A 144,179-nucleotide genomic window follows, 5' to 3' on the forward strand; every position below is an offset into this window, starting at 1 on the left:
GAAGCACCAAAACCTCAAAGTTCTATCTAGTGAAGCCCGTCTTGCAAAACAGTGTTGGCTGCGGTCGGAGGACGCGGTGGAGACCGTAGCTCCAGGTCTCCAGGGCCGGAGTCTCTGCTGTACTCTGCTTTTCTGCTCCTCTGCCTGTCTGCTTGCCTTCACTCACAGCTCGCTCCACCTCACGTGCATGCGTGCACACTACACACTGCAGAAGACTTCGTAGCTCTGCGAATATCTAGTGAATGCACAGTGGACGTTTGTACAGAAATAAATGCTGCAGCTCCTCTAGACCAACAGAGGTTTTCCGTGTCTTGTGAAGTGATGAGGCTCCGCAACGAGTTACGTTATCGTCTCAGACCGGGTGCCGGTGTCTCCCCTGTTTCCTCAACAAAAAAAAAGCCAACACTAGGATCAGCAGTGATTCATGGAGAGACCTCCGTCTGGTCAGCTAACATTACTGCCAAGAAGGTGAAATATAGAGTGATATTGTGGTTTTAACTGATGTGTGTCACCTCACTGTTTTGACAGATGCACGCTCGCATTCAGGTAGCGCGTGCACGGGCGAGGGCGAGCAACAGGACGCTGACTTCCTTTGACTTAACGGCCACAGGTGTTGCTTTTAACATGCATTTCTGATTCATAAAAACAGTCCCTTTAAAGGGACTATTTGTAAGATTCAGAAATATTGCTTAACAGCGACACCTGTGGCCTTGAAATCAACGAAAGTCAGCGTCGAGCTCGCGCTTCCTCGCTCTACATAGACATGAACGAGCACCGCTCAAAACAGTGAGGTGACAGACGTCAGCTAAAACCCACAATATCACTCTATATTTCTAGTTAGCAGACCAGACGAAGGTCTCTTCATGAATCAATGCTGATCCTAGTGTTGGCTTTTCCTGCTCAGCGCAGGCTTCAGCAGCGGGGCTCCTCAACGAGTTACGTTATCGCCTCCCGACCGCAGCCGGCAGCCAAAGACACCGGCACCCGGTCGGTAACGAGACGACAACGTAACTCGTTGAGGAGCCCCGTCACTTCACAAGACACGGAAAACCTCTGTTGGTCTGGAGGAGCTGCAGCATTTATTTCTGCACAAACGTCCACTCTACATTCACCAAATATTCTCAGAGCTAAACTAACTCTTCTGCAGTGTGGAGTGAGCGCGTTCACGTCTAGAGGTGGAGCGAGACAGCGAGGACGCGCGCGCCGTCTGAGCGAAGGAGAGCAGGCAGCGGAGACGAGGCTCCGGCCACACGCGAGCGCGCATATGCGAACGCGCATTTGTGCCGACCCGCTACATTTATACGCTTAAAAAGTTACAAACAGTCCCTTTAAGTTAGGCTTTTTTTAGTTGTTTATTAATTATTAGTAGAAGAGAGTGTTTGGAAGCCATTCAGAGCATGACTTCTTCACTCAATCACTTTTCTCTTAGCTAATGCACCGCAGTGTGGCATTAATCACCTCTCATACATACAGCTGAGTGAGGAGCAGAGAGGTTTCCGTGTGTGAGACCAATGTGTGACCTCCGGTGTGTGCGCGTGTGTGTGTGTGAGAGAGAGTAAGGAGAGACGGAGGAGAGGAGGAGAAAAAGCTACAACTCCTGCGTGGGGGCAGCAGAGCGACTCGCATCTGTACCGGAGTAGCTACTGTATCTACCGAGAGCTACAACTTCTCCTCTCCATCAAAATAAGACAACAAAGAAAGCAGCCTGAAGTGAGTGAGCTAATGTTAAACTTGTAGTGAAGGCGGGTGAGTCTAACAAACAGTATTTTGCGTGGTATTACGTTTCCAGTGTGTGTTTTTTAATCGCGACTGTCTGCAGTCACCTTGTAAAGTGACTGACAGGCGTCGCTCTGTTTGTTGGTTAGGTGTTGACAGGCTGCTGCTGCGGTTCACTTATTGAGCCTATTTATTGTAAAATGAGGTCACTGCGTAGATGTTGTAGCACTTGAGTGTAACCTAAGAGATGTTGAAGTGATACAGTAGGAGTTTGACTGGTTTGCTCATTGCTTTAAATCAGTGCTGTTTACATTCTTCTCATGTTTGAATGACCGGTTATTGTTTGTTTACAAAGTAGTTAGCTCCTACCTGTAGGCCTATCTCTGACAGCAGCAGAGCATCACTCTGTCTGAAATACATTCAATATGTTAGGATCACATCATGTGTCATTAGCCCAGGACACTGCTGCTGTATATTCACATTTTTTATTGTATGCATTTGGAATAATGGTCCCAAAAGTGAGCTATTACTACTGTTAATATAACAGTGATTTGTTTTAATGTAGTGTTTAATTTATGTGGGTCAAGATGTCCAACTGGTAGGGCTGCCACCCTCGATTAGTCGATTTATCAGTTGTTTTGGTCTTAGTTGACTAAGATTTCTTTAGTTGATTAGTTGGTTGTTATGCTTTTTTCATGCTGAATGACTTTGAGCACATCTGTGGCAAACATAAGATTTAAAGTAATGCTTTTTTTTGTGTGATTCTTTTTGTAAAAACACAATTTTAAAGGGACTATTTGTAACTTTCAGAAAGGCTTGTTAACAGCGACACCTGTGGCCGTTAAGTCAATGGAAGTCGCGCTTGCTCGCTCTTGCTCGCTCTAAATAGACATGAACGAGCATCGCTCAACACAGTGAGGTGACACACGTCAGCTAAAACCACAATATCACTCTATATTTCACCTGCTTGGCAGTAATGTTAGCTGACCAGACGGTGGTCTCTCCATGAATCACTGCTGATGCTAGTGTTGGCTCCGCAGCGAGAAACGTCATCGTCTCCGAGCGCGCCCGCAGGGAAACACCGGCACCCAGTCAGAGACGATAACGTTTCTCGCTGCGGAGCCCCGTCACTTCACAAGACACGGAAAACCTTTGTTGGTCTGGAGGAGCTGCAGCATTTATTTCTGCACAAACATCCACTGTACATTCACTAGATACTCTTCTGCAGTGTGTAGTGCGCACGCATGCACGTATAGAGGTGGAGCGAGACAGCGAGAATGCGCACGGTGTGTGAGTGAAGGCATATTACAGACCCAACTGTGGTCATTTACACAACTTTAATTCCTACAAATTTCAGTCAATTTAGATGCAGCAGTTCCTGGATTATGTCCTTTTAAAACTCTCGCCGAATGCTTTTTAATGAATTCTGTAAAAATATTAACACTGACTTTATTGTAGGGATGCAAAACCACACCGTTCAATGACGTACAAACCAAACCGTGGGCCAGTAAACTGTTGCACCACTGTTATATACAGGCCTGCTAAATATTTGTTGAGGTGCTAGAGACATAGAAGAGGCAATTATCTGAACATAGGCCTACTTGACCATTAAGTAGCCTGCCTTATTTCATGTATAAAATCAGCATTTTGGCTTCATATAATATAGAAATATCATCCATATCTATCTATCTATCTATCTATCTATCTATCTATCAATTTATATATTTTGGAGTTCAAACCCATAATTGGCCACGTTTTTCTTCTCCTTAATATGCAAAACAAACCGAAACCGTGACCCAAAAACCGCAATACAAACCGAACCGTGCGCTTTTTGAACCGTTGCACCACTACTATATCCACAACAGTCCTACAATCATGTTACTCAGTTACTGTCAGAAAAAAATAGTAGAAAAGCTCTCTGTCGGGATTTGTATTTGGGAGAATGGCTCTACATATTGTAGTAGCAATGACCTGCCTTTAATTCATGAGACTTGGTGAAGGGGAGCCTCCTTCTTCAAGGGCTCCGAAGGCAGAAAAAAATAAAATAAACCTCAACACAGCCTCCAGCACTGAATAACCTACAACCCAGTATTCCCCATACACCCCACTTATACACACACACACACACACACAGGCATGCACATAGTATTCAACTCTCCCTCCGAGTCCAGTAACCAGGTCCAGGTGTTTGTCAGTGTGGGTTATGACAAGAGTATATCTGTACGTGTGTGTATGGGTGCACACGAGCGAGCGTGTGTGAATGTATAACCAGATGGCATAATACTGTGACTCCAAATCTTACCTCACCTCATCTGCGGGGGTCCGGGGGCAGCAACACCGGGGAGCCACGCAGGAAAACACTCAGCAGATATCAATGAGAGAAGCAGACATCCAGATGTGTGTGTGTTGTTCTCCTTGTTTGTCAATCTAGTAAGTGTATGCAGTTGTCGAGGCTTCACAAGGAACAGCGATCTTATTTAGGTCAGGAACACATCTCGCAAATCTGAGAAACAGCCACATTCTCAATTGGCTGTGTAATTGAGTTTCACATAGCAGCTGTAAACAGAGCGTTTCCCTCATTTTCTGTTCTCGCTGTGTGTGTGTGTGTGTGCGCGCATAATGTGTGTGTGTGTGTGAGAGAGAGAGAGAGTAGTTGAGACACTTAAGAGTTTCAGACACCCCGTGATGTGAGACGATTCTGACTGCTGGAAATTCAGATCACTCTGCTGGTGCTTAATCTACATGCCGGGAATAGCAAATTAAATTTGCCAAAAACAAACTGCCTGATGAGCGGAACGCAAAGAGGAGAAGACAGACATAGAATATAGTCAATGGGTACATGTATACAATGGCCCTATGGAGCAATATTCGGGTTATATCAAATGTCTGCGTCTGAAATCATATACTATCCACTACTTACTCAATATGTGTACTATCGTTCAACATACTTTTGTGTGGATAAACAGTCCGGGTTCTCTGGCTTCCTCCCACAGTCCAAAGACATGTTGAATAGGATAAGCGGTTATAGATAATGGATGGATGGATGGATGTATCTTTTCGGATGCACTGAGCAGTAATTTACGCCATCACTTCCTGGGAACCTCCTTGCCGGTTGGAGACATGTAACCATGGTAACCCGTATACCAACCTCCTGTGACTGAACTTTAATTGAAAAATATATTACACTTAGCAAAGTGAAATCTTATACGTACATTTAAACTGAAGCATTATCGACATTACCGAGCTGTCCGTCAATGTCTGTTATGAACGTTGTCATCACTACCGCATTGCATTGTGGGATATTTATGCCGCCGTAGTGGCACTGGAAATAGTATGCAATTCATGTACTATTGGTTTCATACTAAGGTCCATCCTTCTTCAACCGCTTATCCGGGATCGGGTCGCGGGGGCAACAGCTCCAGCACTAAGGTTTCGGAGATATTAAAAAATCTCACATATTGTTTTAGTGTACTAAATAGCACGTTAGTATGGACCTTTGGATGCAACCTGATTGATTTATTAAGAGTGAGGTCAAAGTGAGAAAATAATTTTTTTTTATCATATCTACAAAATCTGTAGACTATATGGACAACTCAATCTTGTTGAATGTAGTTTTTTAAATATGTAGCTGTCAGAATGTTCACAAAGGAAGTTAAATTGGATACAACAACAAGGCGAGGAGTGGTGGCAGCTCATGAAATGGGCTTCCTCAAGTTTTTCAGACCAAAAATGTTAAAAGATCAGAAGAGTTTCCAAAATGTGTCATGTTCTTAATGTTTCCCATCTGATGCTGTGATGGCTGCGTGCCTCTCATGCTTCTCCACTTATAAGGGGGAGCCTTCCTTTGGAAATGCCTTAAGCGCTTTGAATCCGATTACAGTCACCGCCGGCCGTAAACACATCTAAAGAAATGTATTGAACAACAATAAGAGAGACATCAGGGGCAAAGATTATAAAGAGAGTAAAAAAGCTATTGTTCATGTGAACCTGAGGACAGTTTGCCAGTGTTGTGCCTCTCTAATATGCAATTTCCTCAACTTAGAGATGGAGTTGATAACAATCAAGAAGAAATAACAGCCACGAGCCTGAGGCCTTCTTCTCAAATACCTATTTATCTTTCTTAATTACAGTGTCAATGTGATTTATAGAAACGTTCCAGCATTTATCTTTATGTTTCAGAAAGGTTTCCACAGGCCTTGACAATTCTTAAAAGCTTACAGAGTTGAATAAATAAAAATGAGCTTTGGATGTAGTATTGTGTGAAATAAAAGTGCATTGCATTTATCAGCATGCTTCAAATCTCTGTCATCTCAAGCACAGGAAAAGGCATTGCTTACCTTCAATATGTGTGTTGCAAGTTTGAGGTAATCTCCTGCAGCTCTTCACCTAACACTTACCCTTTTGTAACAAATGATTCAGCTACAAACAAAGTGGTTAAACATGTCCAAATGTAGATTAAGATCACTTTCCTACTAACTAATCTATGCTAATTACTTTCCCTTAAGACTTCCTGCTGCTATTTCACAATAAAACGTGCATTTGCTACAAGAGGTATTCTGTGTAAAGCAGCTGAACTTCTGTTAACAGTTCTCTCTTTTGTTGTCTCCTCTGCAGTGCTTTGCTGCCGTTACGGTTGTGGTCAGGTGTTGTGGCTTTTTTAGCACTTTATTGTAAAGCGAGTAATAACATTTTTGGACACTTAATGTTAATCATGGGAGCATGTAGCCCAGGTTGGGAAACAAATAACTTTTTAATCAGCACTTGAGGTCACCGTCAGTACGGGGAAGACAGCACTGTCTGTTGTCTGGCAGATTGGTTTTCTGGCTCTCACATGTCAAATAGCAGAAGTCCTGTTGGATTTGTTCAGATTTATCCAGGGTAGATGTGGTCAGGTGAATTCTTATTTCCCTAAGTTGATAACCATCTTCAGTGTCTCTGAATACATGTTGTGTTGTGCTCTAAAAGTTTGTCCTCGCATTTTAATGTGAAATTAGTACTACTAGTGTACGCATCGTGCAGTGAGAATCTATATTTTGAAACAGTAAGCAGATTAAAGTGTGCATGTATGAATGTGTGTGTGTGAGATCTTTGTCTCATCTCACACATGGATCCCACCCGGTCCTCCTCTGTTGTCCTCTGAAGCTGGGACGAGTTAAACATTTGACCCTTTGCTTTTTAGATGGAAACTGTGATCTATTGCCTGTGCTGCCTTTGACACGTTCAAACAAGTATGCACCGACACATGTAGACGCACACAAAGCAGGAAACACAATTTTTCACTGCACATCACACCAGGGATGCACCATTCTGACTTTTTTCAGTCCCGATACCGATACTTGGGCATCGGCCGATACCGAGTACTGATCCGATACCAGTGTTTAATTAATAAGCTGTATGTCTCACTGTGTGGAAGTGACTGAGATCATTCTTTAATGTGTAGGACAACAGCAGGCTTGACTTAAACATCGCTTTCTTAACAAATAAATACATGTATATGAATTTACTGAATTGTTATTTTTTATTGAAATAATAAATTGAACACCAGCAACGTGGTAAAAAATCTTCAAAATTAACAGAAATTCAAGTTAAAGTTTAAACCGTTTTTAATACGGCAACAAATTGGTCAAAAACAGGAATTGAAATTCCAGTATATAATGTATATAGTATATAAACATAGAATTGAATCGAATAGATCTGCCCCATTGTCACCGATATCCGATCAGGCTATTTGAGTCAATATTGGCCCGATATCCAATCCAGTATCGGTATTAATGCATCCCTTCATCACACACAATACTCTGATAATACTATATGTCATTAGATCAGGAATTTACTTAGTTAAAAGAAAAAAAAGTAGAATAATTCTCCATTGATTAATAGAAAAACAGCTATTAGTTTACAGACACATACTTTTTCCTGTAACAGTTCCTTACTTACTGTCACCCTGTGCAGAGACCGCGAGCGTATCAGACGCGTATCAAGTTATCAAACAGGTTTTTCCTTCGCACATCTGACGCAAGAGATACGTTCTCATGTTAATCTATCTGTCTACACAGGCTCCATGCAGACTTGCTGTATCGTTTTTGTCCCGTCACAATTTTAAGCATGCAGTAAATCTACTGCACATGATTATTTTCCCACTGCAGTACTAGTTTGTCAGTCTACTGTCACTATTAATAAATATATAAATATAGAGTGGCCAATACTGAAGCCATGAGGTTTTGTTCTGTATTTATTGGTAAGCACTTGACATGATGAATCTGATTATCTTTCAGTTAAAACATTAACTGTACCTCTGATATTGATGTTAGTCAGCCGTCACAGAGAGTACTATGTGTTCTTAATTGGAGGGACCAGCGTGTGGTACATTTGTTTAAATAGTCCTCTGGATAAAAAGAGACTTGTTAGAGCAGGATGTGAGCTGCAGAGACTAGATAGGATCTGACAGGAAATTTTCCTACTGGGTTGATGTAGCAAATGAGTGATGAGGAAGACGCTGATATGGCCAAAACGCAGAGAGAGCTCACGGTAGCTATAGTTGTGTGCGTGTTTTTTGTGTGTAGCTACAGGCTTAATAAAGTTGAGGTCTCAGCGTTTAGTATGCAGGTATATAAGGGATGCGTTTATATTCACGTCCGCGCTTATCAGTCTTATCTTTTCCGAACCAGATCATGTCTCATTATCCTAATCTTCATCTCCATTACTCCTCTGTTCCCCCCCTCAGGGTGGACGTTTAAACACACAACCTCTCCTGATGTCATGATGGAGTTATTCTGTCCTCTATAATTCACACAGGGCACACAGTTCAGCCACTCCTCCCCCGGTGTTCCCCTTTTTCTTTCCTTTTGAATGACGTGACAAAAGATTTGGCATCAGCACCTTTAGAAACAATACTTGAAACGTTCCAGCCCTCTGTTTATGGAGGACAGCTCCAGGACCCAACAGGAGATCATAGTAATCAACAGATTACTGTGACGAACTCTGTGGCTAAAGTGAGGCTGCTGGCCGTAATAATACTGTACTGAGAGCAGCGGAGGTTGATGGTATAAAACAAGTTTAAATGATGATTTATTGGCCCGGCTAATAGCCCACAGAATCAGTTTAGGCTTGTGTCCCACAGGGCGGATGTTAAAACATACGACCAGCCAGCTTCTGATCTCATGATTTGGCTATTTTTTTCTCACTGCTCTCTAATTCACGCAGGTCGCACAGCTCAGCCACTCCTCTTTAGGTTCTTTCCTCTGTTTTTTTGGCACGAGCAAAGCCATTTTCTCTAATCTCTCAATACCTTTTGGTGGTAAAACATTACTGTTATACTGTTTTATAACAATTTACATTTTAAAACTAAATAAAAAAAAGATGGTGTATTGTTGATAAGAACATCCCCGAAACATTAACAGGTTGAGCCCTGAGGAGGCTTTAACTCGCGTACAGTTCTGCTTTGAACTGAGAGGCTGTTCTGTATTTGGTAGACCACAACTCTGTCTCCTTGTGTTTGGTTTGGCTCATTCCTAACTAAAGTAATCACCGGGTCTGTAGTTCACTCAAAGGAGAGAGAGAAAAAAAAAAGAGAAATGATGGAGTGATGAGTGGGGGACTGAAGAAAAAGAGAGGAGATATCCATCTGGATCCACTTTGGGACAATTTCATCCCTCCTGCCCTCCAAACCCGAGACCCCCAATTTCCACGGTGCCTCCTTTGAGGTGCCATTCCATCAATGAGGGGAGAAATATTTGCCTACGAGCAAGTGTCATTCTTAAGTTTCAGGAGGTGCCTTCACCTCTTGGTCTAGACATCCCCTCATGACTCAAAACTTTTATCAGGGTGACTACATACAGAAATATCTATATTTGAGGTAATTTAGGGCTCCAGACTAACGTTTTACATTGGTTGCACTGATGCGCCTTTTTCATTTAGCTGCACCAGCACATCTTTCTTTTTTTTGGCCCGTAAATGACAGACATAAAACAGAGACATAGAAAATAAAGCCCACATAATTAAGGTGCACCCAAAATGTTTCACTGTGCCTTTTGGCGCCGCAATAATACATTTTAAGCATTACTTCTTTTGTCAGTTCCCACACACATTATGTATACGGGAATAAAGGTTGCAGATAAAGGATTTGTGAGTCGGATGAGGCCATCTCTGCTGAAGATGATAGGTTAGAAGGGTGCTGGAAGTAGGAAATCCAAGGGGCCATTGGCTTCCTCACTTTACGACCCGGCCCTGCATTGCGAACGAGAGTGCAATCCACATGTTTACATATTACGTTAGTATAAGAGTAGCGTAATGTAATGTGCGTAGCGAGCGAGTGGTCAAGCGACCGAGTGAGAGCAGATCAGCTGTTTGGCGATCATTGGAGCAGAAATAAGAGGTAAAGTTGTCTCGTGTTATTAAATGTGACTTGTGAAATAAATCTGGCGCCTCTGATCAGGATTAGGCATCTTACTGGGGACCGGGGAGACAGATGATGGAGAGGTTTCCTCTGCCAATGATGTCGGGTCTGGGCCGGGCCGTTGAGTGCTGGGGACAGGTGTGACAGGTACCGCAGCATTTTTCTTTACGAAAAGACGATTGATAGCTCTCTTCATTTTGAATTACTTGTATGTTTTATGGTTGTGATGTTGCTGAATGAGGAGTACAGGGCGCGGTTTCACACATAACCCACACACACAGACAGACCTGCTATTTAAAGGCTAGGCGCACCAGTGCGACCAATGAAAGTGTTTAGTCACACTTGACAGATTTATATAGTCACACTCTGGCGATATGGAAAGACTGGGTAACTCAGGCTGAGTCATTCTTGATAGACAGCGGCATCAAGTATCAGTTTTCAGGTTTCTTTTTCAAATTACTTCAAGTTGTGACTTTGCCAGTTATTAATTTTTGAAGAATGTCTGAGGGGTTAAAGGTCAGACTGAGTGATGGAAAACCCTGACTTACTGTTTTTAAAAGATGGGCTGTGTAAAACACATGAGCAGTTTTGTGTTGCGCTGCATATTTCAACGTGGAAAACATCTGACCACCTACACGCACACAGGGGCTTTTATTTTGACCAAGCGCTTTAATTCAGGCATCCAGTGTGAAGGTGTAGATGAGGTAAACGGACAAAGAAGTTAGTGACTCACAGGACAGAGTCAGACGGCCAGGAAAGAATGTGATTAAGTGGAAAAAGAAATGTTTAACTGTTCAAGGAGTTCAAGGTATTATCTGCACCTCTTTGTGGTAGTTGCTTCTTGTCTTGTGGTCTGTCTCCCTCGTAGTCTTTGACTGACTCGTCCTATGGTTCTCCACACGCATGCATTCAGGTCTGGAATGATAAACGGCTTTCTTTGATTTGTTCAGATGTGTCTCTGGCAAAGGACGGGGGTATAATGTGTATAATCAAACTCAGAAGCCACTAGTTATTCTCTTTCCCTCCCCGTCTTCCTCTCTTTCTAAAAGCCCTCCATCTGCTGCTGCACATGTATTGTTTTTCGTCACATCATTGATACTCCGATGGCTGAAATAGCGTCCACATTGCCTTCGCAGACACCACCTTCCCACAAGACATAAATTCATGATGGGCTCGTCAATGTGTCCTCCAAAGTCATGATTCCAGAGTAATTCAATCCGATTGATACCAAATCAAATTTCGCCCCAGAGATAGTGAATCTGATGCACGTGAAATCAAATCTCGAGGGGGCCTGTTTCTTCACTTACATGTCCGGTGGATTTATACATATCCATCCCACAAGTGAATTACAACGAGAAGCAGGCCTCTGGGAGTCTTTGTGTTGTGTCCTGTGCAACACTGTGATGCTTATTGAATGAGTTTATTGATAGATGCAGCCACTCTGTTGATCACTGACATCTGCTGTGAACGGGATGATCTAGCGTGATGTATAGTTTCTTTAGGGGCTAACGATGAGTTTTAATTGGGAGCGCAGTAACAGGAAGTAGATGGAGGAAATGTGAGGCTTATAAAAAAATTGTAGATCACATCATGCCAGATAGTGAAGGGAGGAGGGCTGTTGTTTGCAGATTTAATTAGGTGATATAAAAAAAAAAAACGGAAATGACCTGATGCCAAACGCCAAAATCATCTCTGCCAGATCAGCGAGATCCAAAATGTGAAAGACATTTAGAGTAACAGCGTCCAAGAGAGACCAGATGTCCCTAACAGGGCCCTGTAGGTTCCCAGCCAAACACCGTCAAGCAGATGACTACATATTAGGTCAGCATCACACACAGGCAAGCACGCACGCACGCACGCACACACACACACACACACACAGATTGGAAAAGTTGCATTATAAAAATATGGTCTATTTATTTATGCTCTTTGTGTTCATATTAGGGCTGTCAAAGATAATAATGCGTTAACGCAAACGCCACTAATTTAGGTTGTAGCTCGTTTTAAAGCTAGAGTGATACTGACATCTCATGAAACTAGAAAACCTAAGGAATCCATTGGTACCATGTCATACTAGCTTGTCGAGAAGGAGGCCAAATAACGCTCCAGACTTGCGCTAAATTTTGGCGAAGGAAAAACTGGCATGGCCATTTTCAAAGGGGTCCCCTTGACCTCTGACCTCAAGATATGTGAATGAAAATGAGTTCTATGGGTACCCACGAGTCTCCCCTTTACAGACATGCCCACTTTATGATAATTACATGCACGATATGGGTCATTTCATATCTCGATAATGATATATATCACGATATAGCATGTTTTCTATTAATTCAATAAGTAGTCTATATGAAATAACCACATGGTAAAGACTATTTTTGTTTACTCCTGTGTGAATTAAATACTTGACAAATAAGTGTTTTCTCATTTTAAGAACTTTTAAGTATATCATCATATTGCCCAGCCCTATTCTCCTGCACACAAACACACACTCTCACTTGTGCTACCAGCATCTCTGGGTTCACATTCATAACCAAACAGGTGTGCGTGCGTACACACAAATTTGCACCACATGCTCACTGGTTTTATATTCAATGTGATACGCTGGGAGCAGTGTTTTTACAAGTCGAAACCTCTGAACCGTGTCCGCTCAGCTTCCTGTATGAAAAGAAAAAAGTCCCTGCACCTACCGTGCACTCCTACAGTACCTAGCTGCAATACGTTATGTTCTAAGACTTATAGCTGGCTTTTCTACTCAGCATACAGTAGCAGATGACACAGGACATAGTAGAACGGGACTGACGTGAAGGTTAAGAGCACAATTCAGACTTAAAATGTTTTATGCATGGGCCAGGTTTAATGCTTCTGCCATATGAGCCACCAGGAAACCCTCGCCTTCTCTGGGGCAGCTGTGTAAGATGTACCGACATGAATCACATCAGATCAGCATTCATATTGCAATCACTTAGAATTAACTTTGTACTCGTTACAAGCTGAAATACATTACATCTTGTCCTCTAAATGTTGCAAAGTCACTTATAAAACTCCAAATTGATACACTAATAGAAGAAATGTGTGCAACATAACAGAGCTTCATGCTATTCAAACCGTTTCAAAGTCTTACATTGTCTAGTTGTACCACATTCAACAGTATTTAATTATATTTTTAACGCTAAGAAATTGGTAAACAGTTGTTTTGATAGGTACCAGTGTTGTATTTTGTATTTCATTTCTACTTCACAACATTAGAACAAGAAAGTTGTAGTGTTGTTGAATACTTAGTTGTAGTAGAAGAATTACTCAGAACCTTTACTTAAGTAAAAGTAGCAATACCAAAGTGTAAAACTACTCTGTTTGAAGTAAAAGTCCTGCATTCAAAATCTTACTTCTGTAAAAGTACAAAAGTATATAAATCAAAATATACTTAAAGTACCAAAAGTTGTATCAGCAGCAGACAGAGAAGCAGACAGAGATCAGCGGGTCGATACACATCAGCAAGTGTGTTTGTTAATTCACTGTGTGGATTCTGTGGAGTCAGCCTTCTGTAAGATCCCAGGAAAGCCAGATCAAAATGACAGGATTTGTCCCGAACATTGTAAAACATACCTCAGTTTTCTTTTTGAAAACTTACTGACCGACGAGGCCAAATAATTATTTGTTTGTTCTCTAAACTCAGTTCCTATAGCTCTCATGTTCCAACATGAGCGGCTGCAGCAGTGAATGGGGATTAATAGCAATGATAGCGGTGCAATGTGTTTTCCTCTGTGTGTGAATTGTCCTTTAGAGGCATCTGTTGCAGGCTTCAGACACATGTTGTGGGATTAAGGAATAAGCTGCAACAGATAACCTCATGCACACACACCACACACTCAAGTCACCACATAACACCCCCAATTGCAAACCCAGACCTGTACACATCCACACATGTTCCTCTACTGTTTGAATCTTGAAACCAAATTATTCAGCTCTGTTCATCTCTGCTCGCTCTATTGAATCTTGGTGATGGTTGTATAAAAGAAAAGGTATCTTGGTAACAGGGAAAGTTGCCTTAATGTGGGGCTTACATTAGTACAAGATAAGGTAATAGGACGGGGAAAGCCAAGTTGTCAGAGTCTCCCTTTCGCTAAGAAGGATACACAATAAAGAACAGTGAGCTTTCCAGTGTTGCCACTGGGTTCAGGTTCTAGCTAATCAGCGGTGCACACAGCCGTGACTGTTCGGTTCCAGGGGACTGGAGATGGAGGGAGGGAGGGGGAGGACAGGATGAGGGTCCTGCCTGAAATGGGGGCATAAGGGTAGGAGGAGGGAGAGAGCGCATGTGGTTGTGTGATTGAGGTGTGTGTGTGTGTGTGTGTGTGTGTGTGTGTGCTCTTACTTAGGATAAAATTGGGGACTTTCATGCGTTTACACACCAGTAACACGGGGACACCTCTGCCTTTGGGGACAAAAACCATGGTCCCCAGTTGTTTTTCATTTAAATAGTATTCAGCATGCTCCAAAATGTGTTTAGGTCTTAAAATCTCAATGGTCCCTAAAAGTGATTTTTATCATTTTTCTGTGTATCTGTGTGTGACAAACACTACCCCCCCCACCCAATCTGTGTATAACTCTACATCGCCATCTGGTGGAAGTGTGTGGAACTTGTCCCCAATAGTGACAATTATCATATCTGTGTGTGTGTATGTCTAGGACCCCATAGGTAGCCAGCGTTTTGCCTGATAAGCTAGCACTACAATAACATGCATATATTAGCACTACATGCTAACTGCAGTGGTGATGTGGATTCCCATGCATTGCTAGCAATTAGTAGCATGTAGCTAACATTACCATGGCCAGCTAGCCTACATCTCCAAACCCTACCAAGCGTTATAGCTAGCACTACATTGGCATGCAAATATTAGCAACTAACTTAATTTTAGCTTAATTAGCTAAGTAAATGTACATACATATGCATTGCAAGCTATTGGTAGCATGTAGCTACCATTACCATGGTCAGCTAGCCTACTTTACCAAACCCCACCAAGCATTGCCGCTGGCAGGCATAAGTGCTATGTACAGTAAATCCTTCCATAGTTAACAGTGGCGGAAGAAGTACTCTGATCTTTTACTTAAGTAAATATGGTAATCCCACAGTGTACAAATACTCTGTTACAAGTGAAAGTCCTGCATTTAACATGTTGTATGTAAAAGTACACAAGTAGGCTACTAGCATCAAAATATACTTACCACAAGTAAAAGCACTCCTTATGCACAATGTTTCATTTCAGAATAATATATATTATAATATAGGATTCTAATTATTTAAGCATTGATGTGTGTAAGGTTTTGAGGTGGTTAACTCTTACAAACAGGATGGAAACTGGTGGGATTGAGGTGTAAAGTTTGGTGGAGCAATGAGCAGCAACAGTCAAACATGGATTTTTCCAGAGATCAAATTTATGCGACCATAAACAAGTTAAAAAAATCAAGTCTCACCAATGGGTAGCAGGCAAATACACAACAAAACAGGTTAACAGTGTGTAGCAGATTCCAGTTATTGAGGTGTGACAAACAATTTAACAAAAGGACATATAGCATCATATACAACCACAGACATCAATAAGTAGATCTGAAGATGAAAGGTTATACTATATCATTTGGTCTTATGGAGATGGTGGTGGAGAGCATTGTCTTACTGTACATATATATATATATATATATATATATATATATACAGTACTAATGGAATACTTGTGTACTTTTGGCTGGAAAGTTTATGGAAATCCATCAAATCCTTATGATATCAAAATTAAATCTACAATACATCACGTCATTAATTCTTAAATTGTTTTTCCACCTCTTTTTTGTTATTTTGTCATGTGCTGCAGTGCAGTAAGAGGGCTCAGTCATTTTGTTGTCCTGAACAATGACAATAAAACTGTATCTCTATCTAAAGCGATTCATTGCAGGGTTAAAGGCGTATTCAGACTCCCAAAGTCTCAAATAGAGGCAAGCGTAATCAGGGGCAAAGCTGGCTCCCATCATAGTCCCTTTGCATTGTCTAAACAATCTTTCTTGAAACACAGGCACATTATTACTCAATACCCACTCTGTAGGTTCCACTATAAAGCCTGTGGAGGTGTCAGTCGCTCTCTATCTGACAGATAATGACTGACTGCTCGAAGGCCATCAGATTAATCAATATTAGTGTATTCATAGTTTTCACGTGACGTCACAGCCCTATGGGAACGCCTACCTGGAGGGCAAAACAAAGCTGCCCTCCACTGTCCACCAGCGACAGCCCAGCTTTTACAACACTGTTAGTTGTTGTTCAATTTGATGCACAAACCGAAGAGAAGACGAGACTGGACTGTGTTTATACAGCACCGTCTCAGAACCAAAACCCTGATCAGAGGATTGTGGATTTGTGCAATTAAATTAGACGTGCCGCCGTCCCTGACGAGAGTGGACTACACCAACACTGACTGAAACTGAACACCCATGCAGCCAACGACTACGACCGAGCTAGCTGTCTCTCCATCTCCATCAAACCAGCTCATTTAACCATTCAACCATTTAAATCATTTTCCAGACATCGCTTCGCAAGCGGTGTTACTACGTCTGCTCTGCCTGTGTCCGTCTCCAGCGGCTGCTTCAACTACAGAGATGCGAGTAGTGACAGCTAGCTTGACCGCAGTAACCAATGTTAATTTCTTGTCCTTAACCTTGTCATCCTTCACCATTCAGATTGAAAGTCCAGATAACTGTGACGTTATGTAGCTAAACATCACCAAAGTACAGCTCCGGGGACGTAGCTGAGACAACTTTTCGACTAGCAAGCTATGCTAGCTAACGCTGTCTGGTTATCAACTCCTTGATCAGAATATAATAACTTTCATCACTGCTCATTTTAGAAAGGCTACCGCAAGAAAACGTCTTCTTTGTTTAGATTATCAACCAGACAATGGATCATAGATGTTTGTTACTTGCTGTCAGCGCTAGCTGGTGTAGCTAGCATGCTAGCAAGCTAACAAGCCTAAATTTTCCCAGTATCAGACAGAATTGCACAGTGAAAGCGAGGCTTATGGGAAACCAATCTAAACGCACATTACATGAACAAAGAAGAGGTTTTCTTGCGGTGACGTTTCTAAAATGAGCAGTGGTTAAAGTTATTAGATGCTGTTATGACCGAGGAGTTGATAAGCTAGCGTGCTAGATAACTGAAAAGTTGTCTACTTCCACTTAAATGATTAAAATACTGCAGCAGGTACTGTTTGTGGGTCACATGTGCCTAAGACTTGCAGTTTGTATATATATCTTTGTTTTTCCTCGCTTGAGCGGTAAACACTTGCTGATTGTAAAAAATAAAGATTTGACAGCCTTGTGCTCTTCCTGGGGTCTTGGTTTTGCCCTCCAGGCTCTGCGCGAGTCACGTGACTGAAAACTAAGGCTGTATTCGAAACCGCATACTGCATACTACTGAGGAGCGCAGTATGCAGTATACAGTACATACTGCATTTTGGCCAAATTAGTACGTACTACTAGTATAGTATGCGGTTTCGAATACAGCCTATGAATAGTGCTTCTACTTCCATTGTAATCATAAAGTCCCAGACAGTATCGACTTGGCTCAATTTATTTAAAACTTCTGTAGTGTCCCAAACACATGTAAGTAGCTTATGAACAGAGGATTTTAAATAGTAGACTATAAACTGTGAAGCTGGCTCTGTGATACCTCTTTCACACCAATGACCAGGATCAGATCAGGGTTATCTGACCCTGGTTCAATCCTTCTTTTGTCAATTCAAACAAAGCCAGTAAACACGGGTTGTTCCTGGTTCAATTCAGATACAACCTGGGTCAGACCCAGGAGCAATACATACCAATTAGCTCAGGTGCTAGAAATGAGCAGAGGATTTACACATCTGGAGGGCTACAGAGAGAGGGGATGATAGAAGCATCATCAATGTGTGTAAAAAGTCTAATGTCACAGAATGATGCATGTTTTGGGGATAATATGATGTAAATATAGTACATACAGCATTTTGGCTGTATAAAGTAGGCTATATCCACATATACTCTCCTTTGTCAGTTCAGGGTGAGAGGAGCCAAATACTACACTTTAATATCAAAAGTATTCTATAAGCAATAGTCCAGAAACCACTATAATGCCAGAAGAGCTACTTTGCAAATGAAATGGTGGAAAGAAATGAAACTGACGCGAGCAGGAAAGACCAGAAAGATATAGAAATAACAGTCTTCCCGACTGCAGCTGACCTCATCAACAAGCCCTAGGACACCCACTGACTCATTATTTAGGACCTCTTAATTTTTTACATATTTTAGGCTGTATATTTTTGACTATGTATTTTTGATTGCTACACACCATTACAACACCAAGTCAAACTTGTATGTAGCTTAATCTGATTACCTATTTGGCAATAAAGCTGATTCTGATTCTAATGGTGCTCACATTTGCCCAGATGCACTAGGACAGATGTCACCATTTTTCAGACCAAGAAGACCTCCCTATGAAATGCATCCATCATTTTTTACTTTCCTCAGCAGAGTTAATCCATTCTGCGTTATGCATTCATTACATTTTTCTGAACAACAGCAAGAGACTACTGGGCACCTGACTTCTGTGTTAAAAATTAAGCCAATTGCTTTGATTACTGTCCTAACATCTACAAATATGTTGTCATTCCTATAGGGTATGTGTTTAGCAGTAAGGATGTGGATGAGCATCAGTATTCTGAAAACTGTACACAGTATAATTTGAATAGGTAGCCTGTACATACAGTAGGCTATGTGCTATGGGAAAACCAGGTGCAGGTAAAGGCATCATCAATGCAAATGTGCATGTAACATAATGGGATTTGATCGCCAGTCTCCTTTGGGGGAAGGCTAAACATGTCCATTAACAGTCAGCAAGAGGAAGATGTGTCATTGAGGAGATAGCTGGGGTATTTCACTCACTGTTCCCACCCCACTTTTTCCATCACTATGCACACACAAGCATGTGTAATAAACAGGCTAATTGATAACTCCTAAGGGGTGAAATGTTACCTGTGTTATTAATAATAATTATTATTAGTTTTGAGCAATTTTGAATAAGGTCTTTAGTCTAACCCAGACTGGGAATGGTAATTCAACATCTTGTCTCCTACCCTCACCTGCTCCCAACTCCTACAAGCAAGGTGATGTTTAGCAATAGGCCCCTCCCACACTCCTGATGATTGGGAACAGACGTCACATGGTCACGTGATCACATGGTCAAGGTAGTGCGCTCCACAGTCAGTGTTGCAGTCACAGACAGCAGGAAGACACCATGAGGCAGCAACCTTTAAGGTAGGTAATGGTTGATTGAAGATTTTAACAGGGTTTTATGAGTTGGATGTCGTGTAATGACAGCAGACTAATTTACAAATGTGAAACTGACAATTTTATGGCTAGTTGGTGACTTTAAATTGATATTTCAGCTGCAAAGCTAGCTAGCTAGCTAGTTAGGCACACTTGATGAGCAAATGAAATAAATTGCTGGATTTATCAGATTTATGCTGAGTGATTCATCCAGTTGTATGATGCTAATGACAGCGAAATCATTGAAAAATGTGAAACCGACAATTTTCTGTTGAAATGGTGCAGATAAATGCTAACCCCTTAACACTCCAGCCGCTATTCTGTCTTTAAGAGGTTGTAGCAGGCTCACTTTTGAAGCTATAGTGGAGATACTGGTATCATATGAAACTAGAAAACATAAGGAAGTCATTGGTGCCATGTCATGCTAGCTAGTCAGGAAGAACGCCAAATAACGCTACGAAGTTATGCTAAATTTTGGCGAGGAAAAACTTGTATGGCCATTTTAAAAGGGGTCTGACCTCAAGATATGTGAATGTAAATGGGTTCTATGGGTAACCACGAGTCTCCCCTTTATAGACATGCCCACTTTATGATAATCACATGCAGTTTGGGGCAGAAACCATGCAGGTTTTTGCATGCAGTGCAAATGTATTCTATATATGGTGTATTTGAATATTTCCGCATACTGGGGTCCCTTAACAGTCTTGGAAATACATAAATTGGGTGTGACTGTAAAGTTGAAACTCTTGTGGATCCAATGAACATGAAATTCTTCTTTCAAACAGATGAAATGGCTGACAAAGGAAGAATAATGGAGAGATCTGTGAGGAGTAGACGGATCCGTCCTCAAGAGGATGCCGAACAACACATTAAATTGAAAACTGACAAAGCTGGTCTCACAGAGTATTTTATCAACCCGAACAAAGGTAAGTTCTTACATTTTTGTATGTTTTACATCTACACATGCAAATACTGCTTGTGTCAGTTGTACACAGCCAATTAATAACGTTGAATCACACTATGTAAATTCAAAATTCAACATTGCTTCCCATGTGTATCTCATTTACACAAGACAACTTTGACTGACAGTGTGGTTTGGCTATTGACATTTAAAGCTGGGTTAGAGCAATAAGCTGAGCAATTTTTTTAAAGACATTTTGGTAATATTTGGTGAAATTCTCTTTACATTAATCTATCAAATGCTCTGAGAAAAACTCCAGTCTCTGTGGCTGTCCCAGAAATCACAAAATCTCAGGGCGCCGAAGCCTTGACCAGTCAGGACAATCCGTAAGGAGGCATACCGCCCCTGCCAGTCAGTCACATGCACACAGACAGTCTAGTCCTGTCTGCCCTGCAAACTGCAGAGAGGAAACTAATCTACAGAAGAGATGAGGTGAAACAGCCATAATCCAAACTGAACACTGGGACTAGAATATACTTGTTGTGTAAGAAAGCCAGTTATTTTTCCCACTGTACAACACATTCAGCTCACTCAGATGCTGTTAGGTATCTATGGAGTCAGATCAGTCTCAATATTAATGAATACACAGAAGGATTTACTAATGTATTTTGGGATGACTCTCCACATGAATACCTTTCAATGCACACACAAATAGTTATCGTTGTGTCCATAAAGATAAGTCACTCTAAGCATAGATTTGAGGGTATCATTTACTGTGATCACATAGTGTTACATCCATAGATATACATGATACACAATATTGTAAAACAACTTTTCAGCTATGAAATATTATTCCCTGTTTCTTAGTTTTGTAGTTGCATTGCCTTCGTTAGAACATCCAAAAGCAGCATGCTTGGTTGCTAGGTTGTCTATCAGCATGATATAGCTAAATTGTTACTTAACGCTAGTCTTAAATGCCCCTTCACTAGCAAGCATTCATAACTCAAACATATTTTATGATGAACGACAGGAGAATTATCACTTACCTGTGGAGAGAAGCTACCACACTCCATGTTGAGGTTGATCTAGGGGTTCATGTAACGTCATAGCTATATAATGCTACGTGATCACATTAAATAATACCCCTGAATCTCTGCCCTGAAAGTGAAAGAGCCATCTGATTGGCTACAGATAATTCCCTGTTGAAAAAGAATTGATCCATGTCAGTACAGTCTCAAAAAACCCACACACAAATGCAGTGAAGTTGACATACAACAAGCAGTTTGTAAATGCAGGTTCAACAGTTTGTAAATAAATGTAACAACATCCAAATATGTTTTTGATAAATTGCAAATACTTTGAAATACAAAGAAATATTTGTGTATGCATCAGAAATATATTTGTGAACCTTATTTTTTTATACGTGGATTATTTTTACATTTATATACAACAATAACTATTTTTGTGTGCATTGAAAAATATTTATTTTGAAAGAGTCACTTATATTTAAATCCCGAAATACATTTGTGAATCCTTTTGTGTGCATTCATGAATACTGAGACTGATCTGACTCCATAGGTAGTTACTGTAGCTATGGCTTTGAAACTGCGGTAGCTAATTTATTTGAGAGAAAAGATATCTTTTCACCGGAGAATGATTTGGTAACAACTAGACTGAGCTAGCAGAGCTATATTTTGTGTGAAATGTTAGGAATTTCTAAAGTTTGCTCAAGACAGCACTTTATCTCTTGTACAGAGTGAACCTAGAGGAACCTTGGTTGACTGATGTTTGTATTACACATCTGTGTGTTGTGACCGTAATGATGAATGCTGACAATACATTTATTGGCTGCTGAATGATTAAGTAACAACTAGATTGTGCTGGCACATCTGTTTGTGTAAAAGATTAGGAATTTATTAAATTTGCCCCTCTCAGATGTTACAGGGGTGGGGGGGGTTCTTGCTCATTTCTCCAAAGTTGTCCACCCCAGCTTGAGGTTAACTCTTGAGAAGGAGACATGACTTAAACAAGCATGTTGGTGTTGGATATGGTTTCTCTATATACCGGTATTATGCTTTCATTGCAAAATAGGCTCTAATTTGAAATATGGTAGACTGCTCTAGCGGATAAAAAATAGTAATGTGTTTTTTTTTTTTTTTTTAAGGTCGAGGTGTGCTTGCTCTGGAGGTTTTCAACAAAGGAGATTTTGTGCTTGAATACTGTGGTAAACTTGTCAAACAGGATCGTCTTCTTCATACAAAAAACTACAACGACACAGAAGCAGTGTTCCTGTTTGATTTCAAATGGAAAGGAAAATGTTGGCTGTAAGTAATAATAAATATGTCCTTGTTTGCAGGTGTAATTATAATTCCTTAAAATTGTTTTAGGAGATGAGCTTGAAATGGCCTGTTAACTTGAAAATATCCCAAATTCTAACAAACCATGCATGTGAATCACCAGCACATCAATACTTTAACGTACCTGTATATTGCTGTAAGCTACCTAAATTGCTCCCTCGGGTGTTGGATGAAACTTTCCCTTCTCTCTCTCCAATCTTTCTTTTTCCAAGTTTTGCATGATTTTCTTTTAACTATATCTTGCTGTGCTTAACACTGTCTAAACAAAGTAGGCAACTTGTATTCTTAACATTGCTATTCTTTTCTTTAAGTCTTGATGCATCTGTTGAGGACAAGTCACTGGGAAGGCTTGTGAATGACGACCACAAGAAGCCTAACTGCAAGATGAAAACTATTGATGTTGGTGGGATGCCACATCTTTGCTTGTTTGCCCTAAGAGATATTGCTCCAGGTGAAGAAATAACTTACAATTACGGGGATGCAGACTGGCCTTGGCGCAAACAGGTAAACTAACTTATCATGGATAACTGAATGTAGAGCAGTGATTTCACAAATGTTCTAGTTTTCCCTTGAAATGATGTGAGTAGCAGATTAATTTGTTTAATGTTAATAACAGTTGATTTTATCTTTTTCAGCAGGTACTGAATGAATCCAAATGAGCTGTGTCAAGATTGACATATTTCTTTTATCCTGCTTTTGTGTTTCCAGCAGAAATTGGCACCTGATATCAGCAAGCAGATTGCCAAAGATAGTGACGAATTTCAGGTAGGGGCCAGTATATAAAATACTACTTAAGCTCTTAGAGATTGGAAGGTATTTGTTCTCAGTGAAGTAAATAGTGGGTCTATGAGTAGGTATTGTTATCCAGTGTTTCAGTCCAAGTAGTCATGGTCTGTCAGGACTTCTCTTGTCCATATATAGTACCTCTTAGAATAGTTTGTGTATTTGGAACAACCCCAAAAGTATTGATAGACTGACATACTGGTGACCAAAGGTTTGACATGGATGAACGTCCCGGATTAGGATTGAGTGGCATGTGTATATGTGTCAAGAAAGACCCCAAAAGTAGTGATACACTGGCGTACTGGTGACCAAAGGTTTTATGTGGATGTCCCTGGTTAGGTATGAGTAGTTGGAATTGTTCCATAAAGTGACAAGAAGGGAGCCTCCTACATCCCCACACACTGAATCGGTTCAAATTGTAGCATGTTATTGTGTCATGACATCTGAGCTGTACAGTATCATGATTGGTTTTCATTTTATCCTATTTTTGTGTTTCCAGCAGAAAATGTCACCGGATGTCAGCGAGCAGATTGCCAAAGATAGTGACGAATTTCAGGTAGGGGCCAGTATATAAAATACTACTTAAGCTCTTAGAGATTGGAAGGTATTTGTTCTCAGTGAAGTATATAGTGGGTCTATGAGTAGGTATTGTTATCCAGTGTTTCAGTCCAAGTAGTCATGGTCTGTCAGGACTTCTCTTATCCATATATAATACCTCTTAGAATAGTTTGTGTGTTTGGAACAACCCCAAAAGTATTGATAGACTGACATACTGGTGACCAAAGGTTTGACATGGATGAACGTCCCCGATTAGGATTGAGTAGCGTGTGTATATGTGTCAAGAAAGACCCCAAAAGTAGTGATACACTGGCGTACTGGTGACCAAAGGTTTTATGTGGATGTCCCTAGTTATGGAATGAGTAGTTGGAATTGTTCCATAAAGTGACAAGAAGGGAGCCTCCTACATCCCCACACACTGAATCGGTTCAAATTGTAGCATCTTCTTGTGTCATGACATCTGAGCTGTACAGTATCATGATTGGTTTTCATTTTATCCTATTTTTGTGTTTCCAGCAGAAAATGTCACCGGATGTCAGCGAGCAGATTGCCAAAGATAGTGACGAATTTCAGGTAGGGGCCAGTATATAAAATACTACTTAAGCTCTTAGAGATTGGAAGGTATTTGTTCTCAGTGAAGTATATAGTGGGTCTATGAGTAGGTATTGTTATCCAGTGTTTCAGTCCAAGTAGTCATGGTCTGTCAGGACTTCTCTTGTCCATATATAGTACCTCTTAGAATAGTTTGTGTATTTGGAACAACCCCAAAAGTATTGATAGACTGACATACTGGTGACCAAAGGTTTGACATGGATGAACGTCCCCGATTAGGATTGAGTGGCATGTGTATATGTGTCAAGAAAGACCCCAAAAGTAGTGATACACTGGCGTACTGGTGACCAAAGGTTTTATGTGGATGTCCCTGGTTAGGTATGAGTAGTTGGAATTGTTCCATAAAGTGACAAGAAGGGAGCCTCCTACATCCCCACACACTGAATCGGTTCAAATTGTAGCATGTTATTGTGTCATGACATCTGAGCTGTACAGTATCATGATTGGTTTTCATTTTATCCTATTTTTGTGTTTCCAGCAGAAAATGTCACCGGATGTCAGCGAGCAGATTGCCAAAGATAGTGACGAATTTCAGGTAGGGGCCAGTATATAAAATACTACTTAAGCTCTTAGAGATTGGAAGGTATTTGTTCTCAGTGAAGTATATAGTGGGTCTATGAGTAGGTATTGTTATCCAGTGTTTCAGTCCAAGTAGTCATGGTCTGTCAGGACTTCTCTTGTCCATATATAGTACCTCTTAGAATAGTTTGTGTGTTTGGAACAACCCCAAAAGTATTGATAGACTGACATACTGGTGACCAAAGGTTTGACATGGATGAACGTCCCCGATTAGGATTGAGTAGCGTGTGTATATGTGTCAAGAAAGACCCCAAAAGTAGTGATACACTGGCATACTGGTGACCAAAGGTTTTATGTGGATGTCCCTGGTTAGGTATGAGTAGTTGGAATTGTTCCCTAATGTGACAAGAAGGGAGCCTCCTACATCCCCACAAACTGAATCGGTTCAAATTGTAGCATCTTCTTGTGTCATGACATCTGAGCTGTACAGTATCATGATTGGTTTTCATTTTATCCTATTTTTGTGTTTCCAGCAGAAAATGTCACCGGATGTCAGCGAGCAGATTGCCAAAGATAGTGACGAATTTCAGGTAGGGGCCAGTATATAAAATACTACTTAAGCTCTTAGAGATTGGAAGGTATTTGTTCTCAGTGAAGTATATAGTGGGTCTATGAGTAGGTATTGTTATCCAGTGTTTCAGTCCAAGTAGTCATGGTCTGTCAGGACTTCTCTTTGTCCATATATAGTACCTCTTAGAATAGTTTGTGTGTTTGGAACAACCCCAAAAGTATTGATAGACTGACATACTGGTGACCAAAGGTTTGACATGGATGAACGTCCCCGATTAGGATTGAGTAGCGTGTGTATATGTGTCAAGAAAGACCCCAAAAGTAGTGATACACTGGCGTACTGGTGACCAAAGGTTTTATGTGGATGTCCCTGGTTAGGTATGAGTAGTTGGAATTGTTCCATAAAGTGACAAGAAGGGAGCCTCCTACATCCCCACACACTGAATCGGTTCAAATTGTAGCATCTTCTTGTGCCATGACATCTGAGCTGTACAGTATCATGATTGGTTTTCATTTTATCCTATTTTTGTGTTTCCAGCAGAAAATGTCACCGGATGTCAGCGAGCAGATTGCCAAAGATAGTGACGAATTTCAGGTAGGGGCCAGTATATAAAATACTACTTAAGCTCTTAGAGATTGGAAGGTATTTGTTCTCAGTGAAGTATATAATGGGTCTATGAGTAGGTATTGTTATCCAGTGTTTCAGTCCAAGTAGTCATGGTCTGTCAGGACTTCTCTTGTCCATATATAGTACCTCTTAGAATAGTTTGTGTGTTTAGAACAATCCCAAAAGTATTGATAGACTGACATACTGGTGACCAAAGGTTTGACATGGATGAACGTCCCCGATTAGGATTGAGTAGCGTGTATATATGTGTCAAGAAAGACCCCAAAAGTAGTGATACACTGGCGTACTGGTGACCAAAGGTTTTATGTGGATGTCCCTGGTTAGGTATGAGTAGTTGGAATTGTTCCATAAAGTGACAAGAAGGGAGCCTCCTACATCCCCACACACTGAATCGGTTCAAATTGTAGCATGTTCTTGTGTCATGACATCTGAGCTGTACAGTATCATGATTGGTTTTCATTTTATCCTATTTTTGTGTTTCCAGCAGAAAATGTCACCGGATGTCAGCGAGCAGATTGCCAAAGATAGTGACGAATTTCAGGTAGGGGCCAGTATATAAAATACTACTTAAGCTCTTAGAGATTGGAAGGTATTTGTTCTCAGTGAAGTATATAGTGGGTCTATGAGTAGGTATTGTTATCCAGTGTTTCAGTCCAAGTAGTCATGGTCTGTCAGGACTTCTCTTGTCCATATATAGTACCTCTTAGAATAGTTTGTGTGTTTGGAACAATCCCAAAAGTATTGATAGACTGACATACTGGTGACCAAAGGTTTGACATGGATGAACGTCCCCGATTAGGATTGAGTAGCGTGTGTATATGTGTCAAGAAAGACCCCAAAAGTAGTGATACACTGGCGTATTGGTGACCAAAGGTTTTATGTGGATGTCCCTGGTTAGGTATGAGTAGTTGGAATTGTTCCATAAAGTGACAAGAAGGGAGCCTCCTACATCCCCACACACTGAATCGGTTCAAATTGTAGCATCTTCTTGTGTCATGACATCTGAGCTGTACAGTATCATGATTGGTTTTCATTTTATCCTATTTTTGTGTTTCCAGCAGAAAATGTCACCGGATGTCAGCGAGCAGATTGCCAAAGATAGTGACGAATTTCAGGTAGGGGCCAGTATATAAAATACTACTTAAGCTCTTAGAGATTGGAAGGTATTTGTTCTCAGTGAAGTATATAGTGGGTCTATGAGTAGGTATTGTTATCCAGTGTTTCAGTCCAAGTAGTCATGGTCTGTCAGGACTTCTCTTTGTCCATATATAGTACCTCTTAGAATAGTTTGTGTGTTTGGAACAACCCCAAAAGTATTGATAGACTGACATACTGGTGACCAAAGGTTTGACATGGATGAACGTCCCCGATTAGGATTGAGTAGCGTGTGTATATGTGTCAAGAAAGACCCCAAAAGTAGTGATACACTGGCGTACTGGTGACCAAAGGTTTTATGTGGATGTCCCTGGTTAGGTATGAGTAGTTGGAATTGTTCCATAAAGTGACAAGAAGGGAGCCTCCTACATCCCCACACACTGAATCGGTTCAAATTGTAGCATCTTCTTGTGTCATGACATCTGAGCTGTACAGTATCATGATTGGTTTTCATTTTATCCTAATTTTGTGTTTCCTGCAGAAAATGTCACCGGATGTCAGCGAGCAGATTGCCAAAGATAGTGACGAATTTCAGGTAGGGGCCAGTATATAAAATACTACTTAAGCTCTTAGAGATTGGAAGGTATTTGTTCTCAGTGAAGTATATAGTGGGTCTATGAGTAGGTATTGTTATCCAGTGTTTCAGTCCAAGTAGTCATGGTCTGTCAGGACTTCTCTTGTCCATATATAATACCTCTTAGAATAGTTTGTGTGTTTGGAACAACCCCAAAAGTATTGATAGACTGACATACTGGTGACCAAAGGTTTGACATGGATGAACGTCCCCGATTAGGATTGAGTAGCGTGTGTATATGTGTCAAGAAAGACCCCAAAAGTAGTGATACACTGGCGTACTGGTGACCAAAGGTTTTATGTGGATGTCCCTGGTTAGGTATGAGTAGTTGGAATTGTTCCATAAAGTGACAAGAAGGGAGCCTCCTACATCCCCACACACTGAATCGGTTCAAATTGTAGCATCTTCTTGTGTCATGACATCTGAGCTGTACAGTATCATGATTGGTTTTCATTTTATCCTATTTTTGTGTTTCCAGCAGAAAATGTCACCGGATGTCAGCGAGCAGATTGCCAAAGATAGTGACGAATTTCAGGTAGGGGCCAGTATATAAAATACTACTTAAGCTCTTAGAGATTGGAAGGTATTTGTTCTCAGTGAAGTAAATAGTGGGTCTATGAGTAGGTATTGTTATCCAGTGTTTCAGTCCAAGTAGTCATGGTCTGTCAGGACTTCTCTTGTCCATATATAGTACCTCTTAGAATAGTTTGTGTGTTTGGAACAATCCCAAAAGTATTGATAGACTGACATACTGGTGACCAAAGGTTTGACATGGATGAACGTCCCCGATTAGGATTGAGTAGCGTGTGTATATGTGTCAAGAAAGACCCCAAAAGTAGTGATACACTGGCGTACTGGTAATCAAAGGTTTTATGTGGATGTCCCTGGTTAGACATGAGTAGTTGGAATTGTTCCATAAAGTGACAAGAAGGGAGCCTCCTACATCCCCACACACTGAATCGGTTCAAATTGTAGCATCTTCTTGTGTCATGACATCTGAGCTGTACAGTATCATGATTGGTTTTCATTTTATCCTATTTTTGTGTTTCCAGCAGAAAATGTCACCGGATGTCAGCGAGCAGATTGCCAAAGATAGTGACGAATTTCAGGTAGGGGCCAGTATATAAAATACTACTTAAGCTCTTAGAGATTGGAAGGTATTTGTTCTCAGTGAAGTATATAGTGGGTCTATGAGTAGGTATTGTTATCCAGTGTTTCAGTCCAAGTAGTCATGGTCTGTCAGGACTTCTCTTGTCCATATATAGTACCTCTTAGAATAGTTTGTGTGTTTGGAACAACCCCAAAAGTATTGATAGACTGACATACTGGTGACCAAAGGTTTGACATGGATGAACGTCCCCGATTAGGATTGAGTAGCGTGTGTATATGTGTCAAGAAAGACCCCAAAAGTAGTGATACACTGGCATACTGGTGACCAAAGGTTTTATGTGGATGTCCCTGGTTAGGTATGAGTAGTTGGAATTGTTCCCTAATGTGACAAGAAGGGAGCCTCCTACATCCCCACAAACTGAATCATTCAAAATTGTAGCATCTTCTTGTGCCATATATATATATATATATATATATCTTAATTTTTTCTCTTTTAGCTGTCATCTGGTCCTTTTGATGCATCTCTCATGGCTGATGATATCAATATCTACAGCAGCACTCCAGTGGCACATAATGTAATCGCTTTATTTTATATATATATATATATATATACTATATATATTATGTAATTACACTATTGCTAATTTTTGGGCTGTGAAATGTTGCAATTCAAGGTTGAATTCACCAACTTTCTTTGCTTTAGTCATTACAGTCTCGCATGACCAAATTGAGACAGCACCATGAGGAATGCTTCAATCGTTACGAAATTGCAGAGGAGGAACGAAATGCTAAAGAAAGACAACACACCATGAATCTGTTAAAGCGTGCACAACTGGTTCAACAACTGGCAGAACTGGATGTGCATGTGAGTAATATATCATCTCGCAGAATTGAATTCTCACTCAATGCAATGCAGTCGAAGCATAAAGGTGTGTTCTTCAACTGGCGGCCTGTGGGCTAGATACCGCCCGCAATATTTTTTTTTACTTGTCTTCTGATTAATTCCCATAAACTGGAGAAAACTTTTCACCCATTATATTTAATCTGTATGCACTATTGAGACGGAGAGTGCTACAATGACTGAAGGTCAATAGTGCGCAGGGTCAGAGAAAAATGTCCTGCCTGCTGTCTCCTGCTGCGCAGGGGGCTAGCTCACAATCCACAACAAAATGTTATCTTGCTAACTTAGACATTAGTAAGAGTAAGGCAATGATGAATTAATTAATGTTTTTTTCCAAATGACCATTGGTCTAACGTTGCTATAAGTTTTGTTCTTGCTCTGGAGCCAAATATCTTGTTTTCTTTCATCGACACTTTCTTAGCTTTTGACATGCCTTTCTTTCTTTTCATCAGCTGAATTCACAATCCCCATTGGAGGCGCACTCTTGGCAGGTATGTTTACAACTTCAGACTGGGGTGAGGTTTAACACTCCATGATCATTGACACGCTCTGCGTACATCAGGCATTATAACACTGATAGGAGTGCAAGTTTTATTTATTGAAATTGAATACTGCACATAATAAGTTGGGTTTTCTTTTTAGTCACCAGTGTCATCAGATACCTCATCCCAGGATGAACCAACAATGACCAGTGACCCATTGGAAGATGGAGAGCCAGCAACAAAAACACAGGTAACACTGCAAGGCTTGCTACATTTAAACAATGGTCCATTATTTCTTTTTCAACAGTATAAGTAGATTCATTGTGGATAATATCAGTATTACCATTTGGCATCATTAATTAAACCATCATGTATCCATTCATTTTCATGATGGTCTTCAAAAATACACCCCATATATAGTTTGTTTGTTCATTTCGAGAATATTATATTATCCCTTATCATCATAATAGGGAATGGAATTTGTCAGAAATCACATCCCCAAAACATCATTATAATTTCAGATCCTTTTCAATCATACCAGTGATACTTTTTAAGCTCTATATTATCTGTATTGTTTTATATAAGGTCAAAAATGCATGTAAATGAACATATTTTTGGCAAGTTATTTGTACTGAATGGAATGCTCCTATCTTTCCTTTTTCTTTTTTCAATTTTTAGACAAGAGCTCCTCTTACATGTGCTACAACATCATCAGCTTGTCAAAGGTCTGGGAATCGTTCAGTGGATGACTTAAAAAGGGCGTCGTCAAGACAAAGACAGGTATCTTCCTGCAGTCTAATAACGGTAAGACATTCACATTTCAGTAGTCATCAACTACTCCCAAAATGTGGTTGAGTAGACAATTAATTTGGAGATATATCACATTTTTTTCACCCAATAACAATGCTCAATTCTCGTCATAAAGGTCTCAAATGCAATAAGTAATGGGTTAGGTTAGGTGGTACCAACCTTGGGGTGGATGAAATAGCAGAGTCCTGGTTTGGCTCTGAGAGGCTATTTACAAATGAGCTGTGATCTGATTGGACTAAATCCCCAGTAGGATATTTTGAGCTGGAAATACTGTTTGACTGCAGTGACAACGTGTGTGCTTTATTGCAGGGATAGGTTAGTGGGAGCCTGTTCTTCTCTAAATTCCTTTAAATTCTGTTTATTTAATGTTTCTAAATACGAGATTCAGCATCTCAGACCAAAACAAATGTGCGCCACCACCACCATGGCTCAGCGGCAGCAGTCTCTTGTTCATCCTGTACACAACATAGTACACAGTGCACCACTGGGCTGATGAACGAGTGAGAGCTACAGTTCAGCTACAGACTCTCGTTCAGTAAAACAGTAGCACAGTACAGCTAAGAGAGGTTGTCAGTCAGTGGTTGTGTACCATAGACCATAGACTATTAACATACATTTTACATTTTAGAGACTTGTCAACAACTACCCACAACACCCCCAGCTGCATACAGTATCTGCTGTAGATGCATCGCCATTGCTTTATTACTGCACTGTGCTAAAACCATAGATAAACGAGTAGTCTACAATGATAGACAGTGTCAACTTGTGGTTTTTATAGTAAACATTTCTGTGAAACCCCTAAATGACAGTAGTGTACATTTGATGTATATGTGAAGTTCTTAATTGTGTGGCTTTTCATTAAATAAACTTGGATAAATTGAACCTTATACACCATATCCCTCAGCTAACAGATAATGTTCTTATAATAAAAGTTCAATGCATCAACACAGTGCATTGTACTAAGTTAAGTAAATGATGACCTAGGTTACTAAACAGAATCTCTGACTTTTTTTCTTTTTCTTTTTTTCAAGCCTACTTCATATAAGGAAACATCCCCTGATGAGTCCGATTACACTGACTATAGTGATCCTGACTTTGCCCCGGACTCTGAAACAGGAAGTTCCTCTGAAACAGGAAGTTCCTCTGAGCCTAATGAAGACACACCACTGTATCCAGTTGCAAAAAAGCCCCTGCCCTCTCTGCGATATCCCCTTTTATCTCTAGAAAAACAAGATATTGAAGCAGAAAGCCCAGTAAAAAGAAATACAGCAGTCAGCCCTAAGAACACAAACTTGGACACTCCAAGGAAGAAAAAGATCTCATCCCCCAGTCCACTAAAGAACAACTCAAACACTCCAAAGAAAAGCAGAATCGAACAAGTTTCTAACTCAATCCAAGTATTGCCTCACTCAAATTCTGAAACTCGTCGAGTATATAACAAGAAGAACTACTGTCTCTATTGCCTCCAGCCCAGATCAAAAATTGCACGACACCTGGAAGGTGTACATGGGAATGTACCAGATGTTGCCATAGCATTTCAATATCCAAAGAATTCAAAAGAGAGACGCAAAAGGTTAAACCTTCTCAGACGCCGTGGAAACTTTGCCCACAATGCCAAAGTTGTGAGGGAGGGAGCTGGAGAGCTGCAGGCCTGCTGCAGACCACACAAGCTTAGACGTGCCATTGATTTTATTCATTGCTTTCATTGTCAAGGACTCTATGCCAAAAAGACATTGTGGAGGCACATGAAAATCTGCCCAGCGAAGACAGAAACTGGTGATGAATCCAGCTCGGCGAGGACGCGAGTTCGATCCAAATGTGCCCTTAAAACTGCCATTGTGCGTGATGTTGGCGAGGGCTTGAAGAGTGTGATTTCCTGCATGAACTTTGATGAGGTCACTCAGATTATCCAGAATGACCAACTTCTCTTGCAGTTTGGACAACACCTGTTTGATCTAAACGGGTCAAGAAAGAACAGACATGACTACATAAGGCAAAGACTTCGAGAACTTGGGCGACTACTTCTAGTGGCTCAGAAGAATACTCCTATCCGGAAGGCAGAGGAACTCATCAATCCTGCAAATTGCAATCATGTGATATCTGCAGTGAGAGAGTTGGCTGGGTACAACCCAGAGAACAACACATTCCGCGCACCTTCCTTAAGCCTAAAAATTGGCAACAGTCTGGGTATAATCTCTGAGCTTATAGAAAGTGATAACTTGTCCACAGTCAACAGAGACTGGAGCCTTGTGCAATTTGCTCAAGAATTCAAAACCATTACAAAATTCAGATGGAAGGGATTAATTACAGGAGGCGCAACAACTACTCTGAGAGAGTCAAAGTGGAATGCACCACAGATTCTACCTTTCACTGAAGACGTCAAACGTTTGGACTCTCACATGGAAAATGTTAAACTCATTGCTGATAGAATGCTGAGACTGTGTCCCTCTGCAAACAACTATGCAGCACTTGCCAAAGTGACACTTGCTCAGCTAATCGTTTTCAACAGAAGAAGAGAAGGAGAGGTGTCAAGAATGGAGTTGGCCACTTTTGAAGCAAGGAAAAAGTCCGAACTCAATGAGGACATGGCCGTATGTCTTACCCCACTTGAGAACAAGATGTGTGATTTCTTCACCAGAGTAGAAATCAGGGGAAAACGAGGAAGAGGAGTCCCTGTGCTCCTAAAACCATCAATGGTCTCAGCTATGGAGCTCCTAGCTGGCACTCGTGAGGTGTGCGGAGTCTCCAAAGAGAACATCTACATGTTCGGTAGACCAGGAGCATTATCAGCTTACAAAGGAGGAGAATGCATCAAAAAGTTTGCAAGGGAGAGTGGTGCCAAACATCCCGAGGTCTTAACCTCAACAAGGCTCCGAAAGCACATAGCAACAATGTCTCAGGTACTTAATCTTCAAGAAAATGAAGCAGACCAATTTGCAGACTTTCTGGGTCATGACATTCGCGTACACAGACAGTACTACCGCCTGCCCCAGGGAACCCTTCAGCTCGCCAAAATGAGCAAAGTGCTTTTGGCAGTGGAGAAGGGGACTCTCTCACAGTATAAAGGTCAAACCCTTGATGACATCGAGATTGACCCTGAAGGTATGGATATACTGTATGAGTGTATATTGGTATATTATAGTTCAGATGCTGGGGCAACCCATGGTTATTGTCTCATGAGAAATGCATCATCAGTACTTGTTATAGCAGTACGGTACCCTTTATGCTGTGTTTGGTAATTTAAGTCTAGACATAAAGAACCATATCAACCTAACAAACTGTACATTTGCATTTCTCCAAATTGAAACAGATTAAGTATTGTTCCCATTTTTTCCCCATAGAAGATGTTGTGTATGTTCATGTTATGTATAACATTTATATACCAAATTATTTTGATTATTGTGCAACTGCAATAATGTGGGCAATCCATTCAGAATAGACATGTTGGATTTCTACAATTGCTGGGGCTGTACCTTTTTTTCTCTTCTCATATTTTCTCTTCAGAAAAAGTTGATTCCTCACAAGATCAGGATGTGTCAAGTGATGAGGATGAGCCGGATGAGTCGTCCACTGAGGCAACAAGTGAAGACGACCATGAGGCAACAGGTGAAGATGACCATGAGGAAACAGGCGAAGACGACCATGAGGCAACAGGCGAAGACGACCATGAGGCAACAGGCGAAGATGACCATGAGGCAAAAGGCGAAGGCAGCCATGAGGCACCAGAGACTACATCTCGTCTTCCGACCACTTCTTCCAGAGCTCCTCTCAATAAAGGTAGGAAAATATTGTTTTGGCTTGGGTTAGGTCTTCTTTAACGGGAGAAAGTTGGTATCTGCGACTAGTTGCTCCCTGGTTCCTCCTGCTTGATCAACCTTTTTTTTGGGAGATACATCATTTACAGACGGTAAATATACACCTGGTCCTACACCGGAATAATACTTAGCCCTTACAGAGGCTACTAAATGATAAATGGGCATACTAAAAACATACTGATCACTAATATCTGATCACTGATATGACAGATTAGGATGAATAGGATTAATAATGTATCCTTACCTAGTGACAGTAATGTGTTCAGTACAATCCAGTTTTAGCCTAAAGAAGGGCATTATGCCAGATTCTGCACCGCAGTCATATGGATGACCTTGGTGACGTCCTTGCACTTTGAACAGTAGTGCTAAAAGGTGGTCGAGGCAGATGGCCGCCCACCCTGGTTCTGCCCAAGATTTCTACCCGTTTTTTCTTGCAACTGTTGCACCAGTGCATGCTCATGGGGGATCTGTTGTTGGGTCTCTGTAAATAATACGTATAAGTAAGTTCTAGAGCTGCTCTATATGAAAAAGGTCTTGAGACAACTTCTGTTATGATTTGACACTATATAAAAGTGAATTGAACTGAAAAAGAAAGCAGAGGTTGTGAACTTTGTTTTGGGTAGATTACAAAAAATGCTTTGAGTAATGCGATATTGACACCCCCTCTCTCTTTTCTTCACAGACAACCGAGGTAACTCCAGACGTAAGTGGGAAGACAATGAGGTACGTGCAGTTGAAAGACACATGATGCGCTTCATCCACAAATGCAAGCTACCTCAAAAGAATGACTGCATACAGTGTATCAACGCGGAACCTTATGCGCTGAAAGACAGAAACTGGACTGGAGTGAAAAATTATGTCAGAAATCGAATCACTGCCTTAAAGAGAAAGGCTTGTGCTCAGGAATAGCTATTGGTGCTTTTCAATTCAATGTCAACTTATGCATTTTGCTCATTGCTCTTGTTTAGGGTCTCCTGTTATATTGATGTTTTTCTTCTCTCCTTCAATAATGCCTATTTTAACATACTGTAGATTAAAGGGACTGTTTGTAACTTTTTAAGCATATAAATGAACAGGGTCGGGACACATGCGCGCTCGCACATGCACGCTCGCACATGCACGCTCACGTGTGGCCAGAGCCTCGTCTCCTCTGCTTGCCTTCACTCAGACACACCGCGCGCGTCCTCGTTGTCTCGCTCCATCTCTAGACGTGAATGCGTGCTCACTCCACACTGCAGAAGAGTTAGTTTAGCTCTGAGAATATCTAGTGAATGTCCAATGGACGTTTGTGCTGAAATAACTGCTGCAGCTCCTCCAGACCAACAGAGGTTTCCTGTGCCTTGTGAAGTGACGGAGTTCCGCAGATAGACATGTTATCGCCTCCGACCGGGTGCCGGTGTCTCCCTGCAGGTACAGTCGGGAGACACCGGCACCCGGTCAGGGAGGCGATAACATGTCTATCTGCGGAGCTCCGTCACCGACACGCTTTTCCTGCTCAGTCTCCGGTGTCTCCCTCTGTAGAGGGAGACACCGGGGGCTGAGGCAGGAAAAGCCAACATTAGGATCAGCATTGATTCATGGAGAGACCTTCGTCTGGTCAGCTAACATTACTGCCAAGCAGCTGAAATATAGAGTGATATTGTGCTTTTAGCTGACGTGTGTCGCCTCACTGTTTTGAGCGATGCTCGTTCATGTCTATTTAGAGCGAGCAAGCGCGAGCAACAGGACGCTGACTTTAGTTGACTTAACGGACACAGGTGTCGCTGTTAACAAGCATTTATGAAAGTTACAAATAGTCCCTTTAACGGTGCAATTGGGTTCTAAATATTTTGGAATCACGTTTTCTTTGGGCGCTCTGCAGAAATGTAAGTCTGGTTGAACCATTGTTTTATCAAATCATTGTTTTGTCCGCCAGGTACTAAACAGTATATTTTTTTTCAATTTTAATTTTTGTAAAGAGGACTTACATGATGTTCATGTATTTGAGCTTTGGGTTGTTTGTACACGATGTTCATGTATTTGAGCTGTGGCATGTTTGTACATGATGTTCATGTATTGTGTTACTAAAACACAAGTTAACAGCAAACAGAAGTCTTGTTTATTTACATGCAGATTTTCATTGTGGTGCTACTATGACTGACATATTCAGTTTGCCTCTTAATCAGCTTTAATACCCAGCGTTTACTGTAGAAATTTGTTGAAACAACTGTTGTGGTTGGGCACACCTGGGTTGGCGTAACTACATAAGACATGTAGGTATGGGAAGGATTGGCCAGTACTTTAGCCATCATCCTTCTCTTTGCCAGCCGTCTTAATCAGTTTTGCAGGGATGCACTGATACCCGTAGTGTGATTGTTATTCATGATATCTGATATCAATATTATTTACAGTTGGGTTCAGAGACAATATCAGCAGGTTGCATCTGAAAGACTGAATTCCAAGCTTGCAAGAATTTAAACCCAAAATGAGAACACTGACTTGATGCTAAGTTATACATGTATTATTACAGTAAAAGCTGAGGCCTTTGGGAATTGTCTGTGGTGCCGGGAGAGGGTGTCGGCCAGGTCTGTAGCGGGAGGCGGCGGGGATACGTCCAGTCCATTTGTGTTTTAGTCAAGCCAGAGGAGGGTGTTGGACAAGTCCGTAGCATGGGTTGCAGTCTCCAAATCTGCAATTTTGACTGGTGTTTCTGATTCTGATGTCTTGACTGTAGAATCTGGATTGATGATTCAGTGTGTCAACAAGCTGTTCATCTTGGTTTATATAGTAGTGTGAAAATCCTTCCTTCCTTTTCAGCAATTTGCTGTTATAGTTGGAGGCAGCCAGAACAGTTATAAGAGGAGGAGGATAACTCTCTCTCTCACACTTTAACCATTGACATTTTCCCAAAGACAAAAGAAAAAGCAAAATCTTCCTTCAGTATGAGGTCATTTAGGGCTTACGTTGATTGAGTTTAATGTGGGTTTTTTTCATGATATCTCAGGAGCTACTCAAGAACAGTGTTACTCGATCAAAGGATGGATTTCATATTCACATAACATGTTTTCCTTACTAAACATAGCTTAAAATACATGCAGATAATCACATGTGACATGTGTCCCCAATTGGAAATTAAGGCACCCAAAGGTGACTTTTATCAGTCTGTGTATTTGTGTATAGCTGAAGACCCCAAATGTGACATTTAAATTATTTGTCCCCAATCGCAAGGTAAAATAACTGATTGAACAAAAGTTCTTTTAAATTAAAATCTCAACCGATTTTAATAATCTGGGCACTCAAAAAATTACTTTGTACATTCCAGAATCTCTCTAAACCATTCAGAAAGGGGTGACCCCTTAGTGGGGGTATTAAAATGTCCGCCCCCAATTGTGACTTAAGCGTGTATGTGTGTGTGTGTGTGTGTGTGTTCATGATCCTCAGCGACTGTCTTTTTGCCTGTGCAAATCTCCAGGGCCCCATGTATGTGTGTGCGTGTGTGTGCATGTGTGTGTGTGTGTCAGTTAATTGTACTTGTAGATGAACAAATTATGTCAGTGGTACCAAGTCACTTAATAGTAGAGAGTTAAGTGAGTTGTGTTTCTGAGGTTCTGCTATAATCACTATCAGATGTCTGGGTGGAGGAGAGGGACAGAGGGAAAGAGAAAGAGACCTAGTGTGTGTGTGTGTGTGTGTGTGTAAATGAGAATGAACAAAGAAGGAAGGAATGGAAGAAAGACGGATAGACAGAGAAAGAAAAATTATATGGCTGCCGTATGTGCATGACAAAGAATGCTGATATAGTACATACTTCTGATCAGGCTGTTGTCATACGCCTTTAGTAGCTATATCTACGAAAAGTAATTAACACTGTAGTAACACTGTAATTTTTATAAATCTCACAAAATCAATGTAATCCATGTAATGGTGAACCAAGAAGTATAAAGAGAGACAAACGCCTTGTAGGGAAGAAGTCGGGGTGGATGGGTGGGTCAAAAAACGTTCGACCAGTAGACCGCTGTTTGTACCCCGTATGAAACCAGAAGTCAATGTAGATTTATTTGTCACATAACTTCTGTACTTAAGTTACGCCACTTCTGGTGTTATTTTAACAAAAATCACAATCTTTTCCCAAACCTAACTAAGTAGTTTTGTTTGCTTAAACCTAACCAAGTTGTTTCCTGTGAGGACAGAAATGTATTTTGAAAAATCTGGAGTGGAAATTGACACGTGTGCCACCTGTTGCTGGACATTTGTAGAAAAATGCACAAAGAATTAGGAATAACTTGTATCATATGAACTGTTGTATGAGGATATGTTATGATTAGGGCTGTCCCGAATACAATTTGTTGAGCTTCGAAGCTTACATACTTGTATATAAATACAAAAAACATTTTTATTATCAAAGCTTTCGAATAGTGATTTGGAGGTCAAATACCATGGCAACGGTCGAAGCTTTGATGCAGTACTAGTTATGATATATGTGCTTATATTATGCCAACAAAATGCATGCACTCATTCACAAAACTTCAACTTTATTGTCTGTCAACTTAAACCTGATTATTTTGGTGCATCTCTCTACATTGTAAGATCTTTAGCGTTTCTACACTGTAAAAAGTTTCGCCCCAACTACAGTAGTGCATTTCAGGTGTGACGTGATGTGATTTGCAGTGTCGGTGCTGAAACAAGTATGTCAAACAGATTTTTTTAGCCTGGTTGTCCAACATCTTTAAGTTTAATTTGACACATTCTGACTGCTCAGTATCCCAATATTGAGATGAAGTACATCTGATCATTTTATAGTGGCGAGTTACAGTTGAATACCGTTCATTACTCCACTGCTGATTGGCGTCACCAGCCTGAATCTAGAAACTTGTGGGTGGCATGTTTAGTTTTGCTGCATATAAAGGTGTGTTGCAGCAATTGAGTGTGCAGGCTCTACTTGTATTCAGCGAGGCCGTGTCCTAATCATTGTCAGATGGTGGACAGAGTCCTCACGTCTGGAGCCATTTACGAGGCCTGCGGCCGCCTGGAGGGGGAGAGGTGGGAGGAAATCCACCCAACGAGGCCGTCCTTTGTTGTCTGAGAACTTGTGAGATGGAAAATGGGGAGCAAATGATGGAGAATTAGTGGTCAGCTAACAGATTTTATATGACAAACTAATGTTTTATTGAGGCTCTAGCGATGTTAAGATGTTTGTGTTGGATTATTATTTCAGTTTGAAGTGGCTCATATGATGATTGTTGAGGGGAAAAAGCACTTGTTATTGCACATTGTATTCATCGCCTTTCACACCAACTCTTGAGCTGCATCAGATGTGGGTTGTATTTTGATGTAAAAGGTTTATCCAGCAAAGACTGCAGTTCAATTAATAACGTGTCCTATTATTAAGTTATTAAACAAAGTGGTTTATGTGATGAATTTCCTTTTGCATAAGAATGAAAGAGAATTTCAATAATACAAATTTAAAATTTAAAATTCAAAAGATTGCTTACAAATGAAAAAAGTGTAAGAGCTAATAAGGAGATATATGAATAACTTAGACTGTGATGTGACCCGCTTCTTCCACATGACAATGACTTGACTCATGAATATCATTCGTCATGAGGTTTGGTGAAAACAAAAAGTCAGCTTTGTGTTGAGAAACGTGGTTTGAACAGCAGCCTTCGGTGTAAAAGGAGGATTACACTGTTTCCTTGAACACTAACTCTTGTTCATACTTGGCTCGTGTAGTGGGAATATTTTCCTTTGCCAGCGATGTTATTGCTCTAGAATTGTAAATGTTCTGCTGCCAGGAACTTGACTCAGCTACATATGTTGTTTGACATCTTGTCATTTAACAAACTGGCAAAAAATTGCTTAGAAATGAGGCACACGCTTATAAAATAGTAAAACAATCCATTTGGCCAAAATTCCTATTCTGTTTTAAGATTTAATAAGCTCAGACTGGCACAGACAAATGTGAGCTGGGGCTCTGTTGGGGTGAACTTAAACTCAACAGAGGTAGGTGATGGATGTCAAATAAAATATAAATGGAATATTCAGCATGCAGCTGGTAAAACAACGAATGCTTTAAAAGATTGACTAAAAATAGCTCGTGTTAAAATACCCACAGTGTGGAGAGTTTTTGAGATATTTCCAAACACTTTAATGTACTTCCAAGAAGTGTGAAGACTTACATACTGTATGTTTGGGTAGGTTTCTGCGTCTTGCTGCTATTACATCTATGCCGTTCTTCTTACTCCTGCAAAGTGCATATTATTTATGTGTGTATTTAAGTGTGTTAATGGCTGACTTTGCACAAGATACATTTCCCACACAGTATTATTTTCCACAGTGAGTGTTGTCTTCACAGCTCTTTTGGCAGGGATGCCACTGTGCCATTCGGATCTCAGGAGCAGATTCCAAACCTTTTCCTGACCCTCTGCAAATGTATGTAATTAAGCAATGAAAACTTGTTTGAGCTGCGTAGCCGGGCCTTCTGCTGCAGGAAATTAAGGATAATCTGGAGGCTGTGGACGCTATTTGTTGCCACAAGGCGTTCTCAAGGTGAAGTGGCTTCCCTTCAAGATTGGTTTTGATCCCGTATGAATTAGTTTTGCGTGTTTCTGCCCTGACCGTGCCCTTCTTGTTACCTCTGTGTTGTTTTCTTGTCTGCTTGTGTGTCTGCTGTCTGCTTTTTATCTCCGCCAGGCGTGAGCCTTTGGAGGAGATTATGTGTTCGGTTGTGTGTGTGTGCGTGTCTGTCTGTCCACGGCTAGTCTTGCTACTACTGAACCCACCAGCCTAATATTGTTTGTGCTCATTTGTGACTGTTTGTTCAAGGACCTCTCATGATTCACACTTTTTGAAAAACATATTTTATTGAGTGTTTTATACCGTCATTGACTGCTGACTGCTCTTAACCAGCCAGTAGGGGCCGCAAGTGATCAACAACTGCTTCAGTCAGATTTGCATGCCTAGGTAAGTCCAGTAGTATTCCTGATCTATTTTCCCATCAACATTGATGCATATCGTGGCTCAATGGGGCAGTTCTTAGTGTGTGTGCATAGCAAGTGTGTGTGATTGATCGAGAGAGAGACGGACAGGTGTTGGCGATCGGTGCAGAGGGAAAGGCTAGCAGTGAAGTTGTCTAGTGGCAGTAAATGTACAGTGTAGGTTACAGTGTGCCCATGAAAAACACTGCAAAAGCACTCCTTTATACCTAAGAAGTCCCCGTGTCTTGCTTCCCAGCTGCTGGACAAAAGTGAAGGAGAGTCTGTGGGATTACAAACCGGTCTCTGGACAGAGCCAGAGAGCAGCACAGTCTGCTCCACCCAGGTTACAAAATGTAGATAAACATATTTATTCAGTGCCTTTTTTATTTGGCATCAAGCTCGCATTTATGCGCATATTGTCAAAACAATGGACTTCATGTTGAAAACGCTTCAGGTCGCAGTTATGTAACAAGCTCTATAATCTCTAAGTCTCTGCCATCGGTTCCTAAGGAATGCAGGTACACTATGTACTGTATATTGTCGTTGCATACAAATTAATTCAAACTGTACAATTTAACCTCCATTAAACAATGGAATACGTGTTGAAATAGCCTGTCAGAAAATATAATTAGTGACATGTGGGCCTAATGTCTAATTTTGTGGCGTTATGTATCGTGCAGTTTTTGCTTTGGTTGAAAGAAAATTCTCCCCAACATTTCAGCTCAATTTATTTTTAAGAAAAACATTTACGGGAAAAAATAATAGTAAGAACTATTCCTAATACATACAGCAGTTTTCTACAAAATCAATTTAAGCTATGCTGGAAAATCTATAACCTACAATCCATACTGCATTTCACAAATTGATTTATGTGAAATACAGTATACATTTTATTGATTTTTTCTTTATTTATGTAAACATTGCTTGTGATAAACACATTAGCCTTTAATTCATCTAATCATACCAGACAAAACACTACTTCCTTTAACAATAACATGTGCAAGCCATGGGCAGGCTGCTGATTTACTGGTTAATTTACGGGTACTGGCACATTACTTGTAAACGTATACATCTCTAATTATTGGCCATAGTCACATTATTATGTCCATGTAAACATAGCTGCTGTTCAACTGCTAAGTGATCTCTAAAAAGAGCAGCAAAAACATCACAGCAAGCTAACAAAACACAATTTTCCTCAGTTTTGTAGTTATGCTATGATTCACAGTATCACATATTTAGATTTCCCTTCTCTCTACTCTCTTTCTCCACATTCTTGGGGATTTAGTCAGACTGGGTTGCAGGTAAGGAGGGCCTCACATATTGGATGTTATAAAAGAGCAGTGAGTGGGTCGACTGTATGGAAGTAAGCAAAGGGCTCTGTAGCAGCAGCATGGTGCATCAATCCTTAAAAATGTTTACAGCTGTCCATCATAAAGGTCAGTGTTGAATTTAATGTTCACTTTTAAAACCGCACTTGCACCGCATTGGGTACGATTTTCTTGTGTCGGACTTTAACTTCAGTCCAGGAAGTTCAACAGTAGATGCTATTTTCGGTTGGAAAACGTTTCACTTTCTCACTGATTTGAGACGCGAGAGCTTGATTCCCCAGATTTCCTCAGGAGCAGCATGTGATATCATGGTGGATCCGCTTTGCTGTGGTGTCAAGTCCCTGTGTGTTTGTTGTTTTTGTGCAATAAAAGAGGAGACAGAGAAGAGAGTTATCGACTGGTAGGATAATTGTTGGCGTGCCTCAGGTTTCAACTGTTTTGATCTTCCAAACGTGTAAGTCCATCCATCAACCTGTTCTCTTGCAAGTTAAGGCCCTACGTCACAGCTCATTTAACTTAACCAGACACCCATATAAAATCTGAAAAGTTTAAGAGGACCTTTTATGCGTTTGTGCTTTTTCTCTTTCCTTTAGTGCGTTATATAGTTTTTTGTGCATGTAAAAGGTATGTAAAATTACAAAGCCACGCCAAAGGGAGTTACTCTGCCCCACAGAAACACTGCTCCTGAGCTGCCTGAAATGCCTTGCTTGAAGTCCTGCCTTTTCTTCTGTAACGTGGTGATGTCACCACGTAACATATTTGCATAACTGCTAATTTGGCACGCCCTCAAACTAGGGCTGACCGATAAATCGTATTTTCACCGTCATCGCGATATGAACTTGCGCGATAAGCACATCGCAATCATTATATTTAGGGATGGTTACCGAAACCCGTTATTAAACAGGCTACGCTGCTAAAAACTGTAATATTAATTATCAGCCTTCGTGGTTTTAATTTATTATCTTCATAAAGTACAGGAGCAACGTAACCCTCGGCTACACAAGCTAAACAAAAACTGGCAGTAGGCTATGTAGTCTAACTGTTTAGGTTAGTTTTCCATGTATCTTACTTGCTGGCTGAGACGAAGCAGTCCCTCCTCCCTCTACCAGCAGTACCTGCAGTGGTTCACATCAGCAGAGGGAGGAGGAAGGACTGATACTGACTGATGTCTGTGATCTTCATTCTTTCTAAGCTTCACTCAGTATTTTCATGTCAGGAATATGATTTATTTTATTAACATTTTAAATTTGTTTCCAGTGAGATATTGAGTAGTCACTTTGCTGTTGTAAACATTACTGTTGCTGCTCTAGAAACAACATTTAGCCTAGTTGTATTTAAAATATATGTATATGTATAGCTAACATGCACACTTCAATATTTGTTTATTTATCGCAAGTCATATCGTCATCGCAATATTGAACAATGTTATTGCACATCGCAGATTTTCCTCATATCGTGAAGGCCTACCTCAAAGCTAGTTAGAGTGGAGCTGGAGCGGAGTCGAAAGAGTTTGGTTTGGTTAACCAATCACAAGAGAGGGCCAGCAGACTGGACTTTTCGGGAGGGTGGGGCAGGAGCTCAGACAGAGGGTGAAAAGAGGTGCTGCAGCACAGCCGGTATGAAAAGAATAAAGCGTTTTTTGAACATTAAAGCATGTAAACATGTTCTACTAGAAACCCAAAACACAAGTATGAACCTGAAAATAAGCATAATAGGTCTTCTTTAAAGCAAAGACATCTAACTGTAAGAAACAAAACAAGAAAATAACTACTGTCCAAAAATGTCTACTTTTCGGCATCACATTTAACCTGTTAAACTACGCAAGTTGATTTTGCACACAACACATTTTAACCGGTGTTGAGGTGAAAAAAGGTTCCTGGGCAAACAGGCGGAAAAGATTTGGTAACCAGGCAGGTAAATACACTTGTTCCTTGTTTTGAGTCTCCAGGTAGAGAAGGTGCACACTGAGAGGTCTATAGAGCCAGTAATGAGTCATATCCTTCAAACTGCTGTTCTCTATCTCAGACACCTCCTAAAATTCACACTGCAATGACCATCGTACACACACATACAGACACACACAGGCACAACTCTAACCTGTTCATGCCTCCATGCTGTACTTCACACCTCCGGTGGTGTTTTCTGGGGAAACACATCACGTCAGTCACCAACGTCAGCACGTCAGTCAAACTCCTGCAAACACAGACAGTTTCTGGCAGGTGTAGCCAGCAGGGGTGGTCTACAGACGCTGACTGACAGGATGCACTTTTGGCGAGTCCCTGTGCGGACTGTCATCAGGTCGCAGAATAAATAGGGATATTTTCAGTCATAACATCTTACAGAGAACGAAGAGCAACGTACATTACAGACAGGATATATGACCACTGTAGGGATTGGACCTGTGACCAAATGTAAATGGGGACATTCAATGATAAACAAAATAGTTTGCTTTTCAGAGATTACATCTGCCATCTGCACTGGAAACACAGTATCTATATTACATCTAAAAGGTTTGAGTAAAGGAGAAAAGTTCTGAGGTCAGACTACAATATGGTTGCCTGGATTTTATTGGAGTTGGCAGGAGTTTGCCTCAGAATTAAAACTCCATGTTTTGTGCTGCTGGCGTCGATATTGCCATTGTCTCATAAATAGACCCTGGGAATGTTTTTCATTAAAAAAAGAAAAAAAAGATGAACATCCTTGACTAAGCTCCACTTCACTCTTAGAATTAAACTGCGAGTGTGTGTACACATAGGCAGTGCAATTTAAATTTGACATGCAAGTTAAATGGCGTCTGTCTGTGTGTAAGATCTGTTTTCTAGCTGGATAAAACACACTTGTTACAAATGATTAAAGGTGCTCTATACAATGTCCAGAGCAGCAAACAACTATTGTCTATGTAAATATATGGAGCAGTAATGTCTACCTGAGCAGAGAATGAAGTCACTCTCCCTTGACACAGTTGGGCCGGCCGCACATGCTTTTAGTGCATGTTCATGCATGTGCGCGTGCTCCACTGCCTAGCTCTCAGCCACTGCTCTGCATCCATCCCGACCGATGGCATTGTTGTGCAGCACCCATGTTGAGAGCCGTGTGGAGGCAATCAAAATGCTCCCAATCTCGCATTCAGCACCTTTAAAGTATCACTGCACTCAGTCTCCCTCTCTCCTCTCAGTATCTCTCTTTGTCAGGGTCGTCTTCAACAAATTTCACCTTCAATAAGAATGTACTGTTATGTTTTGTTGTTGTCGTCATATCTGTACGAAACAGACTGAACAGGAATGATTATTTACACGATTGATTTGGTACTGAGCAGGAAGTGTAAAGTGGGTTCTCTGAGCTTTTGCACTGAAAATAGCTGCCCACTATGGACGACAATGATACGATGAGAGCGGTGAGAGTGAACCAAAAAAAGTTTCAGGCCAGAGCTGAAACACTATAACGCTCTGTGAAGCCAAGGGGAGCTGCAGATTCAGGTGATAATTCTCTCAAGGTTTACTATGAGCGACCCCTTTCACATTGTTGCATTGGTTTCACATTGTCATTTGATGCCTAATTATTATAAAAAATATTGATTATAGACACTTTAGTGTTTGAAAAATAATGTAAATAACCATCACAATTTCATTGATCCCAACGTTACATCTGTATTTATATTTCTGTTTTGTCTGATCAACAGTCCCAAACCAATCAAGTTACAATAAACAATTGATTATTAAAATAGTTGAAGATTAATATGCTGTTGACTCATTTTTCAGTTTTTCAGTTTCAGTATGTAGTTTGGACACATTCATTCCACTGGTTTTCACTCTAACCCATCATTTACCTTTACCATTTTCTGCCTTTTCCTAAATCCATCTCTATAACATATTCATGTCAAACTCTGAAATTGTATTTGAAGCATGCTTCAACTTGTGATACTGTTCTGGGGGGAGACTACGGCCTGTAAATGAGTTGGATAGTTTTCATTGCCAGGTCACTGTTATTATAATTACTGTACAGAGCTGCTGTAGGCTGGAATATAACCTTCATATGTGTGAGTTTAAAAGAGACAGAGAAAGAAAAGAAAAACAATAAGGTGCGAAGGTAAGAAGAGATGGTACATGTTTGCCAATTGAAAGTAACCTGTTTTACATGGTATGCTACTCTGCAGTCTCTCCTTGAGTCTGACTTTAAGTTTGGATCAATGTTGGTGTAGATTTGGACACTAGGCATCAGGCACACTGCCAAGTAGACATACATGTTTAATATGACTGCTGCCGAGCACTTTTACAATGTGGGTGGGGTACATGTGTGTGTTCCCGTATGTGTGTGTTTGTGTGTGTGTGTGAGATTAGCTAACAGAAGTGCCTCAGAGCAGTGATGTGTGTGAGCGTAGGGTAAAAGGCCAGGCATGCTGAGTGATTGCCACTTCACCCATAAGTATGAATCAATCTTCTGTTCAGACATTTGGCTATTTACAGACTCACATGAATTTGATCATGTGTTTTCTTTTAATGGTTTCTAGGATTTACTAAAACCTCTATGGCAGTACTGTTTCACTGCAAAGCTCTGCAGACGACGGAGGGTGGGTGGTATGTCGGCGTGTAGAATGGTCTGAGATCAGAATCGTGATAAATTTAGTATTGAGTTTTTTATCATAATGTTATAAATGCAGTCACTTAGACTGGGGGTGAATGTGAATGTGTTGGCAGTCACTTCCACACAGTGAAGCATACAGCTTATTAATTAAACACTGGTATCGGATCGGTACTCAGTATCAGCCGATACCCAAAGCCAAGCTATCGCTATCGGTATCGGGACTGAGAAAGTCAGATCGGTGCATCCCTAGGACAAATTCATCAACCCCTGCCCAAAAATGAGCAACGATTCTGCGTAGAACTGCAGCTGAAGAGTTCAAGTCCATATAGATTGGAAAAATGGTACTGTGACCCTACCTGAGGTCGTGGACAAGTGTGTGTATGTGTATACACCCAAGATTGATACATAAATAGAAGAACACACAGATAACCTTTATGCGTAAATAATGGTCAGGGTCAATGTCAGTCTGTCTGTAATGTATAAATTGGAAATAATATCCCACGTCATCCACTGCCCACAGTACACAATCACTTCTCATTCTCCTCCTTACTTCTTTGATTGTGTTTCTATCCTTCCCAGATATGCAGTGGCTTCCACCTTTAGTGGAACCTGTTGAAGGTTGGCTGTACATAATCAATATTATTATTAATAATATTATTTTTAGGGCCTACATTTTTTTCAGTGAGATTTATGATGTTGGAAGACCTTGAAGTAGTCATGACATCTGAGTCTCGTGGGTGAAAGAATATCAGACAATATTGAGAGATTTTATATTTGATCCTTGACTTTACATTATGCTACTTATTATATATATCTATATAGATCTATAGATATATAGATCTATATAGATATATATATATATAAACCGATCAGCCATAACATTAAGACCACTGACAGGTGAAGTGAATAACATTGACCATCTCGTTACAATGGCACCTGGCAGTGGGTGGGATATATTAGACAGCAAGTGAACATTTTTAACTTTGAACTTTGTGTTGGAAGTAGAAAAATTGGGCAAGCGTAAGGATGTGAGCGACTTTGACAAGGGCCAAACTGTGATGGCTAGACAACTTGGTCAGAGCATCGCCAAAACTGCAGCTCTTGTGGGATGTTCCCGGTCTGCAGTGGTCAGGACCTACCAAAAGTTGTAAGACCCAAGGCTCATTGATGCACATGGGGAGCGAAGGCTGGCCCGTGTTGTCCGATCCAATAGAAGAGCTACTGTAACTCAAATTGTTGAAAAAGTTAATGCTGGTTCCGATAGAAAGGTGTCAGAACACACAGTGCATCGCAGTTTGTTGCGTATGGGGCTGCGTAGCCAGAGACCGGTCAGGGTGTCCATGCTGTCATAATGTTATGGCTGATCGGTGTATATTATAAATAGCTATATTATATAGCTATGCATGTATATACGAGTGCTTATATGTGTGTGGATGGTTTGATGTACTGCGTGCATATGCTAGTTTTCCTAAGGCTTTGTGTGAATTAGCTGACACACTGCAATCTATCAGTCGTCAGCATGTATCACCTTCACATCTGTGTTCTCCAAACAACACCTTTCTCTCATCTATGCAAGGTTTCACATAGATAAGAATAAGTGTGTTATAACAAAACACAGAGCTTATCGAGGGGAACATAGTGAAGGACACCGCACGCAAGAAAATGTTTCTGTGTCTATCTACTTGCACGTGTGTTTCCACTGCAGGCCACTTCTTCTCCGGAGTCACCCTACCTGTCAGTGTTTTCATTGGCTATTGTGAAGCGGAGAGAGAAATGACAGTTTGTAGGAACTCAGTGAAAGAAGGGATTTAGGCAGTAATCCGCCTCACTGATCCTTTTAGAAACAACCAACTGTCTGGCACACCGCCTGGCTCTCGCCACGACACGCCTGCTTTTGATACCTGAAGGCTGGACTGTAAGCTGACACCCACAGTGACATTTTCTCCTTCCCACATACCTCAGATCATGCAGACCTGGAGTAGATTTAAGCTATTTATTATTTCCCTCAGTCGGTAAAACGTTGGCTTGCAGGTGATCTGAGGTGTTTTACCCTGGAGGTTAATGCACACTGTAAACGTCAGATTTTTTGTATTAATGTTGGAATTTATGACAGGGTTTTTCTCTTTCATCTTTTAACGCTAATATTTGCTGGAATGCTCATTCTTGTCATGGTATACATTATTTTGACCCTTCACTGTTCAGGTCAGGTCAAACTGATTATTTAGTTTGAGAACATATGGCATAAACAAAGATTGCCTTGTAAACTTCTCTATCAGACTGGAGCGTAGTAGGTGTCGTCTGTCTAGCTTATCTAAACACTATCCACTATTTCTAATCATCTTCACGCTGATATTCTGCCACAAGTTGATAATCAGTGTTGATTCAGCCTGTTGAAAACAAACACTCTCAGTCTTTAGAGCAGAGCCATTGCCAAAAAGATGAGTTTGATTAATCTTGCTCTATAAATCTTCCGTTCTTCTTACAGTCAAGCCTGGGCCTGGGTTAGATTATCATATTCTCTTAGATGTAACGATGATTCTCATTCATCATCTTTAATCTCTCTTTTTTGTTTTTCTACATCTGTGTGAGATTTTTCAAAGTATATCGGAGCATACATTACATTTTAGTCTGGCTAAGGCTACCCTATCATGACTCAGCCCGGTCGCACTAAATGGCGTATGAGGGACACGGTAATCTGAAGTTATTTTGCGTGCGATAAGAATGTCTTTCTTGCTTTTGGCGTGTCATTTGTACGCCATGTTGTCTGTACTGACTGCAATTTAAAAGCAGCAGGGCTGCAACCAACGATTATTTTCATTGTTGATTAATCTGACGATTATTTTCTCGATTAATCGATTAGTTGTTTGGTCTATAAAACGTCAGAAAATGGTGAAAAATGTTGATCAGTGTTTCTCAAAGCCCAAGATGATGTCCTCAAATGTCTTATTTTGTCCACAACTCAAAGATATTCAGTTTACTGTCATAGAGGAGTAAAGAAAACAGAGAATATTCACGTTTAAGAAGCTGGAATCAGAGAATTTTGACTTTTTTTTTTCAAAAACAATTAATCGATTATCAAAATAGTTGGCGATTAATTTAATAATTGACAACTAATCGATTAATCGTTTCAGCTTTATAAAATGCATCCGCGTGAGTGCTACGCTCAGAGCTAGTGACATAGAATAAAAACACGAGAAAGACAGCTTATGGGGGCCGGGGACGTGGATGGGTCCAACAAACACAGGACTTTAAACCAGAAGACAGTTGCTTGTGTCCCAAAGTGTTGTTGAGTTATTTTGAAGTGACGTTAGTGACGTTTGTGACGCGTTTTCCGTACTTCTGTTACGTTGTTTCCTTACATATTTTACTTAGTTTACGTACTTATTTTAAGCCCAACCATGTTGCCTAAGCCTAACTGCGGCTGTTACTGTATTTTGTTGCACATAACACGCAAAAGAGGCGTACAAATGACAAAAATGCATTCTCATGACATGCGGAATGTCCTTGTAATGTTGTGCTATTTATACGCCTTCCCATGAGATCGGGTTGCATGACAATTAAAGCACGGAGAGTTTTGGTCCTCCGGGATGAATTTCACCGGAGCTGTGTGTGAGCTAAAAGAACCATTATTCTTGACTTTTTTACTCACAGTAATTCCCAAATGGCATGTCATTTTCTTTGTCAGGAACTGAATGGCACCTTTATTTGAGTAAATGTAGTCATTTTAATTTATTTTTCCACTGGTTGGGCTTTGCGAGATGTATTAAAGTTTGTAGACCTTTGATTCATGGACAATCTGGCCTTTTTAACACTTAATATGAATTGACCTATTTGTCTAATGGTGGTTCTGACTATGGAGGATAAAGCATGCAGAAAAGGCCACAGACAGACACACAACACAGTGAGACACAAACACACACACACACACTCACACGTACTTACATAAGGCTGGAGTGGTTTATAGGGTGGCAATAAAAAGAAACGCTGTGTGAAATGAATCCAGTGTGAGTTACAGTGTTTTGGAGGCCGTGTTTTCTTAGAGATGAAGAAATGGACCCGCCCAGAGTGTCATGTTTATATAAAGGATATTTATTTGAGTTAAATTTTCCAACTCTACAGGTGGGAATCTGTACGACCTGACCCTCCACGTACAAGATCTAATAAAATATGCAAACCTTGGCATACAACCTGTGTGTCTGTATTACAGAAAACACAATGTTTTATATGCCTCTTTTGTATGACTTAATGTATGTTTCATTTAACTTGATACATCAAATAAAACAAGGACAAACATATGAGGCCCATGAAAGCTGCTCAGCACAAAGAAAAGCTGACTCTGAGTTATAGCGAAGGATTTTATATGAATTTAAGGAAACATGTTGATTTGATGCTATTGTATTCCACAATAGAAGTCCTTATTGCAACAGGTGTACATGGTAACCTAAGCTCTAGTATACAGCCTGCAGCCTCAGGAAACGACTACTCTGTCTTTGTATCACTATCTTTTACATTAACCATACTCTGATTATCTCTTCTGTGTTTGTATGTGTGCAGGGATTGCAGAGCTGTGTGGCCAGCCCCATCTGTGAAAGTGAAACTCAGCTTACATCAACCCTCATTTACAGGTAAGAGCAAAATTAATCAATCAGTCCAGTCAGTCAAATATTTTGTTTTGGTGTATTATCATGACTATTGCATTGCCCGTTTGTTGCCTGTTCATAACGGGCTGAATGCTTGGCCTGTCCTGTTGCAACTTGCAGCTTTCTCAAGAACCGCTCATACAAACAACTTCACACTTGACACAGCGCTTCCTTGGGTCCTGAGCAATACACCTGCCATGACGCACAGTAGTTGCTTTGAACGTTGAAAAAATTGATATTGAACATCCAAATTGTACCAAATTTGATACGGCACTCCCTTGGGTCCCCAGCAGTACACTTGCCAAGTGTGAAGTCAATTGAATGAACGGTTCTTGAGATATGCGAAGGACACACAGACAGACAGAGAGCTTTATAGTTAGATGAATGCTAGGGTTATGATTTCTTTTCTTTTTACTGCTCACTATAATGTACAATGTACTGTATTCCCTCTAATACTGCAAAATATTTTGGATTTTAGTGTTCGTCAAATAGCATTTATTTTGTTTTAGATTCCACTTAAGTACCATTTTTTATGGGAAACATTTCATGTAAGTGCCCTCTGTTGAAACTCTGTTTATGCTATCATTTCACCTGCTGCCCTAATGGTGGAGGAGATGAGACAAATTGGCAAACATCTCTGTGAAACCCAGTGGTGATATTGTCCGGGTATAACATTTTTTTTTTATCTATTATACACCGTGATATTTCTTTACGACGTTGATGACAACAAATATTTCAGTATAAACATAAATCAGATCTGCTTTTAGCAATTTCTATGATCTTTTTCCATCATCACAATCGTATCTATAATTCCTTGTTGTCCAATTCATTGTGTCAAAATGTGTTTATATTAGGGCTGTCAGTTAGCGCTATAATAACGCATTAACGCAATCTCCGATCTTCCGGAGTTTGTACCAGGCTCAGTTTTAAAGCTACAGTGAAGATACTGGCATCGTGAAACTACAATCCATTGGTACCAATCATGTCATACTAGCTTGTCGCGAAAGAGGGTTAAATAACGCTCCAAACTTGTGCTAAATTTTGGCAAGGAAAGGGGGGTCCCTTGACCTCTGACCTCAAGATATGTGAATGAAAATGGGTTCTATGGGTACCCACAAGTCTCCTCTTTACAGACATGCCCACTTTATGATAATCACATGCAGTTTCGGGCAAGTCATAGTCAAGTCAGCACACTGACACACCGACAGCTGTTGTTGTCTGTTGGGCTTGAGTTTGCCATGTTGTGATTTGAGCATATTTTTTTATGCTAAATGCAGTACCTGTGAGGGTTTCTGGACAATATTTGTCATTATTTTGTGTTGGTAATTGATTTTCAGTAATAAATATATACAAACATTTGTATAAAGCTAGCATATTTGTTCACTCCCATGTTGATAAGAGTATCTTGACAAATCTCCCTTTAAGGTACATTTTGAACAGATAAAAAATGTGCGATTAATCGCGATTAATCGCGATTAATCATGGACAATCAAGCGATTAATTGCGATTAAATATTTTAATCGATTGACAACCCTAATTTATAAACACCAACCACTTAGTACTGGAGCACAAGTGAATAGGAAGTTGGAAGTTTGCACATAAATCACTAAAAATACTGAAGCATATGGATGAGATTTGATAAAGTAACATTAGATGACCGGTCTGGTCCGTCATAGTTGTCCTGCAAACTGAGGAGCGTCAGGCCCACATCAAGAGAAAATTTAAGCGCTGGGACCACCTTACTACTTTCTCTGCAAATACTTTGATTTTGCAGCCAACCAAGATAACCAAAATAGCCCACAATGTGCAGCTACAGTATGTCCCTGAAGGGAAGGAGGAGTCCATCTCACGTTGCTTGTTTCTCTGAAATCCAAACTTGCCAAGAGAAAGAAGACAGCCAAAAGACAGTGACACCAAATCCTTCATAAATTACTGTATATTTGACTTGTCCTAAAATATCTAACTTGAGCTGTAAAAGCTCACTGGTAAGCAATCAGTGGTGTTTTGCTACGTGTTCCGTCTCCCTTAAGCACATTGTCTATGAAAAAAATGGTTGTGGTTGTGCACATAAGAGCGACTCTTAAAAGAGAGATAGTAGAATAGCTTGTAAAAAAATATGCATGCACTTTCTGTTGAGAATTTAGATAGAACCAAATCACAACACAAGTTGTGAGCACTCCTTCTTTGCAAATATAAATGTTTCCTTTGGGACAGCAGTCTTATAAAAGCAACCTTATAGCTTGCACTAATACGAGTGATTTAACCTCAGTTGCCAAGAGAACATTTATTAGTATCTGGGAGCATTTTATAGCCAGCTGCATGGACAACTACGACAACTGAGGAGGTTTGTATCATGTAAAAGCCCCATGAACTGAAGGAGGGGTATTAAGCATTTGAATACCTCTTCGATCCATCACATGCTTTATAAGCAGCATAATGTCAGTCGCTGAGACCAGGCCTTGCTCTCAAAGCATGTATAAATGCATCAAAAGCATTCATGGACGTAATGGATGGAGTAGAAGTGCTCAACAAAGTAAAAGAGGTCCTTGCATATGTAACAGGAAAAGCTGTCCACAGCACAACTGGCATCTGGACAAGTATATTCTCTACCAGTGCATATACTGTATATTCCTTAGAGGACACTGGGCCATTCAGTCGGGGCCGTCAGGTGCTGTTCACTGCACATTTACATATGGATGATTTAAATGAGGACCACACTGCAGCCAGCCGTTTGGAGTTTATTGAGCAGATGGTTTACAGAGTGAGGTGAAGGAGAGATCCCAGTGGGATTGTTTTGAAGCTGATAATGCCTCAAACAGCGTCCATGTGTCACATCATGTGTGCACAAAGTATTATGATCCAGATTGCCCTCCACTCAGTGGTATGCCATCATCGTGTTTGAGAGGGCTGAGGTAGATTGACATTGTCAAGACATTTTTGAGGATGCATGGTCGACTGCTTTTGAGGATAAGTCATCTTTCTCCTGTGTTGTCCTATGTGTCAATACGTTACAGGGTACTTTGATCCATCTGGGGTGTGATATAACTCTAAAGAGGGTAGCAGTGTCTGTTTACTGTAGGGGTGGCAATGGCCGTGTTGATGATGTGGGTTTCAATAAGAAAAAAGTCAATATTGGCTTAAGATTTATTACATTTCTTTTCATATTGAGTGTTTGCTCAGTATCTCCAGATTGAGAGGGCGGTGGTAGAGTTTCTGTCTAATTATTTTGTTTTATTGGAGGCTGTTGTCCAACATAAGGCCAACTGTCCTCTCTGCCTGGTGTGTGTGCCTCGGTCAAACTGACCCACCGATAGCAGCATATAACAGCCACACTGCACACAGCAGAGGTGAAGAGCAGGGGGAACTAACAGCGATGCAACCCTCTTGTCATCCGTCAAATACGTCCGCAAAGCATCTAAAGGGGGACTTGTGCCCATCGATGTACAATGCTTGTGCCTGGTAACAGAAGCAGAGGGGCGTGACAAAGCGGCAGTATTGACCACCTGAACGGCCTGAACGGGCTGGACACCCTGCACGCTGTTATTGGCTGCGGGTTACACCTCCACATTGGGCACAAATGCTGTTTGCAGACGTCCAGAAGCGTCCCGAGTAAAGTAAAATAATATGAGAAAAGAAAATACAGGCAGAGGGCTGCAGGGTCTCTGCAGAAACAGACACCACCACACACTTCTAGTGGAGCATAAGTGATGATTGAGAGGAATCATTTTTGTATCAGTCTATACATTGTTTTTTAGGAAATTGTTGCATGTTTTACCTTTAAATCATCTACAAGGAACTTTCATTTTGTGTTGATTTTGGCGGCCCCTGTGGACAAAAGCAATAGTGTTTTCCCTGAGCACCACATCCTTGTGTCGTACCTAAAGATCTTGATCTGGCTAGCGCGTGTATTTGTTTAGGAAACGACTGAAAGAAAGACACAACTTGGTCATAAATTACATACCAGAGGGACAATTCAGGATTGGTTTTGAATCCTTTCTAACCCCGCAATTCTCTCCATCTGTTGATTCTATTTCAGGTGGTATATCACCTATACTCAGGTGGTATATCACCTATACTTACTCTTTAGGTTCAGCGACCCTCCCTGACTCCCCTGTCGTTGAGGAAACGCTGCTGTGTGGCGTCTGTATTAAACAGCAGCCTGGAACCTTTGAGTGGGAGACGCATGTTTCAGCAGGGCCATTACTGCTGAAACATGAGAGGCTGTTTTTACATGCACACATATACACACAAGGAAATACGTGTATGAACCGTCACGCACACACACACACACACAGGTGTGCTGGCAACAGCATCTTTCAACATGACGGGGCTCTACCCCGAGGTACACGCTGTAGAGTGGAGACGCTACGAGAGTGTGTGTGTGTGGGTGTGTGTGTGTGTGTAAATGAAGAGAGAGAAGTGGCTATTGGTGAGGTCATGAACTTAATGAAAAAAAGCAGCTTCCTTGTGCTTTTCCATTACATTTCACTCCAAGGACTTCTGTTGTGCATTTGTTGTAGATACCAACCAGATTGTGCATAAAGGTTCTCTTCAATGGATAAAAACTCTTGTTCTCATTATTTCTCTTGAGAGACATTATAAAGTAGGTCAATTTCCATTGCAAGCTTTGGTCTTTTCATGGTAGTATGGCTTTCCAGTGCATGAAGTATATTGGCATTTAAGTGGCTGTTAGCAGGGTGAATGACTCTTTTTAACTTCAGCAGCTGACATTAAACACTGAGGCCTTAATATTACCTGCACTAGATGAGTAAAGAGGATTAGAAAATAAGAGTATAAAAAGTAGGGCTGTCAAAATTAACGCAAATTCATTTTAACGCCACTAATTTCTTTAACGCATTAACACAATCAATCTTTCAGAGGTTGTAGCGGGCTCAGTTTTAAGGGTATCATAGAAACTAAATTAGAAAACCTAAGGAATCCATTGGTACCAAACATGTCATCCTAGCTTGTCGCGAAGGAGGTTAAATAACGCTCCAAACCTGCACTAAATTTTGGTGAGGAAAAACTGGCATGGCCATTTTCAAAGGGGGGTCCCTTGACCTCTGACCTCAAGATATGTGAATGAAAATGGGTTCTATGGGTACCAACAAGTCTCCCCTTTACAGACATGCCCACTGTATGATAATCACATGCAGTTTGGGGCAAGTCATAGTCAAGTCAGCACACTGACACACTGACAGCTGTTGTTGCCTGTTGGGCTGCAGTTTGCCATGTTCCATGTAATGTTTTGTGTTACTAATTGATTTCCAATAATATAAATATACATATATTTGCATAAAGCAGCCAAGCATATTTGTCAACTCCCATGTTGATCAGACTATTAAATACTTAACAAATCTCCCTTTAAGGTACATTTCTAACAGCTACAAAATGTGTGATTAATTTGCGATTAATCAACTATTTTAATTGATTGACAGCCCCAATAAAAAGTTAATATTAATGAACTTTATCAGTATTCTGATGGATATACCTATCACAGTAGAACACCTCATTTACAAAACTAAACCAGCCAAAGATTTGTGGATCTAGCAGTGACTGGGGATGCACGTTGTTTGTCCCCAAGGGGGCACCATACTTACATAGTTTTCTTCCACCTGTTGCAATCAGAAAGACTGTTTATCCTCTCCTTAACAATTATGTTCAGTTTATGGATGACATGTTTAGTGTCTTGGAGTGTTTTCCCTCTACACTTTTTAGTATGTTAAAACCAGTGAAAGTGTATTGTAGCCAAGCTTTTACTGGGTTTCAAGCACGCAGTAAAGATATTATAGGGCTCCGCTCAGTTGCTCAAGCCAAGGTTTTATCAGACAGATCTGAAGTGCTGCTCACTCGTCGCTGCGTGTGAGCTGCTGTTATGGCACTTTTTCTGTAAGCGCAGTTGCTCTCACTGCCACACATTCTCTCTCTCTGTCTCTGTTTCTTTTTCACTTTGTGTCTCTGTGTCTATCTCAGTCTCTCTCATACAGCTGCCCTTATGCTTCAGCGGCCTGCTAGCCTTCAGCAGCAGCAGCAGCAGCAGCAGAAAGTACTTAGTGGTCTAAAAGAGGGAGCAGTGGGCTTTGTCATAATCCCTGTTTGGGCTAGAACAGACTTCTAAATAAACTACTGCAATGGGACACCACTGTTTACCAGCAGAAGAGGATTGTATTCAAAGTGTAGCAGTGTTGTCTCTGTGGTCATTCAGCTGTGAAGAGCCAAAACAGGAAGGACACTGGCAATGTGTACTGCAGTGACGAAAGTAAGGGAGAGACTCACAGGAGTGGAGTTTTCACAAAAGCATGAAGACGGTTTTGGTCATTGTTTGGAACATACTCATTTAAGATAAGAAGCGATCCTTAGTACTGTAAACGGTTTAAGTAAAACAACTTGTGATCGTCCAGAATGAGGCCTGACATGAAAACAAACTAATTACTTCCAAACCTCCGCTGCCACAAGATGTCGGTACAGAGGAGAGCTGTAGGTGTGTGTGCAAAATATAACTCTGAATAACTAATGGTTTTCATTTAATGATTTCCTCCTTATTTTTATAGGTGAAAAACAGGGAAACTTTGTTGTTTGTATGTCAGTTAATATGGGATGTTTGCAGTTATACGTTTGAGTTATAATATAATGAAATTCATGTATTTATTTATTCAGTCACCTAACTTTACCAGGACTCTACTCTCAGGGGATTTATTTTTTAAAGGCAGTAGTGAAAGCTGGTTGGACTCAGGATATAGAGTAAAAAACATACTGTATATATATCAAAATCGATACAGCCAAACAGGCGATATTGTCTTTTTTACTTCATGTATTATTCTTTCTTGTCAATATCTGGCACCTACATTGCCGACAATGCAACGCGACCACTACAAAGAGTATAGAACCAAAGAGGCGAAACTCTAGTGCTTTTTTGTCAATGGCCGCTAGTTGGTGCTGCGGTAGTGCTGCCACCATTTTGGACTGAAAACGCCAATGAGTCCATAGCCATGAATGTATAAAGAGACGTCTGTAAATCAGAAGATAAAGGTAAATCAACTTCCCAGTACGAACACTTAAATATCCCTCATTTAAATCATTATGTCCTAAAATTTGTGAAATTCACAAATAGCCAAATCCAAAGTTATTTTCCTCGGCATAATGAACATGTATCAGACCCACAGGACTGCAACGTCCTGCACGCTCATATGACATATCCGGTTCTGCCAGCTTCCTGCTAGCTGTATGCGGCTGTAATAATGGACATATTGGCTGTAAATAATCACTTTTTTTAATCTTATAATACACCCATGGGCTGTATGCTGTAAGCCTGTACCGTGGTGGACGTGTTCTCTGTTCCCAACTTGAAACTGGGTTTGATTTCTATGCAGGCAGCACAGAAAAATATTGTCTACTCTTTAAGAACCAGTTAGTATATCCATTAGTATAGATAGAAAAATGAATTGCCGTGAATATACGTGGCTGACATACCAAGCCCACAACTTTGGGGCACACGTCCCTCCACATCCTCTCAGAGTCCATACATGCATTCACATGCACACACCAAAATTTAGCCTGAAGCGCACACACACACACACACACACACACACACACACACACACACACACACACACACACACCGACCTTGAGGGTGTTAGCGGTGCTGACGTTTGTTTGGACGGTGCTTCAATTCCTCAGACTGCTGCGAGGTCACATGGCTTGACATCAAAGAAAAGAATTTCTTCCTGGGCCACACTGAGAGCTCTGGTGTTTATTCTAAAGGTCTGACTGTCTCGCAGTCTGTGTCTCTGTCTGTCTGTCTGTCTGTGGCGGTAGCTGCCGTAATGCCTGCCTTGCCTGTCTGTCTGATTACCTGCGTCTCTTTGTTCAATAAGTTCAGAACTGTCTTTTTTGTGACTGTAACTTTGTTTTCCTATCTTTCTCTCAGCCACTCTTTTTTTTTGTTTTCCCTTCACCTCTTAGGTAAAAGTTCTTTATTTTTTTATCCAGCTTTGGCAATAATGAATCACTCTGTGTGCTTTCACTGTAGAGAAAGATGAACTGTGGGCTACAATGGAAAAGCATTTATTTGTTGCCATGAATATTATGTTTTCAGCCCACTGCCTGTTAATGTGGAGTGACTGGATTTGGCCAATTCTTCGGTGCTTTTCACTTGAATGCCATTTAGCGAAAATTGGTGACTGCTCCATTTCTCTCCATTTTAAACAAATGCTGTTTTATTTAGCAACACTTGTTTAAACCACAGCCAGCTGAAATATGGTTGAGAAACACATAGTTGGTCTTTTGTGGTTTGGAGTGTTCTCCACCTGTCTCTTATAACTTATTGCGTTCATCTTCACATTACAAGTCTGGTCAGGATGAAGTGATATGTTGTTTTTTCCTGGCTACGGATCAACTCGTTTGAAAAAAAAAAACAAGGGGAGATGAGAAGCAGAACAATAGGGCATGTGGGCCACAGTTACGGAGCTGGAGTCAATCTGTTCGGCATATAGTATGAAGCAATTGATGACAACAAAGGTGCAACATGAATGATAATAAAGTTTGTGTTCTGTGAAGAACAGTACTGTGGAACACATTTATAGTCTTGATTGTCTTGGTAGCAAGCTGTGTCTCCACTGCAGAGTAATTCATGTGCACGGTTAGCTGTGAGGTTTTCCCCCCGGGGATGTGTTTTGTTTTGATGTCCTGCGCTACAGCCAGATGAATGGCCACATGGAGTGCCGAGGGGGGAGGAGGGGACCTTTGGACATGTTAAAGGACACCTGTGGGGCTTTCGGGGGGCCTCCGCATGATGGACAGGGTTCCGCTTCAGGTGGCAGTAATTTCTCTAAGCCATGGGGAGGGGCAGCGGGGTCGGATTTTGTGTGTGTGTGTGTGTTTGTGGTCTGTGAGCGTGTGCATGTGGTGTGTTTTTCTGTGTCACAATTTTGAAAACAAGTTTGTAACTGTGGCATTGATGTGTCGGTTTGTGTTAGCATTTGTTTCCTTATCATTAACTAACTCCTTTTCAATGTGCATGTGTTTGTATGCACACCATATAAACACATGTACTGTGTGTATGTGTGTGCCCGCAGGCCTATCTCTCACACAGTAATTGCTTCTAATACCACCGGGAACACCACACAGATCGTGACTCAAGTCTCACCCACAACTAATGATTATGTAAATACGATAACCATCTGAAGACATGATTGTGTGTGTGTGTGTGTGTGGGTGTCCTGCCTAATATACTTGTATCTCTTATCACGTGGAGATCAGCTGTTAGACAAATGTGGCATTGTTGAAGGCTGAGGTTGAGCCGAATGTATGTGTGTGTGTGTGTGTGTGTGTGTGTGTGAAGCTGTGCTTTACTAGTTCAGGGCCTCATCTGTTCTGTGCACCTGATACTGAGCTGGACCAACGTACCTGGAGAGCTCCAGGTATTTTAGATGAGAAGAGCTTGTTATTAAATGTCACAGGCCGATCTTCTAGAATAACCAATAATGTGGCAACAACCTCAGCCTCAAAACACACACACACACACACACACACACACACACACAGACTGCCACAAAGACTTTGTACGCGCAGACCTCAAAAGTGCATGTAATTATAGCAGGTTTTAAAAGACATCTAATATACAGTAACTTAATCAATTGATAGACAGCAGACAGAGCAAGGTACCAAGCTGTTTAGGGATGTGTTTATGGTTTGAAAGCCCACTAATTTTAAAAATTTACACACCAATCCCCATCAAAAATTAGGCACGTTGACACAAAATCTATGAATACACACTTTCTGTTGTGTTCTCACAGTGCGTTGGTTACAATAAAACCATACTGGCTCCACAAACCTGCTCTCAACCTTCATATGGAATGGAGATAAAGGTTTAGATAATGCTGCGGTCTGCCTTAATTGTAAATTAGTGGTGCAATGCCAACAGTCTGGCAGCTCAAATTAGAACAGATGCATTCATTTATCCTCAGTACACACACACACACACACACACACACACACACGTCAAGGGTCTTTTTGTGCTCTTCGGGGAGTAATCACAAGATTGAGTTACACTGAATGACTTGAGCTGTTGTTGATACCCTAACAAATTTAACTGCATGTTCCCCTCACCTATACCCTGACTGCGATGACCTCAGGTAGCATTTCAGGAGGAGCAATGAAACGGCTGTCCAACATAAAGTGATTTGTTGATTCAAAATGATGTGCGTATAAAATGTGTTTTAGTATGACTTTAAAACAAGATTTAGACAAGTAAGCTGAACCTGACACATGAGGAATGAACCACTGCTTTTATTATATTTTATCAATGTGGAACTTAAGGGTAAAGAGAACAGACATAATGGCACTATGGTCATTTCCAGGGAAATACCGGAAGTAACCAAGTCGCCTTTACTGCGATGACGTCTCCCTACAATACGCACGCGTTTAAATGCAATCTGTACTAATAAGAAGTGTACAATTTTCTACTTTTACCTTTACTTTCTATGTAACGTTACTTTTGACAACGTTGTCTAGGATTTCGGGAAGAACCTGAGCTATTCTCAGCTGCCTAACATGGTGAAACAAGTAACGTCAGCTAAGTTAACCCTGCTTGTTTAGCGTAACTAACGTTAGTGGACTAAAGGCACTGTCTAGGGGCTGCAGTGGTCCCACAGAATAAATTAACTCTATCAACCAACTGTGGCGTAAACATCATTAATCGGTCGGCATCACAAACTGAACACTTACAAAGTGTCTACTAACTGTGTTAACGGTGACTTTCAACCGAATGCGTCGTGGTTGCTCGTAGTGACGGCAGCTGTTGAAAACACAAACAGGTGTCCTCGTAAAAGCCTTCAATTTGACTTTAATCCATTTTAAATACATACTCATCTGGGTTTATTATTTACGCCAATCATTTACACAAGTTACTACGAGCAACCACGGATGCTTTCAGCTGAAAGTCACCAGTTAACACGGTTGGCAGAGAGTAAAGTCACTTCGCCACCACAGTAATGGCAGCGCTGCAAGATCGTGGAACACACAAAACGGTCGACGGATTCGTCTATAGGTTTGTTTTGTATTGTTCAAAAATGTTGAATAGAATTCTGATTGAAATGACGGTTAATTCAAGTCGGTGTGCTTCACACAGACCATCCATAAGATATGGGCTACAGTTCCATTTCTGAAAGTTTATATTAAACTCCTGAAAACGGCTTCATAGTTGAACTAGATTGTTTTCAGTAAATTGTATAGATTTAATGATGTGTCACACATTATATTGTCTTCTATCATCAACCTGGCTATGTCACCTACATGATTTTATTTAAATAGTGACTGAATACACCGTTTTTTAACTGCTGCAGCTGCGGGAATGTATGTAAGACCACCCAGATGATGAAATGAGATGATGAAATGCACACGTGTGCACACAAAGACACAAACATCAACAATCGACACCTTTTAAGAATAACCCCGACACTGCCAAATTCCCCTCCCCCAAATAAACATATGGCAACACATTCCTTGTTCCCATTTGATGTATCTTCTGTCCTTATAGCATTGCGATTTAATTTTGAGTTTGTCCCAACACAACTAATATTTGTATAATATTCATATACCTAAAGCAAAAGCTTGTCTTTTTTTTGTTATCGTGGCAGTGCAGAAACGTACTCACTGTCGACCGCACTGCCAGCGGAGGTAAAGACGATCTTCTACGCGCAACAAATGCACACACACACACACACACATGCGTACACAGGCATGTTTCTACGTGTCAGAGTCGTTAGCTTGGAGTGCAAAGGTCATCCTGAGGGGTCAGAGTGTCAGTCTTATGTTTCAGCTATAGAAGAGGTTCTCTGTTGCACACTGAATAGACACTGTGAATAGTGTCTTCCAAGAGAGAGAGAGAGAGAGAGGGGGATATGTGGTGGGAGTCAGGAAAGAAACAGAAGAAGAGAAACATGAAAAAAAGTTGGTTTGGGTGGGCGAAGGGTTGATGGGGGGACGAGAGAGGAAGTGAGCATTCATGTTGTCAGATAGCAGGATGATAGAGATCTTAATGACGTGTTAGGGTAACAGAATGTGTAGCGCAGAGTGTGTGTATGTGTGAATGTGTTCTGGTATTTTGTCCACATGCATTCATTTACATGTATGTATGCAGTGCATGCGTGAGTGTGAGCGAGAGTGTGAGCGTATGCATGAATGAATGCATGTTTTGTGTGTTTGGTATGTCAGTTTCTCTCAGTACATAAAGGGTCCATGGTGGTCATACGAGAACCTGCGGTGAACTTAAGGATCCACGAATAGTGGATGCTCTATATTTGGGAGCTGGACCGAGGCCACTGACCCTAACGCTGACCCCGCACCTGCCCTGTGTGTATGTCTGTGGACATGGTAGGGGTCGGACAGAGGGGGGACACTCGAGTGTGCGTGTGATTTGTGTGTCTGCTTCTGCCTTTCTTTATTGTCTCATAATGCATCATGCTTTAGTGTATGTATGTGTGTGTATTGTGTATAGAGCTGCAACAATTAATCAATTAGTTGTCAACTATTCAATTAATCACCAACTATTTTATAATTGATATAATATATTTAAGTTGTGGACAAAATAAGAGGATGTCATCTTGGGCTTTGGGAAACACTTATCAACATTTTTCACATTTTTTCACAATTTTATAGACCTAACAACTGATCGATTAATCAAGAAAATCAACAATGTCAACAATGAAAATAATCGTTAGTTGCAGTTGTTAGTTACTTTTCAAACTAACTAGTAACTTACTCCAGTATTGTAAATATTAACCATTCACATTGGAATGTTAATTTTTTTTATGTATATCAACATAAAAACAAGGTAAAAAAAAAATAAGCCTGACATGCAAAAAGAGAATAATTTATCACAAAACATAATAACCACGCTAAAAATGTGCATTTGTATATTTTTGAACGCCTACAGAAAGGTGATCACACTTCTTCTCTCCTTCCTTAACTCAAAAACTTGCTAAAAAAATTCACTCTTCTTCTCACCTGTGCTAGTAAAATATCAACAATTTTTAAATAAATTAAATAAAGAAAAAATATACTATTATTATAAATAATTTTTGAGTTGTTCTTTGAGTGGAGTTGCATATTGCCAGATTTACCTATATCAGCTTTAAAGCTTCACAATTGTGTCTTATTTATCCTAACCTCAGTAGGGCTCCAACTAACGATTATTTTAAATGATTATAATTCGATTAGTTGTTTGGTCTATAAAATGTCAGAAAATGGTGAAAAATGTTGATCAGTGTTTCCTAAAGCCCAAGATGACGTCCTGAAATGTCTTGTTTTGTCCACAACTCAAAGATATTCAGCTTACTGTCATAGAGGAGTAAAGAAACCAGAAAATATTCACATTTAAGAAGCTGGAATAGGAGAATCTTGAGTTTTTTCTCTTAAAAAATTACTCAATCCAATTAATCAATTATCAAAATAGTTGGCGATTAATTTAATTGTTGACAACTAATCGATTAATCGTTGCAGTTCTAAACTTCAGACATCTAAGCCTGCTAGTTTATTGAAACTAAACTTGACAGACTAATGGAATTACTGTAAAAGCTTAGTGGTGTACAATGTGAGGCAGTTTCAATGTCGGATCCATATTTACATATGTCCTGGTTTTATTTTATCATCCATCCATCCGTTCAATTATTGAAAATGCCTCTATTCCTGAAGGGTCTACATTAAGGCCTTTTTATTTCTGTGATAAGAGTGTAGTTAGTTAGTTAGTTTTACTTACCACTAGTTAAAAAAGGTAGACCTTCGTAGCGTTTGTGTGTGCGTGTGTCTGCGTAAGCAAATGCGTGACCAGTCTCTCAGCTCTTGTTCCGTATTTAGGTCTCAGGGTTCAGGGGTCATGGGGGTCGAGAGGCGGTATGAATGACTGCCTGTTATCAGGTGGCAAACAAAAGAATGTGTGTCCGTGCGTGCATGTATTTAAGAGAGAGAAACAGGATGCCAAGATTGACTGGATGACAGAAGGAAAAAGACGGAGTCAGAGAGATCTTGATAGATAGAAATATAAACACAAACAGGAGATAGAAACATACAGGCCGGCAAAATGAAAAACAAAATGCTGCACTATAATGTGATGATATGCCGACCTTGCATCACAGCTCCAGTCTTTTTTCCTTTATTTTCAAACTTTTTTTTCTACTATGATTCTCATTTATTCCCCACCATCCTGCCATATTTCATATTTCCTCCACACTCTTCACATCTCCTAGAGAGGCTATCTACAAATTGATTGGTTTAACAATCTTTAACAAATCCCATTTAATGATCAAATTAAAAAATAATAAAAAAATGGTTTAGGGTGTGAGCATTTATAAGCTTATAAATCTGATTTTTGTCCCCAAATTTTATGAAATTAGCACAATATCTAAAAATGCAAATGTCTGGCCTGTCCGCAAAAGCTATTACAAAATATCTAGCTGTATAGTAGAAAGTATGGATATACTCACCTCAACCTTTGTGCAAATAAAAGTTGTGCTTTTCGATAACTGCTCTCACTTTTTTTGCCATCTTCTTGTCAACAAACAACCATTTGAAATGAAGTGATGACTACAAAGAGATGGCAGTAGACAAATTGTACAGATATTTAAACTTTCCGGTGTAAACTTCTTTTGGATAAATGCGGATCTGTCAGGCTTTCTCTCACGGTCTGTTCAACTTTTAGGTTTTAAATCATTAATCTCTTTATTTCTCTATCTTTATCCCTTTCTCTCTCCTCTCTCTTATTCATCTCACCCCTTTCCCCCCTCCCTCCTGTCGCCTGTTTTTCTCCCTCATTTCATGCCTCCTCCTTTCTTTTCCCTGCTAATTGCCAACTTGTTGTAGCATCCCGGGAGCGGGGAGCTCATTAATTGGTGAAGAGGAGACAGGTGGCGCCACTATGTTGTGATGCTTCTCGTTAGTTGTGTGCATCAGTGTTCGTGTATTTGTGTGTGCACGTTTGTTTTCATGAGTTTTGCCTTGTTTGTGTGTGCATTTATGTCTTTATACGCTTGTATGTGTGTGATTCCTACATGCATGTGACTGTGTGTGTGTGTGTGTCCATGTCTAAATGTGTGTGCGTGCGTGTGGCGCCCCTGCTTGTTAGCGGCGCGGAGCCCCTTCTCACTGTAATCTCTTTGTTTATGCAGTGCGAAAAGGGCCTGGCGGGGGCATGAACTCCCCACGCTCTTATCCCACTGCGCCACTCACCCCTAGCAGACCCTCATGCCCCCCCGCCACCCGTCCGACACCCCGCTTTGCTCCCATCACCTCCCCCCATCCGACTCAATTCCTGCCCGGCTCCGTCCTCCCTCCCTGTGTCCCGTTGTCCCTCCTTCCTGTCCGGCTTTGTTAACGTCAGAAACTTAAGCTGTACATTCTGCAAGAGGTCAGCAAAGATGCACCTAACTCTACAGTGGGACACCGTATTTTCTGTTACCAACAGTGTTGGGCATGTTACAAGAAAACTGTAATCCATTACTCATTATGCATTGAAAAAGGAGGGATTTACTGACCATCCAGCAGCAGATAGCTTAGCCTCGGTGACTGCACACAGCTCTCTAGAAGTCCCAGCTGTGTGACTCCTTAGTGTAAGACCACCTGTTGCTAATGTTAGCAAGCCAGCTAAGAACATACAACACGTGAATAAGACAACTTTGGAGTTACTGGTAATCATAATTGCCAATGTTGAGACTTCAAATATAGGGAGGATTTCAAAACCAAAGCGAGGGTTTGGGGGAAAAATTAGAGTTTCAGAGACTTTTTTTCCTGCATTCTGGTGACTTTTAAAGAATTAAAATAACAAAATAGTAAGTAGACTGCAACTGAATTTTTATGTTAAATAAGCCTACTTTTAATTTTACTTTTAATTCTCAGGAAAGAAAACTGCATAATATGCCCCTCTGGTGTGGACTTGTGTGACTCAGGCATAAACTAATATTCATCAGTTATCATTCATTCATTTTTTGCCCCTACTTGAGAATTTTTGTCAGTTGGCTTTCTCCATTTCTCTGTCCGTCTCTCCCTCACTGAAGGCCCTTTCAAACGCAACAACGGCACCACTGCGCTCAGTAACCCATTATTTCCAATGGCTTGCGCCACCTCGCGACGGCTTTTTGCTGCCAAACTTTGGGTGCTGCACACTGTGATGTGCGGCGAACGCAGCTCAAACCGCGACGTCGCGAGTAGCTTTTTTTCTGTCGGGAAACGACATTGGATGTAACAATAGAGCTATTGTTGTCCGGTGGAAACAGTAGGGCTTATACACGCTATACAGTGCCAGAAAGAGGTTGAGGTAACGAAAAGGACAAAAAGGCGTGCAAATTTGCCGTAAATTGAGAGAAATACAGGAGAATTTCTCCTCTTTTGGTGGCGGATATCAGCATCCTAACTCCCGGTGAGACAGCGAACAAGTTAACCCTTAAATATCAAAGTAATGGTTACGTTACTTAAGTAACTTAAATGGAATTATTGAAAAAAAGTAATCACATTACCGTAACATGTTACTAAGTAATGTGTTGCTGCTGTTACTGATTACCAATAAGCATTCATTCTCCCATCATGTTCGGCAGTGGTCAGAGCCCTGCTGCATGCTAAGAGATCAGTGCCAGCAGAAATTATAGTTAAATCGAATAAATTTGAACGGGTCATGTTTATTTCAATCAACTAAATTCAATAAAGAACCCACTGAATTAATCAAACTTAATTAAAGAAAACCGCAAAAACAATTGAATGCTGGTTTAAAACTGAAGGTCCATAACTGAATTTAGTTTTTCTTTATCCAGTATTAGATTCCTTATACTAACATCAGTAACTTTAAACACATTGCCCTCTTTTTCTCTCTATTGCCTTATCTTCTTTTGTCTTCCCTTCTTCGCTCCAGACTGTCTGTTTTAATGAAATAACTTCTTCTCTCCCTCCTTTCTGGCCCTCACCTCCAACCTCTCTCACATAGCTCTCCTTTGAAGTCTTCAGTAAAACACTGTTTTCAATCCCTGGCAGTATGTATCTGATTGTTTGGTAAAGTCTATGAGAAAGAAGAATTACAAAAGCACTAGTGTTTTGCCTAACAGATGGTATTATCGGTTGGTCAAATGGTGGCCTTTTGGCAGGTCCACAGGAGCTGGTGTCGAGGGCAACGATGTGTGAATAAGTTAGTGTCTGAGTTTGTGCGTCTGGGTTGGTGTACGTGTCTTTGTATCCGTGTGTGTCCATGTGTTCATGCAGGTGTGGGGGTTACCGGCGGTTTGTAGGTCAGCCCCCTGCCCCCGGTGTCACCTTGCTCTGTTTGGCCCTAAACAGCCACCATAACAGGGCCTCTTCTCTTCTTTTCAGTCTCTCGCTCTTTTGTCTTTCTTCTCTAATCCTCTGTCCTCTTCTATCTATCCACTGGTAATTTAATTATTGCATTCAATTCAATAAGTTATTCTTCTGATAATCAGTCTGCGTGTGTTTACAGATAATTTGCTGGTGGTCCTGTCAAACTCTGCAGTCAGTTAGTTTAACACATTTTTCTTTCATTCAGAACTGGGGGTGTTTTTGTTATTAAAAAATTTCAAATGGTATTACAAAATCTCCAAAACACACAACACTTAGCAGGCATGCGTAGGAATTATAGATCAACTGAAAGAGGCATTGTGTTTGGCAGGTGTGAGTGTGTGTGTGAGACAGAGAAAGAGAGCGGGAGAAAGCAACAGTGAATAGGAGCAGGAATAGAGACAGAAAGGTTTTATTGGGCTTCGCTATTCTTGGCTGTAGGAACAGTTGTCATTGGCCATGGGAACACGTGTAGCTCTTTTATTAGCGTCAGCTCCCACTTTAGGTGGTCCTCCCCACCTATTCAGGGCAAAACCGAGTTAGTTTTGAATGGTTAATTAGAACGGCCAGAACCCCATGCTTGCAAATCAGTGTCTTATGGAATCACGGAAAGAGAAATAAACAAGTTGATTAAAGATGATTTGATACGAATCTCACATAGCTATTTTTCCATTTGATATAGCTAATGTGTAGCTGCTAGTTGACCACCTTTAAACAAGGCTGTTGCCCTGAACTGTCGCAGTGACGGCTCAACAAAAACAACTCTGGACTCTTGCAATTATTTCGCCTCATGACAGGCATGTGCCTCCTCCTCCTCCGCAGCTGATTGAACTCCCGTTGAACTTTTTGATGCCGTTGAGTTCAGAAATCTTAAGCGTCCTCGTTTACAGCTTCCCCTTGTTTGATAGCAATCCATATTTAATGTTTGATCCATGTTTCCAGCCCTGCATTTTCTATATTGATTTTAAATTGACAGGAGGAAATAGTATAACATGCTTGTGCTGCTTATATTTAGACTTTGCTGTGTATTATTTAGACTTTTAATGATGTTAAGAGGTGATGGATGAATTTTTGTCATACTTTCAAAGACATTAGTAAATATTAGGGATGCATATATTAGTGATCCAATTTTTTTCTCCACTGACATTCGGATCCCCAAACTCAGTGTATCAGCCAATACCATAATTGCTTCTACATCACTTTGTTAAACCATTACACCACAGACCAAAACCAGCATCCTGAATAACGTAGCTCTTCGAGTAGTATTTGTTTTAACCACGATGTATAAAGAGAACTTGGACGTTGGAGGCAGGCTCCCGTTCATTCCTATGAGAGTTGCTCAGTGGTGCTTGAAGCTAAAATGGCTCAACTGTCGAATGATAAAATACCCGGATCATCCGGCGATCTTCTGCATCCATTGGGCCCATGGAGCAGGTGCAGTAGCGTTTCTTTAACCCTGTCTCCCAGCCCTCGGTCAGCCTCGGTCTGGGGCTCATGCACATGAATGGAGGAAGAGAAATAACTCTGGATTAGGCTTTTTACAACTTGTAGGACCTATGATTTAAATAAGGACTTTTCAAGTGTTCGTACTGGGAAGTTGATTTACCTAAAAAAAATATCCACTGATTTAAAGACGTCTCTTTCCCAATGTAAGTCTATGGGAAAAAAGTATTTTTGGGCCCAGTGGCATCATGTGACGGACGCAGAAGTTGTAATTCCACCGTTTGGCCACTACAAAAACTTGCTTTAAAGCCCAGTGCTCTTCCAGTAGTTTTTGTTTTAACCTTAGTTAAACTCTGTTTTCATTGAAAAATGGCACCACTAACCGCTAATAAAGCTCCACTAACTTGGTGACAAACTGATTGCATTTCCTGTAACTTCTTCACAATAAAAGCATCCTGCGGTTCACCAGTTGAACACTCTCAATGTGAAGCGGCAACAGCAGGAAAGGTACAGTTTGCATCAGCAGTAAATTAACACAGCTCTGATATGGCTGACAGCGATCAGTAATGAATAAACACAGTTTATGTTTAGGACATTTAAGGGAAGGACATGGAGGCACGGATTGGGCGTTGTCGGCTCTGCTACCAAACAGGACCAGAGCAGCGCAGCGCAGCTATTCCCTGCTGTGAGGCAGTAGTGGAACTTGGCGCGGCAAGGCTAAATATGCTTAATTCCATGAGTCAGTGCTTTTTTTTTTATGTCTGAATGAAGCACTGAGGTGCACCATTTACTTAAATGATGTTAATAATCAAATCCTCAGTGTTCAAGATATTGTGCATCTCACACAACCAGATGAACACCATTCCCCCCAAAAAATGTTGGTGGGTGGCTGCAGATCGTGATCCTCAGTTATTTGGTAAGCTGTTGCAGATTTATGAATCAGAAAAGTAGGCAGACTAAGATCCCACAGAGTGGGTGGGACATGTTGTTCTCTCTTTCAGCTCCCACTCAGGAAGTAGCTGCCACACGAATCCTCTGTCTTTTGCGTACTATTCTGTTACCTTAGCAGGACATTTTTAACATTCCTGCCTTTTGGCCATTCAGTTACTGCTTTAACGGCCGTAACCTCTGTTCTTCACAGGGGGCCAGATTGATTTGGCTCCTTCCAGACTCAAAAACAACGTGCCTGTGTGTAGTCACTTTCTCTCAAAGTATTTCCCATCATTCAGACACAAATCTCTTGACCTGGCTGCATTTGATTTGATATACGCCGCCTCATAATTCATTTATGACACTACAAACACTCAAAGTAAATTTGAGCCTTTAATATGTGGTTACACGTTACCGTCTCTGTCTTTAGAGCAAAGTAACAGGATATGAATCCCATTGAAATCCTATAGAAAACCTTGTATTGCCAGATGGCTTAAGGGAAAACCCAGTCTTTCATTTCAGATATACTGTAAAGCAATTAAGAATAATTGAAATATTTATGATATCATGATTACAGAGGTGGATTTCTGATCCTCATTCTCAGTTTTGTAGTTCCTCGCCCTAACCACACCTATCCCCGTCAATGATTTTATGGGGGTTGTAAAGTGATACAGTGAGTGGTTTCACAATGACAATAACAAGCTGTAAAAGCCATTCCCAGTCTATCATTAGGCTTTCATTAAGTTTAAAAGGCTTGACACCTACCCCTGTGTGTGTCTGTGTGTGTGCAGTAACTTCAAATGGATAGCTCATGTTTCATTGGCAAAGTAGGTTTTCTCTGTAACGCATCCCAAAGAGATGTGTTTATAACCCTTCTTTATGAAGGTGATGCATGTTTATATGTGATTGCATATGTATGCATGTGTATTAGGGCTGTCAATTGATTAAAATATTTAATCTTGATTAATCGCATGATTATTCATGATTAATCGTGATTAATCGCAAATTAATCACATTTTTTTCTGTTCAAAATGTATCTTTAAGGGAGATCTGTCAAGTGTGCAATACTCTTATCAACATGGGAGTGGACAAATATGCATGCTTCATGTAAATGTATGTATACATATATTGATTATTGGAAATAAATTAACAACACAAAACAATGACTATGAAAATATTGTCCAGAAACCCTCACAGGTACTGCATTTAGCATACAAATTAGGCTCAAATCATAACATTTCAAACTCAACAGGCAACAAACTTGCATGGGATATCATAAAGTGGGCATGTCTGTAAAGGGGAGACTCGTGGGTACCCATAGAACCCATTTTCATTCACAAATCTTGAGGTCAGAAGTTAAGGGATCCCTTTTAAAAATGGCCATGACAGTTTTTCCTCACCAAAATTTAGCACAAGTTCCTTCTACAAGCTAGCATGACATGGTACCAATGGATTCCTTAGGTTTTCTAGTTTCATATGATGCCACTATCTTCACTCTAGCTTTAAAACTGAGCCCGGTACAACCTCCGGAAGATCAATTGCGTTAATGCATTAAAGAAATTTGTGTTTACTTTGACAGCCCTAATGTATAAATGTGTATGTTTGTAAACCATAGATGATGAAAGAACGAAGAGTAAAAGACCTGAAATATCTTTATTTTTTTCTTCATCAAGAATGACACAGCATTTTTCCCCAAGTATTAAGTTGACAGGAACAAGGGAGTTTTCCTCTTATAATTTCCTGTTTCTTCCTTCCTTCACGTGTTTAGGATTCATCTTTTGACTCCTGTTTTCATGGTTGACTTTCATCCTGACTTGTCTGTGATTGTCTATCAGTAGTGTGGAGGGATTTTCTCCAAAGGTGAAAGGTCAATCAAGAACAAATCAGTGTTGAGGTCAGAGGTGAACCTGACCGACTTCTTCTCTGTCGTCGCGTCATCATCATGCCTCTCCTCAATCTACGCGTTATCCCTTGTTTTCCTCATTTCTCTCGTCAGTTCTCGGGGTTGCTCTGATGAGTCGTGGTTGGTGTGTTTGTGACAGGAGTAGCTGGAGGTTTCAGTGGGCTTCAGTCACAGGATTATATGCTGAAGTTGTTGATTTGCACTCAAATGTTAAGCAGTGTTCGTAGGCAGCCCTTTTACTCCATCCTTCATCATCACGCTCCTGCTTCTCCACTCCACCCCTCACACATTCCTCCAACCAGTTTTTCACGCACTCCCTACTTGCCTCCATCAATAAATCTTGAACACCGACTCCTTCAAGCTCCCCCCAAAACAACGTTCCACTATTTACATTTTTTTGCAGGACAAAACTGATTTTTTTTGTAGTCTATTTCACAAAGTGTATTCCAGGTTTGTTTTGGCTCAACTGTGGCTCCTTCTGGGTCAAATTAAAACAATAGTACTTCTCTACTGCTTATGTCTCCCTGAGGCAGAGAGTACAAATGGACTGTAATGTGAAGAGGAACTACAACTCACCCACATCTACAACCCCACACATGTTCTCTCATTCTTTTATTGTGTCTCTCGCTCTCCACGGACCATTCAGGCAGAAAGGATTGCTATGTAAATGCACCAGTGAATAGGAGTGAATGGACAGGCTTAAAGCAGATTATGTTAAACTGCTTGTTAGTTTAAAGACATGCTGAAGTGAATGGCTGGGGATTAGCAGATGGGCTGCTGTGCCACAGAGGTGTTTCTCTAAAATGTACTTAATCCCCTGCCTGTTAGTCAGTTCACACATCAAATAAAGGGATAAATGCTTCTAAAAGTGAACCGGGAAAAGGTAAGGTGGTCTTTAAATCCTCTGGTGCAGATGGAAATGCCAAAGCAGAGATGATGTATTTTAATAACAAATATCTCTGTATGTGAAGGCACAGGTATGCCAAGTCCATTTATACATTTTTGGTAATGCTGAGTCCATGTAACCAGAAAGAGCTGCTGTGTAGGGATGCAAGAAAATACCGATACACATTAGTATTTTGATATTATGTTTTGTGAAACTGTATTGATTCTCCAAATTGATTCTATGTATCGATATTTAATTAACCTCTTAAAAATCTGACGGCTGCTATTCTGTTTTTCAGAGATTGTAGCAGACACAGTTTTAAAGCTAGAGTGAAACTACTGCCATCATATGAAACTAGAAAACCTAAGTAATCCATTAGTCGCGAAAGAGGCTAAATAATGGCTAGGAAAAACTGGCATGGCGATTTTCAAAGGGGTCCCTTGACCTCTGACCTCAATATATATGAATGAAAATGGGTTTTATGGGTAGCCACGAGTCTCCTCTTTACAGACATGCCCACTTTATGATAATCACATGTAATTTTTGGGCAAAAAACATGTTTTTTTTTACATGCAGTACAGATGTGTTATTTTTACCTATTCCAAAATGGTGTATTTTAATATTTCTGCATACTGGAGTCCCTAAAGTCCCTGTCTCGGAGATACATAAATTGGGTATCACTGTAAAGCTGAGAATATGTGGATCATAGTAGTCCAATTGTATTCATGTGTAATGATGTTAATCCCCATAGTAGCCCCATCCCCAATCCCCATAGTAACTCAAGTGATGTCACTTGAGGCAATTTATCAGAACTTGTGCAGCTCCCTCTGGAGCCACAAAGGGATTTATACAACTTTTGTTCACATATGCAGTGGTACTCCCCAACACCTATATAAACAGACATTGATGTGTAAAATATGTGGAGTTTTTGACTGAGAAAAACTGCCCTCAATACATTATATATTGACTGACAATACATTTTCAGATGACCCATTAGATTTTTGAAGGGTTTATTTTGCTTAAGAAGTATGAACATTTTCTGAACCAGTAAAGGAACAATCAATCCCTCAATTTATTTGAAAAAATAATACATGTTTTTCACTGGACCGTGACGAAGGAATCTGCCTGAACCTAAAAAACGGTTAAAGTTACGGCTGTATCAGTCATGCAACCTACCCAGCACAGCCATTGCTTTGGCTTCCAGTTCTGTGAAAAGTGATGTGGTCTGAGTGATGATGAGAGAAGAAACACTTATCATCAGGCATTTGGGAAATGAAAGGTCTGTTCCCAGCGGGCTTGGCAGTGGTGGAATTATACCTTGATATACTGTAGAAGTAGCTCTTCAACATACGGCAGGATGCTGCTCTCCTCTGTGGCGCCGATGTCCAGCATGGAGCGACACTCCAGACTTTTCCCTTTCAAATTCGCAAGAAAGCTAAATTATTAAGATAGGAACAACAACGCAAAACTCACTCAAATTTCTCGAGGAGTTAACACAGTTCATTAACATGATGTCCCATTTGTATCCTAATTCCAGATATCAAAACGTGAATGTGTTTTCACATTTCTACAGCCTCAGCGACATTCGGCATTCTGAAAGCAAACTCGACTTTGACACTGAAAGCTACTGACATGTGAAGTTGTTGTGTTATGACAGGCTGTCAGAAATGATGTGAGAGTGAATGCTGAATAGAGAGCATATTGACCCCCAGTGCTGGCTGCGACACATCATCTGAATGTGTAAAGCAAGCTTGAATACCATTAGCATATGAGAAATGGAAGAAGTCAGAAAAAAAGCAGCACTCTCTGCTTCAGATTCAAATGTCTGAGCAACTTTATTTTTGACCTAACTAGAAATGTGTTGCATTTTTATGTTTCCGGCCTTGATCCCTACTGTCCATCACTCTGTCCTCCTCTCTCTGAACTCCTTCACTTCTCCCCAAAAGGTCACCATACTTTCTTTATTATCTCAGTCCTTCAGAAATCTTTCCTTCAAACTGCCTCAGACGACCGTCATCCTTCTCTGATCTTTCCTTTTGTTTTTCCTGTCAGCAGCCCTTTCTTTACTCTTCTTTCTTTTCAGTTTCACTGCTCATCCTTCACTTGTGACAGTCTCAGCCATTCATCATAGGCCCAGCATGAGGGTGACACTAAGAATAGCATGTGTGTGTGTCTGTGTGTGTGTGTGTGTGTGTGTGGCACCAGACTACAATACCTTAAAGTAAGTGTTTTTAAAGGGGTCATTCCTCAATCTGCATATGATATCCTGTCCTCCAGCAAATACTCTCTCTCTCTCTCTTTCTGTCTTTCTCTCTTTCTCTCTCTCTCTCTCTCACTCTCTCTCACTCACACACACACACAGCTTCACAGCTAGTGGGGATTGGGGGCAAATGCTGTCACAGTTTTTAAAAGGCTTCCCGCAGTTAGACATGCTTGAAATGACATTCTGTTTCACTGGAGGAGGGGAGTGGGAATAGGACAGAGAGGCAGAGGTGAAGGGGGAGGGCAGCTGGGCTTGTGAGTTACAAAGAAAATTAGCAGATTCAGGAATGATAAATGAGAAAGCTGTGTGTGTTTTTGTTTTATTCTGTCATTTAATTTTTTTCATCCTTCAAAGGGACATACAAACAGTACATTAGTTCTCCTAAACAGAGCATCTTGCTGTCCAGTCTATTCTTATACAACATTTTGGCTACATTAGGTGTTACTTTAGATTTTTCTTCTCACCATAGGTAGCAGCACAGCAAGAGAAAGTTGGAAAATCTGGGCACCACAGAATCAAAGAGTTCTGAAGTTACGAGTGTGTAAATTAGGGCTAAATTGCCAGAAGCTGCTGCAACCCGGTTGATATTTCAAAATTAATTTTCACTGTCAACATGACGCCCGAGAGATCGAGTTGCCTTAGTGGCTACTTAAAACCATCATGCATATAATTTCAAATCCTCCCATGTGCTAAATATCACTCGCTGCTTAGCTGAAAAACGACCAGGACAACTGCAGCTTCATCTGAACTGGCATACTATGCACTACATACCCAATATGTGTACCATCGTTCAACATATTTTTGTGTGAATAAACAGTAGTATGTCTCTTTTTGGATGCACTGAGCAGTAATTTACGTCGTCACTCTCTGAGAACCTCCTTGCCGGTTGGAGACGTGTAACCATGGTACCTCCTGCCAACCTCATGTGACTAAAACAGCGATTTGTGAGAATCAACGTCTGAATTAATTTAAAATATATTAATATTTACGCCTAGCAAAGTGAAATCTTACACTTAAATTGAAGTGTTATTGATGTTACAGAGCTGTCTGTCGATGTCCGTTATGAACGTTGTTGTCACTACCACATTGCATTGTGGGATATTTATGCTGCTGTAGTGTCCAGCGTTGAATACTGTAATATTTCACCGGAAATAGTATGCAATTTGCATACTACTGGTTTCATACTACTGGTTTCATACTACGGTTTCCGACGTACTAAAATATTTCACATACTGTCTTAGTTTACTAAATAGCATGTTAGTATGGAATTTCGGACGCAACCTGCGTCTGGATCTCGTTTCCACGTGACACAGAACTGACAGGGACATCAGTTACTGTGTTAAGTTTGTGTGGGAAAGGGGCTTCAGAGAGGGGGGAGACAGAAGAAGAATGGGGCAGGACTGTTTATTTATGAAGTGATTTTTCCTCTCATCGAGGAGCGAGGGTGCCAGGCTGCCTATTGTTTGTCACTAATGAACAACATGAACGAGTGTGAGAAAGAAAAGAAGTGCAAAGCACGGCGGCGGATACAAACGAGCCAGATTAACATGAAAACAAAAACTGTTTGCCCCGTATATTTAACCTCAAAACTTAGAAATCAGCATTTTGTGTTTGGGGAGTGGGAGGGGAAACATAGCTGCTCGTTTAGTGCTGCTTCAGGTTCTGTAATGCTTTTTTGCTAAAAGCAAAGTGTTCCCAGCACACACATATACACACAGAGCTTCATCTACAGTAAATGCCTTACAGGCAAGAGGATAGCTCTGAAAAGGAAATGGTCTATTAGTGTCTCAACCCATTTATTTATTAGGATAAAAGCTCCAGGCGAGGGTGATGCAACCTTTAACAGCTCCTTTAAAGTGTCTTTTCCAGCTACCTGATTTGTTAACAGCACACCACTGCGTGAAGAGATGTTTTGTCAGAGGTTTTCTGGAATCCAGCTGTCCTATTATCAAATGAATTTGTTGTATTCAATCAAAACACCATTAACTCATGTCTTAATACAAAACCTGGTAGCGTATAATCAAGAAAAATGCTTTTGACTGGTAACACAGACTGTGGAGAGACAAACTTTGGTATAGTTCATTATTTTTGCATAGGCCTGTTTCGATCTGCTCTCAGACTAAGACATAAGCACATATTAAGTAGGGGAGAGCGGGGTCGGTTGGGACAGTATTGTTTATAGTTCCTACCTTGTTACAAAACAACAAAAAGCAGACAAAAACAAGACAAAGCTTTTCCTAGACTGCAATTTTTCAATTTAAATTATATTTTTTTTATCCCAGAAAAAAGGTGTCCCAAATGTCCCAGGAGGCAGAACTTTGGGAAAATGCACTCCTTGTACATTTAACAAAACCGTGCCTCTCAATTTGGGTTGGGCTCTAAAAAACTTGATAAATTATTAGCAGACACCTGTATCTGTTCAGGGATACAATTATTTTCATTACTGTCTCTGAGTAATAGAAGGTTAATTGGTGTCGATACAAAAGTGTCCCAACCGACCCCGCTCTCCCGCACACTAGAAATTTAGCCTTCTCATTTATCAAAACAAACAATTGAAATCCACTCTGTTTTAGCATTCTTGAAGTAAACCCTTGCTTGTAATTACTTTGCCACTTGGGCTGCTGGTGATGGCATGCAGAGGGTAGTTTTTACAGTGTTCACAGTGGCGGCTTTTATTCTGGATAAAGGCCCAGACACACCAAGCTGTCATCAAAGAACTAGGGGCGATGAAGGCGACTTTTCGTCGCCTCGCGTTACATTTGTTCTGGTCAACAAGTTGCATTAGAACACACCTGCGTGAGATGAAATAACTCTCCACACCAGCAGGCGGCGGTAGTCTGTATTCATCATTCAAAAAGGGAAAACGAAAGACTGAGGACTGCGGATATACAAGCCTTTAATATGATACCTACATGAAACAAAGCAGTGTCTGCCGACCATTTTCACACCACTCTCACTCACCACCTATCTTCATTCCAGATGTCGTTGTGAAAATATCCGTGTAGTGGAATGATCAGGTGGATGAAGATGAAAAATGAGAAGAGCCTCCTGTGTGCCCTCTTGACTTTACTCGTTGGCTTGCTTTCCTCACCTTCCGTTTCTCTTCTCGAGCACCGATTAGTTTAAGCTGAACCGCCGATCAGAGTGAGTTCTCTCGTCTTTCTCGCCGACTAGCTCCGCCGCCGATTCAACATGCTAAATTGTCTGAAAAGCCTCCAACACGGGCAGACTAGAGCTGACGTTGAGGGACACAAAAACTAAATCGATAGACGCTCACGGGCGGCCCCAAACTGTCCAACGGCCAATCATCAGAGCTCCTGATACATTTGCTTAATGATCAAATATCCACAGTTAGGCTATGCATACACAAATCAGGTCCCAGTGTAATAATGTAAAGAAAGGTGATTGACGGTTTTGTAATTGTTTAAATAGATGATGTGATGTGGTTGTCATTGTTTTTTGGCGCTTTTTTTTTTTGTTTTTTCAATCCATTATCTCAAATGTACTACAGCTATGACACTATCTTTAGAGTCTATATAGCTTGAATCAACTATTTACTTCACTTTCACCTCGTTCAAAGAATTCATGCAGGAAGTGAAAAGTGGAAACGGTTATCTGTGAGTTGATAGAAGTGCTGAATCCCACAGATCCTGCTGCTTGTTTTCAATATCCTCCTCACCCTCCTCCTACTTTTTTACTAAACCCCATCTTCCTCCTGTCTGCTCCCTGCCCCCGTTTTCTTTCCACCCATGTCCTCCCTCACTGTGTGAGTGTGTGTGTGTGAGCAGGTCAGCCCTCCCTACTAGGCAAGTGAAGTAAACTCCCTTTTTTGCCCCTCTCTCTCTCTCTCTCTCTCAGCTGGACTGCTACTGTCAGACCGGGTTGGAGGACAATCAACTGCAACTGCTGCCGCCGCCGCTGGTGTGTTTTGTGTGGTGTGGACTTTCTCACGTTGCGGTGGACGCACACACACATACAGGAGCTTGTATGCCCTGTACTCCCCCTCCCACCTCTCTCTCTCTCTCCCTCTCTCTCTCTCTCTCTCTCTCTCTCTGGTACATACATACACACACTCAGAGGGAGAGGTAGTGTGTGAGTGGCGGACCCCGCCGTGTGGACTGTATTGAAGAGAGGAGTAGAGCGGAGCAGAGCTGCAGATTCTTACCATGCCAGTGCAGGGAGGAAGGCTGAAGCGCTGTCTCTCTCTCTGCCTCTGGAGCCGGAGTCCTCTGCTGTTGCTTGGACTGTTCTCTCTTCACGCACAAGCACAAGGTGAGTTACTGCAAAAAACTTTCTCTACTCCTCAACATTGTGTCTGTTTTTACTTTGCTTTCCTCTCTGATGCAACTCATCAAAAATGTGTTAGATGTTTACACTTTGAAAACTTCTGTTGTTTAGTTGTGAGTCCTTCTCCTCCCTTACTGCAAACACTATTAGTATTTTTGTTCTCTCTACTCTGTTTCACATCTTGAATCTTTCTTTTGTGGATACATGTGTGTTACTTTAAAAAGTTGCAGCTTAAATCTACGCTCTGCGGTGTCTGTAGTCTGTCAGCAACTCGTGATGACAGTCAGTTTTAGAAATCAGCTCCAAAACGAAGCAACTGATGTAGACATGATCCTGAACACGAGACGCGTTTGTGGTTGTTTTTACTTCAGGGAATCATTCATGTTTAATATCACATGTCTGCATCACAGCAGTATGTGTTTATCAAGACCAGCAGCTCAAAAAAAGGTCCCAGCTGAGATACAATCCTTTTCATTTTATTTTCCAATCGTCAAAATTATAGGGTTTTGGTAGAGCAAGCTCTGTGTTTAACCTTTTTATTAGACTGATAAAAGTGAGTTTGAGACAAGAAGTCTTTTCAAAAACACTATTGTAGCACAAACAGTTGCTTTCAGATTTTCACATCATATCGGTGCGGCAAATCAACAAGCTTTTCTGCAGAAATAAATTGAGTTATTGCGAGTTGAATTGTGGTTACTTATTGATTATTTGACCACTTTCCATTTCACACTCATTTAGAAGTTCTATAGTTGCTCTGACATTCAGTTTCATATCTTCAACCAGAGTTCATTAGCTGTTTCCTTCAAACAGACAGAAAGATATATTGTCATGGACCGACATTGTTACCGTCAGCCGCGTCAGCCGCTTTGTCTGTGACCATGTTTGGTATCTGGAGTGTGATTGGCGAGGTGTTGGAGAGAGAACGTGTCAGATTTTATAGTCTGTTATGTTTAGTGCCGTGATGTGTGTCATTAAGGTTGGACACTCTGCCTCTGTTGTTTAAGCATATCAGTTTAACCGGCAGTTCTGTAGATAATCTTGATTCAAAAAAGTCATTTTTGATCGAATTTAAATGATAGCATGTGTGTGCTGTTAAGTCGTCCAGAATACAGGTTTGGACGGTGTTTCTAATGAGTGATAGAGTCCGTGCATATTTTTCTTTTCACCCTTTATTGTTGGTCTATTTAAAGTCATTGGAGATTGTTTCAGCTGGGAGCCCTGAAGTTAAGCCAGCAGAGGCTCATACCTCATACTCAGTGCGCTATGTGCTGAGGTCATCCTGCGACCTCTGGCTGCACGTCACCCCCTCTTTCTCGTCCATCTTTCCTGTCATTGTCACAGGCTGAGTCGGCTTTCCTACGGAGCCCATGCTGTGTCGCCTTCTTCTTTTCATTTGCTCTCTTTGCTCGCAGATGGTTTTTATCATTTAAAACGAAAACCTCGGAAGGAATAGCAGACATTTTGAATGCCATGTTAAGCATTTGCACTGCACACATGACTACACATGGACACAAACATATAAATTGCGTGTTGAGTGTTTTAGAGTCACACTGACTGCTCTGTTCAAGAAGCTGCAGAACAGCTGCCAAAGAAGACATATGTGAAATCTGACATAAAGTTGGACCTCTACCAAGTCTTTTTTCTTTTTTCTTTTTGTGTTATACTCCCAGGAAGTCTTTAAAATTGAGAATTTAAATATCTAAATGTAATATTGAGTTCAAATAAAATTAGAAAATGTATATTTGTTTCCCCCCACTTGTCTTACTTGCTTTAAATATCTCTTACACTTTTTATCGCTGCAACTGCTTCAAATAAGACATTTAATGAATATCCATTAGTGCAGTTTTGGATTCGGTGTTGGGATATGTAATGTCTCAGTCGCTTTAAATACCAGTGTAACATTAATGCACCACCTATTAGACTAGTAAAACAAATTCTCTTCTCCTGATATCCACCAGATCTGAGTTGAATGATCACCGGACACATTCATTTGTTCATCTGAGGCGCATTTCTTCAGCTTTCACCCCTTATTCCCAAATTACTGCTCGACCTGCTCTAAGTGTCTTTGCTCAGTCTGTAAGAGTTAATAAATCAAAAAGCCAGATTATTTTCAAACTGTAAGAATATTGCTATGTTTTGCACACACCTTTATAAGAGCATCCTCAAAATTCTCAGATTGTGACTTAAAAAAATGAACATATAGTGCATTATTTTTAGCTTCTGTGGCTTCAGCAGAACACACAGATTGTAAATTTGAAAAACAAACAACTTGCGTGTGTCATTTTATTTCTCCTCCTAAATGCTCCTTGGTCGTTAAAGCTGAATCAGATGTACTCAAGCAGTTCTCAATAGTTGAAACTGTATTCAAACAGTATTTCGCCGTGCGGCCTGTTGAACAGCAACCGCCTCATTCATTAGTTGACACGTAGTTGATTGATTGGACCAGCAACATGCTCATTCATTGGTTTACACAGATGATTGATTGTCCTGGCAGTAGATTCAACCGTGTCTCAACAGGCAAATATTTGTTTTATGAAAAACATGTATGAAAAAAAAAGATGGAGCGGGTAGAGAGGGAGGTTATTATTTATCCAGACTATCTGTACCTCACTTTCTCTTTCTCGGCCTGCCTTTTCCTCGCTGTATTCTCTATGTTTCTTCCCGCTCTAAAACAGCACATGGCTGCTTGGTAGAATGAATGGGAGTGTAGACCATAGACTGTATATAAAGATGGACGACATGACAGCTCCCCAAAATTGAAGCCAAAACATCTTGATCGCTCCCTGGTGGCTGGCTGCAGTATAGGTCATAAAGCCCGCCCCCTCCATGTTAGTGGATGGGACATGTACTCGTCAAATACATTTTTCCAAAAGATGGTTTCTGACATTTTAGGTAGTTCTTATCACGCTGATGTATGTTCAAGTGTTCAGTTTTGGAATAAGTTTGGTTTTAATTTGTTATTTGATGCTATGAAAAGGGGGTGAGACGTCATGATTGGCAGATGTGAGTCTCTCTCGCTGACAAGCTGCGGCCGTGCGTGGCTCGTGATTGGTTCGGGTGGGTGACCTCGAAGCCACGGCTCCACCGCCCAATCACTACTGCGCAGATTCTGGCTCCAAATGACGGCAAAATCTCAAGACGGCAGCTCCCGCATCCGGGATATTTTGGCTTCACTTCTGTAAAGTGGGAGGAAGAGTCGTTCATCTATATATACAGTCTATGTTCTAGACTTGGTCAGCTAGTGTTTCCTGGTCCTATAGCCACAGGTGAACTGGAGTCATTACAAGTTTTAGACAGCTACTGTGTTGTGTCTGCATGAAGGTCTCAGTTTGCCATATACAGCATGTCTAGGCCATCGTCTCAAACAAATAAAGGACGATGTGTTCATTATTCTTCAAGGAGAATGTAGAGCGTAGGGAATGTGCATACTTATGCACACTTTATAAATCTCACACACACCCACACACACACACACACACACACACACATCTTCTCTGACCTTCCACCTACGCCAGGCTGCAGCCTTCAATGTGAGTTCTGGGAAGTGAGGAGTGAGCGTGATAGCTTACATTTCATTGTCCTTGGTGGAAATAAGCACCGCTGTATCAGTTTTCACAGTCAAAGCTCTGCCAGTTGCTTTGCTTTTGTCACTGCCCGCTAATGAGACTCTGTTGCTCTCTGCAGAATTTCAGGTTTTGTTTTAAACAGAATGAAACGCCCACTTGCTTTTGAGCCAAAATAATCGCTCCACACGTGTTGTTGTTTGACACTGTGTTCTCCGAGTACTGAGAATGTGCCGTGCCGCTCGTTCAGCGATCTGTTTTTAGTTTTCATAAAGTTGTTGGCAAAATGTGTGTGCAGCATCCTTCTCTCTCTCTCTCTCTCTCTCTCTCTCTCTCTCTCTCTCTCTGTGTGTGTGTGTATCACTGAACACCTGCTTGATGATTTCAGGTTTTACTGAGTTGTTTTCTTCACAAAAGCACAGATTTACTCAAATCTGTGTACCCATGGTGTAAAAGAGACCTTTTTTTAGAAAATCAATAGGCTGTACAGGTAATAGACAAGAAGGACTGCATGCTCTATTTGCATTTATTGTCACCCACAGTGAAATTGATGCGTCTCATCACCTCAAAAGCATTCAGTTTAGTCTATTCAGAGTCGCAGACGGTGAGGATTCATAGGGGTACTTAGCTCTCAGGAAGTCATTGACAAAACGATCATGCTTGTGGAAAGCTGACTCAAACATTTCAAAGGAATAAAGCAATTTTTGAGAGAAGCGAAGTAGAAGGCGTGAGAGCTGACTCACTGTACCAAACTGCTAGTGGTGCTTTCTGCTCCTGAGCCTCGAAGCTTCCTGACAGGATGTGTTGAGTTCCCTCGCTGGAAGCTGATACCTCATTAGAACCACTGATCTGCTGGCTGTAAAGCTGAAACGCAGAGGTTAAGGTGTTGCTGCTGGTTTTTTGAAAACAAATTGTTGGTGTCCTGAAGTAAACTCACACCTTAGATTTTTTTATTTTGTGTGATGTCCGAACTCTTTTCTTCCACACAGCTGGGGCCACAAACTTCGTTCTGCCCCTGGGAGCGTCTGAACGGGCGAAGGTTAACAAGGCGGGACCCGAAAGGCTAATGTGGTGGCAGGAGTCGAGGATATAAGTGTTCAGTGACAAAGCAATGACATAAATATGAGTCCCTGATATGCGATATTTGACACAGCTCTTATGTTGTGTGTGTTTGAGGAAAAAAAAAGTGGTCTTGAAATGACCTCTAAAGGTGGAAGGTAAGGGGAAGTGAGGAGAGTTTGGGACTGAGGGGTATTACATCCTGTAATGGATACAGATCCAGTAACTTCTATCCCAGTCAGATTACCGGTCTGGCCCTGACTTCTTAAGACACAGCTGGAGCAGGGGAAGTTATGTGTGTGTGTGAGAGAGAGTTAGTGAGTGAGGAAGAGAGAGGTTTTTTAATACAAAGAATAAGTGTTTTTTTTAAGAGTCTATCTATGATTGCATTTTTAAAACATGGGGAATTTATTTATTATGTAAAGTAAACATGGCATTTTTATTAGAAAAAAACCCTCAAGTTTTTTTTTTCTCCATTTAATTATGCATCTATTAATGGGTATTACCCTCACTCTGCCTGTTTTGCTCATTATGCATAGAAAAAGTAAGTTTACGAAAAATGTTTCAAACCTTTACTTGAGAAATTCAGATTCAAGATTTGTGTTCAACTTCACTTATCCTGTAGCTACACCGTTGTGCTGGAGTTTGCAGGAGCTTTATTGTGCTAATTTATAGCTATTGTTCAGTGGCTGTTGGGATACTCGCACTGTTCTTAAATAGTTAAGTTGTTGTGGTTATTGTTGTGACCTACAGTCCTGATATCCCTGATATTGTACGAGCTGAGAGCCCTCGGCAGTACAGTACAACACAATACAGTGATGGACAGATAACAGGTGAAGCGGTGCAGAGCAGAGCAAAGCTGGCTGTCACAGCCGCAGTTCGCTGGGACTATGAGGGCTTAGGGTTTTCCATGCACTCACACTCCCCCTCCTCCATAATACCCAACCCTCCACCCGCTCTCTTTTTTTGGATGGGGAAGGGTGATTGTGGCAGAGAGAGAGAGAGTAACTGTGTTTTTGGCGTGTGACTGAGAGTCAAGACAGGTAATAGATGAAAGAGGTGGAATTATTGGGGTTTGAAGGAGAAGAAGAGATAGGAGGGATTCAGGTCAGGTATATAAGTTTATATTTCAACATACAGCAAGTGACGTTTTTACAAGGGTCATTCAATTAATCTGTACATTTTGTTCTTCCCTTTTTCTTTAAGAAATAAAGATTTCCCCTAAACTCTATATTCCTCTAAACAATTAAATTATGACAAAATTAACCACATATTAAAATTTGAACTAAACAACCTTTTTAAAGGTCCAGTGTGTAGGAACTGGCGGTATCTAGCGGTGAGGTGAGGAGATTACAGCCAACTGAAGCCTCTCCCGTGTGCCAAGCGTTTTGGAGAGCTACGGTTTGCCAACGCGAATATCCCTCTCTAGAGCCATTTGGAGCAGAGCCAGTTCGTAGAGTGTGTGTGTACGTCGGAAATGAGTGGTGAAGCAAGAGAGAGAGAGAGCGGCGGCGACGAGAGCGAGTAATGTTATCAACTCCGGCTCAAGCAGGAAAAGTTAATAGTTTGGTTTGTCAGTTCTGGGCTACTATAGAAACATGGCGGTGCAACATGGCGGACTTCGTGGAGAGAGGACCCGCTCCCTATGTAGATATAAACTGCTCATTCTATGGTAACGAGCACTAAAGAAAACATAGTTATTCATATTTTATTCCATTTCTGCCAATAGATCCCCCTAAATGTTACACACTGGTCCTTTAAACTCATCCTTTTAGAATTAGTGGTTTAAGGTAGGGCTGCACGATCTTGAAAAAATATCTAATTGTGATTATTTTGACTGATATTGCAATTGCGATATGATTTACAGTATGGTAATAATACATTTTAGATCATTATTCTCATTTTCATAAAAAAAAACATATTAAAATGATTATGGTGTGATTTTTGTGGGGATCTGTACCCAACAAAGATGTTTTCTTAAGTGTGTAGAATATGATGTGTAGGCCGGGACATCTCTGCAGCACCACAATATTGAATTTAAAATGGTATTTTGACACACAATTCGCCTTTAACAAATATTGGGATTTTAACAAATACTACGATTTGAAAATTGCAGTAGGCCATATTGTAGCCCTTGTTTAAGACTCATCAAAAGATGCTGTAATGTTTTGTGTGAACCTAAAATAAATCACCTCACGAAGCCTTGACTTTTCCAAAGCTACTATCATTCTGTGTATCAGTTTATCACGTCACAGGAAAGGAAAGCAAAGTAAGAGAGTGAATGAATCGGCTACTTTAAATGTGGCAGTGAAAAATGAATAAATCCACAGGCTGTAATTTGGGGTCATTTGCGGCTTGTCAGGATGCCCACTTTTAACCAAATGGCTTTGCAATACCGACAATCATCATACGCTATGATAGGTACCTAATGGCTGTCCAGATGGGAGTGGATGTTCAATGTGTGTGCGTGTGTGAACAGGACTAGCCGACAGCATGTTTGTCCAGTGAGATAGTACAGAGGAGGCCTGGAGCCGCTGATGGGTGATATGTGACTTAGTTAATGGGAAGCTAATCACACGGAGGAGACAGTGGGACGCATACAACTGTAAACACACGTACACTCACACAAACACACTCACACACAAAGCAGGGACTCACACACACACACACATACATGTAGAGATGTGTTCTCGTCATGGATGTTAAATGAATTCACTCTAAGTCCACATTCCAAACATTATCCACACATTAATAGGAAGTGCATTAATACCTCCCACCCACACACACACACACACACACACACACACACACATTACATACATACACACATACTGTATACACACGCACACACATACAGGCTGTAAATGGATGGAAAGTGACTGTTTAAGCCTGTGGAGATGACTGAGACGCCACAGACCAGAACTCTGGGAAATAAACACATGGCAGCTGTAATGTTAACACCATCAGCTCTCACTCCACACACAAACACATAAAACAAACCTACGCACACACTGACACTCTCTACACTCCCACAGGCACACAGCGAGGCACTCACCTACACACAGATTTGTTCTCATTCTCAGCGGCGGACGTCTCAAATTCAGATTTTGTTCATTTATCAGTCGGCCCAAGCAATCATTGTCAGCGGCGATTAGTTCTGCATGACAATGATAGTGTGTGTAAGTCATGGTACGAGTGTGTGTCTGTGCTAACTGCCAGTGAGTGTTTTGATTGCCCCCATCGAGGGCGGGCTAGATGTGTCCTGAAAGAGAAATTATAGTTTCTGGTATCTTATTACACACTCCTTGTGTGTAGTTGTTGGTGTATGTGTGTGTGTGTTCAGTGGAGCTTTTAGTTATACTACTGTTTGATATGCATGTGTCTGAAGCACAGAGAGACACTGCATTTTAATGATATGAATCTAGTCTGGATGGTTTCATCAAGGTTTACACTGTTTATCCTGCAGCATCCAACAATTACACATATTAGTACTTGGCGGTGTGGCTCTGCTCCGTCGATGCTCCGGAAACAAATGTCGACACAGACTTGACTCAATACTCATGACCTCTTGACAGAATCTGGGATCACAACATTTGAACGAGAACAAACACATATTGAGTGAACACACGCTGTGGATGGAGGGAGTTGTAATCATTAGGAAGTAGGCATCGGTGTTTAAGAAAAGATGCAGTGTGGAGCAGAAGTGTACACAGAAAGAATGACGACCAAATCTCATAGGGTGCTTTCACGAGCCAACATTTAGTCCGCTTTAATCAAACTCTGGTGCGGTTGGTTTGGGCTGTTGTGAATGCACTAATTGTACTTTGGTGCGGATCAAAACAACCAACCACCTCTCACAAGCGTTTTCTGACCATTTCCAAGCGAACCAAAATGCAGGCTGCTTGTTGAAATGGACACAGGTAAATAGCAGCTTAACAGTGTGGGAGTGTGGGACCTGGACTTCTGCATAAGTCCAATGTTTGCTTGACATCTGAGCTGAAGAGAACATACAGAATGTGCTAAATAAAGTCCGCAAAAATAGTGTCATTTATGGAGTCATTCGAGATAAACTGGAGGAGAAGGGTTTCATGTGCACAGCAGATCAGTGCCGAGTCAAAGTAAAAAAACGTTTACAGCAATATTTCAAAGTCTGTGATTCCCTGCATAGAAGTGGCAGTTCTCAAGACAAATATTTGCTTCTACGTACACGCCCCTCAGCAAATAATGTTTTTTATTTGGTCCAATTTAATTTGTGCACTGTAAACGAACCAGACTAAATATACTAAAGACTAAAATCCGATTCGGGCTATGGCTTGAGAAAGCACCCGAAGTTACCTAGTTATTCTATTAAGATATCAGTTGGCTATAACCCTATAACCCATGTGATGTTAAAATGACTTTGGCAATAAAAACTCTTCTTTACCTTCTGAGAATCGGTGGAGCCAAAAGTCAGCAAACAACTGTGTGTATTTCAGTGTTTTAATTGCGTATTTGCTACCACAGTCCAGGAGTGAACAGAATGCAAATTGGTATGGAAAAAAGTGGCATGGTAATATGTCTATGAAAATTCTTATCCATATCTAAAAGTTCAAAGTCAAAAGCAACTGAACTTGCTATTTGGCCTTCCTTTTCTCCACATAATAAAGTGGCAATAGGTAGTATATTTTTGGCATCATTGGGCAAAAATAATCTTAAATAACCTTTCAGCATATTGTAATTCAAGTGATCTGAGAGATAACTAGACTTCTGCACCTCCTCATGGCTCTGTTTTCAGGCTTTATAAAATCTAGCCTGTGACGCAAGACTTTCTCATGTGACATCTAAACAGTACACTACAAGATGATTCTGAAAACATTTGAGGCGAGAAATAGGCATTACAGTAACAGAATATTGATTCATATTTGCTCAGCGCTGCCTAGTTTGACCGTTTGATCGGAATTCGCGAATGATTGACAGCCGGCTCTCAGAGACGGCAGCTGAACGGCAGACTCCAGATCAGCTTGGACTGGTTGTTTTCCTTTGGTCTCTGAAATCATGCATATGCCGTTAGGAGTACTGGAGGACACCGGAGGACACAGAGGCACATGTTTTTTTTTTTCAGATTACCTGTCCCATGCACTACTGTCAGGATATAGTGACCGTTTTATACAAATAACCTTTTTTAATCATATTTGCTCCATTTCTACCCAGTGCTGCTTTAAGAGGCTTCATTTCTTCTACTGTAGATAATGTGAACTGATGGTTGGAATAAATGTCAGCGATAGAGAGACAGAGATAAGGCTTTCATGTTATAACTAAAATCTTAAACAACAGCTTGTGTCAAGGCACTCTTTAATTTACCAAGGTCAAAAACAGCTGACACAAAGTTCTTACATTTTCTCTATGTCTTCCTGTCCCATGTCAGCCTGTATGCTACCACACATCATTCCAGAAAGTACCAAAACAGCTTTACCTAGGTCACTCTGTTAGTCAAACTGGTATCTTAATCAGAACATTCGCTGTAATCAAGCAATTTGAAGGCATACCAATTGAACAAAGTAAAACTTGTACGTTGAACATTTGGAACCTGCAGTTTGCCCATTAAGGTTCTTTTAAATGCCAGACTCATATTTAACCTTTGAATAAGCATTTCATTTCAGTCAATGTTCCCTCAAGGACTAAATTTAGATTAACATTTGTAGCTTTTTGTTCAGATGACGAACTTATTCCTCCTCCTTCTATTTTGTGCCCCTTCTGCACGTCTCTCTCTATTCATGAATTACTTCCTTGTTCTTAATGCCTCTCTGTGTTGTGTATTTAAAGTTTGTGTCACTTGGAGTATTTATTTAAGAAAATCATGCAGTTGATGTTTGTTTCAAGTGGGGATATTTCTCTGGCTGCCAGGAAGAAAAAACAGGGAGTATTTTTGTCCCTGGGTATTGTGTTGATAATAAGATGGGCAACTGTATATCATCAGTGTTTATTTGAGAAAGGAGAAGAAGTTTGATTAAATTAGAGCCCTCAGTTTAAAACAGAAGTCCAGTTTAAGGGCGGTTATCTTATAACTGAGCAATATTATGTTTTTTCTGTAAATATGTGAGCTCATTCAGTTAGATCATATCATTTTGAGAAGATTGCTTCTTGTTTTTAACTTTTCAAAATTTACTACAGAGACACCCGAAAAAACTGCTCGGTGATGTGATTGTGTATCTCTAAGTTGCTTTACTGTAATTAATAGTTTCAGTAGTATTTAATTCTTCTTTGTCTTGTATCTGTCTGACTTTCTTAATGTCTCACATAGACACTTATGCTCACACAAAAAGGTGACATCATGACTAGACTTCAGGGTGGTTCCCTGTTTCTAGCAGCGGAGGATTGCATCTCCCAAAAATGCAAATTACCTCTTACTATGCTGTCATTCTCCATTTCCCAAAACCACCTTCAGCTCATGAGAGTGTGTCTGTGTGTTTTTAAGCGCTCCGTCGTATCCACAGTGTAGAATTCTAAACTTGAGCTGTTATATTTGCCATGGCCAACTATCAACTTGGCGTGTGTGTGGCTATTGTTTATCAGTTTATAGATGTGATTTTTGCATACCACCATGATGGAACAATGAGTCACATGATGATGTCACGGGAATATCATATTCAATGTGATAAAAATAGCTGCCAAGTTTGAATGGACTGTGAGGGCGTGTGTATCGTAACCTAATGCTACTTATTACTCTATGATGGGTGTGCATCATAGTCCAAGTATGCTGTATTCAGTCACAAAACCAGATTTTCATTATACAGTATAAGTGTGTAATGAAATAACTTGTATCTCTTCTGACGAGTTAAAAATCGTCTGCCAGTTGGTCAGGCCACTATTGGAGATTTTTTTATTGTTCATTTGTTATTGTTTTGTTTGTAAGACGTTTAATTCCAGCCTGCATTAGAAACCACATCCCGAAGGCTCTGGATCTAATGTCTGATTAGTGGTTAGGATAAAAGTGTTTGGAAATAGTCGTAGAACATGTTTGTGCACATTTAGAGTGAGAAAAACAGGCTTTCACACAGTGGGAGAATGACTCTCCAAAAAAACACTGATGGAACTAATTGGTAAAAGTTCATTCACAGTTCATTTGATATCAGTAATTGCCACAGTCACTGTGGTTCATGCAGATGTTGAGTGTTAAGCCGGGTTACTACCAAGATTTTAGTCACAGGACTACTTTTTTAGGAACTAAAAGGTTCCTTAATCCCATTGTTCTCTACGTTTCCATAGCAGGTTAAAGACCTGCAAAGATTATGCAAATTAGTCTGCTGACGTATGAAAAAGCAACGTGACATAGGACGCACAATGAGTTCCTCAAATGGTTCCTAGTTCCGGGGGTATGTTCCTGCGGTCGAAACAGGGCTTAAAGCTGCAGTGGGTAGAATTGGAGCAAATAAGATTTAAAAAAGTTATTTTTATAAAACGGTCACGAAACGGTCACAGTCAATCTGAAAAAAATCATGTGCCTCTGTGTCCTCTGGTGCTCCTAATGGCATCTACAAGATTTCACAGACTGGAGGAAAACAACCAAAGAGCCGAGCTGGAGCCTTGCTGTCTATGAGCCGAATGTCAGTCATTAGGAAAACTCCGACCAAACGGTCAAACTAGGCAGCACTGATCAAATATGAATCTATATTCTGTTACTGTAATGCCTATTTCTTGCCTCAAATTTTTTCAGAAACATCTCGTAGTGTACTGTTTAGCTGTAAAATGAAAAAGTTTGTGACCCGGCAGCCATGTTGAGATCTGTCGAGGAAATACCAAGCACCGCCCACCAGCCGGAGCAAACTTTCTCATTTTACAGCTAAACCGTGCACTACAAGATGTTTCTGAAAACATTTTATACAAGAAATAGGCATTAGAGCAACAGAATATTGATTCATATTTGATCAGCTCTGCCTAGTTTGACCTGCCTCCGTTGAATTAACAGCCAATACAAACGCTCTCTCTCTGAAATGACCTGTGATTGGCCAAAGTCTCCCGTCACGGGCTACAGTTTTAAAGCCTGAAAACAGAGCCATAAGGAGGTGCAGAAATAATTTTTTTTTGTCAGAATACTTGAATTGCAATATGCTGAAAGGTCATCATGGAATTTTTGCCCAAACGATGCCAAAAACGTTCTGCCTACTGAAGCTTTAAGTGCGTAGAAATTGATGAGCGCTTGAGAGCTTGAGAGCTTGATGACACCAGTTTTGGATCTTTTTCTGCCACACTAGAGCAAATGTAATGAGGGGCCAGAATAAATAAATAAAAAAAACATTGGTTCAAATCAACCAGTTTCTGAAGGACACTTTCCTCCTTTGTTTTTACTAAATGTTTATATCTTTGTACATTTTTTCATAGATTATATTTCACCTTTGTGAAAGTGGATTGCCATGTGTTGGCCATAAATGAGCATTTTTGTGTTGCAATAGAGTGGGTTTTCAAAGGATGCAATGATATTGTGTCAGGCACTGTACGTGCTGCATTACTCTGTATGCTGTTGCTTATGGTAAAGCATTTCTTTGTGACACACACATCTGTCTTTCTGATGGAGTGTGCTGCTTTAAGGGATCTGTAGGAGATCAGCAATGCTTCTTGTAGCTTCATTTGTCTTCTATAGAAACTGTTTGAAAAGAGACGTAGGAGGACATTTTCCATCTTCTTTGCATATATTTCGAGATGCATCAATTCTGTTTAGCATAAACATTTGATCTTTGAAGTAAATATTGTTTTATGAGCCAGCGGTTCTCATGGTTACATTTGAACAAAATGCCTCAATGTACTGATTTGGGTTTCATTGTAAATAGTGTTTATTAGGGGGTGGATGATACGGCTAAAATCTTCCAGCACAGCATTTGTAATTTCATATCTTATCGCTATAGAAATCACGATAGAGTAAACTTTAGAGTAAAATTTGGAGCACACCTTGGTAACTGAGTGGTTACAGCTCATGCCATATGGCTGCAATGCCCCAGATTTGATCCCCCCCCCCCCCCCCCCCCCCCCCAATTCTACACTGTCCACTGTCAAAATAAAGGTGAAAATCATCAATAATGTATTTATAAATGAAATAAACAGATGGAGATTTCTGGATCCTATACATCCATTATTGCCATAGTGAAGTCCTGTTCTTTGAGTTGTAACGATAATCATGGTAAGATCTCCATTCTCCATGCATTACTTTGCCCAACTGTAGTGTCTGTGGCTGTCACTTTGGTCTTTATGACAAATCAGTTTTATGTGGTAGCATGTAGTCAAATCAGGCCAAAGTCAGATTTGAACCAGTGGTATCAGAATTACACAGCCTTAGCCCAGTGATCCAGCTGGATGCCCGGTGTCTTTGAATTGATACAAGCTGTTTTGTGATGAGTAGGAGCCCACAGATGGCCATGAGAAGGAGCTTTTGATGAAGAGGCCAGCTGGTATCCTTTCTCCTTTTCTTTGCTTTGCTCTCTCGCACCTCCTTAAAGGGCCGTTTTATCATTTCCTTGTATTCCAAAGGGAACGCTGAGGGCCTTCTGGAATGAACTCCGAGTTCCGGAGTCCTTGTGTACCTGTCACTCATCCCCATGAAAGGGGACACACACACGCACACACACACACATACACATACATACGCAACTGGTCGCAGCATAAAGCTGGCAGATGACAGCTGTACAACCAGAGACTGGCACTGGCTCATTACTGCATCATTCATCAGCGTGACATAATGAAGGAATGTTTGAAGAGCTGTTGATGATGTTGTTGTGTTGGAGGATAGAAGGGCTGAATGCAATCCAGCAGCTTCCATCATCTCTCCTCTGACTAGCTGTTTTTGCTAAAGAAAACCTCTTAAAAGCTGTATTCTGTCTAAGCCACATGACATCACTTCTGTCTTTTGTGATTGGCTACTTGGTGGTCGGTCTCATTTGTTGTTGAGAGAGCAGAGAGCTTGTTGGATATAGGTACAAAACTTTTTTCAGACGTGTAAATCATCTTTGTTTTTCTTAGATGTGTTGATTATTATAATTGATTTAGAGAGGTGGTTTTAAAAAGTAAGTAGGAGAGGAAAACAGTGTGAGTGTTTCTTTTGAAAGTTGTACAACGAAAAGTGGTGTAGACAACACAACTTCTTCTTGCCCTCAATAGACTGGTGCAGGGATGACGTATTTTTTTAGGCTAACCCGGAAGTTAGAATCGCACGGGTTCCCGATTTTTCCATTTGGTTTTGGAAAATAAGCTCCATGCCAAACAAATATTTATGATACTTTCACGTTTTTGTTCCTTAAGATAATTTCCACAAATGAAGACCACTTTATGGTTTTTGAAGTGTGAATGCAAATCGCCAGAAGTAAAAAGCAATGTTAAGCTATAAACGAACTACGCCACTATAAAACAAAGCTGTAAAGGCGGACATGTTGGCGTGATGACGTTTAGTAGTCTCATTTAGCCACTTGTTAACAACCGCCTTTTTTAAGACACATAAAAGCCACAATATTTCGATATTTCTCGATGTTTATATCGTAGAACAAAACCTTAAAATGTCTTAAGCTTGTGTTAACTACAGACCCTATTTCAGGCATCTAACTAAAAACCCATTAAAAAAAAACCTCGACTTCCAGACGAGAGAAAGTGCTAAAATGCTAACTCATTTCCCTGTTTTAGGACTCATTCCTGCACCACTCTATATATACAACATACTTTAAGACTATGTGTCTATAAGCTATATAGACTGAGAAGCTAAAGAACCATTTTCTTGCTTTGATATCTGTCAGTGAGCGCAACCTTTTAATCCGACTTCGGTAAGACTTGAAGTGTAAGGGAATCTGTCTGATCCTTTCTCCTCCTAATATTAGTAGAGTAGTAATAAAAGAGAGAGCTTTGTCACAGGGACTCGAAGGCAAAACATAATTGAATTTCAAAGTAAGTTTAGCCAAAACAGTCAGAGAGATGACCTCAGCTTCCCAGCAGCCAGATCACACAGTGGGGTTCATTATGACATTCCAGCACATGTGGGATGGCTCGGTTCATCTCAACACTGACAGGAAGAAGAACATGGAGATAAGACCAGGCACTGAAAGTACATGGAAGTCAAGAGAGAGAAGGAGGGAGAGAGAGAGAGAGAGAGAGAGAGAGCAAAAGCAAAAACCTTTCACCTTCCATGTTTCTTTAGCTGTACCGACGGCACTGTCAAACACCAGTAAGATGAACTACTACTTAGAAGGAAGAAGGGGGCAGGAAAGGAGCAGTGTTGTCAAATGAGTGTGTCTTAAGTGGAAGGGGGAGGCGGGTAGTGTTTACACGGGCTCGGTGAAAGGGCTTTTCTGGTAGGCCTTGTTTGACATGGCCAGGATAACTAATGAATATGTTCTCTCTCGTTCTGTTTGTCTGTCTATCTTCCTCTAAAATCTCCTATCTTCATCTTACCATCTCATGCACAATATCCCTCTCCCTCACCTCTATATCCCCTCCGTCTATCTAAATATCTGTCTTCTTCTTTTCTTTTCGTGTTTCAGTTTGTACAAAGCGGCAACTGTTGAAAAGAGGCCTTTTAGCTTTTGGGGGTTTGTGGGGCCACGGTTGTTAATTGTGTGTTTACAGTGGCCCCTATATCCTGCCATCAAGCCTGAAAAAAGCCCTATAGGGGAGACCTGAAAGCTCACACTGGCATCTGAAAGGCCATTTTAGTGAAAGAGCTTGAAACAATTATAGTGTCCGTGAAGTGCCTGGAAATTCGGCCAGTTTCAGAGCACAAATGGTTTGACTTGCTGCGTGTTTTGACATTAGTGGTACTTAGTGAGGTTTGGACTGGAGCCCCATTGGTCAGTGCAGGTTTTTACAGGGGCTTGCACCTAACAGCTTTATGTTTACTTTCATATTCCTTTAACTACATTACCAATGTCCCCCCACCATCCAAGAATACATTATATTATGAATATGGGTGTAAGAAAATATCGATGTATATTTGCGATACTGTATCGATTCTTCAATACACAGTACGATTTTTAATTAACCTCTTAAAAATCCAATTGCCCGCCAGGTGCCCCGGACGCTATTCTGTCTTTTGGAGGTTGTAGCGGGCTCGGTTTTGAAGCTAGATTGAAAATACTGGCATCATATGAAACTAGAAAACCCAAAGAATCCATTGGTACCAACCATAATTCATACTTGCATCTCACCTCAATAATCGGGAATGAAAATGGGTTCAATATGGGTACCCACAAGTCTCCCCTTTACAGACATCCCCACTTTATGCTAATGCCATGCAGTTTGGGGCAAAATCATGCAGTTTTTTGCATGCTGAAGAAATGTGTTATTTTCACCTATTTCACCTATATAGTAAATTTGAATATTTCTGTATTCTGGGGTCCCTAAACAGTCTTGAAGTTCATTAATAAATTAGGTATCACTGTAAAGCTGAGACTCTTGTGGATCCAATGAGCCCAATTGTATTCATGTGTAATGATGTTAATGCCCATAGTAACCATTTCACATAGTGACTTTTTTTTTTACTCAGATGTTATACATATGGTAGTGTGTCTTTATGACAGTTTTCCTAAAAAATTGATTTGAAAAAAATCGCAATATATTGCCTTGCTTACAGTAACGTAATATATTTAATCGTTACCTCTGTATCGTTACGTATCGTATCACCAGGTTCTTGCCAATACACAGCCCTTCTTATGAACAGCTGCTTATCTCTATTTGAACTTGTTTGGAACACTTTATACACTTCATACATTTTCACCTCCATGAAGTCAATCTTTTTTTCTTGAAGATAAGATTTGATGACATTCAGGGTCAGAGCCTTCTTGCTTTCTAAAACAGCCGAATACTTGACCTTGGTCACTCTCCCTCCCACAGACCGATAGGACAGGCTCATAGAAAAACTGCGTATTACCTCATCACAGGCAGTCTTTGTATCCAAAGTATTCAGAGGTAGAAGACAAAGACCACAAAAAAAGGAGAACAAGATCAAAACCCTATTAAGATGAAGTAGTATGATACTGGATTAAGAGTATAAAATAGAGAGGTGATAGATTATCTCAAATAACTTGCTCACATGCCTGACATTTCCAAAGGAGATAGGTAATAATAAAGTCAACATACTAGAAAGAAGGATCGTAGAGCTACTGCTACCTAGCCAAATAATTGTTAATAATGTGATGGCATCCGCAGATGCACAGACAATGTAATAAAGACTAGCTCACAGCAAAGACAATTTATACGATATACATTTTGTTACATGGATTCCTGTAATATTTGCTGGTTTTAAATCAGGTAATTGTATTTCGTTGGACACCTCACCTATTAGCTTTTGTGCCGGGAGCATTTATGAATTAAACATTCTGCTCGGCTGTGGCTTTTCTTTTTGTCTTTTTATCTCTCTTCCACTGTCTTTTTCACATGCCCACACACACACACACACACACACACACACACACAGAGCAGTAGCCAGGGATCCCAGGTGCAGGATGGATGTGAAAGGCTTTGTGTTTTGTCAACATCACAGCAGCACCTCACATGACCATCCAGTGGACTCACATAGGGAGGACTGGGGCAAAGAAAGTGGAAGATGAGAAGAGAAAAAGAGGAGATAGGGAGGCTGTGAGGAATAGTTGAGAATAAAGTGGAGGAGAAAAAACAGACATGTGAAAGGGCTAAAGAAATAGATATAGGACAAAGAAGAAAAGGGGAGAGAGGGAGAGGTTGGCATCGAGTGAGACAAAGTGAGTGAGTATTCGCGAGCGGGATGGAGTAAGAGATGGGAGGGAGGGAGGGGCAGAGTGAGAGAAAGGGTGGAAAAGGCCAGTGGCCTCTGCTCTGTCCCCTCTGTGTGCCGCTAAACTGCCCACCAGTTCCCCGCAGCTCTGTCACTTCTCGTTTGTTAATCCCCCGTTCTTCTCTCCCTCCTACTCTTCCTCGCTCCCTTTCTCTCAAATCGGTCAATTGTTAATGTGACCCCTTTAAACCCCACCGTCTCTCTCTTGCAGTATTGTCAACACATTATCAGTGTGTACAAGAGAGACATTTAGAAAGGGAAGTGCTTGATGACAAATGACTAAGTATCTGCTGAAGTTATAGTTGTATTGACATACATGAAACATACTATATCATATTAATAGTGCACACACTGATGAAAGAATGGCAAACATAATGTGCATACTCCCATTTATCACAGTCAACATGGAATGAGATGAATGAGCACCATCACCACCTCATGCACTGAACACAGCATTTGCTCCTTGATCGTAACAGAGATGAGAAAAGTCAAAGCATTAGATCCAAATATAATTGGTGAGCTACAATATTTGATCTTTCTAATAACATTAGTTGTGACTTTCCTTTCTTTGAGCCTTAGTCACTGAAGTCAAGTTGTGGTAGCCTTTTGTGAATACAGATTCATGAATGTCAAACAATACAAGTGCAGCACATTGACAACAAAGCACATAAGTGACAGTGACATGAATCAAGAGAGAAAGCGACATTTGTGAAGCACATGTGTACATGTGCATACTGTACATTTTTTGTCTCATGTGTGTAGTAATGTGTGTGTGTGTGTGTGTGTGGTTGTGGTTGTGTCTGTAGTTTCAGTCCATTAGGGAGCTTTAAGCGTTTATGCCTGGAGGAAGTTCTTTGATGTTTTGTGAAAGACAGCTGAGCTCGGATGAAAGAGAAGATACCACACCCGTTATCTGACGTTTGACTGACCACCGTGAACATATACAGCACATTTTCAAGTTTCCATCTCATCCTTCTCTGTAAATTATCTTCCTATCCAATGAACACACTATCGCTGCTGTATGTTCAGTTAGTTTAATTTGCCACACCCCTCTAGCGATACTACCGAAACAAGGCTTCTGCTAGCTAGCTAGCTTTTAACATATATTTCATGATGGAATACTCTATCAAAGACAATAGACCATTTCAATTAAATTGCATTGCTAGGCAACATCTTGGGTCCATGTTTGCTTCCTGTCAGCTTATGTCATTGGTTGCGTCTGAAATCACATACTATGCATTACATACTCAATACATATACTATCGTTCAACATACTTTTGTGTGAATAAACAGTAGTATGCATCTTTTCGGATGCACTGAGCAGTGATTTACGTCATCACTTCCTGAGAACGTTCCTGCTGGTTGGAGACGCATAACCATGGTAACCCGTACCAACTTCATTTGACCAAAACGACGATTTGTGAGAATCTAAGTCTGAATGAATTTTTTTTATATTTTACGCCTAACAAAGTGAAGTTTTATACTTAGAGCTAAATTGATGTTACAGAGGTGTTCGTCAACGTCTGTTACGAACGTTGTCGTCACTACCACATTGCATTGTGGGATATTTATGCCGCTGTAGTGTCCAGCGTTGCATACTGTAATATTTCACCGGAAATACTATACAATTTGCGTACTATTAGTTTCATACTAAGGTTTTGGATGTACTAAAAAATCTCACACACAACATAATTCATGTTAGTATGGAATTTCGGACGCAACCTGCCTCAACGGAATTGCATTGCTAGGCAACAGCTTGGGTCCATGTTTACTTCCTGTCAGCTTATGTCATTCACATACACTGCAACAGGAAGTATACTGGGACCCATTTGGAATGTTTTTGTTTCTGTTTTTTGAAATTGTCTATACAAATGAATAACACAGCTTCACGAGGCAGCACTTTGTCTTATCTTAATTATATTGTTAAATGGGGGTATCAGACCAGCAAAGGACCCTGCATTCATTTCTTAGGGCACAGCCCCTTCATTATAATATTCCAACAAAACGATAGATCTTGAAGTAATTGCACTTCAGTGTGTGTACTTCCAGGAGGAATTACTCAGGCTTAACTCTAACTCAAAAAGATGAAAGTCGTCTCAGCTGAAACTGAAACTTGGGGTATTTCAGGTAATAAAAATTCTCTATATAAATTCCCAGCCTCTGAGCTTTGTCTCATAATGGAACTATTATGCGGTAGATGAGTGTGCAGACATGAAAGCTGTCACACCAAATGCTGTTGCCGTGATTGAGCACATGAGCTAAGAATGGAGAATAGAGTGTGAAAAGATGGGCTATTAAGAACACCAGAAAATACCAGTTTTAGAAGATTTGAAAGTGGCCACACTGCCACAAAAGGTTTTTAGCTATAGCTAGCCCACTTGTTGCTTGTATTTTATGGTTCACACATTTTTCATGAAGACTATATGCTGAAAACCACAATACTTTTGTTGCACTTGAGGACAATCCAGCTTTACATGCCCCAACACGTAAAAGTGGCCAGTAGTGCTTTCAATTTCTAAGAAGGATACCGCAACCACTTATACTGTACGTTAACATTTGCTGAGATAAATAAAAGTAGATGAGTGGTTCATACATCCTGACTGGGCCCTCTCACACATACTGCCTCTGTGTGTATTGATTCTCATTGTTTATGAGAAGCATCTGCTTAGAAAAGAAAACCTGAACTCGAGAAGGAGAAGCTGAAAGAGGAGCAGGAGAGCAGATTCGGTATCTGCTAGTAGTTTATTTCAGAGAGGAAGGACTCATGCTTATTTTGGACCATCTCCGCTCGCAGCTGTTAAGCATCTGGTCTCAATGAACATGCTGGAGTGAATGAATTTATCTTAAAAGGCATGAAGGAAAGACACTTCCGTGATCCTTTTTTCCCCTCAAGTGACAAACAGGTGCCTTTTTGAAATAGGATAAGTAGGGAATACAACAGCTTTGTTCTAGCTCGTAGGAGCTGTATCAGTTGTAAAAAAAAAATCCTGCTGTAACACAGCATCAGGTGTTCCAGCTCATAGTTTTTGTGTTTATAAAATTTTCTCTCATCCATTTTAATTTATTTACATTTTCAGTAAATTCATTATAGTAAGTTAGATTGTGATTCAGTTCAGTCAGCCGGCTCATGTGGAATGGATTTATCATGTGAATACAGCTGAGTATGCACAGAGTTGATATTTGCCGTCTTGGCTCTGAACCTCATCACTCCCTGCATGCGTACACCAGCACAGCAGAGATTGGGGGAGGAAAGATATTAAACTTCTTCCCCCAGGGGGAACTTACAAACCTACAGGTGGATGCTGGGGCGGAGGCTGTGCTCATGAAATAAAGAGGCAGCGGCAGAATTCACACTAGTAAAATCGCATGAACTGCAGAATGAAAACGCCATAATGCCAAAGAACACAACTATTTTACAATTAAAAATGCAAGAAAAACTGACACAATAAACATGTTTATGTAGTACAAGCTTGCTCATGAAATGCTACATGACCAGCAGTAGCAGCAAGTCTTACAGCAGGTGTTGCAAATAAGCAGTGAAAGAGCAGAGTTGGGTCAGAGCGCCTTATTGCAAAGGGTGTGTTAGATATACAAGTATGTAGTAGAGTATATCACACCTTGAAATGTCTGCCTGAATTGCTTACAAGCTTTTCTTTTTGAAATATGTTGGAGCATGTTTCACCAAATATTAAATACATGATTTATCTCCTTGCTCTTTTTGACGTTTTTAACTTAACATAACTTTTTTCCACTCAGTAAGCTGCAAATAATAATGAACTCTGGCTGTGTTACTGCAAACACTTGCAGATATTTTTCTATTTTGCAGATATTCTCCAGTCTAAACACCCTCTAGTAGCATAGGCCCAAACATTTGATGGCATTAATAATGCAATCCCTGACCCTGGCAGTGTTGGTGCTTTTTCCGCTATAAAAATGTATTATGAATCTATGATTCATGCGTGTCATTTCAACTTGTTTTTCCTGTCTCTCTCCCAACTAAATTTCTCCTATTTTCTCATTTTGCCTTTTTTACAGGCAACATATTGGACAGTATGCTGCTGAGAGCGTCCAGTAAGGAGGCAGTGGAGAGTGGGAAGGAGACCAGTGGCAGCACAGCTCCTGCTTCATCCTCCCAGAGACTACTGTGGTGTCACTGTTATCACCACTGCCCCGAAGATTCAACCAATAATACGTGCAGGTACTGTAAAAACAACAACAAATGTAACACATGTGCATATGCCTGATAAACATTCACTTGTGTCAATGGTTGCTTTACTTCCTGTCCTTGTTTTTTTCAGGACGGATGGCTACTGTTTCACCATGGTGGAGGAGGAGGGAGGGGTACCAGTCCAGACTGCAGGTTGCCTCGGGCTCCGAGGATCAGAATTTCAGTGTAGGGTGAGTAGATGACTGTAACATTACAAGCCACATAACTGCTCCCTTTTGCAACCATTTCCTTAGCATCCGCTATCACAGATCTTGATCTTAACTTAATTTAGATGGAAATAATCACAAGAGGGTAAGTGAATAAAGCAGAACATTCCAAAACGACTGTATACAGTAATCACCAAATGACCAAATTAAATTTAGAGTTGTAACTAACAATTGTTTTCATTGTTGATTAATCTCTTGATTTGATCTTTGATTAACTGATAAATATTAGATTAATAGTTAAAAATGTGCATCACAATTTCCCAGAGACAAATGTAACATCTTCAAACCCATTTTGAATAAAACGGTTTTCGATATACTATGACACAAAACGGAGAAAATAAAATGAAATTGTCAAAATTTATGATTATCTCTGCCGATTGACTATTCAGTTTATTGTTTAAGCACCAACTTAAAGGAACAGTGTGTAACATTTTGGGGGACCTATTAGCAGAAATGGAATATAATATTTATAACTATGTTTTCATTAGTTTATAATCGCCTGAAATAAAATTGTGTTTTTGTTAGCTTAGAATGAGCCCTTCGTATCTACATAGGAAGCGGTTCCTCTTCACGGAGTCCACTATGGTGCTATGTTTCTTCAGTAGCACAGAATGGACAAACCAAAACACCAACTATAGAGACAGCCTGCATTTTTACATGATTATGAGCCGCTGAGTGCAAAACCGTGGTACAGCCAGCCGCCGTCTGACTTCTGTTGTTCCTACAGTAGTGTTATTATGGTAAAGATGTTACCACGGTTTTGCACTTGGTGGCCCACGTTACCATAGTCTTGGAAAGGAAGGAGTGAGCGTAGGGATACTCAGTTGGTTGCAACCACACCACTAGATGCCACCAAATTCTACACACTGTACCTTTAACCAAGAACTGAACACAGAAATTATAAAAAAGGAAAAAGAGAGAGAAAAAAATACTTTTCTGTCTTCCAGGACACCGGGAATTCTCGTCAAAGGAGATCACTGGAGTGCTGCACAGACCAAGATTACTGTAACAAAAACCTGCATCCTACACTGCCACCGCTCAAACCACCTCGTAAGTTCATCTATCTCCCTCCTCTCGTCCCTCTGCAACTCTTTCTTGCCCATGAAACACAAGAACAACTTTTAAGAGCTACTTGTTCTCCAGTTGGCAGGTGACAGTGACAGTGTGGCAATGATATAGACAGGGCCAAGAACTGTAACTGATGGTGTTACAGCACACAGGATTCAGAGATAGAGATATCATGACATTGTCGGAGAGGCAAAGACAGCTTAAGTGGGGGAGCCAGCGGGAGTTACTGTCAAACCGTCCTGGAGCTCGCCAAAGCTGCTGGATGTCGAGAGAATACCGAGGCCTCTACTGTGTACAACACTATACTCCATGTGCGAGTGTGAGGGACTTTTTGTGTATTTGAGAGACAGTAAGCCTAGATTCCCAGGGAAATCACAAGCCCCAGCAGACAGCGAGGGCAGTCATCAATCTGAAACCCTATCATAGGGGATCAGGAAGAGAATTCATCGACTAGGCTGAGGGCTTCCTCTCGCTGTTGACTGGGGCCTTGAGGGAAAAGAGTGTGTGCCAGAAGAAAATGAAAAATTGATGAGTGAAATATGATTTGTACTTGATTTACTGTACAGCGGTTCTTTCAAGTGACTTGTACAGGATGACTGATTTCTTGGTATAATTTTCTCTATTTCCTCCCCATGTTTTAGGGATATTAGAGATTTTGATTTGATTTTTTTTTTGTTTCATCTCAAGTTTCTTGAGCAGAAAATGATTCCAACCATTTATCTTTACAGGAAAAAGACTGTGATTGATTTTTCTTTCCTTTTTCCGACATTGTTTCATATCTCTTCCTACCTTTATCCTGCTCCTCTCTTCTATTCCATCTTATTTTTCTTCTCTCACCCCACCCACCTTTTTTTCACTTCTTCATCCTCTCCTCTCCAGTCTATGTAGATGGAAAGATCCACCACATGGCCTTGTTGATCTCAGTCACTGTGTGCAGCATCATACTGGCTGTCATTATTGTCTTCTGCTACTTCAGGTAATTACATGTGATCATCAAACACATACAGATTATCCAAATCCAGTTTCCAGAAACACTTTATAAAGACCCTTAGTTTATAATGCACATAGTGTATATTACATGGTTATGGATATTTGTATTCTCAATAGTACTTTGTCTATGATATTTTGTATCCTGTTAAGAGGGTATGCTGAATGATTCTGTGTTCTTAAAGGTACAAGCGTCAGGAGTCTCGTCCTCGGTACAGTATTGGTCTGGAGCAGGATGAGACCTACATCCCCCCTGGTGAATCTCTGAGGGACCTGATAGAGCAGTCCCAAAGCTCTGGCTCAGGCTCAGGGCTCCCTCTATTGGTGAGATACTCAGATTGCAGCTAAACACCTGTTGGATTAAAAAGATGCTCCATGGATCTCTTACATGCACACATTAGGGCATCCTACTTGATAGATTTTGTCTCATGTATTTCCACAGAGGAAGTATGTAGGGAGATCATTTTGCTTAATTTCATACTTACCATAAGATTTGTATATATATTCTAAATTTGAGCGTGCTATGAAACAATGAAAACACTATTCCTGATTTAGCTTGGGAGGTCCTATATCCATCTGAGACTCACAAAACCTTAGTTTGCTAATAGCTCATCTTAAAAACCGTAACCCTATTTTTCCATCTTTTGCTTCCTCCTCAGGTGCAGCGAACGATAGCCAAGCAGATCCAGATGGTGAAACAGATAGGCAAGGGGAGGTATGGCGAGGTGTGGATGGGCAGATGGAGGGGAGAGAAAGTGGCTGTTAAAGTTTTCTTCACCACTGAGGAGGCCAGTTGGTTCAGAGAGACTGAGATTTACCAGACCGTCCTAATGAGACATGAGAACATACTGGGTAAGACTGCTTTCTGTTTTTGATTGTGTCTCATGTGTTACTTCTTCCAACCCTTCACACCCTCTTGTTACTGATTTCTAGATTTCTTGTCTCTATTTTTTCATTTGTATGCACTTCTCTGTCAATCTATTTGTCTGTCTCTCTAAAAGTTTAATCTTTCCATCACAATTAACAAAGATCCCATTTGAAGGGAGAGATGATAAATAAGTATTTCTAATATAGTACCAGTAATCCTAAACAATCCTAAATTGTGAACTAATGGATGGATGAATTGGTGTATTGATAAGTGGCTGTTAAGTGAACAAAACAAAAAAGCAACTGACAATAAAAACACGCCATAGTTGAAGTTGGACTGTGTCCACTGTTAACTATGCTGCAGCGACCTACACGGCGCTACTACGCAAGTAGTGAGGTCAAAGATCACTTGCCAGTAAACTAGAAGACAGACTCTATGCTGCAGTGCATTAAGTTGCCTTCCACAGTCCATACTACTACGTTTTGTTTTAAATTGAACACTAAGGATCTTTAATCTGGACCTCATTACAGCCACCAAGTCAGACTATTGCCAAGATTAAGATTTTAGATGGAAGATATAGTACAGCTTCCTTAAAAAAGAAAGAACTTTAAAGCTTTAAATTACCTTTATTTATACTTACTCTGCATGATTTGTTTCAAAAGTAATTTCCCATAGCAGTAGGGAATGGACTCTCTCACAACCAATAAAAAGATCACCTGGTCTGTTCTGCTCTACTTCTATGATTGAGCCTAACTGATTCATCTTCACAGTGAAGTCTACAGTGACTCTTCTTCACTCTCCCTTCATTCACAGGTTTTATAGCTGCTGATATTAAAGGAACTGGCTCCTGGACTCAACTCTACCTAATAACCGACTACCATGAAAACGGCTCTTTGTACGACTACCTCAAATCAACCACTCTAGACAACAAAGCCATGCTGCGACTGGCCTACTCCTCCGTGTCAGGCCTTTGTCACCTCCACACTGAGATCTTCGGCACCCAGGGCAAACCTGCCATCGCCCACAGGGATCTGAAGAGTAAGAACATACTGGTGAAAAGAAATGGCACCTGCTGTATAGCTGACCTAGGACTGGCAGTCAAGTTCATCAGGTGAGTCAGTGACATTTGTTGCTAGAATAATTTGATGAAATATTCCTCTTTTAGTTCTTGATTTGAATCCATATTTTTGCTGTATTTAAGCTCTGGTAGAGGGTCGGAAGTGTTCATAAATCAAAGTATTTTCGACTTGAGGATTCAGTATAATGTGTATAGCTCATTCATCTTTCATTTAAAATGTTTTTTTTTTTTATCTCTGCAGTGACACCAATGAGGTAGACATCCCTCCCAACACCAGAGTCGGTACAAAGCGCTACATGCCTCCGGAGGTTCTGGACGAGACTCTGAACCGAAGTCATTTTCAGTCGTACATCATGGCCGACATGTACAGCTTCGGGCTCATTCTCTGGGAGATCGCTCGGCGTTGTGTCTCAGGAGGTAAACACAGTAAATATACGTTTTTATGTGTTTCTTTTTTGGACACAAACACCTTCTCAGGCCAGACTACCACAAAAATGTACTTTTTTGATGGATTTTGAAAACTTGAAACATGAACAGAGTGTGTTTCTTCTGTATCTTATTTGTTGTAGGGATCCTTGAAGAGTACCAGTTGCCGTACCATGAGTTAGTTCCTACAGACCCTTCATATGAAGACATGAGAGAAGTGGTCTGCATCAAGAGACTACGACCATCCTTTCCTAATCGATGGACCAGCGATGAGGTAAAATACATCAAAATATACTACGTACACATGCACAAACACACGCAAACTAATGACCTTCCTAACATAAATCTGTATCTCCTCAGTGTTTGAGACAGATGGGGAAGCTGATGACAGAATGCTGGGCCCACAACCCTGCCTCCCGCCTCACAGCCCTACGGGTCAAAAAGACACTTGCCAAGATGTCAGAATCGCAGGACATCAAGCTGTGAGCAGGCGCTGCCAGGTGTGTGTTTACACACATAGAAAAGGGCACTAACAATCACACTGGCTCTGGTCCAGGCCACGCAATCCTTTTTTTCCTGGGAAAAGGAGGTGGGACAGGAAGCAAGATCATCACTTGAAGATCGCAGGATCACAAACTTTGAGTCCAGATGCCCAGAACTCTACAATCAAAGTCCCTCTTGAAAAAAAAAAAGTATTACAGGACTGCGATGGTTAACTAAAATTAAAATGAATCAAAAACAATGTGACCCTGTTCTGTCCATCAGAGAAGATGAGACATTTTCATTTCAGGCTAGTGTGAGGACTCTAAAACCAGGTTCCTGTTCACGTGCTCCAAAAGCCCCGGAGAAAGAGATTGAGTTTAACTTGGCACTGTAGCTGCAGAAATACACAATCAAGCTACTGACCAGTGAGTGGAATACTGTATCACTGCTTTCTGTGAAAGCTACCCTACCTGTAGATGAAGGTCCGATTGATAGAAAAGAAAAGGACGTGCTTTAAGGCAATCTGTCATTGCGGCATGACATCTCCTTTCAAAACACTGTCAACCCACTACTGCCTTTATGTTGTAATTGGATTGAACACCCTTTTGTCACTCTTAAATTGACTGCTTTTGGTTATAATGACTGACACTATGTGACAGAAGATAAAGTGTACTTTTGAGGCTTTAAAAGTTTTGTTTACGCTGGTAACGTTTGTAGACACTGAAGAAAAGGTACACCTGTATGTTTGAGTCGTGAAGGGTTATGACAGTTGCAAAAGCTAATTTTCCTTGTAAAACTCAAACTCTTCAAGACTCTTTGTGAAAAATAAAGTTTATGTGTCCAAATAAATTCTGGATCGAGGCTCTACATGCCTCTGTGTTTCCTTGCCCTGCATGAGAGGGGGCTTTATTGAAGCAGGACTGTGCCACCCGTAGGTGCTCCGCCGCAATTACAGGAAGGGAAGTCTGCCAATGCAATCAGTAACTGTTGTACACTAACTGTAGTGGTGACTTATTGCTTGATGATGTAGTGATCTATTATAAATGTGTGGAATTGTGCCTGTGTTAGTTTAGGGGTATCACAAGTCGTTTGTCACGGGGGGACTGCTATCATCAAAACACTCCCAATAATGCAGAGTGGCTCCCATAACTAGGCTGATGATGGATATGTGTGTTTTAGGCAGCTGGACCAGAAGCCTTCACTTAAGATATAACATTCATACACACAGTATTGTTGAAGAAGCGACTGGACCTAGAAAACACCCCCAGCCATCCCCAAACTATCACCAGAATTACCCTGTGGACATCTCAAGGTCACTTTTTCCTGACCACCAGGCTGCCTCATACATGTACATTTAAGTACATGTTGAACTGATTCACCATGATAAACCATTCACAGTTGTCACACTGAAATCAAATGGCAGTTAAGTCTTTAAAAAATCCATCATCTGTCTTCCATCAGGCAAATTTCTCCACTGATTCAAATTCTCACATGGCAGCAGGCAAGTATTAGGAAGCTTAACAGCCTTACTGTCTCACTAAGAAGTGGTTCTCAAGGTAAATCTGGACACCTTCCATCCTCACAGTTAGCAGACTGTTAGTGGTATGCCATCACATCCATTCATTTTCTAGCTTTTTTGTCCATTTGTAAAATCCTTGATAAACTTTCCTTCAGGTCAATGAGTTTGTTTTTTTTATCTCTGCCAACTCAAATAATGGGATGCTCTATCACTGTTGAAGGTGTGGCAGATTTGTTGTGTTATACATGCCCTTTCTTTCCTCTTGGGTGTTGTGCCTTATTTAATCTGTACCTACTGTAGATGTCTGTGAGAGAAAGTGGTGTTTTTAATTCAGTAAAAAGGTTGAACATTCCCCCAATAAAGTGTTTCACTCATCCTCATGGCTGATGCACAGTTTGTGGTGGCTGAATGAGGTGCATACTAACTAGTCACTTGGCGGTGCCTCTTACTGTTAAGGCATGCTCTCCATATTTTCATTGTTAAAAAAATAAATAAAAGCAGCAGGCCTCATTGCAACGCACCGGTGCTGCTGAGCACACAGCATGTTAAACAGTGACACTGTTTCAGTTTCTTCACGCTACTTTATCCAAAGTTTAGAATCTGTAAATATGAATTTCAGAGAAGAAAAGGTATAAAATCAAAGCATTGCAAATCAAATATTTATATAATCATGGTCTTCAATCTTCATTTTGGTAGGGATGGGAATTCATAAGAATTTATTGATCTGATTCTTTATCGATTCATGATAAATTGATGGGTTTAAAAAGAGTACATACAGGCAAGGCTACAGACTAACTTTTTTTTTACCACCGTCTCGAAACTGTCCCAAAAAATAATTTCAATGTCTACAAGTCAGTGTAAACCATCACAAATTCTAAATGCTATTGTGAGGGAGCTGGAAAGCATCCCCCTCACTAAAGTGAAAAAAGACACAGATGCACATTGACTGTGTAAAGTTCGACAAAACATATTAATACAGGATGCTCATGTTTGTTATGTTGTGCTTCTATTTTGGAGAACCCCTTTTTAATCACTCACTCTCTGAGGTCTACTTCCGTGTTTTCATGGAGCGCACACCTGCAGCCAGCTGATGACTCCAGCTGATGACAATTAATTACTTTGTTGGGCTGAACCAAGCTGTGAGGGAAGAGAGAGAGAGGGAGTGGGGAGAAGTTTCTTTGTTAAATTGGTAATTCTTCAGTTTGTTGTGCATTTTTATTTAATCTGTATTAGGTAATATTCATTTGTATATATTGTATGTAGTAAAGGAGATATCAGCAGCTGCAGCAGAGAAGAAGCTGCAGGTGTGCCTGTCTGTTGGTTTGGACAGAAGGGGTCTTGTTGTTGATGTTGTTCCACTTGTTTATCCGATGACATTTAATGCAATCCATTTTGAAGCCTAAAGATGTTCTTTAATTTAGTAACATATATAACCTTTTTCTATATATATATATATTCGACATACAATATATTACTTTTTTTATTTTTTTCAACATACTATACAATGACTTTTTCAAAATACTATACTATGACTTTTTCATAGTATTGTACATAATTTTTCGACATGCTAAACTATACTATGACTCTACTTATTTTTTCGACATACTATAATATGACTATTTTTTCGTAAAGTTTTTCGACATACTATACTATGACGTTTTTTTCATGACATTTTTCGATATACTATGACTTTTTTGTCAAAACTTTCGAAATACTATACTATGACTTTTTTCTTAAAAACATTCAACATACTATACCATGACTATTTTTTCGTAAATTTTTTCGACGTACTGTACTATGACGTTTTTTTTCATGAAATGTTTCGACATATTATACTATGACTTTTTTTCGTCAAAACTTTAGACATACTATACTATGACTTTTTTATCATGAAAATTTTGGACATTCTATACTATGACTTTTTTAATGAAATTTTTCGACATACTATACCATTACTTTTTCATGAAAAATTGACATACTATACTATGACTTTTTTTTTGCAAAAAAATTCGACATACTATGACTTTTTTAATGACACTTTTCGACAAACTATTCTATGACTTTTTTTGATGACATTTTTCGACATACTATACTATGATTTTTTTTTAGTTTTTTTCGACATACTAGACTGATTTTTTTGCCCCGTCATACTATACTATGACTTTTTTTTGACATAGTATACTATGACTTTTTATTTTTTTCGACACACTAAACTATGACTTTAAATTTTTTCGACATACTATACAAAGTTTATTTTTTGACATACATACTATGAATTTTCTTTGTTTTTTTGACATACTATACCATGGCTTTTTTTTTTCAACATACTATACAATGATTTTTTTTTTTCAACATACTATACAATGATTTTTTTCGACATACTATACTATGACTTACTATATTGATTTATCATGACTTAATATACCATGACTTTTTTTATACGTATACTATACTGACTTATTTATGACAGCTAACAATACTAACTCAATTTTAACACAGATTGGTTGTTCACAATGCAGCATCAGCACAAGCAGAGTAACATAATTGTGATTGGCCCCAGTGCAAAATGTTTACAATGTTGAATGTGTGTTTCCTGTTTAAAAAGAACAAACAAAGGAAGATAAGTGGTTACATCTCAAGTCTGATCTCGAGTGGACAGCTGATAGGTAGCCTAAGTCATTTGTTTAGGCTACATGACGTAACAGAAGTGCATATAATGGATTCAGTATGGACAGCGTAGGAAGGTGATTTTTGCCCAAAAACTGACAGCTTCTTGGCACCGGTTGCTGCACTGGTTGCACCGTCAATATTTACTCCACTGATCAGCACCCTCAGGTTCATTAGTGCCACGCTTTTTAGCCTTTTTTTCTCTACTCAATGGCTCCGGTCCCAAACAACCTGAAACACTGATACAGCATGAGCATGGCGTTGCGTCATTGAGCATGCGCAACTGTCGGAAAGCAGCGATAAGAGGGATCGATAGACACGGAGGCATGCGATTCCAAGGAATCGGACCCGATACGAAAATTCCCATACTTACATTTTGGACAGTACATGCTGTAATCGTGCAACATGAGAAATCAAAGTTTAAAACCATTTCCTATAGCAGTTCTGTAGAAATAAGCCACCATAGGCAATTCACATTTTCAGCGTTGCTTATAAATATAATTTATTAATTGTCTTAAAAATTCTTTCTTACACTTTGTACAGAAAACAATTAGAGGAGATAGAGAGGCGAGCATTCAGCAAGATTGAGCAAGATTCATGAAGCGTGCCAGAATTAGCAAATATGGACCAACACTACCCCGCACTAATCAAATCAAATCACCCCTGATAGTAAAATAAAAATGCACTTACAAGCACAGCTCTAGTTATAGACTTCTAACATGATAACCAATGCCAAGTTTGCATAGTAGACACTGCTTTTACAAAAAAGGAAAGAAACTTAAATAAAAACTTGAAACATACAAACTAGTATCTAACTGTACTGCTCTTTTTATATTCTCAAATTTGCCAAATATAGCTGACAGTACACAACTGTACATATTGTGGATACAAAATATTTTTTACATACTTTGATATCTTAACACTACTTTCTTCATTTTCACATCATGAAGGATCATCTTCTGGAGGCCTAACGTTTGCTATCCTCATATGAAAACTACCTTTTTCAGTCTACTCCATTAACAAACAGTCTGTCCTGCTGGTAAACTGTAGACTAAGAACATGGCAAGGATCAAATTTAAGTTACACTGTAACTGGTAACTTGCATTTCTTAACCGATCGTCTCCTTGCACACGTTTCATCAGTTAAAATTAACAAGAGATGTTGATGATCACATTGTTTGAAAGAGACATTGTCATGACATTTGGATGAATGTTTTGTTCTGAAGCATACTGAATTGATGACTTGATATTTTAGGCTTTTATCCTCAAAACTTACACAACTCTTCCCTTTGATTTCCTCACATATGACATCAGCGGTTACATTTGAAAACATACAAAACATCCACTCCGTCATTTAATCGTACACCTTTCCAAATTTGGTTAATAAGGCGGTCCGAAATTAAAAGATACATAATTTTAAGGACTTGTATGTCTTCTATGTCTGGTTTTACACAGATACAAGAGGTCAGATTCTTTACTCGCACATTTCTGAAAAATCATTGTGTAAAATCAATGTCTCAAGGTTTCCTCCTGTGTAGACAGCCGCAAGATGAAATCTGTCATGAAGAGGTAAAGACTGACCTTTTGTATCGGTGTTAACACAGCCTTTGCCTACTTGGTCTTTACACTGTCCTCGGTATTTCCTCTACATACCTGATGTTCAGTTTCATATGGCGTCTCTCCATAGTTCGTAGAAGAAATATCTTAACTCCAGTTTTTATGATCATGTTGTCCTTTACATGGTGAATAGAGTTTATGTCCCCATGGACATCTGACAGCTACTCAAATGCCACTAAAATAAGGCTGTTTTTCTTCCCTCAAAGCCGGCTTGTTGGAGTTTCACGTTTTCGTCAGACACTGTTGACCCGAGTCTATGCATACATTTGAAAGCCACAATGTTGTTCTGTAAAACACAAATATATTACACTTCATTTTACATACTGTAGGCCCCTTTAGTTGGTATCTTGATTTTTAGCTCTAAATTGCAACTTTTTCAAGCAATACACCACGAGTTGGAATGTGAGTTTCTGACCGAACATTGTTTTAGACAAAGGGCAACTAACTGATATGTTACAGATTTCATCCCCCCCCCCCATACAGTTCACACCTATAAAAACATTAAAATGGCAAACAATAATGTTAATGTAAGTAACACAATAATGACCACCGAACAAAAAATATTATGATAATAAAAGGTCATTAGAATGGACATGATAATCATGTATTTACACGTTTCAGACAATCAACAAATGTAAATGCTGTTATTCTTCAGAAGCCACTGGATGGTGCTAGTGACCATGATCAAGTCATGGTGGTGATCACAAGTGAAATCACATGTGGCCTGACGGCAGACAACACAACTGACATCCTGTGATGTTGAGACACTGAAAATATGACACAAATATATATATGTAGGCTATATATATTTTAGTAAATTAAAATATGATAAAATCCGTATATTGCGTACATTTAGCGGTAATGAATGATATCAGCTGTATTTAACTCACTATCGCATAATACTATGGTAGTTTGTATATTATTGTATTTAAAAACACTTGTGTTTTCACTCTTAGTTCATCCCTTTTTGCTTCCTCAGTTTTCTCTGAGTTGGACCCTGTCCAGAAACAAGCCCCGACAGTCTATTAGAGAAACTCCTGGAATTGAGGTTGTGGTTAACCAAATGTGGTAGCCATGGCTGGAATTCCCCAACCTGCATCTAGTCTGCATCTGCACTACAGCTTCGTCCAAACAACTCCTCTTTGGGGAGGAACGGAGCAGCAGCAACACTGCAGAAAACACGTTAACACTTGATTTTAGTTAAGCATTTGTAGCTTGAAGATCATCCTGGCTTTGATGCTCGTGGTGAAACCTCCAACTTTTTTGCTGTTTAGTAAATGCTGACTCCATTTAAACAAACATATTATAAAATATACTGTGTATGAGAATGAATAGCTGACAGTCTGCATCTTTGCCCTGTTTATCATAAGTGCAATCTTAAATATACCTCAAAACAGACTCTGTCACAACTGCTAAAAATGGAAAACAAAAAATACATTTTTACTTGCATCCATCAGCAGTGTAATCATCTTTGGATTGCCTTTTTTTAAGAAAATCAGAGGCACAAGTTAAAGGCAAGTGGACAGCACGTTCATTTGCCTTTGACTTAATACTTCTAATTACACAAATTTGAACATCACTTATGATTTCAGCTAAAAAGGGGATACCTGTAGTCTCGGGCTTCTTTCTGGTCAGGACCCTTTGATTGACAGTCACTGTGTAGCAAATTCTGTTAGCGGGAAATGATCCACACATATGGACAGCAGAATACATAGAGCGTTCCCTAGGAAACGATATAAAGACAACAAACTGTACTGGCAAAACACGTACAGCCAAGGCTCGCAAGTGAGGGATCACTTCTTTATCTCCCCTCTCTCATTATCGGTTTTCCATCCTGTCCGTACAGATGATCACCTGCAGCTTCTTCCATCATTTTATGCTTACGTCCTCCCTCTCTCTTGTAATCAGTTTAGCCTCTCCCCGTGTTTACTCTTGTCTTACTAAAGAGTCTTGTCTCTGACTCACTGCCTCTTTTTCTTCACTATACCTTCTCCCACTCACTTGTAATCAGTTTAGCTTCTCTCCCTTTATGATTCTGTTCCATTCCTATAGAGGTTTTCAAGGTCGGTACCTCTGTTGCTTCTTTTCTTTGCTTCTCTTTGTTCAGTATAAAGTAACAGCAAGAAAACAACTAGTGTTACACCAGACAAGATCTTTTTTTTTTAGGCGTGCGTATGTATTGTTTGTTCCTGATAGACTGTGTTTGTGTCGTAGTTTGGGTTATGCCTCCTTCGGTCGAACACAACACTGCAACGTTGCTCAAATAAACACACAAAGATACGCACATAGTTTCCAGCACCAGCTCGAGCATTTCTCGTCTGTTACCATGTCGGCATGATTGCCATGGTATTTAACCGGTGCTCAATTACCATGGCGACAACTTTTCTTTTGCTCGCATCTAATCTGTTCACTGCCCTTGCTGCAGCATCATCCATAGAGAATTCACTTGTAATCGTCTCCAGAGTTCTGTCGTTGTCACGGTAACCACGTTAATCGTCAGTGTTCCATTGTCATGGAGGCGAGGCTACCGTCATGGCGACCCATCTCTTCCAGCACAGCGGCTAGTTCATTTAGATCTCCATCGGGGAAGTGCTGGGCCTCCCAGAGATCCAGGATCACACCTGTCGGACTGGACTTGGTGGCAAAGTAGTTCAGGTACCTGGAGAGATCAATGAGAGCAGAGGGACAAAAAAGATATGGTGAATATTATGACAGAAAAGGTTTCATTCTCTCACTTTGTCAGGCATTAAATTCAATACAATCTGAAACATTATACTAAAGCCACAGGCTGCAACAACCAATCACAACAGGTCACAATTCTCAAACTCCCAAGAGAATGGTCACATCCATAATTGATACTAATAATACAAAAACTAAGTTAAAGGAGCAGTGTGTAGGATCTGGTGGTATCTAGTGGCGAGGTTGCAGATTGCAACCAACTGAAGCCCTCCCGTGTTCCAAGCGTGTAGCAGAACTACAGTGGCTGGCACAAAACCACAAATGGCCCTCTCTAGTGACAGTTGATGTTAGAGTAGCATAGGTCATTTAGAGCAGAGCCAGTGCGTAGAGTGTGTGTATACGTGGGAAGTGAGTGGTGAAGGAAGAGTGCGAGGGCGGCGATGGGAGCAAATAACGTTATCGACTACGGCCCAAGCAGGAAAAGTTAAGTATTTGGTTTGTCCGTTCTGGGCTACTGATGAAACATGGCAGCCGGCTCCGTATGTAGATATAAATGGCTTATTCTAAGGTAACAGAAACACAATTCTTATTTTCAAGTGATTATACACTAAAGAAAACATACTTTTTCCATTTCTGCCAATAGATCCCCCTAAATGTTACACACTATTAGTTTAAAATGAGACAAACAATATAGAATACCAATGAAAATAGAGGATTAAAAAACCCCAAATCTAAATGCGCCATCTTTACTTTATCCCCTTTCAATTATTATAAATGCTTTAGAAGTTAAATGTAATGAATTTTTACGTGAGTGCTCTCTTGAGGAGTCTGGCTTACCTTAAATCTTATGTAAATGTATTGAAAGCACCTGATATTACAATACAGCAAGACACACAAAAAAAGAACTACAGTATATGGAGTATAAAGAAAAAGAAAAATGGAATGCATGGAGGACTTTAGGAAAAATTTAATGTGGCAGGCGAATATTTTTTAGAAAATGTACCATTATGTATGTTCAATTCAAACAATTTCAAATAAATAAGAAAAATTATGCATTTTGAAGTTGCAATAGAGCACAAAAATGTGCCAACGAGTCCACAGGGAGAACAGTTTTCATAGGAACAGTAAATACTAAAGCTGTCAACAGTCAAGTACACAATGGCTGCAGAGGAAAAGTCTGACGCTGAGCCATCTGTGACAACGATCTCGATGCTGCTTTAAAGTGAAAAAGCCATCCGATTTGAGTCCCATGGGGATAAAGAATGAGACTTTCTGTTCCTCTGTAAATCCTGTGATTGTACTGTTGGCACGCTCTGGTACTGTTTAAACACAACCAGAGACTGACTGACTGACTGTACTCCTGCAGTTTCTCCTTGTTTTTTCTCAAAATATCCAATAAGCTATTGTCATAACTTTCTTTATTACTTTCTTTCTTTCTCACTTCCCATCTCATCTGTATGTGATAAGGTGTATCCTGTTGTTAAGTGAACTCAAAAGCTGAGATCCACCTGTCTATAACCAGGTGTCTCAGTACACTAGACCAAAGTGTTCACTTTTATATGTTTGTTTGTCTGAGTGAAAGTGTGTGCAGCTCAGGTTTCTCTGTTTATACATACACAAAGTTCTGTGAGGAGAGATGCTATGACGGCAAAGCATGAGTCATACTTTGAACTCAAACAGACATGACGTGGCGGTTACAAGAGCAGAGAGGATAAAAGATGCTATTTCAATGTTATCATGCTCCTTTTGAAGAGCAGCTTTTAGCGGAAATGTGGAAGTAAACAACAATTTGGCTAGTTGTTCATTTTTCTCCCACTGATCGGGAATATTGGGTGCCCACATTAACAGACTACATCATGAGCTGGCTGCCTGTTGGGACAATGGGGTGCACTTGTGCCCAATTATCCTCTGACTAGCTGCTGGTAGACTGAATCACACTAAATCATGGAGACACACATCTGAGAATAGAGATACAAAGGATGCTACCTGTGAGTCAGACGCAGATGGCCAATTGTATCTATACAATCTAGGTATATTACTCAAACTCTACAGGGATGCAGGTCAGAATAATGAAATGTATTGAAATTGAATGAGTATATTTGTTGTGCACTTTAGAGGAAAGACGTTTTAACGGTTATCTTTCTATAAGAAAAGACAATCAGTCTATCACAATTAACGTGATTATTTGTCAATGTGATTATGTCTCTATGGTATTTGTGAGTGCTATTGTATCTTTGAGTCCTAAGGAGATAAAATAAGTAATAGAACAAGATGAATGATTCATCTCAGTTGAACTGCACCACCTAATTTAACCTCCTTGGACTCAAATCTCATCTGAATTCACAAACTGACTGGTTCTCTTCTGTTGTTGAAGAGGTGAGACAGGCCACCTTGATGAGCTGCCATCCTATAAGACTTTTTTTCTGACTGACCAAGCAAATCGCCTGAGGTAAGCATAGAGGTAATAAATGATAAAAACTCTGTGTGCGTGTGTGTCACCTGTCAAGGTTGAGTTTGTGGGCCAGCATCCTCCAGTCGTTGCCTCTGGTCTGTGGTGCATCTAGACTGCCACACAGCTTCTGTCTGATGGATAAAGGAATGCGGAAGGCATTGGGTCCCACTAAGGTTGTGATGTTACTGGCTGGGTCCATCAGGGACGTGTCTATGCACTGGACATCCTGGAGAGTGTGGGAAGATGGAAAAATTGTTGGTTAAAGTTAAAAAATGACTAGTTAGTTCAACTTTTTGAAAAGTTTAACTCGTGGAGAAATTAGGCTTCTGCATTTTGTTGTGAATACAGTTTAACTTCTGCAGTAGAGACACAGGAGAATAGGGATGGATCTATGGGCGAGATATTAAAAAGCCTTAAAAGTATGAATCATAATGTGCATCCATGTGGCGACATTGGCAAAGTTAACTCCACCATATTTCTATTTCAAATATATCTATCTTAGTCCCTCTGGCAAAGATCCTGCCGTCTCTCTGCTGCTTGCCTTCGGCGTGACCAATTACAAATAAGTCTCCTAATTAATACAAGAGTGAACCAAACATAAAGATCTGCTTCCAAGCACTCTCTCCCTCTCCTCTCCATGTTGATCTCTGTCTCTTTCTAAACCTTCATCCCATTAATCTGCCACTCCTGGGCTGAAAGGAGGCAGCGGCCTAATGAATGTGGCTTGGCAGAGGGAAACAACAACTGCCACTGTTGATGTGAATGATTACTATTTACTGCGTCTACTTAGCCCCAATTTACAGCAGAAAGCTCTCTGCTGCTGCAGATTGAATGATTGATGCAAAGGGACATCTCCGTTTCTCTGATGATATAATAAATGCTTTAAACCTGCTTTACTTTTCATTGTTCAACATGCAGGGAGCTGCCGGCTGGTTGAGGGTCTTACACCATTTCATTTAACGCATACACAAAGAGACTCGCTGACTGTTGCTTTAGCTATTCAGCTCTAATTGCCATACTTGCAAAACATCCCATGTGATCATAGTAATTATTTTGTAAGACTAGGTATGGCCTATTTAAAATGGATTACAACTGATCACTTAACAAAATATTTAATGTTGTGACAAAACTGTCAGTGCCCTAATAGAAGCCCTATTTTTCACTGTGTACTTGTTACACAGCCACAGCTCTGTCCCCCAAAAGACTGCTTGTTTTGTTTTTATTTGGCAGAAGGCATAATGAAGTAAGTAGAGGATCACATTAGGAACTGCAGGAGACATGCAGGATGGACACATGGCACTTCTGACAGACAAATCATTCCAACTTAACTGGATCTACACTTTCATGAATAAGAATTGATAAGTGACTCCACATTAGACTTGATGGCAAAACATGGGAGAAAATGCACCTACTTATAACATTTATGGCCATATTTGAATTTAGTACTCTTCTGCTTCTTCAGTTGAGGTCAAAGGTAAAAAAAAATGTCTGCATTTGTAAACAGAAATGTTAGCTTCGGGTTGGAGGATGATGTGCACCCCTGTGCCCTACAGTAAATATTAGCCAATATAGAGCGCTCCAGGGAGGATGTATTTTTGTAGGCCAACCAGGAAGTCAGCATCGCCCTGGTTACCTCGACAAAAAGCCAATGGGATTTTGGATTATTGCAGAAAATAAGCTCTGTGACAAACAAACAATTATGATGCTTACACATTTTGTTCAGCAAGATAATCTTCACAAATAAACACCACTTCTATGATTTTTGAAGTGTTAATGCAATCGGCAGAAGTAAAAAGCTAACGTTAGGCTATAAACGAACTACATCACGGTAGCATGAGTATACACAACGAGGCTGTAACGGCAGACGAGTCGGCGTGATGACGTTTAGTAGTCTCATTTAGCCACTTGTTAACAACTGCCTTTTTTAAGACACACAAAAACTTCAAAATTCACAAATGGGATATTTACTGATGTATTTTATATCGTAGAACAAAACATAAAAATCTCTTAAGCTTGTGTTAACCACAGACCTTATTTCAGGCGTCTAACTAAAAACCCATTGATTTCCAGACGAGGGAACCGGAACTGCTAAAATGCCAACTCATTTCCAGGTTTTAGGACTCATTCCTGCAGCACTCAATTAAATCATCAGATATATATCAAAGACATATCTGTGCATATGTTGGCTGGTAAATAATACCAAACTGCAGAACAAAAATTCCCAAAAGTATGTTTGAGAAAGTTTAGAACCGGTGTTCCTATTACATAATCTTTCAACCTGAGAGCACTAACAAGTTTATTTTTCAACTGCAAAATGTTCCCCTCAGTATATATTTTCCAACGAAAAAAGAAAGAATCTCAAATATTGATATCAGTATTGGCCTCAGAAATCTAGTATCCTCTTGGCTCTTGAACTGTACACCTACACAATACATAATGAACAGCACACACAAACACTACAGGGCATAACCCTGGACAGGATGACATAAAAGTGGCGCCAGGATGGCTGAAACAGCAGGATGTATCAGCTTCAGAGATACCATGAAACTATTATACAGCTCAAACTCCACTAGATACATTTTGACCTTGACTGTGATTCTCATTTTGCTCAGTGGCCAATGCTGGGGGAGTACAAAATATGTGCAACCCTCCCTGCTGCTGCAACTGTTCCTCTATACAGTATGCAGTGAAAAATCAACATACCTGGTTAAACAAGGGTTAAAGAATCCTTAAGTGCAACGCTATCACCCATGAGCACCATGGGAGAATTCAAAGCAGTGACATTCCACAAGAACTGTCTGACCTCCGACCAAAACTGTTCACACACGGACACAGACGCACACACACACAGTGACTTTGTGGTTACATGGACTATCAAAATCAAAGACGAGTTATTCCACTCGTGTTCTGTGACCTCTAGCCTCAGTATGAATGATTGAACAGAGTCACAGAACCGTAGCAGGAGCCCTGACTGTCTGACAGATAGAGGAAAACTTAGTGACTTTAGGACCTTTAGTATAGGAATGGAGAAGTTAGAAGTTAGTAGAAGGAGCCTCTCTCTGGTGTGACTGTGTTCATCTCTTTTTAGTATGTATCACTTTATCCCTCAGTGTGTCCTCGGCCAGTGTAAGTTAAAGTTGTCTCTGCAGTTTTCTTGTATACACAACCAATACCAGAGGTGGGACCAAGACATTAGTTTTCAATTCACAAGTTAGTCTCAAGTCTTTGCACTCAAGTCCCAAGTAAAGTCCAAAGTCGAGACAGGCAAGTCCTGAGTCAAGTCCCAAGTCCCAAACTTTGAGTTTTAAGCCCTAAAGAAGTCATGATGTGCTCTTCACCATATGTAATGCCATTTTAACAACAGAGTAAAAATATATTAAATTTACAAAAATCGTGAAATTTTTATTTATTTGTTAAAACTAGGGCTATCAGAGTTAATGTAACAATAACTTGTTAATGCAATTTGTTTTATCGCCACTAATTTCTTTAACGTATTAACGCACCTTGCAATTTTGAGGGTTGTAGCGGGCTCAGAGTGAAGATACTGGCATCATATGAAACTAGACAAACTAATCCATTGGTGCAAAACACGACTAAATTGTCATGAAGGAGGCTAAATAACGCTCCAAACTTGTGCTAAATTTTGGCGAGGAAATACTGGCACTGACCTCAAGATATGTGAATGAAAATGGATTCTATGGGTACCCACGAGTCTCCCCTTTACAGACATGCCCACTCTATGATAATCACATGCAGTTTGGGGCAAGTCATAGTCAAGTCAGCACACTGTCACACTGACAGCTGTTGTTTTCTGTTGGGCTTGACTTTGCCATGTTATGATTTGAGCATATTTTTATTCTAAATGCAGTACCTGTGAGGGTTTCTGGACATTTGTCAGTGTTTTGTGTTGTTAATTGATTCACAATAATGAATATATACATTTGCATAAAGCATGTATATTTTCCAACTCCCATGTTAAGAGTATTAAATACTTGACAAATCTCCCTTTAAGTTACATTTTAAACAGAATTTGCAATTAATCGCGATTAACTATTTTAATCGATTGAGAGCCCTAGTTAAAACAAGTTTGTTAAAACAAGTACGACTGAATTTATCATAAAACAAAAGATTTGGGGTACTAAATGTTGACTTGCTGGGAATGAATAGAGTTAACGTTAGTTGTTCAGGAAATGAAGGGAAATTAATTGATTTGTGACACACTTTAATCTTTGGGCTCGGCGGAAGGTATCAAGTTTTTTCAAGTCTAAAAGCTCATGTCCAAGTGAAGTCCCGATTCATTGGTGTTTAAGTCCAAATCGAGTTGCAAGTCTGTTTTAATTTTGTCGAGTCTAAAGTCATCAAATTTGTGACTTGAGTCAAAGTCATGTGACTTAAGTCCACACCTCCGGCCAATACCCAATAAACAGCGTGTCCGTTGTGCTGTGTGCATGTGGATTTTTTACCTCCTCTAATGTGTTGCTGAGCTGAAAGATCTGTCCTTCTCCTTCCACCTGCCGTACACACAGTTTGCAGCTGATCTCTGAGGTGGCTGGGCTCAGTCTCTCCAGGGTGAAGGTACAGTGAAGAGTTCTCTGACTGCCACTCCACACCTGGTAGAATGGGATCTCCTGGAAAAAGCATGAATAATTTTCAAGCAGGTAAACTTCTAAGTATCTCAGTAACTTGTTTTATTAATGGGAATTCATCAAAGTGAATAATTGTGAAGATATTTGACTCTGAATGCACAAAATGACGACCAACACTGAACCATGCTGCTGGTGTGGCAAAAATGGACATTCACACAAAGGCTTACTATAGTTAACCATTATTTGGCTAAATGTAAGTGTGATATTTGCTGTGTGTGTGAAGATCTAATGTATAAGTATGAGCATATCCCTCTCACCTGATACTTGGCAATGAGTTTGCTCTTCCAGTGTGTGTGCGGCACATCGTGGATTGACAGTCTCAGATTGTGTGTGCTGTCTTTAAAGTTCAGGGTCTTTGGCTCATCCAGAAGCTTCCCTCCCATCTGGGTCTCCATCTGAAGAACCTCCTGCAGAAAACCCCACAAAAAAAAAACAACTCAAAATTTCCTCCTCAACTTTGCTTCTATCTTGCTCAGTGAACCATTCATTTTTCATACAGCATTGGAGATTGCAGAAAGCCTTTAATTTATCTTGCATAATAACCGCAGACAATGCCGTCTTGAAGTACACAGCACCATGAAACACTTGAAACCCATGAAAGTTTTCATGAAGATATCATCACAGTGCTCAGTATTTGTATTCCCTGGATTTAAGTAAAGCTTAGCTCTGCTAACTGCACTCAACTGAAGACAGACATTAAGATGCTCAATAAAAAACCTTGATCAATAATGCACCACCAGTCAAAGTACTGCTGTTGTGAGATGTGGGAAATTATATCTTTAATGTAAAACAGTAAAATTAAATTACTTCTATTGACTTTAGGAGATGATCTCAATGCATCATATTACTTGTGAAAATAAGAAGTAACGATTTACTGATTATTCAAGATTGTGCAGCCCGTTTTTGTCATCACCATCACCCTCATCTTTCTGCTTGCATGACAAGGCAAGACAAGTTCTCCTTGTGCATTCTCTTAGTAGTTTAAGGATACTGTAACTACCACCTCACTCAGGACAGACTCAAAAGCTGATGCACTACACTTAATGTGGGTTTTGTTTTAATTTAGTATCTTAGATTTCATGAAATGGGGAATAAAATCAGTAAGGCTGGGCATACACTGTACGATTTTAGAGATGTTGTGTAACTCCTACTACGAGTAGATCATTTGCCAAAGCCATTAAAGCCAAAGCTCACGATTTATGTGCTCACACTGTACGTGTAAAATAGAAAAGAAACACGACCTGTCGGCTCCTGCGGGCCGTTCTGGCTGTTGACGGTTATCAATAAAGATTAGTTTGAAAGCTCCGAGGCAGGTAAAGTTTGTTTGCTAGCAGAGGTCTGTACAGGTCACAATAATGCTAACAAGACAAAAACGTGCTGCCTTGATCATCTGTGACTTCCTGTCTACTGAAACCTCTAAAAAAAAAGAGGCAGTGGCATAACATTATATGAACCTGCAAAATGGCTAGGAAGACGTGGACAGTATGGCTTGTCCATTTTGCAGAGAGAATTGGAGGTAAGCTATCTATGTTTTAATAGCTACAGTATATCTATTGTTGTCTACATTGTTATCTTGATAGCTACGCTCTGATTACTGTAAAAAAAAAAGTCAAAAAAGGCACTGACGTTGGGGAATCGGCTCGTGGCTCTGTCTCAACTGTGCGAGAGCATGTGGTCGGCTGACCAAAATTTCTGACATGTCAGAAATTCACCTGTCCAACGGCCGGTCGGGAAGAGTTAATCGGTCCTCGGCCGCCCATGTACACTGCACGGCAAACGACGCCCGACAAAGCTGAAATTCGGCCCGACTCTAAAATGAGTCGTGTGACTCAAAATTCGGGCCAGAAACGGGCTAAAATCGTACAGTGTATGCCCAGCTTTAATGTAAACCTGATTCTGGCCATTTGATGTCTTTGTCCATGTTGTGGAACAAAAGAAGCAGCATATTTTACTTTGCTGTGCTGCAGCTGTTTTAATAATACATTGCACACTCAGTCCTGTGGGGATTTTTGCTCATCCTTTTCAAATTGACTTCTGTATATCAAGTAAGCTCACACCAAGCGAGCACTAAGAAAGTATCCGTGCCTTACAGATGCATAATGGTAAACACACGCATCTTGATATCATCAACTTATTTACAGGCTCATGAACTGCTCACGTACACTAAAATGAATTAAGGAAACATGCACATAAGCGCTCAGTTACTGATGGAAGAATAAGTTATCAGTATGACTTCTGATGCCTCCTACAATCTTTTCAAAATAATCAATTCCTCCTTCCCATCATCTTCCTACGCAGCAGCTCTACAGTAGATATACAGCAGAGACTTCCCCTTTGAAACGCAAAACCGATCAATTATACTACACATAGTCTCCATCATTAAAAAGTCCACCTCTGAACTGTATTTTCAAGCTACAATTGCTCGTTTGGTGGTAATGGTAAAACCGAGTGTGTGTTTATAATTGCGTGAGCGTGTGCATGGCTGTGTGCCACACTGACACTTGACTTATCATTGCGTGCATAAATTACCAATGTTAATCTCCCGTATCAGATGGTCCCTCCAGTGCTTTGAATCTGTTTGAATTCTAAAGCGTCGTTATTCTGACATTGCTTGACCCTGTTTTGTTTACCGCTTCTCAGCTCACCTCCAGAAAACTAGAGGTGAGAAAACTTCCATTTATGACTCTAGACAATCATTTCTATTCAAGCTATAATATATTGTATTTCAAATGCAAATTACCAGGGCAACTGTTTAAGCATGGATGGTCCAAGAGAGAACAAAATCCCCCACAGGACTAAAGCACTCAGACTAAAATATCACACAGCTTTCTTACATGCACTTTTACTCAAGACATTGGAAAAACTTGGCAATTGTGCATAGAGACAGAGCGCAACACGTCGTACTCTGAAACCCACGGCCAACGGAGGGGAAACAATCTGCGTCACTATACGCAATCAAGGACTGAAACGCTAACAAAATGCCTGTCGCTATGCCTGTACAGTGGCTAGCTAAAAACTTTAAATTTCAGTAGCCTATGTCAAGGGATTATTTTAGCACTCTATGTTTACCAGGGGTGCAGTTGATAACCAAAATGGTGATGGGATGGGACATGTTAATCGTTAGCGAGATAATGTTAGCTATGTGTTATCAAGTTACTGAAGTTAGCTAAGGCACTTGGAAGCATAATACTGTATAGCCTTCTGATGTAACCACATTCCACAAGTTGCTTACTGTCAAAATGCTTTACTTAACTTACAGATAGTTAACGTTACAGTCACAGATAGGTATACTGTAGTTAGCCTAAAACTGACATTTGGACAAAATGCTTGCTGGACACGTAACGTTAGGCAACACAAAGTGTCAAGATCCCATAGTTCCTGCTGACTCCTCACGTTTTACTGCCTGTATCCTAAGTTTTTCGGTTCGGCAGCTTATAATAACTTAAGTTCTGGGTTCTTTACCCTGTTGGTAGTGCATCCCATCCCATCTGTCTGTTGTTTGCTGACAGATGAAAGTGACAAGGAGGCACCTTCACACAATACAAAGTAAATGGAGAGCAATAATTGTTTTCCCCTGCGTTGTGGGAGGGACTTAATTGCGGTTAACGGCTAATAATCAGTTAACAAGGGTCGGTTATTGGTTAAAAAAAAAAAATCTAAATTAGCATCCCTAATAATGTATATTATATGCGTATTGTATGTATATATGTGTGCTCCTATAGGTTAATTAAATGGAGTAAATCTATTAAAAAGCAATTGAACAAAATAATTATTCGGTTTGATTTACCTTGAGTGCATCCTGTGTGTCGTCCAGACAATAGACCCTGATGTGATAGTCCAAAGTTGTGCAGGAGACGGGTCCAAAAACAGCCAATTTGAGCCTCTTGGCGGCTGCCTTGCAGATCGACTGGCCCACCAGGCAGTACGTCCCCAGTGTCTCTGTTAGAATGTGACATGCCTCCAAGTCCATTTGCACATAGCAGGGGGTGGTGAAGTTCTCCTCTCCCACCACAACCACATCCTGTAGGAATCACACACACACAAAGTCACACACGTTTAGACTTTCAGTGTCATGCTGGGTCTATGATGGGTGGCTGAGACTGGCATATTGTAAATTTACCATGTGAGCCTTCATTCGTCTCAACTGAGGAGAGATCTAGGGTTTTATTCAAGACAGACTACCTTTCAAAGTGTTTATTTCCAAGTATTTCAAATAACATATTAGTGAATAGCCTGTCTGTCTTATGATATACTTCCTTTTGTAGCGATGATTTGCTGCTGTCAAAGCAAACTCAACATTTCCTCAATCTGTTTCACATTAAACCAGGGGCAAAATTCCCTGCATTTGTTACAACAGCATTTCTGTTTAAACAACATACTATCATCAGCATAGTGATGAGTATGACATATCTGTGTTCTTTTGCTGACAGAGAAACTATGGAAATAGGGTTGGGCAATATATCGATATTATATTGATATCATGATATGAGACTATATATCGTCTTAGATCTTAATATTGTAATATGGCCCACCAGGCAGTAAGTGTTGCCTTTTCCTGGTTTTATAGGCTGCATTACAGTAAAGTGATGTAATTTTCTGAATTTACAAGACTGTTCTAGCTGTTCTACTATTTACCATTACCCACTTAGTCATTATATCCACATTACTGCTGATTATTTATCAAAAATCTCATTGTGAAAATATTTTGTGAAAAGTACCAATGGTCGACCCTACAATATCGTCGCGAAATCAAGGTATTTGGTCAAAAATATATATGATAAATATATTTACAAAGTGAGCCACAGTCCAGGTAATTTTGTTGTCCCCGACTCCCCCCTGGGAACAGCCTTTATTTGCTCATGCACACTGCTTTTAGTGAGACCTGGGCATTATTTGAATACTGGCTTTATTTGCAGGATTAAGCCACATTCTGTCTGTTAACATAACACAACTGGACCTGCATTTGGTGCCATTTCCACTAATCCAAACAACCCCTGAATAAACAGACTGTGTTTTCTAACCGAAGCATTCCTCTGTTATAAACAGGAATTTTTCAATGCAATGCCATTTCTGATGTGTGTAGAGATGTGCTCACTATAGAAATCATTGTTGAGCAGAAGAAAGCCCATCTGCAAATGTCGAGTTTGAATCATTTTGGCTTGTGGATCTTTTTAATAAGGCAATAAACAGCGCGCGACTCCTCTTGTTAGTCCGGTAATTCATCTTAGAAGACCAGTTACTGGATTTTCACCACATTGTGCATTCCTTTGTTTGTGTTGAGACACGGAATTGAAATGTAAATGCATGTCTGGTTGTACATATGACTTCTGAAAGTATATCAAGGTGTCCATTAGGAGAATGATAACACTTGTTTGGAGCTGCTGTCTGTGAAGTGTGTCCAATCCCACTGTGATTATCTGCTGGCTGTTGCTCATATCATTTCTACAGCTCCCTGCCACAGCGGGACTTATGGTAAATCCATATGGCTCTTTGGGTCGAGTGAGGATGCACAGGCTCTTCTCGTATAAGTACCGAATCTTCAATTAGTTGTGCACATATCCATGTTTGCGTGTGTGAGTAGCTGTGTGTGCACGTCTGTGGATGCAGCACGGATCTGTTCTACACGCACATGTGTGATACAAATATTGAGTTGTGCTCCAGCAAGCCGAATCAATACAAAGAGGTAGGAAAGCAATATGGTATGAATCTGTTATTACTGGTAATCACAACCGTGGCTGCTCGCCCCCCCCCTGATGTGAGGGGAATTCAATTACCTTCCTATCCCTGTTTTGGGGAAAACTTTCTGATGGGAAATGGATGTTCTGCTGCAATAAGAAAAAAACAAATCGACTTCCTGATGAAATTCCACTTTTCATTTTTCTCGTCTTCACCCACTCTGCACCCAACCCCTTCCCTCTCTCCGTCTCTCTCACATACACACACAAACACAAACACACACACACACACTCACACACTCACACAGAATCTTATGCATGGCTAATTGTGCAGAGACATTGTGTTGAGCTGTGATAAGCAACAGAAGACAGCATACGGGGGCCTTGTAGACACAGTGATGCTGCAAGACAGCCTTATCACCCACACCCACACACAGGGATACACACACACGTACGCACACACACACAACCAGACAGACAAATACACGCACGCACACACACACGTACGCACACACATACACACAGAAACAGATTGCTGAGGTAGAGACTTCATGCTGAGAGACACGGGAGGAGGGAGAGAGAGAAGGGAAGAGAGAAAAAAGAGGGATAGAAACATAAGAAGAAAGATGAGAGAAGAGGAGGATGGCAGGAGCATAACAAATTGCTTCTGATAGGAGTCTTCAACCCCCTGCTTGTCTACTAGCCTGTAGGCACTTTGTGTTTACGGAATTTTCTCTCCTTTCCTTTCTTTTCCTCTCACTGTGTGTGTGTGTGTGTAATGCAGGCTATTCTTCTGGGAGAAGATGATAATGCATGTGTGTACATGCTATGTGAGTCATACTGTGCACATGACTGTGTATTAATGATTTGGCTGTGCAGGTGCATGTTTATTTTGCGTAAATACATTATATACATTGCATTATTTAGCTACTGTATGTGTACATGTTTGTGCATCTAGATGCATCTATTATATCACTATTTGTAGGCAAACAAAGTCTCTTTAGGTCAAAACTGTGGAATTCAAAAAGTTGCACATTATAGCTCGCTGTCAAACACTCACCTCCCACTCTCCCATGGCCAGTTGGTTCTTCAGCTGTATGAACCAGTCTTCCTGGACGTTGTCAGCACAGTGGTGGATGGTGAGGATCACTGGTCTGGTCAGCAGGGCTCCTGGAGGTCCACAACTCACCACCGGGCTCAGCACCGTCTGGACATCCTCTACAGGGGGTCTGGAAAAGACAGATAACACCCGGGTGAGATGGTTCTTTAGAAAAGAGCGACAGGAAGGGCTGCACTGTTGGCTACCAGTTAGTGTGAGCATCAACTGCAGAAAGCTGTATTGATTTCACTTCTGGTCTGCTTTATTTCTCATAATGTTCATATATGGATAAACTCAGCTGGCATACTAAAGACGACAGGTGGACGGTTATCTTAGAGTAAGATAGACTATCACAGAGTAGATGAGAATATTAGGGAATAACAGATCAGAGCACAACAATTCAATCAGAGGATGATTAGTGTAGTCAGCAGGGCTTCGGTTGGGCCTCAGCTGGAGTCAGTAGTTCACAGCTCACAGGCAGAAAATAAATGAGTACTGGCCACAGGCTCTCCTGCTTTTACACTAAATTCAAGCATTGGAAGCTCAAGCTAATGAATGTCTATAACAGAATAGTGCAGGCTCTTCTACCGTGACCAATTGGCCCAATACCGATAGCCACGGTGGTTAATGGAACGCTACATGTGTTGTTGACGCACAAACACCTTTAGTTTATCCTCGGTTACTTGCTTCCTCCGTCTTGTTGTGGTTGTAGATTGCAGACTGTAGTTTCTTTAGTTGTGTAGTACTTGTGCAATATTTAGATTCTAGCTTTTGTGTCGCTTAATCGTGTACGTTTTTTTGCCGCAAGAGCCATTTCATCTACTTTAGACAACCAACCTGAGTCTACTTATTACTTGATTGTGTGGCGTGACCCATCATCAACATGTTAACTGCCCCCTTGTGGTGTGGCATGATAATACACACAAAATGTAAACTAGTCTTTCAAAAAGAAACCGTATTGGCTCCAACAGTGAGATTATGCAAAGTGAATTCCATCAGTATTTATTATCTAGTAGTCATTTTTCATTATTGAAAAGTAAACCCATCTTCTTAATCAATAATTAAATATAAAAATAGATATGGACAGAAGAGATGGATCTTAATGTTAACAGTGATTTTTTTTTCAGCCCACCTTGTGTCAGGGGGGAACTAATCCTTAGCAGTGTTATCGATTCAGCAGTTGGAGCTCATTATTGACTCATGATGGGTTCACATGGGTAGGAGAAGCTAACGGATAAAAACGGTACGACTCAAACTGTAACAGCACCCAAATGCACGGGTCACCCCGTAATGAATCACAGTGATATGGATTTGTAAGGTTATGTATCTTTTATCAAATAGATAAAATAGATGTTGTCTTGTGTGTGAGGGGTTCGATCTTAATGAGCTAAACCCCATGATTATGGCTTCTGCCAAGTGTTGCTGAGGCAAGTCAATGTAGCTATGTGATTTCTGCTAGCCAGCTATTGACTGTGAGGAAGACAGAGGACAGAGAAGAGAGGCTTGACTCTTAGAAATACTGTAGCAAACTGCAGGGGGCCTAATTCCTATTGACTGTTATTGATCAGGGAGAGGTTAGAACGGATGCATGGGATAGAATACATGACCCACACTGTAACAAGTGTCCTAAAGCTCAGGTCTTGTAGAGGCTATAAAGAGCCGATTCACCCGAATTATTTAAGAACACATTTCCTCACTTAACTCTTGTGGTATTAAGCCAAGCAGATACTACTAGCTGAGTTTTGTCACCACCCTTAATACTATAAAAGTGAACTGTATTTAGTTTGTAGTGCTCACAGCATTACATAACTATATTGAAAAGAATGAAAAGCAATGTGTCCTTCAGAAACTGGATGAGGCACAAACCTAGCAGCAAACAGGTATTATTGGAACTATTATCCAATGTAAACGGGATACTAACTCTTAAAAGAGATATTGCTTTTGATTTTTTAAGATTTGTTTTGTTAATGGTACAGTGTGTAGAATTTGGCGACATCTAGTGGTGTGGTTGCAGATTGCAACCAACTGAGAACCCCTCCGCTCACTCCTCCCTTTCCAAAACTGGTAACATGAGCTGCCGAGTGCAAAACTGTGGTAATGCCGTTTGCCTCACTCAGAGGCCGTCCTTTCCATATTAACATTACTTTAGGCCCAACGGAAGTCAGACGGCGGCTGGCGGTACCACGGTTTTGCACTACGGCTCACGTTGCCACAGTTTCACAAGCGTGTCGGAGAACTACGGTGGCCTTCAGGTAACGTAAAAACGGGAAGGCTCTCGCTAGAACCAGTGTCACTCTAAGCTAACGAAAACACAACAGTTCTTAGTTTCAGGTGATTATACACTATGCATGCATGTTATGAATATTGTATCCCATTTCTGCTAATAGATTCCCCAAAATGTTACACACTGTTCCTTTAAAAAGGTACAAACACAATTCATTCACTTCCATTGCATCGGGGTGGATGGAGAAATCTCAGACACGGATATATGAAAACCAAATAAAAACAAAACCATCTGCATCGGCTGAATACCACTATGTGAGAAAGTGTTTGGCTCTACGGACGAATTTCAAATTTACCACTTGCTGTCAATATAAATGGTTTAACTGTGTTTGTGCAAGTTTTTTATTTTTGTTTAGCCATACTGTAGGCATTTTACGGGGCCAGGTCACTTTCAAATAGAGTGCTGATAACTTCCCCAAATTTGCATCTATGACATTTTTACACAACAGCTGGAATACAGACATTTTCCCCCTTGTCTCTCATGTACCGCAGAGAGCTTTACCTCACTCATGCACAGGGTCTGGGAGTAAAGGATTATAGCACATGTAACAGGATTACAGTAATCCCAAAAATAACCACTAATCTGTTAGTTACTGTGGAAACGGCAATCTCTTTGCATATGCTGTCAAAAGCTTGGTGTTTGTTTTTTGGATCTATAACAGGGCATGAAGTGAGAAAAAAAATCTGTTGTCGCACTGCAGTCAACATTAGTTTCACACATTTTAAAACAATGGGGGGTTATGAGCTCTACATCTGGGTAATAGCACTGATTCTAACATTTACAAAACATTGTTGGATTACTGTGCAGATTATGATGTTAAGTAGGTAATAATGTGTAAAAAAAAAATCCCTTATAATCTTCTCAACTTTAATTCCGGCACTAATATAGGCGATGTGTGGTACTAACTGACCGCTGCTGAATGAATCACCAACAGAATGTCTGCATTAATGCACTATACACTATAAATAATAATGATTCATCCACTGGTGTGTATCCTAAGCCCATGTCACACTGTGAAAGCCTCCCCACGCAACCATACAAACAGGTCTGAGAAGCCGGCGCCCAGGAGAGAGATGGAGACAAAGAAAAACAAAGAACAAAAAGAACATAGAGGGAGATGCTGAGATGAAGAGAAAAATGGCGACAACAGGGAACAACAAAGAGAAACATAAAAGCCACAGAGAGGAAAAGTGAGGGAAAAGAAACTTACCTCAAGCTGTCCTTCCTGTGCACAGTCACATACATCTCGTACACCCTACCCTGAGGAACAGCGCCCGCTGGAACCAACAAACTCACACCTGCAGGAGGGAGGACAGGGGAGGCAGGATGGATGGAGGCAAAAATAATGAGTTTCATCACGGGATTTATTAATTTCACCATGCACAACTGAATTATTGAATGTGCGACCCATTATCACTCTATCATTATGATTAATTATTGAATAATCATTTTTAAAGGCAACCCGTGTAAAACTTTCTCTTGAATATATCATCAAGTGAATTGTGCTGCAATGTTTTATAGCTTCTGAGAGCTGCTTCCTATCAGCAGGTTACATTATTCATTATTTCTGTCTGCCCACTGCTTTTAAATCCTAACAGAAGTCTACTGAAAGTTTTTTCCTTTTAAAACTAGGTAGCTGGAGAACATCCCAAGGCTGTTTTTTTGTATTATGTTGACTGTGCAGTATTTGCTATGAACACACTTTATGTGGTCAGCTTCTAGTACAAGAAATGTACATTTAATCTTGTCCTTGATCTATAGCAGTTAATGTTATTTCTAATCGCATTAATGGAACTTGAGATTTTTAATAACCTCTTGAATCAGACGGGCTTTCATCGGACCCGGCTGAAATTCTATCTTTCAGAGGTTGTAGCGGGCTCAGTATTAAAGCTGAAGACACTGGCATCATATGAAAGTAGAAAACCTAAGGAATACATTGGTAGCATTCATGTCATTCTAGCTTGTCGCGAAGGAGGCTAAATAACGCTCCAACCATATGCAAAATTTTGGCAAGGAAAACAAATGTGAATGAAATGGGTTGTATTGGTACCCACGTGTCTCCCCTTTACAGACATTTTATGATAATCACATGCAATTTGGGGCAAGTCATAGTCAAGTCAGCACACTGACACACTGACAGCTGTTGTTGCCTGTTGGGCTCGAGTTTGCCATGTAATGATTTGAGCATATTTTTTATGCTAAATGCAGTACCTGTGAGGGTTTCTGGACTATATTAGTCATTGTTTTGTGTTGTTAATTGATTTCGTATAATAAATATATACATATATTTGCAAAAAGCAGCATATTTGCCCACTCCCATGGTGATAAGAGCATTAAATACTTGGCAAACCTCACTTTAAGGTACATTTAAGTGTGATTAATTTGCGATTAATCAATATTAACTATCGAAAATCATGTGATTAATCGCGATTAAATATTCTAATCAATTGAAAGCCCTAGTAATGCATTATTATTTGTTCATGTAAAAATCAAAAAATCAAATTTGTGCCCTCTTACATCTTTCCATTGACTTTGTATCACAACCTCTAAAATTTGCGTCCTGTCTGAGCACACAGTAAGAAATCACAGCTGGTCACTGAACCATCACTGGACATTAACCAGATTTATGATTAGCTGTTAAGTGTGTGTAGAACATTTACCAGAGTTGGGTACGATGAGGTGTCCTCCCTGGTTGTTGAAGGATCCATGAGCGGTACAAGAAGGGTCTCGTGTTCGGGCCAAGCTCTGGTTGCGAAGGTTCATGGTGTCGCTGTGCTCCAACAGAGACTGAGTTACCTAGGCATCAAAAGACAAGAGTCAGAATGATAAGAATAATATGAATGACAATGCATAACATAACACATGCTGTACCAGACAGTACTGGGTATGAAGCTGTTTGGTAGGGACTGGATGAACTGGAAGTCTGAAGGTATTAAATGATAAATAAAACATAGGACGGATGAATCAAGGTCTGGTTTGGCTGGGCAGCAGAGCAGCATTCACATTAAAAATCTAACTTTTTATATATATATATTTATATTAATGCTATTTCACCTCTACGGCATGAGAAGAAATAGACTGCGTGTAGAAAATCCTTGAAACTGTAATATAACTTTTTACCAATGGGGTTGGTAAGAATTTAGTCAATGTCATGGCAAAGTTTTGTTACATTACTGTGCTGAGTTTGACCTATAATGTGGGCAGGCATTGGTCATAGTTATAAACTACGTATACTACAGCGTTATGCATAAAAGTAAGCTGTACCCATGCTCTGTGGAGGCTGAAAGACGATGAAAGAAGGAAGATGTATTCTAATGAAACCAAAGGTTCACGGAGGTCCAGAGAAGTTTCACTGTGCAAGGCCAATCTGCTTGTATAGGTCATTGTAGTTTTATTTTTGCCTGGCTGAATAGGGCGAGCATTGACAGAGCAATCTGTTAATGCTCTCTTTTCCACAAGAATTTCACTGCACTCATCAAGACGGTTCAATTTTTCCTCGTGTTTTCTTGGTAACCATTAAGTAAAACACTACAGGGACGATCTGCATCTGCCTGGAAGCACTGCCATAGGGCTGAGCTGGCAGGCGGAGAGAAGAGGGTGGATTTACTATAGACCTACGAAACCACCCTAGGATAAGTAGTAAAATATGACCTGCTTTGCATTTCCCTTTCAACATGTCCACTGTGAGATGTAAAATAAGGACTTAACATTCAGTAGTTTACTCCGCTACATCACACAAAGCTGAAAAGAAGTGGCTTAAATGTGTTAAACACCAGACTATAGCAAAGAAATATCCCCAAATTAGCAAGGGAAGGTCAGTCAGGAGGTCCAAAAGTCAACAATTAAAAAATAATAACAGAGAAAAATCATCAAAAGAAAGTGCCAGCGACATGTAGAGCTCAAAGATAGTGAGTTCAGCTCTTGTACTGCCTCGAGACAGGTGCAGTGATGAAACCGAGCGGTTTCGTCTGTATTTGTGACAAGTGACTCTGGTATGCATGCCATGTAGTTGACAGAGCTGAGGGAGGAAACTGGGGCACTGAGCTGCATGTATACTAATGGTGTTTGGTTTTGTGTTTATGTGAGTGGGGATACATAGCTGCCGTGTTTCAGTACTTCTCACTATGCTTCTGCAGTGTAACCTCACTTCAGGAGGAAATATTTCAAAATCCTACTGCGCTCATCCAGAATATCTTACTGTCAAAATCATAGAAGTGGATGCAAGACACTGACGTTAGATTGTGGATACATGCATCGCATTACCTTAGGAGACAGTTTGGATGTGAAGTCTCCTCCGAGGTCGTCCTGCGGTGTGACCAGACCAGAAGAGTTGTAGACTTTGATCTTCAAGTTGGGTAGGGGGTCCAGGAGAGGGGAGTTGGTCATCGGGATTTTATCTGAAACATCATGGAGGGCATACACTGGACCGCGGTACATGGCAGCTGCATTTGTCAAGTCAGGAGGAGCTGTCAGTAGATCAGCTAGAGGGATAACACAAAAAAGAGAGGGGGAGAAAGAAATGAATTAATATTAATGAGAGAAAATACAGCACACAAATACAGTGAACAGCAATGGTCAAGTTTTCCCGAATGCTCGATTGTTCAACTAACAGTTGACAGGGTCAGAGAAAGTGGCAGCTGAGACAGAGAGGGGAAATAAAGGGTAAAGCTAGATATCCTCAACAGTCTAAACTGCAACACATGGCTGCAGTAAGGGACAGGTTGTGTGGGACTTGTAGATCAGTGAGCAGGAAAAAGGGGAGTAAGACGAGAGCAGGCAAGGCTGCCGATAAGGTATCAGTGTCCGGTATGATGCATTGCAGCACACAGGGGCATGACCTGGATCACGGACTATCATGTCATGGCTGCTGCACGGACAGAGAGAGAAACGGAGACAGACAGAGAAATCTGACCTTACTTTCCACTGTAAAATAACAGAACAGTATAACTTCATGTCATCCGTTAAGCTCTTCAAAATGTTGTCAACGACTCTGACTTCACCCAATCAAAGAAGCTGTCACACTTTAATCACATCACTGTCTATTTTCAAAATGCGAGTCAAACCTGACTGACAAAACCTGCTGTGCACATTTACCACAAAACATGACAGTTTTAATTGGCAATGACAATTGTTAAGACTGATCTATCTGGGCTCAGTTAGTTAACACTCATCCTGCTATACTGTACGTACTGTCTTTTTACCCTTGTTATCCATACATCATGATGTAAATGTATGTAGTTTATTTAGAATAGAAGCAAGACAATATAGAGTGGTGTAGTGGTCGTTGATGAGGTGGGTGTACTACTAGGTAGATGGGTAGTAGGTGACTGAGGAGGAAGTGGCTATACTGTCCTATATATTCCAATGGCTTTTTGGCTGATAGATGGGTATACTGTTTAACTGCCAGAAAAAGAGATGGGTACACCTGCGTATAACCTCCACTACACCACTGACAATATATAATGTGCAATATTCAAGCAAACCTTAAAATCAGTAGGCAAACCAATGTCAACCTGGTCAAAATGTTTATATTATTAAAATACAAAAATAAATAAATAAAATTAGTCTTACAGCAACACTTTGTAATGTTTGCCAAACAGCGGCTGCTCCACTGTGGCCACAATTGCATATCGAATTGGTCTTCAGTTTCTGAGATTCACTTGAGTCATCATGCTCATCTGAGACATGCAATGTGGTGTAACAGGAGTATTCAAAAGCCATAATGTCAGCAAATGTACACAGTAGCATCAGTTGCACAGCATCTACTGTATGTAAAGTTTGCTAACATTAACCATCATACGCCAATGGTCATACCATACCAAGTGAGACTGTAGCAGCAAATCCCCATTTCCATTTGTGAGAGGAAGAATGTGTTATTTCCTCTTTTTTAAGTGACATAGTCTCATTTTAAACAAAGAAATAGATTGACCCGTCTTATCTAATAAATCATTTTTAAAGCTGTGAATGGAAACACCAATGAAAATGAAATAAAACTCTCCCGAGTCTTATAGTCGGTGTGTATGCTGTAGGGCTGACCGGAATACTTTGAAGCTTCGACTATTGCCATTCACTATTCGAATGCTTCGTTTTTTGTCTTGTTTTGTTTTTATATATTTATATTCATTATTCATATTCAACATTATTATTAGTTATTCTCAGACTGATATTGCTGTTTGCTATGTGTAGAGATGCGTGTATGTACAGTAGTGTGGCAGCGGCGCTGTCTCGGGCACTGAAACGGGGGAGATGGAGACAAACAGACAGAAAAACATGTCAGCCTGCAGCACCTCGTTGCACCATGACGCTTCGAATACCTTCAAATATTTCTCACCAAAGCTTCGAAGCCCAAAAAATAGTATTCGGGACAGCCCTAGTATCCGGATGTTTTACATTGCTCTTTCTGGAGATGTCACAGCTGAAGCTAATGGTGGAAACTTTTCATGTACTGCAAGCAAACACTCGAGCGCCCACACACACACACACACACACACACACACACACACACACACACACACACAAGCACTCATAAATAAAACACATCTGCAATGTAAAACATTGCACACTCACGTATGCAAACACATCTTGCATACCAATAACACATAGTACATTATACTGTACATGCTCAATCAGTATATGTGAATTACATGATGTCGGTGGGGATGGATAAGACTCTCTGAGGCTCCCCTCTGTGCTTGGCAAGGAAAAATGCGTAAGCGAAGGGGGCAACTGTAGGAGCATGGTGATTGCTAATCAGTACACTATGCTAATCTATGTGCATGCATTTGATTTTAAGGGGTGTAAGACAACTTTAAAAAAAAATATACACAGTTGGCCAATATTTCAGCATTTCATTTGTTTCTGTGAATAAAGCTAAATAAAATTGTTATTTTTCAAGGTTGGATTATTGTTTAAGATATAAATCTGACAGCATAAGGGCACGGTGAAGACCTGAAAACAAGTTATATCCACAGAGCCTTTCCTCTCGGCTAAACAGCTTCATCCTGCATTAGAAAAGTACGCAGTTAAAACAACCAAAGAGTAAATAGAACAATGGCCAAGCGTCAGGGAGAAGAACAGACCGAATTTGTCAGAACAGAAGACTATTAAGTATGTATGATTGTTAAAATTTAAAAATAACAAGAAAACACATCCCTGATGCAATAGTCACACAAAATCTGCTCAAAATTCATCTGAATTGCGCATTTTATACAAACTACCTGCAGTTATTGCGTTCACTATTTGGGTTAATTGTACAGTTTATCAGTTTTTCTGTACCGTTATTGTTATGCATTGGATATAATATGTCACTTAGTCAGGGGTCGTCAGCTTATTCAATGATAGAAAAGGGGTCCCTTAAGGAAAAACATTGGGAACCACTGGTTTACAGAGTGTTGATTTAAGTTTTAAAATGCAACTACCTCATTTTACCTTTAGAAATCACTCCATTCTTTTGACTCCCAACATTGCTGGCTTAAATACAGTAGAGGCTTTAATGAGGTCCTGATCTTTTGCAGGAAATTCTCCCTAACACATACATTTTTGTAATGAAGAAGCTAAAAACCTTTTGAAATTATTGGTAACGCTTTAACAACGCCGACTTGACTTCAGTTTGTTCCGTCTGCCAGAATGTTTCTTCAAGGTAATTGGAAAGATGCTGCAGCCAAGTGCTCCTGATTGTAATAATAATACATTTGGCAATACCAACAAACAGCAAATCCTACATGGGGATTTACTTTACCAAGGTGAATCAAGTGAATGTGCTCCAAGCGACTCCTTAAGACGAGTTCAGCCACTCTCGTAGCTAGTTTTGTTCAGCTATCTTGCCACAACCCTTTTTAGTTTAACACAATTTATTCTATGTGCAGAAAAACCCCGAAGTGTATTTCTGCATAAACAACTCTCTCCCGTCAGAAAACCCAACAAATACCCAAGATTTAATTGGAATTGGGATCACAGGACGGCCTGTTACCTACTGAGAACAATTCCAGATTTGTTCACACCAGGCACCGTACTTTTTTTGGGCGTAGAGCCTGAAATCCTGTCGTTCCCTCCACGAGCCCATCCATTCTAATTTTAAAATCCCTTATTATCACCCCCCCACCACCACCAGCACACCCACACACACACATCTGTCACAAATCACTCTCTTCCTCTCTCTATCACCAGGCTGTTTACCCTTAAAGCCAGCGGGTATTTCTGCCAAATCATCCCTGCTGAAATTTAATTAACAACTAACGGAAAACCATAGAGAGAGAGAGAGAGAGAGAGAGAGAAAGAGAGAGAGAGAGAGAGAGAGAGAGAGAGAGAGAGAGAGAGAGAGAAAGTCAGAGGGGGGCAGAGAAAGAGAGAGAGACGCAGGGACATAATTCTTCATTAATAGTAATCGTAGATGGTCCCTCGACGCAGAGTGACAAGCATCCTAATGCTTTGCTGATAAAATGTCACCCAATCTCCGCTCAAGCGAAGGCGCTCGCCCTTGTACAAACACACGGACACGCACGTGCATGCGCACATACACACACACAATTATTTTAGCTTGCTGTTTGCCAATTTGTTGCATCCTTTGTGACCTCACTTTCCTTGTTTTTACTGTATACCATGGTTTGAATTTTGATCATCCACCCACAACTGCCCACATAAAGCGAACTATTAAAGTGTCCCGTTAAAGGTGTTTAGAGGTGCACAGAGCTGTAGTTTGTAGATGTCACTCAACTTGATTAACACAAAATACATGTTGTAGACGTAACCCATAGACTTTATAAGAAGTGGACGTAGTTCTGAGTTCGGTATTTTGGCCATCGCCACATTGTTTTTTTGCAACCGAATGTGACACGAGAGGATGGAACTAAGTACAACGAACACTGAATAAGACATTTTCAGGTGACCAAAAAGATTACAATTAACTTTTATGAACTGAAAACACACTGTGAAAAGGTTTAAAGTTGTAAGGCAAAAACACAGACAACTCCCAGACCGGACAACGTCGTTGTAGCGAGCTGTCAATCACAAGGTAGCCACGCCCTAAAGGGTACCCTGCTTTATGGTCTATTTCACTCTAAATGGGACCATAATTTACTAAATGAACATCATGCTGTATTGAAGAAGACTTGAAACTAGCGATTGATCCCATAAACTCATGTTTACTACGTTTACTGAGGTAATAAATCAAGTCATTTTCTCAATGACTTCTATACAATCAGACTTATTTTTGCAACCAGAGGAGTCGCCCCCTGCTGGCTGTTAGAGAGAATGCAAGTTTAAGGCACTTCCACATTGTCTTCACTTTTCAGACCCCGGAGTTGCCCACTGACGTAACCCCTTTCTAAAATGCCATTTCTTATTGACCAAATGGAGACTATAAAGTACTATTAAGTATGCTGAGTACCAGTATGAGCACTTGTTTTGTCATTAACTATTTTAAGCCATCTGATTTACAGTATTTCATCCACATTTGTGGAGTGTATGACATGACATGACTGCATTTCTGAGCATGATGGTCAGGTTTATTGAATTTTTTAGAGTTTTGAAGTCATCTATTTGACAAATAAAGATTCTTATAGGAAAAGTCATAAGTTCATGGCATCCGTGGGCTGATCCCTGATTCATCCACATTTCCTGTCCGATCTTGGCATTTCCAGTAAGCTCTCAAATGCATGCACACGGGTGTACAAGTGTGTGTGGCTGCGTGCTTCTTGTTGTCTTATCCATTCCCCAAAGACAGAGAGGAAGAAACCAGGACAGACAGAGGAGAGTGAAAGATGGCTCCACTTTAACAGGAAGACAAACAGGGAGGGAGTGTCTGTTACGGTAGGAGTCACTGTGACGGGAGAGAGACGGAGACACGGCGAGGGAAAGACAGACGCGGAGTCGAAGAGACGAGGATGCTGATAAACAGGAAATGTGATTGACTTGAATGTGCAGATGAGAAGGGAGAAAAAAGAAAAAGTGAGACAGAGAAGGAGAATGACAGAGAAAGACTCCTTGATAGAGGAGAGTGGTCGATGGTAGAGACGGAGATTATTCCAAAAGCCGCAAAGACTGACAGCCGTA

The 144,179-nt window shown here is 40.4% G+C and overlaps 3 protein-coding genes across 4 annotated transcripts in view; 2 read left to right on the forward strand and 1 right to left on the reverse strand.

Moving 5' to 3' along the window:
- The first annotated feature begins 1,531 nt into the window (after window positions 1–1,531).
- On the forward strand, window positions 1,532–111,387 carry bmpr1ba (bone morphogenetic protein receptor, type IBa). The gene is made up of 13 exons (XM_037778073.1): window positions 1,532–1,710; window positions 52,642–52,712; window positions 81,339–81,752; window positions 104,184–104,346; window positions 104,447–104,546; window positions 105,530–105,632; window positions 106,530–106,626; window positions 106,823–106,961; window positions 107,297–107,489; window positions 108,319–108,616; window positions 108,825–109,000; window positions 109,153–109,283; window positions 109,370–111,387. Exons 3-13 carry the CDS (start codon window positions 81,647–81,649, stop codon window positions 109,493–109,495), a joined length of 1,632 nt encoding a protein of 543 aa, XP_037634001.1. The 5' UTR covers window positions 1,532–1,710; window positions 52,642–52,712; window positions 81,339–81,646; the 3' UTR covers window positions 109,496–111,387.
- LOC119493061 lies at window positions 33,987–36,280 on the forward strand. The gene is made up of 3 exons (XM_037778074.1): window positions 33,987–34,512; window positions 34,915–35,187; window positions 35,908–36,280. The coding sequence occupies exons 1-3, from the start codon at window positions 33,996–33,998 to the stop codon at window positions 36,132–36,134; spliced, it is 1,017 nt and encodes a 338-aa protein (XP_037634002.1). The 5' UTR covers window positions 33,987–33,995; the 3' UTR covers window positions 36,135–36,280.
- A 2,767-nt stretch (window positions 111,388–114,154) lies between the features above and the next one.
- The window catches only part of LOC119492547 (netrin receptor UNC5C-like), a 232,737-nt gene continuing 202,712 nt past the window's right edge, over window positions 114,155–144,179 (reverse strand). For both annotated transcript variants that reach the window (XM_037777050.1, XM_037777051.1), the window contains 9 exons: window positions 138,393–138,610; window positions 136,790–136,925; window positions 135,340–135,427; window positions 131,807–131,975; window positions 128,859–129,092; window positions 125,329–125,478; window positions 124,889–125,053; window positions 120,473–120,651; window positions 114,155–117,953 (listed from right to left, as the gene is read on the reverse strand). In XM_037777050.1, the coding sequence (XP_037632978.1) occupies window positions 117,791–117,953; window positions 120,473–120,651; window positions 124,889–125,053; window positions 125,329–125,478; window positions 128,859–129,092; window positions 131,807–131,975; window positions 135,340–135,427; window positions 136,790–136,925; window positions 138,393–138,610 (1,502 nt within the window). In that variant the 3' untranslated portion in view covers window positions 114,155–117,790. The remainder of the gene's footprint in view (window positions 117,954–120,472; window positions 120,652–124,888; window positions 125,054–125,328; window positions 125,479–128,858; window positions 129,093–131,806; window positions 131,976–135,339; window positions 135,428–136,789; window positions 136,926–138,392; window positions 138,611–144,179) is intronic.

The sequence above is a fragment of the Sebastes umbrosus genome, chromosome 8 (genome assembly GCF_015220745.1).
Source record: "Sebastes umbrosus isolate fSebUmb1 chromosome 8, fSebUmb1.pri, whole genome shotgun sequence".
Lineage (NCBI taxonomy): Eukaryota > Metazoa > Chordata > Actinopteri > Perciformes > Sebastidae > Sebastes > Sebastes umbrosus.

Excerpts from the sequence above, each read along its gene's own strand:
- bmpr1ba (XM_037778073.1), top strand. The coding sequence starts at position 81,647 with ATGCCAGTGCAGGGAGGAAGGCTGAAGCGCTGTCTCTCTCTCTGCCTC. Across the intron at positions 104,547-105,529 it reads GATCAGAATTTCAGTGTAGG|GACACCGGGAATTCTCGTCA; the intron begins GTGAGTAGATGA and ends TCTGTCTTCCAG. Across the intron at positions 105,633-106,529 it reads GCCACCGCTCAAACCACCTC|TCTATGTAGATGGAAAGATC; the intron begins GTAAGTTCATCT and ends TCTCCTCTCCAG.
- LOC119493061 (XM_037778074.1), top strand. The coding sequence starts at position 33,996 with ATGGCCGTATGTCTTACCCCACTTGAGAACAAGATGTGTGATTTCTTC. Across the intron at positions 34,513-34,914 it reads CATCGAGATTGACCCTGAAG|AAAAAGTTGATTCCTCACAA; the intron begins GTATGGATATAC and ends TTTTCTCTTCAG. Across the intron at positions 35,188-35,907 it reads CAGAGCTCCTCTCAATAAAG|ACAACCGAGGTAACTCCAGA; the intron begins GTAGGAAAATAT and ends TTTTCTTCACAG.